The sequence below is a fragment of the Oncorhynchus kisutch genome, linkage group LG6, assembly GCF_002021735.2.
Source record: "Oncorhynchus kisutch isolate 150728-3 linkage group LG6, Okis_V2, whole genome shotgun sequence".
In the NCBI taxonomy this organism is placed as follows: Eukaryota; Metazoa; Chordata; class Actinopteri; order Salmoniformes; family Salmonidae; genus Oncorhynchus; species Oncorhynchus kisutch.
Genome location: NC_034179.2, coordinates 33134858 through 33279036, shown reverse-complemented (window position 1 = coordinate 33279036; position 144179 = coordinate 33134858). Strand labels below are relative to the sequence as shown.

At 42.1% G+C, this 144179-nt stretch overlaps 3 protein-coding genes across 4 annotated transcripts; all 3 read right to left on the bottom strand.

The window, feature by feature from the left end:
• Positions 1-23213: 23213 nt before the first annotated feature.
• cxadr (CXADR Ig-like cell adhesion molecule) lies at positions 23214-80068 on the bottom strand. Its single transcript, XM_020484547.2, has 7 exons — positions 79899-80068; positions 42896-43065; positions 35235-35439; positions 30378-30533; positions 29651-29773; positions 29342-29480; positions 23214-27709 (listed from the first exon to the last, which is right to left on the bottom strand). The coding sequence occupies exons 1-7, from the start codon at positions 79948-79950 to the stop codon at positions 27424-27426; spliced, it is 1131 nt and encodes a 376-aa protein (XP_020340136.1). The 5' UTR covers positions 79951-80068; the 3' UTR covers positions 23214-27423.
• A 430-nt stretch (positions 80069-80498) lies between these two features.
• btg3 (B-cell translocation gene 3) lies at positions 80499-88209 on the bottom strand. 2 transcript variants are annotated; one of them, XM_031826628.1, is made up of 6 exons: positions 88078-88205; positions 87618-87741; positions 87276-87485; positions 86951-87088; positions 81323-81506; positions 80499-81191 (listed from the first exon to the last, which is right to left on the bottom strand). In XM_031826628.1, exons 3-6 carry the CDS (start codon positions 87449-87451, stop codon positions 80985-80987), a joined length of 705 nt encoding a protein of 234 aa, XP_031682488.1. In that variant the 5' UTR covers positions 87452-87485; positions 87618-87741; positions 88078-88205; the 3' UTR covers positions 80499-80984. The 2 variants fall into 2 exon arrangements, with proteins under 2 accessions (XP_031682488.1, XP_020341069.1); XM_020485480.2 differs by lacking the exon at positions 87618-87741 and having other exon boundaries at positions 88078-88209.
• A 12330-nt stretch (positions 88210-100539) lies between these two features.
• Positions 100540-131276, bottom strand: LOC109892732 (protein EURL homolog). Its single transcript, XM_020485478.2, has 5 exons — positions 131052-131276; positions 124951-125078; positions 105322-105849; positions 104326-104388; positions 100540-103938 (listed from the first exon to the last, which is right to left on the bottom strand). The coding sequence occupies exons 2-5, from the start codon at positions 125075-125077 to the stop codon at positions 103763-103765; spliced, it is 894 nt and encodes a 297-aa protein (XP_020341067.1). The 5' UTR covers position 125078; positions 131052-131276; the 3' UTR covers positions 100540-103762.
• Between the last annotated feature and the right edge of the window lie 12903 nt (positions 131277-144179).

Sequence of the window (144179 nt, the reverse complement as noted above, 5' to 3'; positions counted from 1 at the left end):
GGTTCAGTTGGAATCTGGCCCAAAGTTTAGAACAATAGAAATTCCTTTGTATTATTGCCTGTATATTTTAAGAAAGGATGGGCAGGACGGTGACAGTTGATGAGGAAAAATACAAGAGATATGGTATGTGGGAGATGCTGTGTAACACTATGTTCATTGTGCAGTGGCAGGAAAGCTGTACTGAAAATACAGTTTATCAAGCTTTCAATTACTTTACACTGAAAGAAGTTAAGCTACCATTGAGAAAAATATAGTTTACTTAACTAAAGTTACCTTGAAAAAGTATTTCTATACATCATTTAAATCTGAAAATGTCATACACTACAAAGAGCAAGAAAAGGGAAAGGTCAGTTGTACAACAATGCATTCAACTGAAAAGTGTATTCCGCATTTAACCCAACACCTCTGAATCAGAGAGGTGTGGAGGGCTGCCTTAATCGACATCCCCGTCTTCGGCGTCCGGGGAGAACAGATCACGCTGGGTTCATATGTTAACATAATGTGTCATTTAGCCTGTTAAATACAAAAACGATGTTTCAAGTGAGAGTTAGGCATGTCTGATGCCGAAAAAGAAAGGAAATTATTGCCTACTGCCTACTTGCAAACATATAAAAAATAAAAAATAAATGAAAATATCACATTTATATAAGTATTCAGACCCTTTACACAGCACTTTGTTGAAACACCTTTGGCAGCGATTACAGCCCCAAGACTTCTTGGGTATGACGCTACAAACTTGGCACACCTGTGTTTGGGGAGTTTCTTCCATTCTTCTCTGCAGATCTTGTCAAGCTCTGTCAGGTTAGATGGGGAGCGTCACTGCACAGCTATTTTCAGGTGTCTCCAGAGATGTTGGATCGTGTTCAAGTCCGGGCTCTGGCTGGGCCACTCAAGGACATTCAGAGACTTGTCCCGAAGCCACTCCTGCGTTGTCTTGGCTGTGGACTTAGGGTCGTTGTCCTGTTGGAAGGTGAACCTTCGCCCCACTCTGAGGTCCGGAGTTCTCTGGAGCATGTTTTCATCAAGGATCTCTCTGAACTTTGCTAGTCTCCCAGCCCCTGCCACTGAAAAACATCCCCAGAGCATGATGCTGCCACCACCATGCTTCACCGTAGTGATGGTGCCAGGTTTCCTCCAGACGTGACGCTTGGAATTCAGGCCAAAGAGTTCAATCTTGATTTCATCAAACCATATAATCTTGTTTCTCATGGTCTGAGAGTCTTTTAGGTGCCTTTTTTGTGCCTTTAACTGAGGAGTGGCTTCCGTCTGGCCACTCTACCATAAAGGCCTGATTGGTGGAGTGCTGCAGAGATGGTTGTCCTTCTGGAAGGTTATGCCATCTCCACAGAGGAACTCTGGAACTCTGTCAGGGCCACCTCCCTGACCAAGGCCCTTCTCCCCTGATTGCTCAGTTTGGCTGGACGGCCAGCTCTAGGAAGAGTCTTGATGGTTCTAAACTTCTTCTATTTAAGAATGATGGAGGCCACTGTGATCTTAGGGACCTTCAATGCTGCAGAAATTTTTTGGTACCCTTCACCAGATTTGTTCCTCTGAGCTCTACAGACAATTCCTTTGACCTTATGGCTTGGTTTTTGCTATGACATGCACTGTTAACTGTGGGACCTTATATAGACAGGTGTGTGCCTTTCCAAATCATGTCCAATCAATTGAATTTACCACAGGTGGACTCCAATCAAGTTGTAGAAACATCTCAAGGGTGATCAACGGTTCTATTTAATCTGTATAGTGGACGTTCAGCACGGTATACGCTGCATATGCCGGCTCCATCTGAAATGAACTTTTCATTTATTTCTCGATACAGATTGAATAGAGCCCTTAGTAGCGGAAGGGGCTTCTTGTTTGAACCTAAATCAGCCTGAGGTACCTGACATCCAGCTTATGGTCAAAATGTGCACACTGCTTCAGCCAGTATTTACATGCAGCCTCCCTTTGGGCAAGAGAAATCTTTTTACTCTGGAAACCTACAAGGTCATCAGACAGACTGCTACATTGTTATGTTCTACTGAAAGTCATTTTTGAAATAACACACACCACACAGGAGAGGAATAGCTCAACACGAATCTTCCAGCATCAGTATGGTTTCTCTGTAAATGTTTAAGGTTTGAATCATTTCAATGCCAGTAGACCTACAACAACAGCATACTGTGGTAGACTAGCAAACACAGGTCTTGGAATTAGATTCCTGCTTGATGAATTAACTTAGCAGCAGTAGTTGGTCCTTATACAACTAGCCAATACTAAGCAGATAGACTCATTCCAGCCTTGACGAGACAAGGGGCTTTAATACATCAATTATTGATCGTCACCAGGCACATTCATTTGCATGACATCGCTCCTCAGCCGTGCCAAGCAAACAATTCTTTATTCATGAAGTTGGAGAAAGCGGTCGTGTAAGAATAGGCAGAGGAGAGGGATAATGTGTGTAGTGTTCACAATGATTTAGCTTTTCTTACCTGTTATGAGTTCCTCATGAGATTCATGAATATCAGCTAGAGGAGCAGAGGAGATTTTCTACAAGGTGGAGCACTAGCTCTTGCATATTGTGAAAGCTTGCATGTTATCTGTGAGTGTGAATGTCATTTCAAAGTAGGAATTATACTTCATCCGTGAAAACAGTTTCTAGCATGTAGGCTAAAGGGGTCATTCCAGACCAGAAAATAACCTTTTCACACGAAACCACGAGGATGGTGCATCATTAGGGTACTGGTTATTTGGTGCAGCTGCTAGATTCTGCAAAAATAGATAGGGGAGCTGACACGAATGCTTGTTATCATGCTTGTTACGAAGTGCAAGTTTACAAAAAAAAATCATACATTTTGTGTTCTGTTTCTTCTCAGATGCATTCACTTCAGTTATAACTGTCACAAGGTTATCTTTCATTGACAGATGTTCTGGATGTTCAAGATCACAACGTTTGGAGGTTCAATAGGCTCTAATTACCTACCTGTGAATTTACTCTTCAAAATTACCACTCAATGTTGGCCCTAGCACTATCCCCCAAAAGTGTACATTCTGGGTTAACTTGAAACAGATATACAGTGGGGCAAAAAGTATTTAGTCAGCCACCAATTGTGCAAGTTCTCCCACTTAAAATGACCTCTGTCATTGCCAACAAAGGGTATATAACAAAGTATTGAGATAAACTTTTGTTATTGACCAAATACTTATTTTCCACCATAATTTGCAAATAAATTCATAAAAAATCCTACAATGTGATTTTCAGGATTTTTTTTATCATTTTGTCTGTCATAGTTGAAGTGTACCTATGATGAAAATTACAGGCCTCTCTCATCTTTTTAAGTGGGAGAACTTGCACAATTGGTGGCTGACTAAATACTTTTTTGCCCCACTGTAGATGAGTTGGTTGTTTAGCAACAAAACCAATACGTGCGCAACTATGAGGCAAAACAGCCGGGCTTGGCTTAGACTGTTGTAAAACATAAAGTTGCACAATGAGCCCTTGTCTCTCAAATACACTGCTATAGTTGTTGGTTAGCTAGCAAGCTAGCATTTTTTTTTTGCCATAAGCATATATGTGACAGTTAAAAACACCTCAAAACAAGACATGGTATCATGAACAAGATCAAATGAGCTGAAACGAGCCACTTTCGATTCACTACATGGCAGTTTCTAGTCATTGTTGCTAGCTATCTGGCCATCCAGAACCATAACAACACATTGCCTTCTGTCCCATAAAACGCACATAGATTTCTTGACATTGTCCGCTAACCCGTCTGTAGGTCAACCTCACTGACTGGGATCTGTCATAAAAGTGTCATCCAAAATTACAATTTGTTTTTACACTTTACCAATATGGCAACTTGTACCTCCTTGCTATCTAAGTGGGAGGATATACACACTAGTACACCATAGAGTACATGTACCATCTGCCTAAGTACAATGTTATTACTAGGTGTTACACTTCATTTTAACTAGCTAAATCCTGTGTATCTTGAGGGGTACTTACTTGTAATAATATGTATTTCTATATTACATTTCCCATCCTAACAGCCTGGCCCTCATTTTAGAGCTTCTGGAAGTGCAATCCAAGTGGGATGATAATCACTAGTACAACACAGAGTACATGTATTATCTGCCTAAGTACAATGTAATTACTAGATGTTACACAGGCTGTAGCTAGTTAAAATGAAGTGTATCTTGAGGGGTATTTACTTGTAATTATTGTGTACCTATATAGTACGCTACCTGCATAGCCAAGCTCCCTGCCATCCAGGACCTCTGTACCAGGCAGGGTGTCAGAGGAAGGCCCTAAATTGTCAAAGACTCCAGCCACATAAGTCATAGACTGTTTTCTCTGCTACTGCACGGCAAGCGATACCGGAGCGCCAAGTCTGGGACCAAAAGGCTCCTGAACAGCTTCTACCCCCAAGTCAACAGACTACTGAACAGTTGATCAAATGTCAACCCTGACTATTTGCATTGACCCTCTTTTTATTTGCACTGACTCTTGCACCAGCTCTATGTATACTCACTGGACTCTACCCACACACTCCAACATACTACACTGACACTCCAACACACACAGACTACATACGCTCTCACACACACACACACACACACACACACACACACACACACACACACACAGACCCCCACCCTCCCAATCTGTTTACTACATTCTGATTGCCTAGTAATTTTTACCCCTACATAAATGTACCCAAGCACATTGACCTATGAGAAATTACGGGAGTCGGGAAGCAAGTTCAGGGGTGTTCAGGGGAGTGAATACATTTCATTAATAAATGAACAAAACAAGAAACACAACAGCGCATCGACATGAAACAGGAACAATGGCGACTGGGGAAGAAACCAATAGGAGTGACATATAAAGGGCAGGTAATCAAGGAGGTGATGGAGTCCAGGTGAGTGTTATTATGCGCATAATGCTAGTGACAGGTGTGCTCCTTAAAGAGCAGCCTGGTGACCTAGAGGCCGGAGGGAGCAAACATGACAGTACCCCCTCCCCGATGTGCGGCCCCAGCCACAGCGCGGGAACCTGTTGATCCGGCTGAGGTGCAGGAGCATGACGATCTAGAGCGCCGGAGAGAGAGCATATGTGACAGTACCCCCTCCCGGCGCGTTCGGCTCCAGCCGCAGGACACCAACCAAAGGGACGATCCCGGGGATCCAGAGCGGACCAGTCGCCTCAACCTGAGGAACCGGCTGAGGCATGAGAGCCTGATGAGCAGGCTGAGACCTCCCCGGTTGCCCCAGTTGAGGCACGGGACACAGTTCACCAGCTAAGGCATGGGAGCCTATCGAGCCAGCTGAGGCATGGCAGCCTGTCGAGCCAGCTGAGGTATGGCAACCTGTCGAGCAAGCTGAGGCATGGCAACCTGTCGAGCCAGCTGAGGCATGGGAGCCTATCGATCCCACTGAGGTATGGAAACCTGTCGGGCCAGCTGAGGCAGGGGAACCCGACAAAAAGGCTGAGGCCTCCCAGGTAGCTCCGGTTCGACACTCGGAACCGGCATCTCCTCCAAAACCAAAACAAACAAGAAAAAAACACTCCCTGATGTTTCCCTTTGTTGAGTCTTCATTCTGTAACGATGTACTTTGAGAGTCGGGAAGCAAGTTCAGGGAGTGAATACATTTAATTAATAAATGAACAAAACACGAACAGCGCACCAACATGAAACAGATACAGGAAACAATGACGACTGGGGAAGAAGCCAAAAGGAGTGACATATAAAGGGCAGGTAATCAAGGAGGTGATGGAGTCCAGGTGAGTGTCATTATGCGCGTAATGCTGGTGACAGGTGTGCACCATAACGAGCAGCCTGGTAACCGGAGAGGGAGCACACCTGATAACTGTTCTACTTACCAAGGGAAAACACCTACAAACAAAAGATGAGCTTCAACTTTACCCAACGTTATTGCAACATGTAAAAAGACCTTACATTTAATAAGGAGTGTAATTGTTGGATTAATAACTTGATGAATTAGATTAAACAAAGATATAGGCCTACTCAATAACATAAAATAACTATTTGGTGACAAATCTGAGGACTATAGTAAGTATGGTGAGTACCATAACTAGCAAACGTTAGCTAATTCAGAGAAAACGGGGTTGTCTTTCCTCTCCCTTTTAACATTACAAGGAACAATGGAAATCGACAACGTCTGACTTCATAATTGTTTTTCTTGTAAGAATTTTCCCATCCTGGAGTCAGACCTTGTGGGAATCTGTGGTAGAGAAGAAGAATGTATGACAATTTACCAAAGCCACTCTACAATTAGCCTACTAGCTAGATATCTAGCTATCATCATAGACGGTATCAGAAGCCTTCCTCCGATATCTCTGCTAGTCATCATCACTATCATGATATCGATCATTTAGGGTTTAGGCTTATACAGTAGCTCGGCCTACCTACCTAGTTGTTGTGTTATCCAGTTAGCTAGATAGCACTTAGCTTCTCTCTCCTGTGTGGATGTTTTGTTGTCTCGTCTACAACACTTTGTTTCTTTAGTTTCAATGTCTGGATTTTGCACAAAACCTTGTTTTTCAGTTGGCTAACACATGTAACATGGTTTGTGCAGGCTGAAAAATTGTGCATTCAGATGCCATCGGAAATGTGAGCATTTGTAAGTATGGTGAAAAGCATTCGTTGTTTCACCTCTGTAATTACAGACTGCAATTACCACCAGTGTGTTGTTAGTACAGTGTAACAATTAATTATTACAATGAATTACAAACTTGTAAGTGTTACAGATTTTTTGTATATAGTGCAGATTCCTGCAGAGTAACTTTTCCTTTCCTTGATCCCTCCACCCGATCAAATTCTCTGTCTGTCAGATCTAATGGTCTAGTGCTCCACAGTCTCATCTTCCCTCCGATCACGTCTGCTCTCTTACCCCTCTCTGTACCCTGGAACCACCGGGTCCTACAGTACATGAAAACAATTTATACAATCTTTCTCCTGAGGGCAGCAAAATCACCTTGCGATCCTCCAACCCCCATCACCCTTTGAATCGTGTCCGTTCGAGTCCTGATGGGTAAGCTTGAGGGGACCAGGGAAGTCTCAATCTGTGATGCTGGACAGCAGTACGTGTGCGGCATGGAGAAGGAAGGAAGGACAGGGCACTCTAATTTCCTGGTTGGAAAAAGCCTGGGGTGGGCTGCTCTCATCTCCAGGGGGGCGTGGAGGGAGAGGGATGGCCCCATATGACTAAATCACCACCCTGACCTACGACCCATACTGTGGCGACTTAGGGTGATGGTACTGCACAGTGTATGGACACACACAGACAAGCACACAAACACACATAAACACACAGATACATCATTGACATCACCATGGTAATAACAGAGATGACCCCAATCAAGGCGAGGAAAAAGGAAACACATCACATTCCGTCGCCAAGTCTACATTTTATTCCCTTTGCCATTGTACCCTCCTGATTACATGGCATTGGAGGTTGATCACTTGTAATTGAGTCCAGCAGAGGTGCAGATTAATAGCACAAATCACTGTGTAAAAGACTGTCATGGGGAGGGCACTGTCAGGGTTCAGGGAACCTGGTTACAAATAGGATTGGCTTTCTTTCAATTACTTTATCTGAGCTTGATTGACCTTGCTTGGGCACAATGGAACCAATGAAATAAACCCAAAAAGAACAAACCCAGCCCGGCCAAACAGGCTCAATCAATTAAAATGTCAAAGAAACTGAAAGAAAACCAATACTATTTGAACCAGCAGGTCTGGTCTAATGTCTGGGTCTGTGATCTCCAGGGTGAGTAGCGAGCCAGGGCTAATTTGAGTTTCCAATCTGTGATTTACTAGGGAGGAAATTCCGACCTGAGTTAACCATGTGTAAATGTAACTTTATTCCTTTTTTGCACTTTTCTCTTTAACAGTATTCTAACCTTGAATTTAAGCATGGGGAAATGATCAGTGCCAGCAAGATGCACGTTTGGTGTGGAGATCAAAGAAATGGAGGCGTGGTGAAGGTGTGTCTACAGACCAGGAAAAAGGTTGAGCGAACCTACCATTTCCAAGTGGAAAAAGCATCTTTCTTTTATCCGATAGAAACAACAGCATTCTCCATGCATTGTAATTTATAAATTGATAAAAGCGAATAAGAGCTAGGTAAATGAGCAATCCGTTTGAAGAAGGGGATTGTAAATACACATAGGGAAAAAGGCTGACGTTTTATGTGTCCCCAACCGAATACACATAGGGAAAAAGGCTGACGTTTTATGTGTCCCCAACCGATTGTGTTTTTTTGTTTGTAAATTATAATTTTTACTTATTTTGTACATAATGTTGCTGCTACCGTCTCTTATGACCAAAAATTACTTCTGGACATCAGGACTGTGATTACTCACCACGAACTGGCAGAATCCTTTATTCCTTTCATGAGTCTGACGAGCCCGACACGGATTGATATACTGCTTTCTCGGGAACAGGCCCAGATCCCTGTGATTTGCGTGAAGACAAGGCAGAGAAAAATGAGCCAGAGGGCGGGCTGCCTTCTGAGAATTCATAGGCGGTCGAATAAACCTCCACTTCCTTCCATTCTGCTAGCAACGTGCAATCTTTGGAAAATAAAATAGATGACCTACGTGGAAGATTAAAGTGCCAACTTCAAAACTGTAATATCTTATGCTTCACGGAGTTGTGGCTGAACGACAACACTATCAACATAGAGCTGGCTGGTTATACACGGTACCTGCAGGACTATGTATTTTTGTAAGTAACAGCTGGTGCACAATATCTAAGGAAGTCTCGAGCTATTGCTCGCCTGAGGTAGAGTATATCATGATAAGCTGTAGACCACACTATCTACCTAGAGAGTTTTCAACTGTATTTATCATAGCTGTTTACATACCACCACAGACTGAGGCTAGCACTAAGACTAGAGGTAGACCGATTATGATTTTTCAACGCGGATACCGATTATTGGAGGACCAAAAAAAGCTGATACAGATTAATCGGCCAATTTTTATATATTTATTTGTAATAATGACAATAACAACAATACTGAATGAACAATGAACACTTTTATTTGAACTTAATATAATACATCAATAAAATCAATTTAGTCTCAAATTATGAAACATGTTCAATTTGGTTTAAATAATGCAAAAATACAGTGTTGGAGAAGAAAGTAGTAAAGTAAAAGTGCAAAATGTGCCACGTTAAAAAGCTAACGTTTAAGTTCCTTGCTCAGAACATGAGAACATATGAAAGCTAGTGGTTCCTTTTAAAATGAGTCTTCAATATTTCCAGGTAAGAAGTTTTAGGTTGGAGTTATTATAGGACTATTTCTCTCTATACCATTTGTATTTCATATACCTTTGACTATTGGTTGTTCTAATAGGTACTTTAGTTTTGCCAGCCTAATCTCAGGAGTTGATAGGCTTGAAGTCATAAACAGTGCAATGCTTGAAGCACAGCGAAGAGCTGCTGGCAAATGCAGGAAAGTGTTGTTTGAATGAATGCTTACGAGCCTGCTGCTGCCTACCACCGCTCAGTCAGACTGCTCTATCAAATCATAGACTTAATTATAATATAATCACACACAGAAATACGAGCCTTACACAGAACCCAAACCGGCTGTGTGAGTGCGCCATCATGCATACATTTATTTTGTCCCCCTACACCACACGCGATCACGACACGCAGGTTAAAATATCAAAACTAACTCTGAACCAATGACATTAATTTGGGGACAGGTCGAAAAGCATTAAACATTTATTGCAATTTAGCTTGCACTTGCTAGCTAATTTGTCCTATTTAGCTAGCTTGCTGTTGCTAGCTAATTTGTCCTGGGATATAAACATTAGGTTGTTATTTTACCTGAAATGCACAAGGTCCTCTACTCCGACAATTAATCCACACATAAAAACAGTCGAAAAACAACGAATCATTTCTAGTCATCTCTCCTCCTTCCAAGCCTTTTCATTGTTTATGGTGATTGGCATCTAAACTTTCATAGTATTACCACGAAAACCGGCAAAACAGTTCTCTTTCAATCACCCACGTGGGTATAAGCTTCTATAAACCAATGAGAAGATGGGAGACGCAGGCCTTGCAGCGCGATCTGCGTCAGAAATAGGAATGACTCCTATTTTAGCGCTTGGCAACGCAGACACTCGTTGGCGTGTGCGAGCAGTGTGGGTGCAATAAAAATCAATAACATATATTCCTACATTTATTTTGCGACGCGAGCAGTGTGGTCAAGGTATAAGATCATTAATATGGTAAAATCCGGAAACTATCATTTCGAAAACAAAACGTTTATTCTTTCAGTGAAATAAGGAACAGATTTGATCTAACGGATGGCATATACTTCTGTGTATTGATTTTAAGAAAGGCATTGCTTTTTTTCGCAAATGTGCTTTTGTTAAATCATCCCCCATTTGGCGAAGTTGGCTGTCTTTGTTAGGAAGAAATGGTCTTCACACATTTCGCAACGAGCCAGACGGCCCAAACTGCTGCATATACCCTGACTCTGTTGCACAGAACACAATAGAAGTGACACAATTTTCCAAGTTAAAATAAATTCATGTTTGCAGACAATATTAACAAAATATGCAGGTTTAAAAATATATACTTGTGAATTGATTTTAAGAAAGGTGTTGATGTTTATGGTTACGTACACATTGGTGCAATGACAGTGCTCTTTTCGCGAATGCGCTTGTTAAATCACCCGTTTGGCGAAGTAGGCTGTGATTAAATGATAAATGAACAGGCACCACATAAATTATATACAACGCAGGACAAGCTAGATAACTACACATGGTTGATGATATTACTAGTTAACTATTGATTATGTATAATTGATTGTTTTTATAAGATAAGTTTAATGCTAGCTAGCACCTTACCTTTGCTCCATGCTGCACTTGCATAACAGGTAGTCAGCCTGCCATGCAGTCTCCTCGTGGAGTGCAATGTAATCGGCCATAATCAGTGTCCAAAAATGCCGATTACCGATTGTTATGAAAACTTGAAATCAGCCCTAATTAATCAGCCATTCAGATTAATCGGTCGACCGCTAAGACAGCAGTGAATGAGCTGTATTCCGCCATAAGCAAATAAGAAAACACTCACCCAGAGGCGGCGCTCCTCGTAGCCGGGGACATTAATGAAGGGAAACTTAAATCCGTTTTACCAAATTTCTATCAGCATGTTAAATGTGCAACCAGAGGCAAAAAAAACCTGGACCACATTTACTCCACACACAGAGACGCATATCAAGCTCTCCCCCACCCTCCATTTGGCAAATCTGACCATAATTCTATCCTCCGGATTCCTGCTTACAAGCAAAAATTAAAGCAGGAGGTACCAGTGACTAGCTCAATAAAAAGTGGTCAGATGAAGCAGATGATAAGCTACAGGACTGTTTTGCTAGCGCAGACTGGAATATGTTCCAGGATTCCTCGAATGGCATTGAGGACTACACCACATCAGTCATTGGCGTCATCAATAAGTGCATCGATGACATCGTCCCCACAGTGACCGTACGTACATACCCCAACCAGAAATGATGGATTACAGGCAACATCCACACTGAGCTAAAGGCTAGAGCTGACACTTTCAAGGAACGGGACTCTAACCCGGAAGCATATAAGAAATGCTATGCCCTCTGACGAATCATCAAACAGGCAAAGCGTCAATATAGGACTAAGATCGAATCGTACTACACTTGCTCTGATGCTTGGCAGATGTGGCAGGGCTTGCAAACCATTACAGACTACAAAGGTAAGCACAGCCGAGAGTTGCCCAGTGACACAAGCCTACCAGACGAGCTAAACAACTTCTATGCTCGCTTCGAAGCAAATAACACTGAAACAATTATAAGAGCACCAGCTGTTCCGGAGGAATGTGTGATCACGTACTTCGCAGCCGATGTGAGTAAGACCGTTAAAAAGGTCAACATGCACAAGGCCGTGGGGCCAGAAGGATTACCAGGATGTGTAGTACGAGCATGCACTAACCAATTGGCAAGTGTCACTGGAGCTCCCCAGGGGTGCATGCTCAGTCCCCTCATTTACTTCCAGTTCACCCACGACTGCATGGCCAGGCACGACTCCAACACCATCATTAAGTTTGCTGACGACACAACATTGGTAGGCCTGATCACCGACAACGATGAGACAGCCTATAGGGAGGAGTTCAGAGACCTGGCCGGATGGTGCCAGAATAACAACCTATCCCTCAATGTAACCAAGACTCCAGAGATGATTGTGGACTACAGGAAAAGGAGCGGTACCGAAGTGCCAAGTCTAGGAAAAAAAGGCTTCTCAACAGTTTTTACCCCCAAGCCATAAGACTCCTGAACATCTAATCAAATGGCTACCCAGACTATTTGCATTGCCCCTCCTTTTATACCGCTGCTACTCTCTGTTGTTATCATCTATGTATAGTCACTTTAACAATTCTACCTACATGTACATATTACCTCAACTAACCGGTGCCCCCGCACATTGATCCTGTACCGGTACCCCCCTGTATATGGTCTCCCTATTGTTATTTTACTGCTGCTCTTTAATTACTTGTTACTTTTATTTCTTATTCTTATCCGTATTTTTTTTAACTGCATTGTTGGTTTAGGGGCTTGTAAATAAGCATTTCACTGTTGTATTCGGCGCATGTGCCTAATACAGTTTGATTTGATTTTAGAGGATTTTTCCTTATGATCCCTGGAGACCACTGTGAAACCACTCATATGGAAGCAAACTGAATGTCATATCAACATGACATGTATTGCGGCCCTTTTTCCACAGTGAAGTAGGCTATAAATAGCTGTGCCTATATTCAGTGTTTTAATTGTATGCCCTCATAATTTGTTAGGAGGAAATTTGGAGACCCAAGCTGTAGGCTTCTGTTGATTTATTGCTTTAAAATATTGGCCGGGTCAATGGCCGACCGGGCTGGGTTAAAGACAAGTGAAGTCTGGGTCGAAGCCTTATGAGGCTGGCTCAAAGGCTGGGACAAAGACTAGTGGGGCCGAGTCGGGGCAGAGCGCTGGGGGAAGCATTACATTTACATTTCAGTAATTTAGCAGACACTCTTATCCAGAGTGACTTGCGGGAGCAATTAGGGTTAAGTGCCTCGCTCAAGGTTCCATCGACCTATTTTTCACCTAGTCATCTCTGGGATTCAAACCAGTGACCTTTCTGTTACTGGTCCAGCGCTCTTAATTGCTAGGCTGCCTATGGGAGAGCACTCTTGAGAATGGGCCGCAGACACGCGGAGGTGAATAATGTCTTCAAACCTGACCTGGCTGGTTTGGCGGGAAGGAATTGTCAGGAAGGCAGGTAGCTTGCTTGTCCGTGATGCGAGTGTTGTGTTCCACACTGATTGTCTAGTATAGAATCCATGATTCGTATAATGGATTGGATAGTCTATTTTGTTGATGTGTTTTTGTCAGAAATTACTAGGTGATGTGGGGGTTCTATTTCCGTTGTATTTTGAGATGCTACTCGTTGAGATAAATGTCAGCCTTAACTAAGAACAAGTGTTGTTTTTTACATAACAGATTATTATCAACAGCGAGAAACAAGAGGTAGAGGTTTAGTGAACAAGACCTGATGGGAGTGGGTGTGAAATGCAACAAAATATTACAATAACAGGAACTGGGTAGGGTGAGTGTACATACAGGCATTGATTGGTGATGGGAGGAGTAGTAAACTGATTGATTAGTGGGAGGGGAGGAGATGTAAATGTTTCAGGTGTGGTCTTTCCCTCCAAACTTTAAATCAAATCAAATCAAATCAAAATCAAATCATGGTGTTACACATAACACCATGACGCTGAGCTGCTGCTGTGGGATGTAGATGTACAGATAGCAGCTCTGTCTCACTGACAGGAGATCAGAGTGTTTGCGATCTCTCCCTGCATGCCTGCTGTGATTCACACCACTGACAGGATATTAAACCAGCTCACTCACCCTCACTTCCCAGTCTGTCTGCCGCTGACCTGATCTCCTCCTCTCCTCTCAGGATTCTTAAACATTATTTTCTCCTTCACCACCATATGGAACAGAAGTGAAGAGCAGCTCTCTGATTAAAATAATTCCCCTCACGCAGTGCATTCTCCATTCCTGTGGTGTGGCTGGCCTAATGATGTCCTTGGTAGTAATTATAATGTCATACAGATCCATTGACCACCATCGTCCTCTAGTCTACACCCCAAGCACTGTTTATTTTTTTATTTTTTATTTCACCTTTATTTAACCAGGTAGGCTAGTTGAGAACAAGTTCTCATTTACAACTGCGACCTGGCCAAGATAAAGCAAAGCAGTGCGACACAAACAACACAGAGTTACACTTGGAATAAACAAACATACAGACAATAACACAATAGAAAAAAGTCTATATACAGTGTGTGCAAATGAGGTAAAATAAGGGAGTTAAGGCAATAAATAGGCCATAGTGGAGAAATAATTACAATTTAGCAATTAAACACTGGAGTGATAGATGTGCAGAAGACGAATGTGCAAGTAGAGATACTGGGGTGCAACGGAGCAACAAACAAAAAATAACAGTATGGGGATGAGGTAGTTGGATGGGCTATTTACAGGTGCAGTGATCTGTAATCTGCTCTGACAGCTGGTGCTTAAAGTTAGTGAGGGAGATATGAGTCTCCAGCTTCAGTGATTTTTGCAATTTGATCCAGTTATTGGCAGCAGAGAACTGGAAGGAAAGGCAGCCAAAGGAGGAATTGGCTTTGGTGGTGACCAGTGAAATATAGCTGCTGGAGCTCGTGCTACGGGTGGGTGCTGCTATGGTGACCAGTGAGCTGAGATAAGGCAGGGCTTTACCTAGCAAAGACTTATAGATGACCTGGAGCTAGTGGATTTGGCGAAGAATATGAAGCGAGCCAGCCAACGAGAGCATACAGGTCGCAATGGTGGGTAGTATATATGGGACTTTGGTGACAAAGTGGATGGCACTGTGATAGACTGCATCCCATTTGCTGAGTAGAGTGTTGGAGGCTATTTTGTAAATGACATCGCCAAAGTCAAGGATCGGTAGGATAGTCAGTTTTACGAGGGTATGTTTGGCAGCATGAGTGAAGGATGCTTTGTTGCAAAATAGGAAGCCAATTCTAGATTTAATTTTGGATTGGAGATGCTGTCAGAGTCTAGAGGATAGCGAAGGAGTCAGGTGCAGGACACAGGTAAGAGTAAAACCACTGTATTTACTCCATCCGAGAACGGAACAAAAATCCCATTATAAAACAAACACAAAACAGGATACGAACTCCAACACACGAAAGACAAACATGCACAAAACAGAAAGGGAAACCAGAGGGTTAAATAAGGAACATAATCATGAGATGGGAACCAGGTGTGTAAAACAGACAAAACAAAAGGAAAAATTAAACATGGATCGGTGGCAGCTAGAAAGCAGGTGACTTTGACCGCCGAACACGGAGAGGGAACAACTTCGGTGGAAGTCGTAACAGATGCTTATGTGAGTCTACAGTTTATAGTCTAATCAGACACCTAGGTATTTGTAGATGTCCACATATTCTAAGTCAGAGCCGTCCAGAGTAGTGATGCTGGACTGGTGGGCAGGTGCTGGTAGGGTCAGAAGTATACAGAATAGTGTTGTCTGTGTAGAGGTGGATCAGAGAATCCCCAGCAGCAAGAGTGACATCATTGATGTATACAGATAAAAGAGTTGACCCAAGAATTGAACCCCGTGGCACCCTCATAGAGACTGCGAGAGGTCCAGACAACAGACCCTCCGATTGACACACTGAACTCTGTCTGAGAAGTAGTTGGTGAACCAGGTGAGGCAGTAATTTGAGAAACCAAGGCTGTTGAATCTGCCAATAAGAATGTGGTGATTGACAGAGTCGAAATCCTTGGCCAGGTCTATGAATACAGCTGCACAGTATTGTCTCTTATCGATAGAGGTTATGTTATTGTTTAGGACCTTGAGCGTGGCTGAGGTGCACCCATGACCAGCTCGGAAACCAGATTGCATAGCGGAGAAGGTATGGTGGGATTCTAAATGGTCGGTGATCTGTTTGTTAATCTTAGGGCTGAAATCCCGTTAACGGGATTGATATGACAACAGCCAGTGAAAGTACAGAGCTCCAAATTCAAACAACAGAAATCTCATAATTAAAATTCCTCAAACATACATGTACCGTATACCATTTTAAAGGTAATCTTGTTGTTAATCCCACCAATGTGTCTGATTTCAAATAGGCTTTACAGCGAAAGCACCACAAACGATTATGTTAGGTCACCGCCAAGTCACAGAAAAATTCTGCCATTTTTCCAGCCAAATGAATCACTAACCTTTCATCAGATGACACTCATAGGACTTCATGTTACACAATACATGTATGTTTTGTTCGATAAAGTGCATATTTATATTTAAAAAATCTCAGTGTACATTGGCGCATTATGTTCACTATTTCCAAAAACATCCGGTGATATAGCAGAAGGCCACATCAGTTTACAGAAATACTCATTATAAATGTTGATGAAAATACAAGTGTTAGACATGGAAATATAGATCAACTTCTCCTTAATGCAACTGCTGTGTCAGATTTCAAAAAAGATTTACGGAAAAAGCAAACCATGCAATAATCTGAGAACGGCGCTCAGAAAAAAAATAGATATATCCGCCATGTTGGAGTCAACAGAAATCAGAAATAACATTATAAATATTCACTTACCTTTGATGATCTTCATCAGAATGCACTCCAAGGAATCCCAGTTCCACATGAAATGTTTGGTTTGTTCGATAATGTCAATCATTTATGTCCAAATAGCAACTTTTGTTTGCGCGTATGGTAAACAAATCCAAAGTCACGAAGAGCGTTCACTAGTTGCAGACGAAATGTCAAAAAGTTCCGTTACTGTCCGTAGAAAACATGTCAAACGATGTATGGAATCAAACTTTAACATAAAACTTCAATAACATTCCAACCGGAGAATTCCTTTGTCTTCAGAAATGCAAAGGAGTGCGAGCTACCTCTCATGTGAAATGCGCGTGACCAGCGCTTAACTGCTGGCAGACCTCTGACTCAATCTTCTCTCATTCTCTCCCCCTTCACAGTAGAATCTGACATCCAGGTCAGATTCTACAAACAAGTTTCTAAAGACGATTGACATCTAGTAGAAGCCTTAGGAAGTGCAACATAACCAATATCCCACTGTGTATTCAATAGGGGCTGAGTTATGTCATATGAGTTATGTTATACTCACAGACATCATTCAAACAGTTTTAGAAACTTCCGAGTGTTTTCTATCCAATACTAATAATAAAATGCATATATTAGCAACTGAGACTGAGGAGCAGGCAGTTTACTCTGGGCACCTTTTCATCCAAGCTACTCAATACTGCCCCTGCAGCCATATGAAGTTAACTTGGCTTTCGAAGACTTTAGGAAGACAGGGTAGAATAGAAATAGGTCTGTAGCAGTTTGGGTCTAGAGTGTCTCCCCCTTTAAAGAGGGGGATGACTGGGGCAGCTTTCCAATCTTTGGGAATCTCAGATGATACGAAAGAGAGGTTGAACAGGCTAGTAATAGGGATTGCAACAATTTCAGCTGATAATTTTAGAAAAAGAGGGTCCAGATTGTCTAGTCCTGCTGATTTGTAGGGGTCCAAATTTTGCAGCTCTTTCAGAACATCAGCTATCTGGATTTGGGTGAAGGAGAAATGGGGGAGGCTTGGGCAAGTTGCTGTGGGGGGTACAGGGTTTTTGACCAGGGTAGGGGTGGCCATGTGGAAAGCATGGCCAGCTATATAAAAATTAAATTCTCAATTATCGTGGATTTATCGGTGGTGACAGTCTTTCCTAGCCCCAGTGCAGTGGGCATCTGGGAGGAGGTGCCCTTATTCTCCATGGACTTTACAGTGTCACATAACTTTTTGGAGTTTGTGCTGCAGGATGCAAATTTCTGTTTGAAAAAGCTAGCCTTTGCTTTCCTAACAGCCTGTGTATATTGGTTCCTAACTTCCCTGTTCCTAACTTCACTGTAGTCCTCCATACAGTACAGTAACTACAGGAAACACTTGTAAAAGCAACCTGGATGTCATTCTTTAGAAGTTGCATATCGGTCACCAAAATGTCTAGTCACTAAGGGTTATGAGGTGACTTTAGTTAATGAGCTTCAGCTAAAAACACATGATCCTTGATCTAGCTAAGCTAGATGCTACTAGTAGCCAAATGGTAGTGAGGCGATGTGCTCCCCCTCTGGGAATAGGAGATAAAACAGGAGGAATGGTTGGGAAGAGGGAGGATATGACTAATGAGTGTTCAGCAGCTGGGAAAATCACCACCATTCTAAATGCAATATGTTGGGAGTGGATGGTGGTGTAAACTCCCTCCCTCTACCACATGGGTGCACCTTTTTTTCTGGTCTAAAAAGGGAGGATTTCTACACACATTACATAATGTAGAATTGTTTCTACCTCCAACATTACTGTTGCTAAAATCTGCACGGCTTTGCTGCGGCAGCAGCAGGTGAGGCAGTGACAAATTGGAGGAGAGTAAGTTTGATTAGACCAATGCTTTTAGAGGGTCCTTTTGTTAGCAGGGAGCAATTACGATTACAGGATAAATCATCCAGCTACGCAGCCGGCTTAGACTGTGTACAACCAGATAACGTTGCCAAGGAAACCCTCCTGGAGAACCAATAAGCACTCTCTCCCTCTCCCCCCCTAAACCCCGATATGTGCTAACAATTAATACCTTGACTAGCAGGCAAAAGGGAGGGAGCAGGGGAGGTAGGTCGCACAAATCCCCAGGTGCTTAACAAATGCCAGTCTTTTCCCTCTCTCTCTTTGTATGAGGAGGTAGAATTAGTCACATATTGAAAATGGAATGAGAAAAGACATTTCAATCAAATATATTAAAGACAGAATGGGACTAGGGAATTAAATGAGAATGGAATGGTGCATACATAACCCCATAAATCCACTCCCACATGCAATATAGGCGACAGCTACTGAATGCCTTTTGAACGAATGTTGTGAATACACAGTTCTAAAAGTGTCATTATTATGCCAGTAGACAATCCATACGGACTATTATGATGATGGCTATGACTGTGATAATTCAAGGCCAGATAAACAAACCCATTGCATAGCCCAATGTGTGTGTGCGTCTGTGTGTGTGTGTGTGTAATTAGAGAGCTATCGGGTCCAGTCATTAGGGTCCATGATTGATTTCAACACTCACCGCAGATCAGATCAATGGTCTTGGGTCCCAACCATTAACAAGCACCCAATTATAGTTATGGACGTTCTGCTTTAGTCGGTTTATTGGCCACCAGTGAAACACTCGGCCTGCCTACCCAGACAGACACAACAGACCCTCAGAGCTATTGATCCAGCTACCAATATGTCAAAATCATGAGCAAGAGGGCAACATAAAAACAGATTTAAAAAATCTGGATGCACACACATCAAAGTCAAACTTTTACAATTCATAACATGCCTGATCCATCCAAATCATTAATCTTAGTTACTCCACTGTATCCAACTCAGTTGAGCTGCTATCGGAGCTCATTTGTACCACACTGTTTATTAGCTGTGACTCGCCATGCCAATAATTAGCAACCACATTAACTAGGACAGGAAATTGTCTATAATTGAAAGTGGCTAAGTCAATTTTGACTTCTAGTGTTCCCTCCGTCCTTTCACAGAGTAGAGGAGTGAGGACGTGTTGTGAGAGGCCAAAGTGCTATACTATAGCAGAGGAATAACAATGAGTTAGGAAGGGCTATAGGACAAGTCAGTGCGCGAAACACAGAGCAAAGACATTACTCCCCTGTTCCCTAAAGTCAAACCAGCCCTGGAGTAGGGGGAGACGGGGCAATTGTATATTTTTGGCCTTTTGCTCTATTGCTGAGACCGCTTGAACTAGGCCAGTCATTTTTTATAGAAGAAATTTGCATGTCTCCTAATCATTCATACCATTTAAATCTCTGTAAATAAAACGGTTGAATCACAATATTGATTTAAATCTGAATAGTCCAGACTTTACATTTGGCTCCGTGCCAAACAGTAGTTGGGGTCAAATATAACACTTAAAAAATGTACTAAATAAACACACTTTTATTCAGTTTTGATTTTATCTTTATTTTATCAGGGAGTCATACTAATACCAAGGTATGTTTTACAGATAAGCCCTGAATTACAGTACCAGTCAAAAGTTTGGACATGCTTCCTCGTTCAAGGGTTTTTATTTTTTACATCAAAACTATGAAATAACACATATGGAATCATGTAGTAACCAAATAAGTGTTAAATAAATTAAAATATCTTTTATATTTGAGGTTCTTCAGAGTAGTCACCCTTTGCCTTGATTACAGCTTTACATACTCTTGGCATTCTCTCAACCAGCTTCATGAGGTAGTCACCTGGAATGCATTTCAATTAACAGGTGTGCCTTGTTAAAAGTTCATTTGTGGAATTTCATTCCTTCTTAATGCGTTTGAGCCAATCAGTTGTGTTGTGACAACGTAGGGGTGGAATACAGAAGATAGCCCTATTTAGTAAAAAAACAAGTCCATATTATGGCAAGAATAAACAAAGAGAAATTACAGTCCATCATTACTTTAAGACATGAAGGTCAGTCAATACGGAGCATTTCAAGAACTTTGTGCAGTCACAAAAACCATCAAGCGCTATGATGAACCTGGCTCTCATGAGGACTGCCACAGGAAAGGAAGACCCAGAGTTACCTCTGCTGCAGAGGATAAGTTCATTAGAGTTACCTGCCTCAGAAATGGGCAATTAACTGCACCTCAGATTGCAGCTCAAATAAATTCTTCACAGAGTTCAAGTAACAGACACATCTCAACATCAACTGTTCAGAGGAAACTGCGTGAATCAGGCCTTCATGGTCGAATTGCTGCAAAGTAACCACTACTAAAGGACACCAATAAGAAGAAGAGACTTGCTTCGGCAAAGAAACACAAGCAATGGACATTAGACCGGTGGAAAGATGTCCTTTGGTCTGATGAGTCCAAATTTGAGGTTTTGGTTCCAACCACCATGTCTTTGTGAAACGCAGATTAGGATGATCTCCGCATGTGTGGTTCCCACAGTGAAGCATGGAGGAGGAGGTGTAATGGTGCTTTGCTGGTGACATTGTCAGTGATTTATTTAGAAATCAAGGCACACTTAACCAGCATGGCTACCACAGCATTCTGCAGCAATACGCCATCCCATTTGGTTTGCGCTTAGTGGGACTATCATTTGTTTTTCAACAGGACAATGACCCAAAACACACCTCCAGGCTGTGTAAGGGCTATTTGACCAAGAAGGAGAGCGATGGAGTGTTGCATCAGATGACCTGGCCTCCACAATCACCCGACCTCAACCCAATTGAGATGGTTTGGGATGAGTTGGACGGCAGAGTGAAGAAAAAGCAGCCAACAAGTGTGGGAACTCCTTGCCAAGAATGTGCAAAGCGGTCATCAAGGCAAAGGGTGGCTACTTTGAAGTATCTCAAATATAAAATATATTTTGATTTGTAACACTTTTTTGGTTACTACAGGATTCCATGTGTAATTTCATAGTTTTGATGTCTTCACTATTATTCTACAATGTAGAAAATAGTAAAAATAAAGAAAAACCCTGAGTAGCTGTGTCCAAACTTTTGACTAATACTATACATTAATTACAGAAAAAACACCAATATGAATACAAAATGCAAGCAGAAAGAAAAACAGTCTTTAAAAAACCAAACACATTCATCATTAAAAAGGTCCTCAATCAGCTTTCTGAATTGCCCTAGAGGCACCAGAACATAACATTTTAAAGCTGATATACCCAACTCAGTAGAGACCAAAGTCATTTCCAGAGTTAACATCGCTGAGACTGAGTGTGTATGTTACGAGTTACCCCGGTCTCAGCGATGTTAACTCTGGAAATTACTTTGGTCTCTACTGAGTTAGGTATATCAGCTTTAAAATGTTCTTTAGCAATGATGTTAGGTACAGGGGACTTTTTATAAAAGGGCTTTATAATGAAAACAGCAATGTAATAACCTACGTGAAAATCAATCAACTTTCCAGTAGAGAATGCAGTGATGAGTGCAACAAGAGTTGCCTGTCATAAAGCACAGTGCGCTATGATAAACTGCATCTAATTGCTTTTTATGAAGTGGCAGCTGCGTTCATATGAAGTCGCCATAGTCTAGGACCAATTGGACTGTTGACTGAATAATTTGCTTTCTATTTGGCGAGAGGCAGACATATTTCTATAGAAAAAGCCCATTTTTATCCTCAACTTCTCAATATGCTTTTTAAAAAACACAAATATCTGGATAGATGTCAAGTAGGGACAAGATCAATATGGACATAATCCAAAGTACATATGCTTAAAATCAGTTATTTCTATGCATTTAAAATTCACTTCAGATCAAAGTTTTTCTGTAATAGAATGAAGGCAGACAGTAGTTCAGATAGAGCCTGGTCAACCGTGGGGGCAATAGCATACACCACAGGATCATCGGCATACGTTTACAAGTTACAATTTTTCACAATTAATATTGTTAACGTAAACAGTAAAAGGTACAGGACCCAGAATCAACCCCTGCGGGACACCTTTTTGTAATGTCCAGAAAACCTGATTTAACACCATCAGTCAATACACATTGAGTTCGATCTGTCAAGTCATTTGTTTTTAACAGTTACATGCAGCCTACTCCAGGCCGATTGAGGAAAGCCTGTGAATTAGCAGTGAGTGATGAAACGTATCAGGTCAATGAAGAGGGTAGCACAATGTTGCCTTTTATCCACATCATTTATAACTAGGGATGCAGCAGAGATAGTACTATGACCTGGTATAAAAACTCAACTGATGTACATTTAGAAATACATTTCAAAGATAAGAAAGATCTCAGCTGAGAAGGAATCAAGGATTCTAATATTTTATGGGCCGCCTTCCAAATCTTGGGGATAGTACCAGATAACCGTCAGGTTAAAAATATAGGTTAATGATTCAGCAATCAGGGGGGCAGAGAGCTGTAAATTGTTAAATGAAAACAAAAATTCACTAGAAGTTGATGGGTTAACCGTCGAGTTAGCTAGAGGATGGCAGATAATTGCTAGGCAGGAAAGAAGAGGAATTTGTACACTTTAGCGCACTTCCCTTAAAAAAAATATGTTTATGAATTATATCAGACAGAGTATGTAATGATTTTGCGAGAAATATGTATTTTTTATGTACCTGACCAATTTTTACAGTTATACTCATTTGTGCATGGGCATTCAGTCTCAAAACAGTCTGAACAGTCTGATGGTTCTCAGTTCATGTCTGTTTCCAACTTCTTTGGCACTCTACAGGACCCCAAGGCTAATTAAAGTTATTATTGGTATAATTAATATCTTAAAATGAAAATAGTAATAAAATTAAAAAAATTGGGCTGCTGGCTCAGGGCCATTTTAACACTCCGTTATAATTGCCCCCAACCTTAGCAGTCAAACTCATGGTGAGGAACATTATGCTAGTTTGAAATATTGGACAGTACAAAGTTCACCCCTAAAAAGCAAACATTTGCTTATAAAACGAGCAAATTTAGATATTTGGCAAAAACCTTTCTAGTAGGGAGAGAACCTAAACAGGTATGTACTGAGTGAGTTTCATTACTCTAGCTTTTTTCTGTTTGGAGAAATTCAAGTTGTTACAATTTCCACCAGTCTCCCCTACACAGTTTTGATTCAAGCGATATGCCCAACACAAACCAGGCTGTGCTGGCTCTGATATTTTATTTTCACATGGTCCTTTCCAGCATGGCTCAAGCAACACTGGTGGATGCGTACCCAGGCCAGTCCAGTACAGCTCGGCCCTATGGTGCGAATCAGGCTAGTATACGTAATGCTCTAGTGCTGCCTGTTTCAATGGAGCTGTGGATTTTTGCCAAGCAGTTTCTGATCGTACTGCCTCTGTGCTTCATTGATTAATTATAGTCATTAGAGGTTAGAAAGTCACCTCAACTGGCGTTAGGGGTGAAAATCACTGCCCGATTAAAATTCATCAGAATGGAAGCCTGCAGGAGGCCAGCCAGGGCTCCAGAGGATAAAGATAGGCTGGCTGCTGAGACCTGGTTAGAGAAAAGCACTATGATTTAAGACAAAGTCAACAGCTGCTGCTATGGAAAAGAAAGGACTATTTTTTCATTTTATGTCCTTTTATTATTTAAAAATACAGCACAAAAATGACACAAAGAAAAATTAAAAACAGGTTTGATCACACAATGTGCAAACAAACCCCCGAAAGAAAAATATTAATACAATATTAGTACACTTCTTTTAAAAGCTACAGTAAATATCATGTTAGTAGTTCTTATCATTAATTTCCAGAGTTGAGAGGGACTATACAATATGACTCTGTACAGTTTGTCAGCAGTTGAAGGTCTATTCTACTAAAATACTATATATATATATATATATATATATATATATATAGGCCCCCTCCAGACATTCAGACACACACACACACTCAGTTCCCTGGGCTTAGAGAGAACTGACAGCTTTTCCACCTTGGGGTAGTGCATGGGGTGGGTTTTAATTCACATCCTGCCTCGGTGCAGCAGGAGGATGTGGCTGCTGTCCCATGGGTGTGAAGTTACACCTGCCACAATGAGGAGAGGCACGAGACTATTATATAATTCAGAAAAGTGCTCAACACCCATCACCTCCACTTCATCCACCCCAAATCTACCACATTCTATTCACACACAGAACGGGCTCTGTTACAATAACCATGCTAGTATACTATTTAGAATCTGGACACACACACATCCATGTCAAACTTATACAATCCATAACATGGCTGATCCATCAAATAATCATTCATATTCATTCTAACTAAGATGCTAATGTGGATCCTGAAACAGAGTGCCCAGCTGAATGAGCAGGCTTTCACCCTCTACTGTTATAACACCCAGCGATCATGTTTTAGATACACATTAACCAAGCAAAGTACTGCAGAGCATCATTATACATACAGAGCACTAGAGTAAGTGTGGTGGGATAAGTTCTAGTGATCGTGTCACATTTACACATACAACCAAAACCTTCATACAAATAAAACAAAAAATTAAATAATGAATTAAAAAAGAAGCAACAACTGTATGAGTCAATGTTTGGGAAATGTTTTAAAACATTGCAACAGTTTAAATACAGAGCTAATGTAAACTGCGATGCAGTATTACACAGGATCCGGAACCATGTAAAGTGGACTGGTTATTATACCCGATGTAGGCCTGGTACTACAGGTCCATTATAGCCAAACTATAAGTACTGAAGCCAACTCTTGTGCCAAGCACCATACATGGAAATGATAGTTGGCTACAAAACATACATGTATGGCGCACATCAACAATAAAAGGCAAGCACACAACCAGGGAGGTGTCTGTGTCCACTGAGACATAGACATCTACTTAGGGGCCTGTGGCTACAACAGTATGTGTGTGTGATACAAGTCAGTACAGACAAGGCACAGTGATGTCAATCACAGAAACAAGTCATCTGGGCTGAGCAAAAGCACTGGGGCTGTGAGTAAGACTGGGACCAGCCTGTTGTGACTGACTGCGTGATAGAGCTAGGGTACAGCATGGGAACCCTAGAGAACAGTTACTGTACTGTAGGTGCAGCCTAAACCTGTGAATACCTGTGACTCAGTATTCTAATGTTTACTTCTTCCCCTTAACACTCAATTCCTTCCATATATCACGTAACATACTTACTAACATACTGTAACATACATGTACATCCTTCATTTATCCATCACAAATGGTAGTGCATGAATGAACCACTAAACTTAATAATGACCATTGAAAGAGGTGGTTCATTGCGATATTGAATCCTAGGTATGCGGTTCCAAATCCAGAATGTTTTCTGGGAACGACTGTGGAGAGACCTTTTGGTTGTATGGTTAAACAACAGAGAGGGTTAATAATAGCGAACAGTGTAACCGCGGTCATCCTGCTAATACAAAATGTGTGTTGGGGGAGGGGTGTACTGGTGGGGTGAGAAGGGTTGGGGGCCTGAGCTGGTGGCAGTCAAACACAATCAAATATGATTGTTCAGTGAAGCCACACGCCCCTATTCTCCAACACACTGCCTGTTCTAGGAACTTGTAGAGAGGGGTGGGAGAAAGGGAGAAGATGGGGTGTAAGCCTGGCAAAGAAACAACAATCCACCAATCACAAGATGGGGTGGCTTAACTCCCCCCTCCCCCCCGTGTCGTTGACCAACCCTGATCGTCCATCCCTCCCAGCCCAAGCTGGACCATTCAAATGGTCAACTGCTCTCAAGGCTGGCAAACATGCCCATTACATCAGCCAGTCCAACCAGTGGAATGAACATCTTTATAAAGGTAACCACATGATAACAAACTAATTTGAAAAGCAGAAATCTTGAATCCCTTCGGCAACCACTATTCTTAAAATAGATTAAACAAATGTGTGTGTGGAGGGGTTATTGTCAAATATGCAAAATATTTTAAAACATGTTACTGAGAGATTTGATATAAACCTTTGTCTGATTATATTTTTGGCATTTCATCCAAAGACTGTGGAGTAGGACTGTACATTTCCTCCGCCCAGAAACACATCAATACAACTGTCATACTTTCACAGTACAAACCCACCATAGGTCAATCAGAGACCTTGGTTTGCTCTGCACACATCTCTAGGGACCGGGCCAGCTAAATTAAAAAGCACCATGCATTCAACTATGTACAAAGCAACCTTTCTGAATTGACCATTAAAATGTAGCTAGCCACCCTAGTATTTTTGTGTCTGCTTATCAGAAAGATCTGGAAGTAAAATTCATAAAAGGATCTGTTGTTTTTTGCCTTCAGTAAATAGTTCATAGTGGGCCTGATGTGATATGGTACAGTACTGCATCTCTTTTCTCCTCAGTACGGCACCACAGCTGATGATGAGTGGTGGAGGACATAAAATCAGTCAGCCCAGTCACCCCACCTCCTCTCTGGCTAGTGTCCCCCAGTCCCACCCCTCCCTCTCTCCAGTTACCAGACCAACCCCCCACCTCCTCTCTGGCTAGTGTCCCCAAGTCCCACCCCTCCATCTCTCCAGTTACCAGACCAGCCCCCCACCTCCTCTCTGGCTAGTGTCCCCCAGTCCCACCCCTCCATCTCTCCAGTTACCAGACCAACCCCCCACCTCCTCTCTGGCTAGTGTCCCCAAGTCCCACCCCTCCATCTCTCCAGTTACCAGACCAACCCCCCACCTCCTCTCTGGCTAGTGTCCCCCTGTCCCACCCCTCCAGTTGCCAGACCAGCCCCCCACTTCCTCTCTGGCTAGTGTCCCCCTGTCCCACCCCTCCCTCTCTCCAGTTGCCAGACCAGCCCCCCACCTCCTCTCTGGCTAGTGTCCCCCTGTCCCAAACCTTCCCTTTCTCCTTCGTTCTCTCTCCATTACACAATGGAGCCGTCCTTGTTTTGGGCGGGGATCATGACAGGGATGCCGCCCATGCGGCTGAGGTTACGGCCGGCTATCTTGCTGGCGACAGGCGGTGGCAGGGGTGTGTGGCTGGGGGGCCTGTCATACTCCTCCACAGAGGGGATCTTGTCATACTGGGGCTTGAGGGCGTACTCATGCAGGTTGGAGGGGGACATGGAGCCCAGGGAGGAACGCTGGCTGCCCACGCTGGTGAAAGAGCGAGCCGTCGACACGCGGCTCTTCGGAGGGGGAACGTCCTCTCTGAGAGAGGGGGGAAAAGAGTGAGATGGGCAATGTAAACAACAAGAGACAAGCTTTTCCGCTCCCCTTTCACATTCACTTGGGATTTCACCTAGTTGTCCAGCCAGACAGAGTCAGAGAGAGATCAACAAGGATATAAGATTGATATAAGAGAAAGACAGAATGGGGTGGGAGAGACAGAAAGAGGGGGTGAAAGAGAGAAACAGGCCAACAGAGAGAGGAGACAGGCAGAAAAAGGGAGAGGACAGACTGACTGAAAGAGAGAGGGTGAGGCGAGTGAAAGAGACAGAGACAGAAAGAGGGCGAGAGACAGAAACAGACAGAGGACGAGCAGAAAGAGGGAAGGGACAGACTAACTGAAAGAGAGGTTGAGGCGAGTGAAAGAGACAGAAGGAGACAGAATGACAGTGTGGGAGAGAGAGAAAAACAGATGGAGAGAGAGAAAAGGGACAGACAGAGTGGACAGACAGAGTGGGTGAAAGGTAGTGAGAAAGATTATAGCTAGTGACGATGGAATGTAGTTCTAGCTGTGCCAGCTCTGATCAGCCACAGTAATATTCTCAACAGTGGTAACTAAGCAACATTCATTCCCATCAACCCCTTTCTACTCCCAGAGCAACACAATTAACACATAATAACCTGCAATAATCCATTAAAGAGCTCAATCAAACAGCATGAGGGGCCAGTGGCTTTGAATATGTTGGTAAATGTGTGTGCACAAGTGTTTGTGTATGCATTAATATCCCTAAGCGTGTATTAGTGTCTGTATGTGTGCCGCCATGTGTGTGTGTGTGTGTGTGTGTCAGGACTGGGCACACAGACACAGTGCTCATTGGGCTAATTCTTATGGTGCTCCACTGTGCAGTGTCCAGGCTGATGCTAGCAGACCCAAAGACAGAGGGACAGAGAGACACAGAGAGAGAGAGAGAGAGAGAGAGAAAGAGAGAGAGGGAGGATGCTGTGTGGATGGAACACTGTGTCCAGGGGGGCTGGGCAGGACAGACACAGGAACCACAGAACAAATAAAAAACCCAAACTGATTATCAGACGTTTATTTGAAGAAGGGGGAAAAAAGCTGATGGTGCGACAACCTTTTTTCCATGTCCTTTGCTGTGTGAGTGACCGGATAGGGAGGAGCTGGGGCCAGAGAACGTGGCACGGTCACGCTTTCTTTGATTTATTGCAGGCTACAGCAGCCAAATTACCGAAATAAAAGACAACCTTTAGAGGAACCTATACACTCTTCCCACAATGCTATTAAGATAGTTGTAATGTACTGTATACTACACTGTTATATGTGGTTATATGCGGAATCACGGACATTGAAAGTTAGTGTTGTGCAATGACATTATGTGCAATGCTCAGTGACCTGGACACCAAGGGGATGTGCAATATTGAGTATATGAGGGCGGGGGGTAGTTATGTTATGGGGAAGGGAGGGGTCAAGCCATTAAACTGTCATTTCTGTTGTTCTTCATTAATGTGTATGTTTACTATGTCTGGCTATTCTATCGCAGTGCATTTTTGTCAAGCAAATGTCTGTGAACATCTGACAAACACATCTAATCTAATAGCTGTTGGATGCAGTTAATGCCAGTGCTGTACAATGGTGTAATAATGTAGTGACCGTACCTGATCTCGTAAGAGATCTCCTTCTCGTACTTCTTCCTGTGGTGGGCGCGGCAGCAGCAGAAGAGGACGATGGCGATGATGATGAGGGCCAGCAGCACAGCGATGATGGCTCCAGCTATGATACCAGCAGTGTTGGGTGCTAGACCACAGATCATTAAAAAAATATACATGATACATGATCAAATTCCACAATTCCACCATACAGCCAATACAGGTCCAAGCACCAATCCACACCAGATAAATGAAAACATTGATAGTCTTCAATTAAAGAGCAGATAAAGGTGAATCAGGGGGTGGTGAGGGACTCACGGGGAGTGATGCCAAGCTGTAGAATACACTCCTCCATGCCCACGTGGTTCTTAGCTGTGCAGCGGTAGGTTCCTGAGGAGCTGATGGAAGCGTTCCTTACATTCATGGTGCCTCCCACAGGGTCTACAGACATAGAGAGGCTGAGAGGTTACAGGGGCACGTTCAGGAAGCCAAAAAGAAATTGGATTTTTTTTTGTCCATTTACTTGAGTTGGCAGTGAATATCCATTCTGTTTGAAATCATCAGCTCCATCTGAGGATGGTGAAAATCTTCAATAAATACAATGAGTATAGAAAATATTAAGAACACCTCTTTCCATGACAGACTGACCAGGTGAATCCAGGTGAAAGCTAGGATCCCTTATTGATGTAACCTGTTAAGTCCACTTCAATCAGTGTAGATGAAGAGGAGGAGACGGGTTAAAGAAGGATTGTTACGCCTAGAGACAATTGAGACATGGATTGTGTGCCATTCAGAAGGTGAATGGGCAAGACAAAAAAATGTAAGTGCCTTTGAACGGGGTATGGTAGTAGGTGCCCGGCGGTTTGTGTCAAATATTGCATTGCAATGTTGCTGGGTTTTTCATGCTCAACAGTTTCCTGTGTGTATCAAGAATGGTCCATCACCCAAAGGACATCCAGCCAACTTGGGGGGGTCAACTGAATATTTGGAAGGTGTTCCTAATGTTTGATATACTCGGTGTATATTTACATCCTGTGTGTGTTACCTAGCACGGCTGAGGCAGGCAGAATCTTGCTGTCACTGGTCTTCTCCCAGGTGTACTGCAGGGGGTTGGTCCCCTCACTGGATGTACACCTCAGGACCACGTCCTTACCCTCCTGGGTGGGGCCTTCAGTAGAGCATCTGGGCTTGGACGGCCTCACTGTCAAGGGAGAGGGAGGAGGGGGAGAGGGCATAAGCTATTAGAGATGGCATACATGGCGGAAAACAGAAATTAGCTTGAAGCTACACAAACCCTTCCTCATTTTCCAATGCACACCCCCTTAGCAGGTTGCTGAGCTCTGTGTGTGTGTCCCCTTCATAGCAGCAGTCATCAGCATAATGAGAGCAGTAATCAGGGTAATTGATACAGCTGCTGTCATTACAGGTGCTGTCACTAAAGATGATGAAGATTGGAGAGTGACGTGCACACACAAGGGGTAGGGCCTCTCTGGGAAAGCCAAGCGTACGCAAACAATTTCCTCAGTCTGTTGGCAGGAGATGTGATGAGAATTCAAAAGCAAACAAAGCCCCAAATTGAAACCAGGCCGGATCCAGTGCAAGTCAAAGATGAACAGACCAACTGACAGACTGTCTGTCTGTCTGCTGGAGAGGGTGGGATGAGGTATGGGTACTAAAGCCAGGGGTGGGAGGTGGAGGGGCATTCTAAATATTGTCGTCTTTAGGAAGCCTGATTGGCCGTGTGTGAATGTGTGTGTGCGTCTGTGTGTATATCTCTCTGTCTCTCTCTGTGTGCATCTCTCGGATAGAGCTTTGTGCTAGAGCGCTGACATCATGGTTTGGTAATGGGCGCTGTAACAACAAAGCCCAGGGAAAGGGAGGGGAGAGAGAGGAGAGGGAGGGGAGATCAGGGACAGGGACTTATCAGGCAGAACCATGTGGATTAACATCAGACAGCCCTGTCCTGTGGGACACGGCAGCACATAGATTAGTATGGGCTGTGCGCTGCACTAAAAGGCAGGGGGTCAGGATGGACAGAACGAGAGAGGGGAGGAGAAATGGAAGAGAAATTAAATGAGTGCTGATGGACCGGGGGGGGGGGGGGACGCGAGGAGGTAAAAAGAGAAAAATAATGTCTTGAGACAGACAGATACTGTAGAGAGTGTGAGATCGGTTGTGGTGGACTACATGGATGTGGTGTAATATGAAGTGCTGAAGATAAGGAGATGTATTGGTTGTGCTGGACTATATGGATGTGGTGTAATATGAAGTGCTGAAGATAAGGAGATCTATTGGTTGTGGTGGACTACATTGAGGTACTGATAGGACACAGTATAGATAGAGGGAGAGTGATACATTGTGGTAGACCACAGTAGGGTGGCTATAAAGACAATGAGGGATCAGTTGGGACTGAGGCCAGGGAGACAGAAAGATTGGCTTTAGAGAGGTCTAGGTAGGGCTGATTGGTTGTTTGGACTCAGGGAGCGATTGGCATGTTAAATACTGTAGTGGCGTATGAGTAATGAGATAGTGATTGGGACTAAGGTGAGGGAAAGAGGAATTGTGATTGGCTGCCGAAAGCTGTAGTGAGGTAGCGGCAGACACTGATCAGTTGCGAGGGTTGCTGACATGCCTGTCCGGTGTGCTGTACTGACTGCAGGTGTGCCCTCTCCTTCTGTTACCTTCACTGTCGATCTTCATACAGGGAGACAACACGCACACAGCTCCTAACGTTACCTGCACTCAGGACAAATGCCCCTGTGTGTGTGTGTGTGTGTGTGTGTCTACTTCCTGAGAGAGTGTGACCGTGTCCGTCCCTGCCAATGCGCTCGGGAGCATTTACGTTCCGGTGACGATATTGACCTGAAGGTAAACTGCGGCGCAGGCAAGATGTCTTCCTGTCTCCTTGTCACACTGCTCTCCTCTAGAATAGGAATAGCTCTGCCCGAGTGGTCAATGCCTGTAGGCCTGTCAGACCCACTACCAGGCGGCGGCACTAAACTAGTAAAGACACTAGATGACCAGCTCTGTGGCCAAGAAATTCCTCTGCACAGCTCCCTAAGGACCATCACCATCTGCCTGCCTAGGTATTTGCTCTAGTCAGCTCAAGCCCATCTCTCCTTGGCTGGCTCAGGTACACTGAACAAATCTAACCTTCCTTCCTGTAGACATGAGAGAGGCTTCGAGCCAGCCTTGCCGGTGTAAAGGAATGGCTAAAAAGACAGGTTGTTTTCATCTAGTTCCTGGTAAAGGAAGGTAAATATAACACCAACAGATCATGTCACAAAACCAGTTTCTCAGATGTGGTTAACCAGGAAAACAACCGTGTCCTAATCACATTTTATTCAGGCAAACACAGTGTTTATGAGAAATCCTTCATCAGTGCGGGGCTCTAATAACAGTTCATATGTTGTTTGACCACAGCCGTCAGCCCACACTGCTTTTCATATGTAAATATGCTGACAGGTTGAGTGACTTTCTGTATGTTCAGAGTAAAGTTGACTCACCGAGCAGCCATACACGGCAAGTCTGTTTGCACAGACATCACTATGAATGCTCTGCCTATTCTATACCCACTGTCATGTATGATATACGGTTAGCTTGCTGAGTGGCTGTCATAAGGCCCGTATCACTTCATTTTACACTGCTTTACTGTCACTTAGCAACAATGAAACAGCTGGCTGAGGCGAAATTACATTATGTGTGATGCTCATCAATCACACCATCATTTAATTGCAAAGCAAAACACTTAGCATACATAATTTCAGAACAAGGCAGCATTAACGTACATTTGACAACACTTAACTACATTTAATAGGCTATTTTGATGTCATCTGATATTGACAGCCATTTCCCTACCGTATATGGATTGAATGGGATTGCAATATCAAGGAAAATGCTAGATCAATAGACACCACTAGGATTATTAAACATAACGCCATTCTAGAGGGGTATTGCATAAACACTTCTCTAGTGAGCCACATGCACCCTTTAAAAGGCATTATGCTTGGAGGTTTTACTGAACAGATACAGTTGAAGTCGGAAATTTACATACACTTAGGTTGGAGTCATTAAAACTTGTTTTTCAACCACTCCACACATTTCGTGTTAACAAATTATAGCTTTGGCAAGTCGGTTAGGACATCTACATTGCGCATGACAAGTCATTTTTCCAACAATTATTTACAGACAGATTACTTCACTTACAATTCACTGTATCACAATTCCAGTGAGTCAGAAGTTTACATACACTAAGTTGACTGTGCCTTTAAACAGCTTGGAAAATTACAGAAAATGACATCATGGATTTAGAAGCTTCTGATAGGCTAATTAACATAATTTGAGTCAATTGGCGGTGTACCTGTGGATGTATTTCAAGGCCTACCTTCAAACTCGGTGCCTATCTGCTTGACATCATGGGAAAATCAAAAGAAATCAGCCAAGACCTCAGAATTTATTTTGTAGACATCCACAAGTATGGTTCATCCTTGGGAGCAATTTTCAAATGCCTGAAGGTACCACGTTCATCTGTACAAACAATAGTACGCAAATATAAACACCATGGCACCACGCAGCCGTCATACCGCTCAGGACGGAGACGCGTTCTGTCTCCTAGAGTTGAACGTACTTTGGTGCGAAAAGTGCAAATCAATCCCAGAACAACAGCAAAGGACCTTGTGAAGATGCTGGAGGAAACAGGTACATAAGTATCTATATCCACAGGTAAACAAGTCCTATATCGACATAACTTGAAAGGCCGCTCAGCAAGGAAGAAGCCACGGCTCCAAAATCGCCATAAAAAAGCCAGACAACGGTTTGCAACTGAACATGGGAACAAAGATCGTACTTTTTGGAGAAATGTCCTCTGGTCTGATGAAACAAAATATAACTGTTTGGCCATAATTTATTTTTATTTTTTTACCTTTATTTAACTAGGCAAGTCAGTTAAGAACAAATTCTTATTTTCAATGACGGCCTAGGAACAGTGGGTTAACTGCCTGTTCAGTGGCAGAACGACAGATTTGTACCATGTCAGCTCGGGGGTTTGAACTTGCAACCTTCCGGTTACTAGTCCAACGCTCTAACCACTAGGCTACGCTGCCGCCCCATAATGACCATCATTATGTTTGCAGGAAAAAGGGGGATGCTTGCAAGCCGAAGAACACCATCCCAACCGTGAAGCACAGGGGTGGCTGCGCTTTGCTGCAGTAGGGACTGGTGCACTTCACAAAATAGATGGCATCATGAGTGAAAATGATGTGGATATATTGAAGCAACATCAAGACATCAGTGAGGAAGTTAAAGCTTGGTCGCAAATGGGTCTTCCAAATGGACAATGACCCCAAGCATACTTCCAAAGTTGTAGCAAAATGGCTTAAGGACAACAAAGTCGAGGTATTGGAGTGGCCATCACAAAGCCCTGACCTCAATCCCATAGAGAATTTGTGGGCAGAACTGAAAAAGCGTGTGCAAGCAGGGAGGCCTACAAACCTGACTCAGTTACACCAGCTCTGTCAGGTGGAATGGGCCATAATCCACCTAACCTATTGTGGAAAGTTTGTGGAAGGCTACCCGAAACGTTTGACCCAAGTTAAACAATTTAAAGGCAATGCTACCAAATACTAATTGAGTGTATGTAAAATTCTGACCCACTGGGAATGTGATGAAATAAATAAAAGCTGAAATAAATCACTCTCTCTACTAATATTCTGACATTTCAAATTCTTAAAATAAAGTGGTCCTAACTGACCTAACCAGGGAATTCTTACTAGGATTAAATGTCAGGGATTGTGAAAAAGCAGAGTTTAAATATATTTGGCTACGGTGTATGTAAACTTCCGACTTCAACTGTAGATAGCAGAGTAGCGGCTGTTTAAAATGTAATCCATGGCAACCCACTCACCCATGACGGTCAGTAGCATCTTTCTGCTGCGGATGCCAGGGGCCTTCTTCACCTTGCATTGGTAGGTCCCCGTGTCTGAGGACTTCAGACCAGTCAGGTTGATGGAAGCGTCGCCATTCTTTGGGTCAGGTGAGTTGAAGTGGGCCCGCCCCTTCACTGCAGGGTAGTAGTCCTCATAGGCCCTGTCCCCAGAGTACAGGATCACCTGGGGGTGGAGGGAGGAAGAGAACATGAGGGAGGGAAAGAGAGGGAATAGACCGAGAATTAGAGGGAGATAGCTGGGTGTAATGGAGTTACAACTTTTCAGAAAAACAAGTCAAAGCTGGTTATTAAGAGTGAGTACAAAGCCCACCCCCCGTCTCTGTTTACTAAAACAACAGACACTGAAATGAAGAGTCAGTGTATTGTTATCTCCCTAATGTCATATACCTGGCTCTGGCTTGTTTTTGACCTTTCTTTTCTGTGCTGCTGAGCTATGGCACGGAACAAACAAAGCCCTACTGTGGAGTCAAAGCAACACCTGCTGTGTCAACAGAGACATAAAGAGAGAGCGCTATGACCTGAGCTCAGCAGCAGCCCCCAGCCCTACCTTCATCTCCCCTACCCCCGTCTGTCTCTCCCCCTCCCCTCCGACACAGCGCTCAGAGGAGAAGCCAGAAGATGGAGTCAAGGTGGAGCCAACGGACAACAAGCCGCACACGAGCAGCACGGAAGCAAAGTAAACAAAACACCACAACCACGGCACAAAAGAGGGAGGGAGGGCTAAACAATTCTCTCATATCGCAGGCAGACAACACATACACATACACAAATATATTCTACATTTTCCATGGAGCTTGTCAGAGACGGGGGCTTGTGTTGTGTGCAGTGATCACCATCATACACACACACTGGAGGAGAGTAGAGGAAAAACTGAGTAGGCCTCCTAATGAACAGAGGTCCAAGGGAGAGCGGAAGGGAAGAGAAAACAAAGAAAGAGAGACGAACAGAACGGAAAGACGGTGGGCTGTGAGGGAGCGAGAGAAAAGAAAACAAAGAGAAAGAGAACTGGAGGGATGGTGGGCTGTGAGATGTCTAACAGCTCGGCTGGGGAGCCTTGTTGTTGACCCCACGGCAGGGCTGCCAAGCCAAGGCTGTGTAGGCTAAGCTACATATTGTATCTATTAGCCACGTAAACCGTAATGCATTCCACCTGGATCCCAGGAGAGACATGGAGCCCTCAAACTAACTTCACTGGGATCAGAGCAAAGGCAGCAATAACAATGCGATGAGAGAAGGTGGAGGAGAGGAAATTAAATTGCCTGAGGCACTGGGGTAAAGACAGGCAACAAGCAATCCTTCTGATACGGAGACACAATCTCAGACACACACAGACTACAATCTTGTACATACCACATGTAATAACGTGCCTCAATAAAACAAATCCTATATAAATCCTACGTACTGTATATCAAAGGGCAGACGTTAGTGAGAAGAGAAACAGACAAGCAGAGTTGAAAACAAGGACACGTTCATTCCGGAGTTCTGATTCAGAACAGGTAGACCAGTACTACAGTATCCATCTGGTGAGATCAGACTGAAAGTCTCTGAGGGCAAATATTGCACTAAGGGACCTCTTCTCATAATTATAATAGTACATTGTATTAGTTAGGGTGGCACCTTTGTGGACATTTAAAGTCACCTTAAATAGTAATGAACTAATAAAGAAAATAGTAAAAAATTAAGAAAATAAAAAAAGGGAAACAACCTCTATTATACTGGTTGTAGCAGCACCAGGAGTGAGACAAAGGTTCGGTTACTTACATGGGGCCCTATAAAGATGAGGTCATCGTCATGTGACTCCCCTGCACGGAGAGGGTGGGGCTAATTTGAGAGGCAAAACAGGGAGTGGCATCACCTGTGTACACTACACTCAATGTCCCGGTCTGTCTGACTCTGTCGACAGTGCTCTTGCGTCTTTGGTAAAGTCGGGCTTTTCTCCTGACTCAGCCTTGCCCCTATAGTCAGTTTCAGAAATGTACCTTGGCTCCAAATTGAATCTCAAGGTTTAACCTGAACCACTACACTCTCATGTCAGATTTTCTTCAGTAAACAAAGCTCTAGTGCTTTCCTCAAGGACACAAACCTTTATCAATCCACCAGGAATTTGAAGCAGCTAGCTACCGTTCCATTCTCCCAGCTAACCTTGAGAATATAGCGCTAAAGGCAACTATCATTAATGTATTTTCATGACTGTAGTTACCATTATCGTAGTTGAGAATACAATACTCAGGTCGCAACCTGCTTCCAGCCTATCTGTAATGTCCCCGCGATGAGCGCTAAATGCTAATTATCTCTGCATGGCATTTCAGGCCAACAGAGGTGCATTAGCTATGGTTCACTTATTCCCTGAATTCGGATATGTAGGGATATACGAAATAAACAGACCACAACTATTTTCTGATGCAAGCAGTGCATTGTTTTTTCCCTACTTTAGAAATACTAAAATGCCAGTTTGACTGTGCAATACAGTACAGTGTAGGCCCAGCATCACCCCTCCCCTTCTCGCTCTCTGGACGTCCAGTAGTCCAGCCAGCCAGTACAGTGTAGCCCCAGCATCACCCCTCCCCTTCTCGCTCTCTGGACATCCAGTAGTCTTGCCAGCCAGTACAGTGTAGCCCCAGCATCACCCCTCCCCTTCTCGCTCTCTGAACGTCCAGTAGTCTTGCCAGCCAGTACAGTGTAGCCCCAGCCCCATCATCACTCCTCCCCCTTCTCGCTCTCTGGACATCCAGTAGTCCAGCCTGCCAGTACAGCGTAGCCCCAGCTCTGGTTTGCCAGCACTAATCCTACTTGGCACTGTCACATACATCAAGCCAGCCCTGCAGCCACTGAACTTAACAGGCCACTAATTACTGATAATACACATGACATCACCCCACCAGGGCGCAAGTAGGTTGTGTGCGTGTGTTTGTCTGTCTATGCACTGAGTGTCCCTCTGATTGGACAATTAATATCTACCCTTTCTAAGATAGAAACTTGGCCGTTGTGAATGAAGAAATGGTCTGGTGAGATTGTGGCCCTTGTAAAAGATTGGAGACAGTTTGATGCGCAATGAATGTCAAAACAAAAATAATGAGCAGTGAAGCTAAACTCTGAGTATGGAACAGTCAAAACATGTCTACAGCTGAGTACAACTAGAGAGGAGGTAGACCACAAACGGAAAACCACCCACAACTGGGTTCTACAGTTATATCCACATGAGCATTGTAGTCTTTACACAGAAATGTCAAACCTGGGGAGTACAATGACGGCTCTATAATAATAAATGTAATTTTTTGGGAAATACGCCACTTCTTCCACCCCCACCCCTCCCAATTAATCATCAGTGGTTCCCATTCTAAATAAAATGAAGTAGGTCAAAAACAAATAGAGCTCTCCTGAGGCACTGCTCCCCAATTTTTTTTTTTTTTTAACTGCATTTTGCAGAGACAATGGAGGGAGAGGAGAGAGCAGGGCTGGGCTGGAAGTAGGAGCCAGGGAGGAATGGTGAGAGGGACAGCTAATGAAGGGCTCCTACTGATCTTCTTCTAGCCCTGGACAACAACAAAAAAAACTCAGGCCATGGGGGACAAGGAGAGAGAGAGATAGAGAAAGGATGCAGAGGCATCAATAGCGGAGGAGTGGAACGGAGAGACACAGGAGAGACTCCCCCACCATTCAGAGGCCTGGAGTGAGGCCATCTATCCCTCTATAAGCTTCTAGCTACATGTCCTCAGGCAATGCATGGGCTATGTGGATCTGTCTATTCTCTCAGCAGCCTTGTGTACCTCATACCTCCAGACTACAGAGGGATGACGCGGCCTGTACACAGAGCTGCTGGGTTCTCACAGCACGGCTGGAAGGTGGCATTCCACTCAATAGAGGCACCATGCAGAGAGTAGGTGGGTGAGGTCAAAGAGCCAACTGACACACCCCCACAAACCCCTTCTCACGCAGTGCACGCTTACACACACTGAAAGAGTGATGCCACACACTCAAACCCATGTGGGATATTTTATAACGCTTTAAAAACATGCACCAAGTAAAAGAGATGAACGGCTGTTTTTATTGTCATGGGGGTTGTGTGGGCAAAAAAGTATTTAGTCAGCCACCAATTGTGCAAGTTCTCCCACTTAAAAAGATGAGAGGCCTGTAAATTTCATCATAGGTACACTTGAACTATGACAGACAAAATGAGAAAAAAAATCCAGAAAATCACATTGTAGGATTTTTTATGAATTTATTTGCAAATTATGGTGGAAAATAAGTATTTGGTCACCTACAAACAAGCAAGATTTCTGGCTCTCACAGACCTTTAAGAGGCTCCTCTGTCCTCCACTCGTTACCTATATTAATGACACCTGTTTGAACTTGTTATCAGTATAAAAGACACCTGTCCACAACCTCAAACAGTCTCACTCCAAACTCTACTATGGCCAAGACCAAAGAGCTGTCAAAGGACACCAAAAACAAAATTGTAGACCTGCACCAGGCTGGGAAGACAATAGGTAAGCAGCTTGGCTTGAAGAAATCAACTGTGGGAGCAATTATTAGGAAATGGAAGACATACAAGACCACTGATAATCTCCCTCGATCTGGGGCTCCACGCAAGATCTCACCCCGTGGGGTCAAAATGATCACAAGAACGGTGAGCAAAAATCCCAGAACCACACGGGGGGACCTAGTGAATGACCTGCAGAGAGCTGGGACCAAAGTAACAAAGCCTACCATCAGTAACACACTACGCCGCCAGGGACTCAAATCCAGTGCAGTGCCAGACGTGTCCCCCTGCTTAAGCCAGTACATGTCCAGGCCCGTCTGAAGTTTGCTAGAGAGCATTTGGATGATCCAGAAGAAGATTGGGAGAATGTCATATGGTCATATGGTCAGATTAAACCAAAATATAACTTTTTGGTAAAAACTCAACTCGTCGTGTTTGGAGGACAAAGAATGCTGAGTTGCATCCAAAGAACACCATACCTACTGTGAAGCATGGGGGTGGAAACATCATGCTTTGGGGCTGTTTTTCTGCAAAGGGACCAGGACGACTGATCCGTGTAAAGGAAAGAATGAATGGGGCCATGTATCGTGAGATTTTGAGTGAAAACCTCCTTCCATCAGCAAGGGCATTAAATATAAAAAGTGGCTGGGTCTTTCAGCATGACAATGATCCCAAACACACCACCCGGGCAACAAAGGAGTGGCTTCGTAAGAAGCATTTCAAGGTCCTGGAGAGCCTAGCCAGTCTCCAGATCTCAACCCCATAGAAAATCTTTGGAGGGAGTTGAAAGTCTGTGTTGCCCAGCAACAGCCCCAAAACATCACTGCTCTAGAGGAGATCTGCATGGAGGAATGGGCCAAAATACCAGCAACAGTGTGTGAAAACCTTGTGAAGACTTACAGAAAACGTTTTGACCTCTGTCATTGCCAACAAAGGGTATATAACAAATATTGAGATAAACTTTTGTTATTGACCAAATACTTATTTTCCACCATAATTTGCAAATAAATTCATTAAAAATCCTACAATGTGATTTTCTGGATTTTATTCCCTCATTTTGTCTGTCATAGTTGAAGTATACCTATGATGAAAATTACAGGCCTCCCTCATCTTTTTAAGTGGGAGAACTTGCACAATTGGTGGCTGACTAAATACTTTTTTGCCCCACTGTATGAAAACTTCCGACATCAACTGTATATATAAAAAAGTATGTGGACACGTCTTCAAATTAGTGGATTTGGCTATTTCAGCCATACCCGTTGATGACAAGTGTATAAAATTGAGCACACAGCCATGCAATCTCCATAGACAAACATTGGCAGTAGAATGTTCTTACTGAAAAGCTCAGTGACTTTCAACGTGGCACCGTCATAGGATGCCAACTTTCCAACAAGTCAGTTCGTCAAAGCAGCCCCGGTCAACTGTAAGTGCTGTTATTGTGAAGTAAAAACGTCTAGGAGTAACAACGGCTCAGCCGGGAAGTGGCAGGCCACACATGCTCACAGAATGGGATCACTGAAGAACGTAAAAATCATCTCGTCTTCAGTTGCAACCCTCACAACCAAGTTCCAAACAAAGTCTGGAAGCAACGTCAGCACAATAACTGTTTGTTGGGAGCTTCATGAAATGGGTTTCCATTGCCGAGCAGCCGCGCACAAGCCTAAGATCACCATGCGCAATGCCAAACGTTGGCTGGTTTGGTGTAAAGCTCAACACCATTGGACTCTGGAGCAGTGGAAACGCGTTCTCTGGAGTGATGAATCATGCTTCACCATCAGGCAGTCCGATGGATGAATCTGTGTTTGGCAGATACTAGGAGAACGCTACCTTCCCAAATGCATAGTGCGAACTGTAAAGTTTGGTGGAGGAGGAATAATGGTATGGGGCTGTTTTTCATGGTTCGGGCTAGGCCCCTTAGTTCTGGCTAGGCCCATTAGTTCTAGTGAAGGGAAATCTTAATGCTACAGCACACAATGACAATCTAGACGATTTTGTGCTTCCAACTTTGTGGCAATAATTTGGGTAAGGCCCTTTCCTGTTCCAGCATGATAACGCCCCGTGGACAAAGCGAGGCCCATACAGAAATGCTTTGTCGAGATCGGTGTGGAAGAACTTGACAGGCCTGCACAGAGCCCTGATCTCAACCCCATCGAACACCTTTGGGATGAATTGGAATGCCGACTGTGAGCCAGGCCTAATCACCCAACATCAGTGCCCGACCTCACTAATTCTCTTGTGGCTGAATGTAAGCAAGTCCCTGCAGCAATGTTCCAACATCTAGTGGAAAGCCTTTGAAGAAGAGTGGAGGTTGTTATAGCAGCAAAGGGTGAACAAACTCCATACTAATGCCCATGATTTTGGAATGAGATGTTCGACGAGCAGGTGGCCACATACTTTTGGTCATGTATTGTATTTCATCGAACATATCCAGGAAATGCATGCATTTTGAGGTCCAACCTGTCAAAATAGGATCCAGAATGATCAGATATATTTTTGTCTCTTCAGAGAATTTGCCATCATCTTTGTGCATATTGGACTATAGGCTACATTACTCACCACCTGAGGAAGTGGGAATTCAAAACACAACGTTCCATTGCGAGGCTAGTTGATGTAGGCCTATTCGGTCCGCAGGTGAGAAATACATTATATATATATACAGACACTGACAGAAAGCTGCGATTCTCCTCTCCGTAAAGAGAACAGTATTTTTCCCTCAATAGCATTTTGTGCTTCTCAGAATGCATCTCGCCCTCCTCCGTGCGCACAGTGGGGAGAGGGAGTGAGAGTCAGCAGCCGACAGTGAAAGAGGGACAGGCAGATACATTCATAGCAGAATCAACATAATGCATAGACTATTACTGTTGACCAAATAATGGTTTTAGAATAATCTACAGGAACGTTGTGTAGCTAAATCAACTAAAATGACTGACGTACACAAAATGCTTCGCTAAAAGGAAGCCAATGTCAGTCATTTTTGGTTTATTGTCCCAGCTCTCACATAACACTTCTGTTGAAACACTGGATAGTTCCAACACAATATGATGAATTCTGACATACCAAAAGAAGGAAAAACCCCCAAACCCTTTTTTCATGGATGAAAGAACAAACACCACTCGGAAGGACCCCATTAAACACACACCACTTTGTCCTCTTTCTGGTTGTCGGAGGCCAGTAGGCTCCATTCGATGTCCAGGGGGCCAGAGTCCACAGGGGCCAGAGAAAACTGACAATCCAGCTTGACACTCTCACTGCTGGCCTTCTCTATGGATGTGGGTCCCTGGGACGTGATCTCCAGGCCATGGGCTACACCTGGACACAGAGAGGGAGGGAGAGGAAGATCATTCGCCTAATAGCACACACTGATTGCATGGCATTCCCTTCATTAGCACATTGGGGCTAAAGATCGAATTAGAATGACTAAGTCTATGATGTTACTTCTAAAACAAATCAGGATTCCATCCGAGTGCCTCGTTGTTCACACTTATGTTTCAGTTAAAAGTAACTGTCCAATGTTACCACATTTCTATCAAATATGATCTATAATTAATTATAATACGAGTGAAATCGTTTTTTTCCTCAGCCCAGTCAAGCAGCTTTCGTGTCACAATTGTGTGGGCGTATGTGCTCAAACTCTACTCCCCAACCACAGCACTCCGTTCTGCCACCCCTGGTCTCTTGGCCTTCCCACCTCCCTGATAATGGGTATCTTAAATGAATCCCACGGCACCCTCACAAAAAAAGAGAAACAAAAAGAGCACTGGCTTTGCTGTTAACTATTTTAGGGGGGAAATATACTTGCTATGACTGATATGCGTGTCTCACCCAGCCATCTTAAAATTAATTAACTAATTGTAAGTCACTCTGGATGAGAGTGTCTACTATATGACTAAAATGTAGACGCAACTTTGAGGTAGGGCTAGGCGATACATAAATTAATTCAAATGTATGTTCTCGCGATATTCCAAATGCCTGTATCTCAGAATCAAGGTTTTTTGTTTTTATTAGTATTTATGTCCACTTCTTCTCATGTTGTCTTTTTGGTTGTCTCGATTGCTCCTCCTGTACTGTGCACCTTACCATTTACACCAGAGATCTGTATATAATGACGAGATGCTCATGTCTCCACCATAACAACAGCAGTTGTTGTCCCAAAAGGCAGGAAGGCAAGCGACAATTTTATGTTCAAAATAAGCACATAGAAATGCATTGGGGTTATTTTGGACATATTTTGGTGAGAGAGAAAGATCTCACTTTGTCTCTCTCTCTATGGTTTACATACACCCCCAAAGCCCCTCCCTCTACCACTCACAACAACAAGATGAGAGATCACTTATTCTTCTCTGACAAGCGATTTCTAATGGCTATTTGCATTTGAGGTTCGGTCTAACAGAATCATTCACATGGACACCAAAACACATTGAGCCATTATTTTCTTGTAATAGAGAAGTTCATCTTTCATCTCCTCAAATTTCAAGCAGAGCAGACACTACTAAAGCAGATGTACCAATAAACATTAATTCTGGAAAATGCATGCCCAGTTTGTCGTGCGCGCATTACGGTACCACGTACTGCTAGCAGCATTTTTGTCAAATAAGTATTGTTGTACCATTTGTTTAGTCTGTTTTATAAACGTGCAAAAGCATAAAATATAACAAATTGCCAACTTGTTCTTATTCTGAGAAATAAGGTAGGCCACTTGATTTCAACATCTGAACTAAGTGGATAGGCTAGCATGCTTTTCAAACAGTTGGAGACAGAAGGGTGTGTTCATAACAATTCAACTGTTTTGCACTGATATCTAGCAAATAGATTCAAGTTGGCTAAACTTGAAATGTAAGTATTAGCTGGCTACTCACTAGCATGAGGGATGGTGCTTGAGAGATTGTTTATGAGACCTGTGTTAATTTTCTATGAGATCTGTGTTAATTTTCTATAATACCTGCTACATGATTAATGAATGTGCATTATGCATGGTTCTGGTTAAATTTGTAACAAAAAAGGGCATTTTTATAGACAGACCCGAACGCCAGATCAGTGATTATTGCAAAAAAAGCAGGTAAAACTATTTAACCTAGTGGTTAAGACCTTTGGGCCAGTAACCAAAGTGTCGCTGGTTCGAATCCCCGAGCCGACTAGGTAAAACAAATTATAAGTCGCTCTGGATAAGAGCGTCTGCTAAATGACTCAAATGTAAATGTTTTACGGTTGTGGAAAGCGTATATTCAGTCTAGGTATAATTTCACAAACCGTAAATTCATTAGATTATTGCTGACTGTTTTAAATGAGGTCTATTTGACCTTTAATATTGTACAACAACTCTTATTTAGGGAGAAATATATATATATATTTAAACAAGCTATATATCGTGACGGTTTGGAAAAAAATAATAGAGATTTGAGTTTTAGGCCGTATCGCCCAGCCCTACTTTGAGGTAGGGTTTTTCTCCAATTTATGGTTTGGACACAAATACGAGTATAGGATGAGTAAACAACATTATTTGAGTATGAGTTAACAGAATAATAACATTTAAAAGTCATAACTTCACTTGACAGTTACTTTAAGGTTTAAAATCAGTATTTTGGTTAACTGGATTATTTCAAATCTTTGAAATAGAGCCTTCATAAAATTGTTATTATGAGGTCAAGTGCTACTTCAATACAGGCAAAACACATCTTTGTAAAATGTGAACTACACAGGGAAGAGGTTTATAATAAAGCAGACCGAATAGGTTATGTATAAAAATATAAATAAATAAAAGTGTAGCTCTGCTCATCACCCAAATGGAGCATCATGTTTCTCAAGGAGTTATTCTTAGAATGAACATATTTTCCTGGTGACATCAACATAGCTAAAGATTTTCACCATTCAATTCAATAAGAGCTTTAAGCCCTCAGCATGGAACCACAGTCCATAGAGAATGGAGTTGTCACATGCTGCCGCCACATAGAAAAATCCTTTTGACAGTCAGTCGCCTTCCACTGTCAAAACTAAAATTGCAGCTTTTTTAAACTAGTCTGCTAGGCTATATCCCATCTGTGAGCCACATCGAGTACTAGTTGTGTATAATTCAATAGCATTGAAATGATACTGTGTACAGAAAATACATTTTTACTACAACCTGGTGAAACAAATCTGAATTAGTGCACACACACACACACACCACACACACACACACACACACACACACACGAGACCAGAGGCTGGGTTGAAACTGCATTCTGTAATCTAAAAGTAAGCAGGGAGCTGGAGCAGGTTTTGGATGAGGGCCATGGGCAGTTCAGACCCCGAGTGAGTTTCATCAATCGTACACCCCTGCTGCATGTTCTGCCAGCCCAATGTTTTAAAGTAATCTGTGTGTCATTTGGTGGTATGGAGATAAGGAGATGGCGCAGACAGACACGGCTGCTCTGCTTCTAGCTCCTAAGCAACTTTGCAGTATTTTGTGTGTTATTTCTTACATTATTAGCCCAGAATGTTTTTTGTGTTATTACATACAGCCGGAAATAACTTTGGGATACCAGAGCGGCGGTAAGTCACCAGCATTACAACTTTCCCCGAATTGGATTCTTTGTTCATACCCCCCAGGGCAATTGTGACTAACCACCTGGATTCGGCCTATGTAGCAACATTTGAAATTGTGTTTTTTAAATTTTTTACATTGGATAAAAGTAGAGACTCTACAAAATGGTATATCACAAACTGCATTTGAGGAACTGAGAAGTCAGTACAGGTGTATCAAAGCTGGGACAGACAGACTGAAAAACAGCTTCTATCTCAAGGTCACTGTTAAATAGCCATCACTAGCCGGCTACCACCCGGCTACTCAACCCTGCACCATAGAGGCTGCTGCCCTATATACATAGATGTGGAATCACAGGCCACTTTAATAATGTTTACATAGTGCTTTACTCATCTTATATGTATATACTGTATTCTATTGTACTATATTTAGTCAATGCCACTCCGACATGATCGTCCTAATATTTATAGATTTTTTAATTCCATTCTTTTACTTTTAGATGTGTGTATTGTTGTGAATTGTTAGATACTACCGCACTGTTGGAGCTAGGATCACAAGAATTTTGCTACACCCGCAGTAACATCTGCTAAATATGTGTATGTAACCAATACATTTTGATTTGGTAGGAGCCTGTCGTGCTAGGGGGCACGCAGCATCCAAGAACCCCAACAGAAGACATAAGATACAGAATTTTCGGTCCTGCTTTATTTGAAGGGTTTCTTCATAAAGCACTACATCGATGCTTCACAAATCAACCTATAACCATATCACGCTCTATAAAGATTAATGTGGCTTAACTATGTGACAACCATCAATACATTTCACATTTATTCATCTTTTATAGAGCATGAAATATGGTTACAGATGATTTTTGACCCATTTATGCAGTGCTTATGAAGCCTATATGAATGCTTTATAAAGCCTATAGGCTGAAAGTCCGTTTTCTGTTCTCCCCATCGTTTGTCTGCAATGAGGAGGGTTGTGTGGAGGGATGTTGTGTGTTGCAGATGTTTCTCCACCCTAGAGAGCCAAGGGATATCATAACACATACCGTAATTTCTGGACTATTAAGTGCACCTGAATATAAACTGCACCCACTGAATTTTTTACAAATATGTATTTTGTACATAAATAAGCCGCACATGTCTATAAGCCGCAGGTGCCTACCGTTACATTGAAACAAATGAACTTTACACAGCCTTTAAACGAAACACGGCTTGTAACTAAAATAAATAAGCTTTTAAACGAAACACGGCTTGTAACAAAAATAAATAGGCTTTAACCAAACACGGATTGGAACAAAAATTTAAAAAAATAGCAGTAAACAGTAGCCTACCAAGAAAGTCATTGGTCACTATCTTCCTCCTCCTGTGCACTGAAACCACTGAAGTCATCTCCTTCGGTGTCGGAGTTGAATAGCCTCAGAATTGCTTCATCCGATGTTGGATCGATGCCCTCTTCAACATGCAGCAGTCCAGCCTTTCGAAAGCCGTTGATGATAGTGGATTTTTTGACAATGCTCCACGCTGCCAGCAGCTCTATTTCCTTTTCCAACCGCCAGATCGAGCTGCATCATATGCATTTCTCCATGTCTTTGCCATGATGAGGGTGACAAAATGACTACCGTAATCAGAATGATGGGAAGTTTGAGTGCGCTTGATTTACGTCACATTATGTGACGGTGCTCAGTTTTTTGGCGGCATGAATCTTGTGAAAGCGGGAAAAATCCATAAATTAGCCGCGTCATTGTATAAACCGCGAGTTTCAAAGCGTGGGAAAAAAGTAGCGGCTTATAGTCCGGAAATTACGGTACACAAGCTCTCAAATGATAATTTCCATGGTGATGAGAAAATATATATATATATATATACACACACACACACACATAGTATAGTCCCCATTACATAATGGTTCACAATCAACAGGAGGTTGAACAAGAATGAAAAGCACAATGCAAATAGGAGTGGAATTCCCTTAAATTACCCTTGGAACATCCCTTGTGTCATTCTTTGAACTGAAGGCACATTGTGTTTGTGGTGAGAGTGTTGTCAGCACAATGATGCTGCCAACCTCCTGGAGCCTGTTTGTCTAGTCCTGAAGGTTTGGCCTAGTTAGTGATACAGGTGCACCGCCCTCACTGCTCTCAAGACCCTCATCATCTCAATCTCCAACCCGTCGCCTCACATCCCTCTGGGGCATGACAGACTGGGATCACACCACACAGACCAGTCTCAGTCACACCCGGTATTGTGGAGAGCGAGAAGGCCCTCCGAGCATTTTATATGGTCACAGAACACTAAGCTCTAACAGCCATGAACCCCACATTGCTGCGGTAGCTGATTCTGTTGTCCATTGGATCTGACAGACGTCCTTGTTCACAGCGACTCAGTCACAGCCCTGAGCAACAGACAACAACGCCAGTGAAATGAGAGCAATAGAAACAAAGTGAGATGAATGTCTATCAAAGTCAACACAGAGAGCCTGACGTCTATGTGACAGAGCTATGTATGCATTTATCATCAGGCATCAGTGAATACCAGAGAAACAGCCTACATGCAAAAAACTGAAATGACATTTTCAAAACAAATTCCATTCACCTGGAACTGTTTATCAGGGAATTGTCATCTCTGACATTTTATCAGGGGGCACCAATGTAGTTGTTTTTTATCTAATTGATGAGTCTGGGACCTCGATGACCTTGGGCTGCTTTTGTCTTTATTACAGTTGATACTCACGGACGTCTCTCCCCCTCTCAACCACCATACACACGCACACTAGTGGAAAAGTGATATTTCATGCCATCATCTGATCGCATTTAAGCTTTCTAGTAAATGTGCCATGCATGTTATGAGGGTTCAGATGAGAACAGTGAAATGTATGACCAACACTACCTCTCTATCCTAACGTAGCAGGCGTAAAAGAACAAGCCTGAGCGGAGTTCCCACATCAGGTTTCCAGCGGAAAAGGAAGCTAGATTGAATTAGCTGTATCCCTGAAAACCGGATATATCCGGTTGTTGGCAATTCTGATAAGTATGCTACCTCCACTACCCCTCTTCTCCCTTCTCCCCTCTCCCTTGGGTAATAGCCTACTCCCAGTGCTTGGAAACGTGCCTATACAGTACCCTCAAACTACAGAAGTAAAAAGGAAAGTAGTCAACTGACATTAAAAAAAATCTCGCCCCCCCTCTCCCTCAACCACCAGACAGACACTTTGAACTCCACTTAAAACCATTGGGCAGAAAGGCGGGGGGGACGTGTCTGATTTTTGATTAGCCAGTAATAGCCACATAAAAATGCAAGTGAAGCTAATGGGTTATGAGCCAATCTGTATTCTACACTGCTCAAGTCCCTTCGTAATTAATGTAGTGAAAAGACATTCAGGACATCTTTCACACTACATATAAAAACACCCAGATGGCTGTGGCTTTTCCGTAGACCATTCAAATTACTGTAATGGAGATTGGAGATATGAGCACACTAAACAATCATTTTAATAAACAAGCAATAGAATGGGAATTAACTGGCATCACATGGTGTAGCATGACAATGAGCTCTGACCAAAGATTATCTGCTAGATAAGCTGATGGGAAATCAATTCCTGGGAAGTAAATAACGATGAAACACGAAATGGGAAACAATATATATTTACGGACAATGAAAGTAGTGGCAGATAGATTATGCTAGATCCTTTCATGTGGCAACTAGAGCCATAACAATGAAGGACAACAATTCTTACTAAGTAGGTGGAACCCAGCGCTGCCAGAGAGAACCGTTCTATGGTTCTATGACATGTGGATGTTCCAACAGCTGGAACATAATTTCAACATAATCACCTCGCTAAAACACCCACTTACACCAGAGTAACAAAACAGCCTACCCTGCATAACACTGACACAGACAGACAAGGAGGTTGGTAGTTACTGATTAACACTGAACACACACAGGCAAGTGATTGGGAAATGGCCTTTATTCCACTGTGCCGTGACTGAGGCCCAGTGAGATAGGGCTCTGTGTGTGTCTGTGCGCGTAATCAATGGCTTATATTTAAGCAATAAGGCACGAGGGGTGTGGTATATGGCCAATATACCACGGCTAGCAGCTGTATCCAGGCACTCCGCAACACACACCCGCGGTGCCTTATTGCTATTGTAAACTGGTTACCAACATAATTAGAGCAGTAAAAATAAATGCTTTGTCATACGCGTAGCATACGGGGTGATATACCACGACTGTCAGCCAATCGGCATTCAGGGCTTGAACAACCAAGTTTATAATATGGGATTTCCGTCTATCTTTATTCAGAGTAACGTCAGCCTGGCTCAGGGAAGCGACTCTGGTCTCTAACGGCAAATAGAGGGTGATAAGAGAACCTATTACTACGGTCTCAAGAAAAGGACCACTATGAAGATGAACCTGCTGGTAAATGTGGGTAAATGCACACACAATCCTTGCAAAATTGTGACCACATTAGTTGGGAACTGCCTGCCTCCTGTTGCGGTGTGTTGAGTGTGAGTCTAGAGGGGGAGGGAAGCGAACAGTGGGAACGGAGGTACACTGATTAGCTAATTAAAAACTATTCAAATGACTATTCATGCCTGCTTCCCTCCATGTGACTGGCTCCTCTCCCCCACAAATTGTGTCTGTCTGACACAGCATTTCCCAGCAGGATTACATGGCGACCAGCACTGGCTGATGGGAATTGTGTGTCAGAGCCTCCCCAACCCCACCCCCTCTACTCTTCCCTCTGTCCCCCCCCAGCAGTCCTCCCACCTACACCCCTGAATGTGGAGTGTAGGTCCCCAGGGCCCCAGATTCTCCCCAGTCGTGCGGATTGTAGACCCCCTTTATAACAGCACAATGGGGAGAGAATCCTGTCTCCTGGCAACTGATCCTACCGAGAATGCTGCTGCTGCTATGACACTTGAGAGACAGAGGAGAGGGGGGAGGTGAAAGAAGAGAGAGAAAGGCTAAGCAGGGGGAGGAAGGAAGAATGGGGATTTGTAAAAGAATGACATGTTGCGCAGAGGTTTATTATCTTTGTGGTAAAGGAAGGAAGAATCATCGGCTGGAATCCAGCCATGGGAGGGAGATGCCTTTATTAAAACTGAGATCTTAAACAGGGGCCTGGAGGATAGAGACCAATGAAAGCAACCACAAATTGAAGTGCCAGTGAAAACAACTAAAACCATGTTGTTTTCAGTTCATGATGAAAATAATGTCAGTCAGCATATTCCAGATTTTCTGTGCCACAGCTAGCTACTATACTAAGAAATCAATTTTCTAGCACAGATAACATTCTCACACATTCTCAGTGCCTACACACACATACACAGATCAAATAGTGAGACAACGCGTGATATGACTGGAGCAGCATCATGTCCTCACAGGAGAACACATTCTATCAGTGGTGGAACGCTGTTGTGTTCTCTTATCCTCCTTATCGACTTACAATATTTCATAATGGCGTTGGCTGGCATCTGTAAGTCACTGAACCGGTTTGATCCTGAGAGGTCTTAGAGTAGGAAGTGAGTTTAAGCAGTGCAGCAGTGGGAGTAACAGCAGCAACACTAGACCCAACAGATGCTAATAAAGCCCAACGACAGTCTCTCTATCTGCCCTGCTCTGGCTCTGCTAGCCAAGATAAAGACCTCTAATTAACCGCTGGCTACATAGTCTGGCTGAGGCCACCCAAAAGAGCCTCAGTGTGTGTATATGGGTCTTATAGACTGAGGCTATAGGTCTCTAGGACCAGGCTGTTTCAGGCTCCAGTGCTAACGATGCGGAAACAAGCATGTAGAGAACGAAAGCATGTCAGGCAGGGTGAGAGTGTGTTTGCTAGTGTGTGTTTACTTTTGTTGAGGTAGCCTTTGTATCTCTGAAAAAGTATCTCGTGAAGAACATGTCTACATCCGTTTATGTAAAAACACCAAGTTAAAGCCGTATTACTTTGAGAGGTCTTGTCAAGAAGAAAAGTGGGTGACTGACAACAAACAAGTGTGTTTGGTGGGGGAATATGTTTGTGGATCTGATAGGAAGACAACATCCTGCTCCTCACGCTGAGACAGCAAGATACCGGCTGGGAAATTAACCAGCCGGGAATTAAAAATAAATAATAACACTACTGAGATTTGGTCTTCGTTCTTATAAAGAAACATTTTCAAGAAAAGAGGAAGTTATTTTAGGGCCGCAATAGATAGGAGCTTCTTCCTTTCTTAGCTGAGTAGAGCCCTCAGTGACAGGACTTTTGAATAGCGAGCGTGGCTGGCGGCACAATTTTTCCTGGGTGGGCTGAGTCTGTTCTGTCGCTGCTCTGCTGGGAATAAGCTCTCATGGCAGTCTAGGGCCCCTGTAGCGAATAAATTAAAGAGCTACTGATAACACTTCTTCCATTAACGCTCTGCTCACAGACCCTCTGTGACCGTGTTGAAGCCTGTCAACTCCTCCGCCTGACCTATGCATTACGGACATGACTTCATGGCACTAGAACTGTTGAACATGAACGCTGCTCCACCAACCGCCAAACATCTCCCCAGCGAGTGAAGCCAATCCAATTTGTAGCATATCTGCATGTGTTCAGTGTTCTGTGGGTTGTGGTTTGTTTTGTGTTGGCTAATTGGTGATTCATACACAATGCGCTATAATGCAGGCTGAATGCTCAGCTAGCCAGGTACCCACATGGCAATGTCATCAATTCTCAGAACGAATGACCTGAAGGCTGTTTGGACATAATTGACAAATGACTTATGTTTTACTTCCCCACTACAGTACATTAAACAGAGCACTGAGGAACGCATGCCTATGGGAGTGTATGCATTTAGTCCCACTGGATTAAAGACATCCAGAAAATGTTTCCAGGGTTATGTTACAGGGCTGACAATGAGACATCAGGAGGACATCATCATGACACTGACATGTGACAGCCTCAGCTTTGACAACCTGCCTTACCAAGGAGCCTGGAATTATTACTATTAACAGCCCGTCTCTGCTGCCATGAGAAATAGGTGTGTGTGTGTTGCAGAAGGCCTAGTAGCAGTAGCTAATAAAGTAGTAGCAGGGCCACGGCCGTATGTAGCCTAATTCCCTTAAGAATACATTTGCTGTTTTTCTTGTTAAGGGGTAATATGCTAATCAGACTTGGATAACGGCATATGCTGAGCAAATAAGCAGTGAAAAGTACAAGACGCCTCTAGTACACACACACACACTCCCTTAAATGGTCCAGTAATCAAAAGGCGAAAGACTGCTTACTCCATTGACTCCCTAAGACCATGTCCCTGGGAGGAATAGATGCTTATTTATAAGCTGCTCTGCATTATCATCTTACAATTTGGCCGGCTTTCAACAGCTGCTGCTTGTCTTACCCTCGGTCTCTGCTCTGGAGATAAAACACTACATTCTGCTGCTTTTGCAATAGCTAATGGGGATCCTAATAAAATACCAATACCTAACTACACACCCTCTCCTTTTGCCATCACTTGAAGATCTGAGTTCGCATCCTAAGTGGCGTAGGGGTCTAAGGCACTGCATCGCAGTGCTTGACGCATCACTAAATACCCAGGTTTGATCCCAGCTGGCCGTGACCGGGAGAGCCATGAGGCAGCGCAAGATTAGCCGAGTGTCGTCTGGGTTAGTGGAGGGTTAGACCGGGATTTCCTCGCACTCTAGCGACTCCTTGTGGTGGGCTGGGCTCCTGCAAGCTGACTTCGGTTGCCAGCTGGACGGTCTTTCCTCCAACACATTGGTGTGGCTGGCTTCTGGGGTTAAGCGAGCTTTGTGTCAAGGAGCAGTGCGGCTCGGCAGGGTCGTTTTTCGGAGGAGGCATAGCTCTCGACCTTCGCCTCTCCCGAGTCCATAGGGGAGTTGCAGCGATGGGACAAGACTGTAACTACCAATTGGATATCACAAAATGGGGAGGAAAAAGAAGGGAGTTAATTTATCTAAGCACCCTGGACAGTCAGATAACAGCGCCCCCTCTCATGTCCCTCCTCCCCACTCCCCTGTGCTCTCATTGAACACACAGACAGACACACCTTAGGGACAGTGTGTGCCGGGTGCTGGCGACAGGACAGGGGGAGGCAGACTCTGGAGACGGGCTGATAGGCAGCAGGCCAGGCCAGCCCAGGGAGCCCTGATAACACCTCCATGGGAACCACAAACACAGACAACAGCCAGTGGGGGACAGGATGAAAAGACAAAGGAGAGGAGCGGGTTTAATAATGAAAGCATCCAGAGGTATCACTAGAGACTCCAGTATGTTACCTTGTTTAGAAAAAACAAGTCTTTGTAGATTTAGTTGGAGGCAGGGGGGATGCAAACAAAACATACACACATTCAGAGTGTTTTCTCCAGTCAGGGGAGCAAACTGCGGAAGTAATTACTAAATTGTGTCATCTTCATTCCTGTGAAAAATGTGAAAAACAGTTCCCTGTGACAGATTACTAAACACACAATGCCAACTGAGGATGAATTGAAAAGAATAGTAATGGTATGGAATGTGTCGAAGTAGTTCAAACTACAACAATACTTTACGGTTCGGTACATTTCAAGCTGGTGGAAAGCAGGGCACAAATGACATTTAAAGTCAATAGGAGTGGTATAGATCCTTGAGTTAAAGTTGAACTAATAGTGTGGAACGGTGCAAGTTACAGTTTAAAAATAACTTTAGTTAGCAGGCTCCAGCACATTCCATAGTGGTCAACGTCACTGACAGTGAGTGGTAAAGGAGTGGTAAAATGGCAGTCGGTCAGGTGTCTTGGAAACTTGTTATCTCACATTCCCATTAGAAATAGCTGAGTGAATACGTCATAAGACTAGGAAGTTTAACAGCGTAAGAACGACAACGTGTCCTGTGGAGGCTGGGTCATTATGAGATTGGTGCGATGGTGTCACGCACACATTTGTTTTACTATCCTTGTGGGGACCAAACAATTGATTCCCACTAAAAATCCTATTCCCCTAAACCCCAACCCTTAACCACAAACCCCTAAGCCTAACCCTAAATAGCCTTTGTTCTTGTGGGGACCAGAGAAATGTCCCCACAAGGATAGTAAAACCACATACACGCACAGACCCCAGATGGCTGGTTTATGAGGCTGTAAATCATCACATTCCCTCTGGGAGATTGCAGACGCTGAATGTATAAGGTCAGTAGACGCTGACCACTAGCCTGTGGCTTCACTGAATGTATAAGGTCAGTAGACGCTGACCACTAGCCTGTGGCTTCACATCTGTCCACATTGTACTGTAGCCTATCTTCCCAAACATGCAAAGATGTAGCTAAAGCAGCTTATTGCAATGATTCTTCTTAGAATTGGTGTTTTGATCTTTAAATATACACTGAACAAAAATATAAACGCAACATGTTAGGTGTTGGCCTCCCGAGTGGCGCAGCGGTCTAAGGCACTGTGTCACAGTGCTTGAGGAGTCACTACAGACCCGGGTTCGATCCCGGGCTGGGTTGCAGCCGACCGCGATCAAGAGACCCATGACTGGTACACAAATGGCCCAGCGTCATACCGGGTTAGGGGAGGGTTTGGCCAGCCGGGATGTCCTTGTCCCATCGTGCACAAGCGACTCCTTGTGGCAGGCCGGGCGCATGCACGGTGACTTTGGTTGCCAGCTGTACGGCGTTTCCTCTGACACATTGGTGCGGCTGGCTTCCAGGTTAAGCGAGCAGCATGTCAAGAAGGAGTGTGGCTTGACAGGGTCGTGTTTGAGGACGCATGGCTCTCGACCATCGCCTCTCCCGAGTCGCTATGGGAGTTGCAGCGATGGGACAAGACTGAAACTCCCAATTGGATATCACAAAATTGGGTAGAGAAAAGGGGTAAAAAAAATACCCCAAAAAATACATGTTAAGTGTTGGTCCCCTGTTTCATGAGCTGAAATAAAAGATCCCAGAAATGGTCCATATGCACAAAAAGTTTATTTCACTCAAATGTTGTGCACAAATTTGTTGACATCCCTGTTAGTGAGCAGTTCTCTTTTACCAAGATAATCCATCCACCTGACAGGTGTGGCATATGAAGAAGCTGATTAAACAGCATGATCATTACACAGGTGCACCCTTTGCTGGGGACAATAAAAGGCCACTCTAAAATGTGACACACAAACATGCCACAGATGTCCCAAGTTGAGGAAGCGTACAATTGGGCATGCTGACTGCAGGAACATTCACCAGAGCTGTTGTTAGAGAATCTAATTTAAAATGTCTCTACCATAAGCCGCCTCAAATGTTGTTTTCGAGAATTTGGCAGTACGTCCAACAAGCCTCACAACCGCACCATGTGTATGGCGTCGTGTGGGCGAGCGGTTTGCTGATGTCAACGTTGTGAACAGAGTGCGGCATGGTGGTCGTTGGAGTTATGGTATGGGCAGGCATAAGCTACGGATAAAAAACACAATTGCATTTTATCGATGGCAATGTGAATGCAGAGATACCGTGATGAGATCCTGAGGCCCATTGTCATGCCATTCATCCGCCGCCATCACCTCATGTTTCAACATGATAATGCATGGCCCCATGTCGCAAGGATCTGTACACAATTCTTGGAAGCTGAAAATGTCCCAGTTCTTCCATGGCCTGCATACTCAGACATATCACCTATTGAGCATGTTTGGGATGCTCTGGATCGACGGAGTTCCAGTTACCGCCAATATCCAGCAACTTTGCACAGCCATTGAAGAGAAGTGGGACAACATTCCACAGGCCATAATCAAAAGCCCAATCAACTCTATGTGAAGGAGATGTGTCGCGCTGCATGGGCAAATGGTGGTCACACCAGATACGGACTTTCTTTTAAGGTATCTGTGACCAACAGATGCATATCTGTATTCCCAGTCATGTGAAATCCATAGATTAGGCCCTAATTAATTCATTTAAATTGACAGATCACACACACACACACACACACACACACGAGAGTTGAAGTCAGAAGTTTACATACACTTAGGTTGGAGTCATTAAAACTTGTTTTTCAACCACTTCTTGTTAACAAACTATAGTTTTGGCAAGTCGGTTAGGACATCTACAAAATAAATTTAGGAATCTATGTTATTCAATTATTGCACCCACACCGCTCACGGGCGTCTGCGTTGCCAAGGGATAAAATAGAAAAAATTCCTATTTCTGACGCAGATCGCGCTGCAATTCCTGCTTCTCCCATCTCCTCATTGGTTTATAGAAGCAGGTGATTGAAAGACGAACTGTGTTGCCGGTCGGTGTAGTAATACTATGAAAGTTTAGATGCCAATCACCATATAAGTTCAAGATGAAAAAGCCTGGAAGGAGGAGAGATGACTAGAAACAATTCGGTTGACCGTTTTATGTGTGGATTAATTGTCGGAGGACCTTGTGCATTTCAGGTAAGATAACTAAATGTTTATATCCCAGGAAAAATTAGCTAGCAACAGCAAGCTAGCTAATTAGGATGAATTAGCTAGCAAGTGCAAGCTAACTAGCTATAAATGTTTTATGCTTTTCGACCTGTCCCCAAATGAATGTCATTGGTTCAGAGTTAGTTTTGATATTTTAACCTGCGTGTCGTGATCGCGTTTGGTGTAGGGGGACAAAATAAATGTATGCAAGATGGCGCACGCGTGCAGCCGGTTTGGGTTCAGTGTAAGTTGACTGCGCCTTTAAACAGCTTGGAAAATTCCAGAAAATTATGTCATGGCTCCACATTATGTAGACCTCCACAAGTCTGGCTCATCCTTGGAAGCAATTTCCAAACGCCTGAAGGTACCACGTTCATCTGTACAAACAATAGTACGCAAGTATAAACACCATGGGACCACGCAGCCGTCATACCGCTCAGGAAGGAGACGCGCTCTGTCTCCTAGAGATGAACGTGTGAAAAGTGGTTTGGTGTGAAAAGTGCAAATCAATCCCAGAACAGCAGCAAAGGACCGTGAAGTCCTATATCGACATAACCTGAAAGGCCGCTCAGCAAAGAACAAGCCACTGCTCCAAAACTGCCATAAAAAAGTCAGACTACGGTTTGCAACTGCACATGGGGACAAAGGTCGTACTTTTTGGGGACATGTCCTCTGGTCTGATGAAACAAAAATGAAACTGTTTGGCCATAATGATCATAGTTATGTTTGGAAGAAAAAGGGTGAGGTTTACAAGCCAAAGAACACCATCCCAACTGTAAAGCATGGGGGTGGCAGCTTTGCTGCAGGAAGAATTGGTGCACTTCACAAAATAGATGGCGTCATGAGGTAGGAAAATTATGTGGATATATTGAAGCAACATCTCAAGACATCAGTCAGGAAGTTAAAGCTTGGTCGCAAAGAGGTCTTCCAGATAGACAGCGACCCCAAGCATACTTCCAAAGTTGTGGCAAAATGGCTTAAGGACAACAAAGTCAAGGTATTGGAGTGGCCATCACAAAGCCCTGACCTCAATCCTATAGAAAATTTGTGGGCAGAACTGAAAAAGCATGTGAGCAAGGAGGCCTACAAACCTGACTCAGTTACACCAGCTCTGTCAGGAGGAATGGGCCAAAATTCCCCCAACTTATTGTGGGAAGCTTGTGGAAGGCTACCCGAAACATTTGACCCAAGTTAAACAATTTAAAGGCAATGCTACCAAATACTAATTGAGTGTATGTAAACTTCTGACCCACTGGGAATGTGATGAAAGAAATAAAAGCTGAAATAAATCATTCTGACATTTCACATTCTTAAAATGTGGTGATCCTAACTGACCTAAAACAGGGAATTTTTACTCGGATTAAATGTTTGGAATTGTGAAAAACGGAGTTTAAATTTATTTGGCTAAGGTGTATGTAAACTTCCGACTTCAACTGTGTGTGTGTGTGTGTGCGCGTGCATGCATACATACATACATAGTTTAATCTTTGAAATTGTTGCGTTTATATTTTTGTTCAGTGTAAGTTTGGTAAAGGATCACATATTTATTGGCGATTAAAAAAAACAAGAAAAAGAAAGGAGAGTGAAAGAGACAGTGAGCAAGATAATTAGAATCCATGACTACCAACTTTGGGGAAGTGGAAGCAGGCAGAGAGAGAATTTCCAGGAGGTGAGGCACCTTCTGACTCATGCTTCAACAATTCAAACTAGGGCAGAAATGAGAGCCACGTGTTTTTGGCCTGTATCCCATAGCTCTCTCCCAGACACAGGAAGAGCTACGGACAGGGGGTAAAATAGATCCCTCCTCTGCTCACCCTAGATTACCTCCCATCCCCCAAAACAAATAGTCCCTGATAGGGCCCAGGTCTGTCACTCTCTGCACCCCAGCACTATCCTTCAGCTCTATCCCCCAGCCTTTGTCCGGGCCTTAGGGCACAATGCCCTAAGCGTCACTGTTCAAACACAGAGCCATACTGCTGACCGCAGCCGCCTCATTCAAACAGAGGGCCAATGGAGTCACACAACATCGCGCTACATCAGAGAGGGAAACGCAGACAGGGAGTTGAAAAAATAACAGGCAGTCGACAAAAGCCTTGTGCACATTGCAGGCCTTAATGCTCAAATCAGTTTCGGAATTTCAGACAGCAGTCATATGGCTACGTTAGTTGTCATAGTCATGACAGGTAGTGTAGACTGATTGGTGGTGGTGCTCGTGGTTACTATCACTCAGATGTCACCTTAGCTTGCTACATAACAACAATGCCTGTCATAGACGTTTCCCAGTTGCTCTGAATGTTCAAAATCATAGTGTAAGAATACTTAAAGCCTCAAAAGGACAAGATGATCAGGCTAGCTAGCTGTTTAGCTCATTCACTAATTTGCTTGTAAACAATGAAACAATGAAAAAGTCAAATAACAGTCTTAAGGGGAAATAAATCAGCTTTGACCATTCAGCCACAAGTCATATGGTCAAGAATCAGATTTGTATCTGACTTCAAGCCACCTACAAAGGTGGTTTGAAATGTGGCTTGAAATATCCGATTCCATGTGCTTTCTGTGATTGTGTCTCAATGCAATCAAGATATGATATAGTATTTGAAATCTATTTTTGGGATTACTTGTGGTCAATTTGTAGTGTACAGGTGATTAAAAATGTATTCCGGAACCCCTTTAGAGGAATAGGGAAATTGGACCTTGTGTTTCTATTAAACTTTGTGTGCCATCTGTGGGTTCATTTGAAAATGGAATGCTGTGAAAAATGTTTCTCAAGACAGTCCCTAATGATGTTGGTAAAGGGAGGAGGGGGCAGAAGAGACGTAACCAACTTAGACTGACGAAGCGTGAATATCATACCAGAACATTCATCCTTGCAATGCAGGGCTCAATTAAGGATTAAGAGTCCTCGCTAGCACCCATAACAAGCCTGGTTCTCAAACGTATTAATAACAGAAGTTTAGGAAAAGGGGGACAGACCGACGGGCTGGCTGGCTGGCTGGCCTGAAAAGGAGTCTCGGCTTAACCTCAGACATCTCCCGCAGCTCAACAGACACAGGTCAGCCATGTCTGAAATGAGTCAAACTCCTACTCACGGTATCTACTCTGATAGAACAAACAGCAAAAAGGCAATTGGTCAGGTTACAGCAGGGCAGGTCAGTTTTTGAGATGAGTTTTTTCCTTTACGTGATATGATAGAAACTGAGGCATGCCGGCAGTGTTTGCTAGATGACACATACTTACAGACAGGGCTTTCAGGTTACACGTGTCCACTAAGACCCTACAGTTTGACTTAAAGGGATATTTTCTAGCATTAGCGTAATGACTGGAAGTCTATGGGTATCTGCATGCTGACTTCAAGTCATTGTGTTAACGCTGGTTAACATTGGTTCGCGAAACTACCTCTAACTTCCTTCATACTGGACACAGGCATAAAAATGGTATCCACAAGTTCATCTGACTCTGGGGAAGTGGATAAAGGGTCTCATTGCCAAAACCCTGAAGTATCCCTTTAAGCCCAATTATGAGGAAGTCAACACACACAAACAAAGGGAGGCCTAGGATGGGAGGCCTAGGCTATGTGAAGAGTGCAGTACAGAGGTATGCAAAGACTTGATGTACTAAGCACAACTGGTTCCATCCAAATACTACTAGGGAACTAGGATACTCCCAAAGGGAAGAGAAGAGGAATCTTCAACTAGAGACAACTATGGCAGGATCTCCTCTATCTTTTTTAAAGAACACATGGTACTTTTTTTTTTTTTTTACATCACATTTTATTTGTCACATGCTTAGTAAAACTAAAAGTGAAATGCTTACTTACAGGTCATTTTTCAACAATGCAGAGTTGAAGATAAAAAAAAAAATCTCTATAAAAGTTTGGACACACCTACTCATTCCAGGGTTTTTCTGTATATTTACTACGTTCTACATTGTAGAATAGTGAAGATATCACAACTATGAAATAACACATATGGAATCATGTAGTAACCAAAAAAAAGTGTTAAACAAATCTAAATATATTTTAAATTTGACATTCTTTAAAGTAGCCAGCCTTTGCCTTGATGACAGCATTGCATACTCTTGGCATTCGCTCAACCTGCTTCATGAGGTAGTCACCTGGAATGCATTTCAATTAACAGGTGTGCGTTGTTAAAAGTTAATTTGTGGCATTTCTTTCCTTCTTAATGTGTTTGATCAATCAGATGTGTTGAGACAAGGTAGGGGTGGGTATACCGAAGAAAGCCCTATTTAGAAAAAAACAAGTCCATATTATGGCAAGAAAAGCTCAAATAAGCAAAGAGAAATGAGAGTCCGGAAAAATTAAAGAACCGCCACAGTAAAGGAAGACCCCTCTGCTGCACAGGATAATTTCACTCGAGTTAACTTAATCTCAGATTGCAGCCCAAATAAATGCTTCACAGAGTTCAAGTAACAGACACATCTCAACATCAACTGTTCAGAGGAGACTGCATGAATTACAGCTAAGAAACCACTACTAAAGAATGCCAAAAAGAAGAAGAGACATGCTTGGGCGCAGTCTTGCCCTCTTCACAACTGTGTGGGTGTGGCCCATGTTCATTAGTGATGCCAACACCGAGGAACTTGGAGCTCTCAACACGCTCCACTACTGCCCCATCAATGTCTTTGGGGGCGTGCTCACCCCTCCATTTTCTGTAGTCCACGATAATCTCCTTTGTCTTGCTGATGTTGAGGGAGTGGTTGTTGTCCTGGCACCACACCGCCAGGTCTCTGACCTTCTCCCTATAGGCTGCCTCATCGTCATCTGTGATCAGTCCTACCACCGTCGTGTTATCAGCAAACTTGATGATGGTGTTGCTAGTCATGAGCAGCCACGCAGTCGTGGGTGAACAGGGAGTACAGGAGGGACTAAGCACACACCCCTGAGGGGCCCCAGTGTTGGTCAGCATGGTGGATGTGTTGTTGCTTACCCTCACCGCCTGGGTGCTACGTGTCAGGACATAGGCCGTGTGGAGTGCAACAGAGCCATCTGTGGATCTGCTTGTGGCAGTTTACGAATTGGAGTGGGTCCAGGGTGTCTAACTAAATTGATTTAATTTGATATAATATTTAGGGCAACAGAAATCTTATGTGTTTCATGTTGTGAAAACACATTATTATGCAGATTATTTCATGCAGATTAAGCTTTTAACATCTATTCTATGCATATTTTACACAGTAACCTATTTTTACACCGCACAGGAGCATCCATTACTGTCAGCCGGTTTGGCTAGGAGCAGTCAATGATGAGTCCGTCTTCCTCATGCTTCCCCCTCCCAGATTCTGGTCTAAATATAGGTCCACACCCCAGGTTGTTGCATGATGGTCCTCTGGACATAATCAGACAAAATACACACAACATCATGAATGTGTGTGTCCATGTGACGTAGGCTAGGTAGGTAGTCTACGACTAGTATTGGCAACATATAGCCTAGGGCAATTCCACAGTAAACACATTTACTGAAACAACTGCGCAAAGTTTGGAAACAGAATTAAGGTAAAATCTCAGTTTTTTAGGCGACCACGTTTTCCAAAAACTCTTAAATATCTGCTCCGAATTAAGAATCAAAATATGTCTGCAGAAAGAATGGGGTGGGGTGTCAGCTATGACGACACATTGACCTACAGTAGGTGAAGTGGATTTACATCTGGCAATGGAATTACGATTTGACTTGACATCATGGGCCCCTGATTTGTACTATACAGAAATGCATAAATATGGATATGAATAACCTTCTCTTCATGGTGAATATGTATACACAAAGGCAGAACTATGCAATATCCTTCTTTTGCGTATTTGGGCATTATCCTACACATTGTTATTGTAATGTGCAATGACCCCAAACAAGATCACATTTGGTTGGTCCCGGATCAGACAAAATAGTAGTAATAGTAGTCATAGTAATCTGTTTCCCAAGTTTGGACATCACAGCACATATGTTCAGTTCAGTACACTGTCCTGTTGTCCAATGTGTTCTACTGTACTCTCCAAACTTGTGAAATATATATGATTGGTTCAGAGCTCATCCGACAAGGGCGGACTGACCAAATTTCTACGTCCATGGATGTCCGGTGCTCAGGGGGTGAGGATGCTTGTTAGAGAGCGAGCGAGAGAGAGGAGAGAGAGCGAGTGAGTGTGTGTGAGAGAGAGAGAAAGGAGTTGTCCCGACTGAAAAACAGTCCTGCTTTGAACACCAGATGACAATTCAACTGCAGTAATTCTGTTACAGATTCTTCTGTAATTCCATTAGAGTTTGTAAAATAATTATGAGTTTAAATCACTGAATTTATAAACAAGATCAGTAAAAACTAACTAATTGGTAGGTGTACCTACTTTTAAGATGACGGTTATTGGTAACAGAATTACAAGGCACAAGGCAATGTTTCTTAAACTTACAGAACTTACTTATTCATCATTTTTTGGATGGAAAATGGTAGAAAAATGAAAATATGCCTTAATTTCGCAAAAATATAAACTCTGATATCATTTGACATGCTCTAATTTACTTCACATGTTGGTTCTCATGGGTCCTTTTAGATGGAAATGGACCCTACACAATTCAATTTAAAAAAAGTATTTCCAATGATGGGACTTTGGCAAATGGTGTATTGATAATGTACCTAGTAACCACAAAAGATCAATATCACCTCAAAATGGATGTGCAGCATCCCTCCCTCTCCAAAGCCCACTCATCCAGTCTCTCTCTAACCAGGGTGAATGCATGCTCTGGGACCTGGACTAAAAAGACCCCCTCTTCCTGTTCTCTGTGAGGAGACGACATACAACAGGACATCAAGATAAGCTCTGTCAAAAGATAACAGGCCCGCTTTATGCTGTCCTGATAATCATTATGACTCCAGCAGTATCCCTTTCCTCTCTCTTCACAGTTAGGGAAACTCAAGCTCCCGTTACGCTATTGAGTACCGTAGTTTCCCCACTCTGTGGACTCCAAGGCATCAGCCAGCCAGGTGGACAAAACTAAACACACCCAAGTGTTCAGGCCCATTACGTAGAGCCACAGAGTCTGTCAGCTGCCATTATAGCTGAGCCCACTGGGTATATTCATCCCTCCTCCAGCTCTCATTGTCAGCCTGAACATGACGAGAAGGCCTGAATGTACCAACCCCCACCCCCTTGCCTGGCTTATTCAGTGAGTGAGTGACAAGAAGCAAGAAAAACAATCTTAACAGCAAGAGCTTTAATTAAGCAATCTTGCATAAAGCGATATTGCAAAAAGATTTTTACCCACTGTCCGCTCCCCCTCCCTCTGTGATTCTGCCATGACATCTAGTCTTGGATGTATTTATTCTTGATGTTGCGTTGTATTACAGCGTGTGTGAGATGAGGCTTGTCAGACTGATTTAAAGAGGAGACGGGAGAATCTGGACGGCAGAGATAAACGCACTAAGACCCTTAAAGCCGCAGAGCTCAGAGCCTGAAGGGAGCACAAAGGTCCAGGATATGACCGGTGAATCGGTTATAGGTTGTGGTTTTGATCCCAGTCTTGACAAGCGTTATAGGGTCAGCCGGTCCTATCTCAGTGGCTCGCTGTGGAAACCCTGTAAAAGGCTGGCAATTACCCTTTAGCCGCAGGGGGCAACATATTCCATGACAAATACACAGAAAGTAATATACATTGAGATTCAGTAGCCATTTCAAATGGACTCCAGAGCATGAAATTTGCTTAGAATTGCCTCTGAAATGAGGAGCTGTAGAAATGCAATTTTATTATCTAGCAAAGCAGAACTGACACTAGTCTACTGGATAAAGGAAGGAGGAAAAGGTGATGTACCCAAGCCTAAAGATCAAATACATTTGGAAGTGAAACACTTTCTTGGCACGAGTCTCTGTAGAATATACACTACCATTGAAAAGTTTGTGGTCACTTAGAAATGTCCTTGTTAATGAAAGAAAAGCACATTTTTTGTCCATTAAAGTCTAATGTATTATGTGAGAAATGTCAGTGGAAACACCTTTATGCGCAAATATTGGTATTCAGTGCATTCAAAAGTATTCAGACGCCTTTTCCACATTGTTAAGTTACAGCCTTATTCTAAAATTGATTCATTGTTTTTCCCCCTCATTGATCTGCACACCATACCCCACAATGACAAAGCAAAACAGGTTTAGAATTGATACAATTTTAAAACTGAAATACCACATTTACATATACGAATTCAGACCCTTTACTCAGTACTTTGTTGAAGCACCTTTGGCAGTGATTACAGCCTCGAGTCTTCTCTGGCATGACGCTACAAGCTTGGCACACCTGTATTTTGGGAGTTTCTCCCATTCTTCTTTGCAGAACCTCTCAAGCTCTGTCAGGTTGGATGGGGAGCGTCGCTGCACAGCTATTTTCAGGTCTCTCCAAAGATGTTCGATCGGGTTCAAGTCCGGGCTCTGGCTGGGCCACTCAAGGACATATAGAGACTTGTCCTGAAGCCATTCCTGCATTGTCTTGGCTGTGTGCTTAGGGTCATTGTCCTGTTAGAAGGTGAACTATCGCCCAGGTCTGAGATCCTGAGTGCGCTGGAGCAGGTTCTCATCAAGGATGTCTCTGTACTTTGCTCTGTTCACCTTTCCCTCAATCCTGACTAGTCTCCCAGTCTCTGCTGCTGAAAAACATCCCCACATCATACTGCTGCCACCACCATGCTTCACCGTAGGGATGGTGCCAAGTTTCCTTCAGACGTGACGCTTGGCATTCAGGCCAAAGAGTTCAATCTTGGTTTCATCAGACCAGAGAATCTTGTTTCTTATGGTCAGAGTCATTTAGGTGCCTTTTGGCAAAATTCAAGCGGGCTGTCATGTGCCTTTTACTGAGGAGTGGCTTCCATCTGGCCACTCTACCATAAAGGCCTGACTGGTGGAGTGCTACAGAAATGGTTGTCCTTCTGGAAGGTTCTCCCATCACCACAGAGGAACTCATGAGCTCTGTCAGAGTGACAATCGGGTTCTTGGTCACCTCCCTGACCAAGGCCTTTCTCCCCCGATTGCTCAGTTTGAATAGTCTTGGTAGTTCCAAACTTCTTCCATTTAAGAATGATGGAGGCCAATGTTTTCTTGGGGACCTTTAATGCTGCAGAGATTTAGTACCCTTCCCCAGACCTGTGCCTCGACAATTCCTTCGACCTCATGGCTTGGTTTTTGGTCTGGCTTCATGGCTTGGTTTTTGTGAGATCTTATATAGACAAGTGTGTGCCATTCCAAATCATGTCCAATCAATTGAATGTGCAAATCCAGTTGTAGAAACATCAAGGACGATCAATGGAAACAGGATGGACCTGAGCTCAAGTCTCATTGCAATGGGTCTGAATACTTATGTAAATAAGGTCTCTTTTTTTTCTCACTTTGTCATTATGGGGTATTGTGTGTAGATTAATGAAGATTTGTTTTTATTTCAAACATTTTAGAATAAGGCTGTAACCTAACAAAATGTGGGAAAAGTCTGGTAACTTTCCGAATGCACTGTATAATTACCATCCTATTGAAGTAAACTTGGTGTGTGGTCCTCCAACTACGACACGGGAAACCATGCAGTTTATTAGGCTACAGATGAAATAAGTTATGAACTTCACAGGGTGGTGAAAGTGCATAGTGATTTTGATGCTCCTTTACAATGAATATCAAGGGGCTTATTCTAGGGACATGATGAGCGATGCTTGGCTGCCGTTTGACCATAATAATGTCATCAAGTAGGCTATACTCACACTGTATTTGCAAGCGGTTGCTAGAGCGCACGTGCCTAGACCAGAGTAGGTATATTTGCCATTTAACGCAACAATTTGTGACAAAGCCATCGGTAGAGTTAAAAATGTGATGGAAACATCCTGACATTTTTATTCAGCATATGAGAACTTAAGAGAAAACGTACATTGTGTGCACTACGTCATCACACACTGATTTTTATCAGCAACAAGACCGAAAAACAAATGGATCTTTCACAGCCTCACAGTGAAACATTACTCACGAAAAATACACCCGCCATGACCTGAATTACTACGAGCCAAATGTTGTCAAACACCCCAGGGAACACCCACCGAGATAGCCGTTGTTGTCCAACACAATTTAACAATGTTAGCCTACCACTCATCAATCAAGGCAAAAAAACTCCATTGTATGAAATACCTATGCTTAGACAGCAACAACAGAAACACAATTCACAAGGTCAGTGCAGCTAACCTACCAACCTTGAAGTTTTAGGCCTCAATCTGAAACTATATTAATTGATAGAAAAAAATCTAGCAGCCAGGTATGAGTGCTTTGCTTTAACATTGAGCTGTGTGCACCCAACACTCCCAGACAATCTGGTAACTCTCCAGGTCTAATGACATCTAAAAAGGGCTGAGCCGTGAGTGGTCCAGACAGACAACACTACACTGATTATAGAGCACCCTGGGTCAGTCTGGTAAGTTAGTCATCAGGTAGGAAAGGAGCATAAACATACTATACAACTGTATGAGGAGAGCATGTAGCAGTGCCTTCAGAAAGTATTCATACCCCTTGACATATTCCACATTTTGTTGTGTGATAGCCTGAACTCAAAATGGATTAAATTGATTCTTTCCTCTACACACAATCTACACACAATAACCCATAAAGACTATGTGAAAACATGTTTAGAAAATGTTGCAAATGTATTCAAAATGAAATACAGAAATCTCTCATTCACATAAGTATTCACACCCCCAAGTCAATACATGTTAGAATCACCGTTAGCAGCGATTACAGCTGTGAGTCTTTCTGGGTAAGTCTGTAAAGGCTTTGCACAAATTCTTCAAGCTCAGTCAAGTTGGTTGTAGATCATTGCTTGACAGCCATTTTCAAGTCTTGCCATAGATTTTCAAGCCAATTTAAGTCAAAACTGTAACTAGGCCACTCAGGGACATTCAATGTCGTCTTGGTTAGCAACTGCAGTGTATATCTGGCCTTGTGTTTTAGGTTATTGTACAGCTGAAAGGTGAATTTGTTATTTTGAAACCACACAGCCTCTGGAATCCGAAGGTTAGCAATGCTATAAAGTACATGTAAAATCCCATAGAGAATGCTAACGAGCGCATTGCAGAGATTACACAGTTCTGACCTAAAGTACTTGCAAGACCGACATCCCAGCTCAAAGTTATATAAGTAATTTAAAAAATGCTACTCAGTTTGCTGGACACACAAAACAAATATTAGACAGCAAGGCTCGACCCAGGAGAGGATTCTCTGCTGTTACCAAAATAAACTTGATTTTGTATTTGTTAATTAACTTTTTGTAAGAAGCTAACCACTTAGCTAGATCGCTAAATAGCTACTAAATTAGCAAACCAAATGCACAACTGCCGAGCATTTAGCACATTTTAGACCGTTAACTTATTACTTATAAAATATCTAGCTGGCAAACATTTAGTTGTGAATTCCGTAATTCAATAAGATCACCTGGAGAGTGCTGCACAACAGTGAGCGACTCACAAGACTCCGGTCTCTTGATGTTGTCTGCTTGTAAACAAACACCACATGACTGGGGACTATGGGTAAGCTTCATAATGAAACATTGTGTGATGGGAAATGAAGAACGCAAATATCCTTTAGGTCTATCTTGTGTTTTGATCCATCAGCTTCAAAACAGCTGTAAAAACAATATTTTGCGTTAATGAAAATATATTTTACAGCAATGTAGATAGTACAATGATTACTTACAATATTCAGTGTTTGTTTCCTTACATAAACTGAAATGGAAAAAGCGTCAAATTTCAATAGGCGAATATCGCAGCCAATCACTTCACTGGCAGATAAGTAATACTGTGAAACACTGTTACTAGCAGCATATACTATGGATATTTTCTGAAATTACAGTGCAAAAAGTGTGTAGCACCTTTAAACTCTAACAGTTTTAAAATCACTATTGACCTTGGTGAAATCCCAAGGGGTGTCCATCCTCTCTGGCAACTGAGTTAGGAAGGACGCCAGTATCTTTGTAGTGACTCTGTGTATTGATACATCATCCAAAGTGTAATTAATAACTTCACCATGCTCAAAGGGATATTCAATATCAGCTTCTTTTTTTACCCATCTAGCAATAGGTGCCCTTCTATGCGAGCCATTGGAAAACCTCCCTGGTCTTTGTGGTTGAATCTGTGTATTTATTTCACTGCTCGACTAAGGGACCTTACAGATACAGTAATTGTGTGTTGGGTACAGACAGGAGTTAGTCATTCAAAAACCATTTTAACACTATTATTGTACACTGAGTGAGTCCAGAGAACTTATGTGGACTTGTTACGCGCATTTTTACTCCTAAACTTATTTCCGCTTACCATACATAACAAAAGGGATTGAATACTTGACTCAATGTAATTAATTTTTTATAAATTATCAAAAATGTCTAAAAACATAATTCCACTTTGACATTATGCGGTATTGTGTGACAATCTCAATTTAATCAATTTTACATTCAGGCTGTAACAACAAAATGTGGAAAAGGTAAAGGGATGTGAATACTTTCTGAAAGCACTGTAGCTACCGAATGTAGCAAACATGAATTGTTTTATCAATGTTTTGTAAACTATGTAACATTACCCTGGACAATCTAAAGAAATGTAACGTACGTGTAACACGTGTGATGTTTGTGTAACACATGTAATCAGCTATTGTGTTGTTGACCTTGGCTATTTTTCCCCACTTATAAATACATGGGCAAAACGTTCTAAAATAATGTGTCTCTACCCATTTCAGAAGTGATACACTGAGTTTACTTACAGAAATATGTCAAATACTCCCTGTTCATTGTTTGGCATTTGACCGTAATAAACAGTGTTCCATGTTGCGATAGCAACTCCCTGAATTCCAAGAACAATAAAATGTTATCATTTTTGTTTTGATGCGAGTGAACATTTGGTCCCCAGCAAATGGGAATATACCAAATTCTGTTCTGACCTCAACTCCATAGGCTAAGTCACACATTAAGTTTTCCACCCAGTCACCTCTTTGTGCCTTCATATTACATTGTGGCTAAATTGGTAAGAGTGTGGACCTACCAACGCCAAGCTCTTATTTCCATAGTGATCACATACTCACTGTACAGTTAGTCGTGTTCGACAAGTGTCTGCAATAAAATATATTACTATTATGTTCCAAAACAAGAGAACATGCAAGTGATTAAGGTCATAGAGTACTAATATATTCGAATGAAACTTGTTTAAAATGCACTGAAAACCCATTAAGAGGTGAAATTAAACATTTATACCAGGGCTTTGTACTCCACACTCACTCTGCCACTCTAAAGCTAACCTCCCTTGAATTCAAGAAATCAGAAATTGAAATGTAATGCTCTTTGATGACAGAACATGAAAGCTCTGCCTGATTTATTTATACTCCCAAGTCAGAACAGATTAGAGCTCTTAACAAAAGGTTATACTGTAAAATGTCATGATACAGTTACCCAGCTTTGTGCAATCACAGCTAAGGAGTGAACGCAATCCCACTCGTGGAGAGTAATCAGAATAAAGGACAAAAAAGGAAATGTGTGCATATTAAAAGTCATCTGGGGGAAACAAATCACTTTGGCATGAAAACAGAGGTCATTTACAGATACATACACGTAATAATAATCATTTGCATCGATTTAACACTAAACAAGGAATGACTTGAAAACCAATGCCAGAGGGTAGGAGTAGAGGGGGAGCTTTGAGTCTAGGAAGAAGCTTTTAACCTAGTCTGTGCATATTTGCCTTTCTCCCCCGTGTGCTGCCAGTCAACAATGCATAATGTTTCTCAATGAGATACAGGCGCTAAAAATGGCTCCTCCAACAGCTGCTTCAACTCCCCCTTCCACTCTTTAATCCAGCCCCACCTGCCTGCGCTGCTTATTTTCTGAGCCATATTTTAAGATTAGACTTGCAATTAGCTGTTCTTAGTGGGAGAGGGGCTTACCGCTGGAAGAGATAGTATTATGATATTATATATAATAACCTACGCTGTGTAAAAGACCAAGTGTGGACATGTTAACAATATTACACACCTTAAAAGGCTGCTCAATGACTGCATGGCTAGGATTCCTGCTTTGAATATGCCAGGGAATAGATAGAGGTAGTCTTCTGTGGAACCCATTTTATTATATTTTTATTTTTCCGGGTTAGTCTTTTTTTGTGCAGGAGAGACCTGGTCAGGATCTAGCTGGCAGGTAGGGAGGGAGCAGCTGAATGCTCACAAACACCTGCAGATGCAGAACCCTGGGGCAAGGCCTGTCGCATTGTGTACCATCACACTGTGGTGGTCCAACATGCACAGCGAAAGAAGAGACCTGTATTAACCTAGAATACTAGAATCATGTACATGAATGTCCTTAATAAGCCGAACAACCTGAGTTAAACCAAAGAAAGACAATGATGGTTTACATAATAAGCGGATTGGGAGGGGCTGTCCTTAGCCTTTGGGCCGAAGTTATGTTTAGAAATCAACCCTGTCCAAAGCAGGGAGTCCTGTTCCTTTTACTCATCTGAAGACACTTCATTTGGACTGATGAACATCATCTTCAGAAAAGCAACATTCCCTGAGAGGATTAAACAAACACAAAGAGCCTTAATATGACAGCCAGCTGGGGACATCACTGATCTGTTTGCTTGTGAAAGCACTCCTCAAAAATAATGTACAGGTAAATGCCGAAATAAAGGAAACACTAACATAAAGTATCTTAATAGGGTGTTGGGCCACCACAAGTCAGAACAGCTTCAATGCAACTTGTCTATGGCTTAGTGTATGGAACTCTTCTTCCACAAAAAACAAAATCCATCATTTGGTGTTTTGTTGGTGGAAACGCAGTCTCAGGAGCCGCTCCAGAATCTCTCATAAGTCTTCAATTGGGCTAAGATCTGGTGACTGAGATGGCCATGGTATATGGCTTACATCGTTTTCATGCTTACCAAACCATTCAATGACCATTCATGCCCTGTGGATGGGGGGCATTGTCATCTCTTGCCAAAATATTGGCCCACCCACCATTTTTATACATGACCCTAAGCATGATGGGATGTTAATTACTTACTAACTCAGGAACTAGACCTGTGTGGAAGCACCTGCATTCAATACATGTTGTATCCCTCATTTACTCAAGTGTTTCCATTATGTTGGCAGTTACCTGTACATTGTGTGTTGTCTTGAGGTTTGCCATCTTCTCAGACTAAACACAAACAATCTAGAAAGGCTTATGTTTGTCTCACTCCACAAGCTATTAACAGCATCTTTTAAGTTTCAGATCCATTGTGTAGGCCTACCTTTAAGTGATAATGCCCAAGAAGCCAGTGTTTGGAGGATATAGTAGCACAGGTGTTGTTAGTCCAGAGACAAAGTCGATATATCCTCCAAACACCGGCTTCTCGGGCATTATCACTTTTAAACAACGGGTTACCAACATATGACTGACATATTTTCATTTTCAAAATGTTATTTTGATGAATTTATTCATCCCATTTCATCCTTCCTCAAGAAATAGTTCCGACACAAATCTAGGGTTGCTACACAAGCTGACTGGTCGTTCGTTCTATTGGTTCACAAGTGCCTCTGCAACGCAATGCTGCAAGGCAAACGCAGCGTTTTATTGGAAATCAATGTAATTCTGGTGTACCAAAATGCAATGACGCTGTCGGTGTGATCGAAGTGTTAGTCACATCAAACAGTGCAGACAGAATAACAACAGTAGCTGCATTTGTTTAAGCTGTTTTCTGGAGGTATTCATTTGGATACATCCATAACAATGAGCTAATGAGGCACGATTTCACCTGGCATAGAAAATGTGTTCTCTCGTTAGCACACAATAACTTCAAACTGTAGCTGGAAAGACTGCAAACTAGCTGCACTTTGTTTCGTTTTACCTTTTTTTCAATTGACATTTCTTTGTATATATCCATAAATATTATGCCAGCTGAATCATGATTTCGACTGGCTGAGAAGCGCTGCCTGCCTCTCATCCCGACCCCTACACATTCATTACTATGGGACAGTTGGAGATCGAATTGAAACAATGTTGCAAATTTCCTAGATCTCTGCTGTTGAAAAACGAGATGTTAGTCGAAAAGAAATGTGAGATAATGTCTAGATGTTTTTTTATAGTGGAGATTAAGTTTATAACTTCCCTGCCTGGGCTGATGAGACAGTGGATTGCGCAGTCAGATAGAACAGAGTAAATAGGCATTTTAACTTCATAGATTTAGCCGGTGGCACTTTTAACCAATCAGCATTAGACCCACTCGTTGTATAATCTACCAGAAATTCTATCAAGGAATAAAAGGAAAAGAGGCAGATTTATTTAAGGTTTTTAGAGACCTGCACACTTGACCTCAGGATTCTGCCATTGACAGTAAATCCATGCGCCATCTTTAAATAAAGGAGAAGTGGATAACAAAAGATGGCCCAAATTTGGCAAAGAAGTTCTGCAAGATAAAGCTCCATGGGTCCTTTAGCTGATTCATTCATCTACAGTAGGGCAGTTTGTGTGATAAATATCAAGAGATTTATTTGAAAAATCCCATTTCCATCACAGTTAGCCATTTATCCATCAGGGTGACCATTATTCCTCATTAGGGGATGAGGGCGTTGAGGGGCTGTGCATATGTGAACATCGAGTGGCCCAGTCATGTGGTGGGGTGTTTATCGTCTTAACGGACCGACGGCCTGATGATGACTGATGGGAGTGGAGACAGCTAGCAGCACCGTGGCCTTGTTTTTATTTATGGGAGGGGGAGAGAGCAGAAAAATTCTTGCCTCCTGGTCCGTTCATAAGTGCACGTCCACCAACTTGGCACATCTGGATTGTGATCATTAGGGAAGCAATAAACGTTTTACAAAAAAATTAAAGGAGTGTTTATTTTAGTCCAGGTAGTCCCTCCCTGTTTCAGTACGTTCTATCAAATTAAATTGTATTTGTCACATGCGCTGAATACAACAGGACTTACCACAACATTTTTGGGGCCTTCCTCTGACACCGCCTAGTATAATAGGTCCTGAATGGCAGGAAGCTTGGTTCCAGTGATGTACTGGGCCATACACACTACCCTCTGCAGCGCCTTGCGGTTAGATGCCGAGCATTTTCCATACCGGGCAGTGATGCATCCGGTCAGGATTCTCCCGATGATGCAGCTGTAGAACTTTTTGAGGATCTGGGGACCCATGCCAACTATTTTCCGTCTCCTGAGGGGGAAAAGGCGTTGTCGTGCCCTCTTCATGGCTTTCTTGGTGTGTTTGGACCATGATAGTTTGTTGGCGATGTGGACAGCAAGAAACTCTCGACCCGCTCCACTACAGCCCTGTTGATGTGAATGGGGACATGTTCAGCCCTCCTTTTCCTGTAGTCCACGATCGTTTCCTTTGTCTTGCTCACTTTGAGGTTGTTGTCCTGGCACGACCCCATTCCAATCTCACCTTCCCTCTTACCAATCACATCTTAGTGACATATCACTTTATGCCCTCATTAAAACATTGATGGTCAAGACAACCAACTCTTCAATAATTGGCCAGAAGTTCAAACAAGTTTGGTATGACTACTAACACCATCTGTTAATATTCATGTGCCTTCATCCCTAAAGCCAACACCTCATTTGGCCGCCTTTCGTTCCAGTACTCTGCTGCCTGTGACTGGAACGAATTGCAAAAATCGCTGAAGTTGGAGACTTTTATCTCCCTCACCAACTTCAAACATCAGCTATCTGAGCAGCTAACCGATCGCTGCAGCTGTACATAGTCTATTGGTAAATAGCCCACCCTTTTTCACCTACCTCATCCCCATACTGTTTTTATTTATTTACTTTTCTGCTCTTTTGCACACCAATATCTCTACCTGTACATGACCATCTGATCATTCATCACTCCAGTGTTAATCTGCAAAATTTTAATTATTTGCCTACCTCCTCATGCCTTTTGCACACATTGTATATAGACTCCCCCTTTGTTTTCTACTGTGTTATTGACTTGTCAATTGTTTACTCCATGTGTAACTCTTTGTTGCCTGCTCACACTGCTATGCTTTATCTTGGCCAGGTCGCAGTTGCAAATGAGAACTTGTTCTCAACTAGCCTACCTGGTTAAATAAAGGTGAAATAATATTTTTATTTTTTTAAATATACAAAAATGACCAGGAGGGTTCAAGTGAAGGGCTACCAACATCTCTCCGTGTAGTGCTTTGGATGCCGGCCCAGTGGCAGGCAGAATTATTGCTCCCAGTACCTGTGAATAAGGAATAACTCTGAAAACATTGGCCTCACCACCAGCCTTTAAAAACAGGGCTTGAAAACACGAGCTACTATTAAATCATTATCATTGTCCGTAATGGAATGCAATCGGCATGCCTTAAAATGGTCCACTTGCTTTCTAAATCGAAAATGGATTATATTTTTTTTAAAGGAACCGGGTTTGCGGATGTGTTCGGGTTAAGGGATCAGCATCGTTTCACACTCCCAAGCAGATGAGGGAACAAGAGTCGTCACTCGACAAGGAGCCTGCGCGACTCGGCATGTTAAAATATTTAGGGTCCGCTTGGGTCTCTGAATATTCATGTGCCTTCATTCTCATCATTCGATTGTGGAGAACACAGCAGCGGTGTCCCTGGAGTGCAATCTGACTCTACGTGTTCTTGCTTTATTTTCTAATAAAGCATGGAGCTTCGGGCAGAGTGAGTGGGACCGGGCGGGCAGATTTTGGTTTGGAGAGGAAGCTGGCTGCTACCAGAGCGTATTTGAAGTGAGAGGAGGGATGGGTCTGTTTCAGCCATGACACGAGAACTGAATGTGAAATCATGACCTCAAGCCAAAGCTGCTCGTCTACATTGTGTCCATGCATAGCGCAGGTTGAACAGTACACAAATGCCTTCGCTTATCGCTCTTGCCATGTCACTTTCTAGATTTTTCCAAGGGCCAGACTTTCCAAACCATCAAATATAAAATGATATGTTCTTGAACAATATGTTCTGAACAAATATATCTCAATTTCTTTCAGACAGAACTGAAAACTAGGCTGGCTGGATGCCTGAAACCCCGTAATACTTTTTGAGATAGTACATTATGATATGCTTGTTTGAGTCGAAATCGGAAAGGTTGAGTTTATGTTAGGTCAAAAGAACCTCACCCTGGCCATGATCAGCGAACAATAGACTAAGTGAACATTAAAAAATGCATTTGCGTCTAAGAATTTTGTTTTGATGAGTGACTCAAAAGGAATCCCTTCAGAACCACCAATAAACAGACACCCCCAGGATCTACTGAACAGATAATCAAATGGCTACCCAGACTATTAGTACTGACAGGTTTATTAGATTTTTTTGCATTGACTCTTGCACACTCACTGGGCTCTACCCACACACATTACACTGACACTACAACACACACACGCAATCACAAGAATACAAACCCCACACAAACACACTCTTCACATATGTTGCTGCTACTTTGTTAATCATCTATCCTGATTGCCTTGTCACTTTTACCTCTACCTTGTACTCCTGCACATTGACTCGGTGTCGGTAATCCTTGTATAATATAGCCTCATTATTGTTATTTTATTGTGTTACTATTTTATTTAGCAAATTTGTCTTACTTTTTAACTCATTACTAACTGCATTGTTGGGAAAGGGCCCGTAAGTAGGCATTTCACTGTAAAGTTGACACCTATAGTACTCGGCCCATGTGACAAATTATAATTGATTTGCATGTTTAGAAAAGGTATCCTAGCAGTGAGCTCCCAGCGGGGAGTGGAGTGCAGCAAGCTTATCAGGTAACAACAACATCCTTGGTCTTCTGCACTCTGAGTCTCTCTGCATTTACCTTATCCTAGGTCCCAAGCTTCACTCAGCACTGACCAGTCCACAGCCAGGGATGAAGGGGGGCAGAGTAGGCCAGGGGTGAAGGGGGGGGGGGGGGGGGGGGGGGGGGGCAGAGCTTGCCAGAGCCGGCTCTACAGGAGACCTCCTCAGGTTTCAGAGTAAATAACAATCCAGGCCCCACAACTTAAACAAACATCAAAGTGCTGACTGGCTGGAGGATGTCTACTGGCATCTGCTTAATTCAGCCAGGACTAGACAGGGCTGTCAGGGACTATGGAGAAGATATAGAGAATGTGTCTCTGACATGACAAACACAGAAGCGCCTTGGACACTGTCTTGACACAAGCCTCAAAAAGAGAATCACCTTTGACATTGAGCTCCCTGTAAAAACGTATTTGTTTCAGTAGGCAAAGCTAGTCTATATGAAGGGTTTTAAGAAACCGTTACATCACATCTCCGGAAACTAACTATAACCTGCTAGACATCCTTTGCTTTATATAGTATGATATTTGCTTGTAAATGTTTTTGTTGAAGCATTTAGGTCGACCTAATAAAATAATGAAAGCTTCATGAAGTTTAACATATAAGCTAGAAATGTTCTAGTTGCATTGAATCACCATTTGGAAGAGAATGAGCACCCCAAATGATGAGCCCATGAAGACATTATTATGGTAATGAGCCTCTACTCATGTACAAAAATGTATTGCATTACAGAACAATGCACTGGTGGGCAAGTATAACGACACCCCTAACCAGACCTTTAAACATTACCCTCACTGTGCCAGGGCTTTAACACAGCAGAAAGAGTTGTGCCTGCCTGTGTAAACGAAGCACTTCATTATTGCAGGGGTTTATCAGTAACCAGTGGTGCGGGATATCATTGCCCTAACCATGGCTCCATCCACAGTGGCAGCTCCACTTTAAAAGTGCAGGGAACCTTTGAGCTACAGAACACAGGCTGATACTAATAGTAACACAATCCATCTACAGTACCATAGTTTCACTTTGTGGTGAGAGAGGGAGGGGCTGGTTTCAGTCGAAATTCCAGGACAGCAACAAGCTACAAGTGACACACAAATAATAATAGGAGTGCTGAATTCCCCTGTAGCAGTGAGCTCCCCACTCTCAATAATACACACTGTCTAAAGTGCATCCCAGTTGACAAACGTTTTAGCTGTATTGTTTAGTTTTATAGGTAATCAATGTTAACAATCCATCTGAATCGCCTGACCTGCTGATAAAGGGGTGATTTCTAACCCAACTAGATGATGTGAGAGCCAAAACCCATTTCAACAGTTCAAGCAGTGTTTATGATACCAATGCATCTAACACGCCTCAATCAGAGGCACCTACATGAGTCGATGGCCTCAATCTTTTTTCATCACTGATTCATATAAGCAGGACATTGTGTGTTGTAGTGGCATATTACTTTGGGGAGGAATAGTGATAGAAGTGTGGGATATTATTAGCAGTCAGGAGAAAATGGACCTCAACAAATAACTGGTGAAGGATTGTGAATTAAAACTAATTAGGCCCTCTGTTTTCCATCCATGAGACGAAAGAAAACTAATACCAAATGGGCTACACTTACTGTTGGCCTAATAGTAGAAAGTTCCCACTCACATACACTAAGAATATACTTCAGGGACATAAATCTGGCCGATACTCAGCGACCAACATGTGATTAAAATGCATTTCTGTCTGGGTTTAGAAAGCACCTAAGTCATTTAAAGACCTTCAGACTCCTTCCTAGCGCAGGAGGGGGGAATACAGTTTAAATGGTCTTGGCAGATGGCAGACAGAAAACGCAGCACTTTGAAGCCCTTTACAGGTTTTAAGGCGGATCAGGCTATTGTGTGTGTTAACTACCAGTTGCAAAACAAAAACAACTAGGTAGCGTTAAAAAATGCCTTGCAGCGTGTAGGGAAAACAACCTATATCAATTTAGCAAATATGTTTACTGTAAAAAATAAAAACTGTTCTAGCATATTATCCATAATATGTGAGTTCAATAAACCATGTGTTGAAACATATACATGTTATTCAAGTCAAACGCAGTTCCACTAATTTCAATAATAAATATCTACGTTACTTTATGCACAGTGCGTCTACATTTGGGATTCCAGAATTCAAGGATATAATTTTTGGGTTATCACATTTTGACAAGTGTTATTTAGTTAGCTGACGTTAGTTTGATACAATTTTGAATTCCTATGCTAAAGTAGCTAGCCATTTTCAATATAAGTAAAAACAGGCGTAAGCAAATTAGTATAAAGTAATTATTTGACATATTAAATAGAACAACCAGATCGTTATTTTATTCGCAAACATGTAACTTTTTAGCATGGTGCTCGTAGCCAGCACTCCCATTTTCGCTCGCGCTTATGAAAATGTAGGATTTCTTTTTTTTTTTAAGTAGCCGGTGGACGCCAAACTTACCTGCGATAAGACTAATCAATACACAGCAGAGGTGGGGTATCGTGAAATCCATTCCTTTCGGTCTATTCCAATTATTTTTCTTTCAAAACACAGGTGAAAAATAAACTTATGCGGTGCTTCCGACTGTCAGAGCACTCTCCCGAAGCATCAAAACTCCCCGATCCCTCTACGCCTCAGCAGGTGCATTATAGGAGAGCTGGAGTCCAGACACGTGATTTCCGGAGGGTACCAAAGTCGTGTTTTCTAAGGCACTTTCACGCCCCCTGCCGTATTACATGCGTTCACAACACTGGACAGCTTTCTAATCAATGGTTATAGAAATAGTACATTTACTGAACTTTGAAAACACAGAACAAGACAAGTTAAAGTTATAAAGTATAGTTGTGAAAAGCTTTACAATGTAGGTCTATAATGACAGTGCACACATTTGATCAGAACGTCTGAATTCAACAGGTGTAATACAAATATGTACATTATTTGTCTGCCATAGACAATCATATTGTATTTGCATATAATATGGTATTTACTGTAAGCCTATGGGATGAAGGCAACAAGCATTCAAATTACACTGCAGTAAAATATATATAAACAGCAACAGAGTATGATTTGAAATTTGTTTAATGTCTCATAATTTAAGAGGTTGGCACAATTCATGAGTAGACTGAATAAATAAATTCTCAGAACATAACTGATGGACAGTACAGTAGGTAACATACAATTATCCATCAAATATAAATACAGTACATATATCTTCATAGCTATAAAATACATGAAAATACAAATTCCAATATTCCTTCTCCTTTACAACTGTAGATTCCTTTACTCACACGATTACAAATGATCTAAAGTGCAAAGAGTTAATGTTCTTATCACAAAAAGAATTAAACAAATTCAAGAGTTTCCAGAGTGACTATTAAACTACTAAAATAGTTTTTAAAAATGTGGTCAGTCATGTTAGTGAATTTTTGTTTGCCCTCTCATTCTCCTCCAACAAGAACTATATTGCTTGCTCTAGTGGACACCCTTTCACAGCTCAGGGAACCTGGAACAGGCTAACACTAACAGCAACACTTGCTACGGTGGTCCCTAACAGTGAGCCAGGCCTGGAGTGCCACCCCAGTATCCGTGCCACCTTCTGTGGCCAGGTGGGGCCCAGTCGTTGTGTCTGAAGGGCTGGGTGGGTCTACCTTGAGTTCTGAAGTCATAGTGAGGAGGACGTGGAGGTCCTTTACCCGGCCACATCTTCTGCTTGGGCACCGGAGGACGCCACAAAGGAGTAGCTGGGTAGATCACCTTTGAACAATAAAACATTGGTAAATTTCAATTATATTTCCCCCATTGTCAGAGCCGACCAAGGAGGTATTCAGACAAGACTGTATGGAACATGAAATTGTTGCAACCTCTATGTTCGTTACTGGTTGTACCTGGTATTTATGGCGATTTTGAGGGAAGGTAGGGGGAGGACGGGTTTCCCTGAGGCCACTATCCTCGTCTGAGGAGGAACAGGAGTGGTAGTCAGATGTCACCCTCTCGACAGCGCTGGTCACATCCTCTTTGTCATCACCAGAGAAACTGGCAACAGTGAAAGCAAGGTTCCTCTCTCCATATCTGCACGAGAAAAAGAAGCCAACGAGACAATTCTTAGTCACTGAATGTATATCAACAATTTAGTGCCTCGACTGGTGACCCAGAGGGATTGAACATGAATGGTGTAGTTAAGAGGTAAACAATGGAACAAAGGCTTCCAAAGGATTGTACAGACAGTGGCAAGTCAAATTCAAGGACTTAAGTACTTTTTGAAGCACTAATATTTATTTAAGGACCATAAATTTGTAGTAGTTCCTATTACGCAGTTGTTTCTAGGTCGTGGAAAAAGTGGTAGAAAAGTACTCAATTGTCATACTGGAGTAAAAGTTAAGATGCCTTAATATAAAATGACTCGTGAAAGTCACCCAGTAAAATATTACTTGTGTAAGCCTTAAGTATACTTAAAACCAAATACTTAAGTATCAAAAGTAAATAGATTTGATCAAATGTACTTAAGCATCAAAAGTATAAGCCATTTCAAATTCCTTATATTAAAACAAACCAGAGGGCACAAATATATATTTTTTAATTAATGAATAGCCAGGGGCACACACCAACACTCAGACATTAATTTACAAACAAAGCATGTGTTTAGTGAGTCCGCCAGACCAGAGGCAGTAGGGATGACCAGTGATGTTCTCCTGATAAGTACGCGAATTGGACCATTTCTGTCAAAACGGGTGTCAGGGAAATGTATGGAGTAAAAAGTACATCATTTTATTTTAGGAATGTAGTGAAGTAAAAGTTGGCAGAAAAACAGAAAAGTACAGATACTCCCAAAAGACAAAGTATTTTTACTTAAGAAATTTACACCACTGATGCCATGTAACATTGTTTAATTGATATCACAATATGTGAATCATTTTATTTATAAACTGTAGCAGCAATAATTTGAAGCCACAAATTGCCGAAGAGGTGAGAGGTGTCGGGTTTTCCTTGATGTGACTAAAATTTGATCGTTTTGGCCATCTGACCAGAGTACCTTCTATATATTTGGGGACTCTCCCACATGGCTTCTGGCGAACACCAAGCGTGTTTACTTATTTTTTCCCCTGACCACTCTTCTGTAAAGCCCAGCTCTATGGAGTGTACGGCTTAAAGTGGTCCTATGGATAGATACTCCAATCTCAGCTGTGGCGCTTTGCAGCTCCTTCAAGCTTATCTTTGGTCTCATTGTTGGCTCTCTGATTAATGCCCTCCTTGCCTGGTCTGTGAGTTTTGGTGGGCGGCCCCCTCTTGGCATGTTTGTTGAGGTGCCATATTTCATTTTTATAAAAACGGAGCTCCGTGGGATGTTCAAAGTTTTTTTTATATAACTCAACCCTGATCTGTACTTCTCCACAACTTTGTCCCTGACCTGTTTGGAGAGCTCCCTGGTCTTCATGGTGCCCTTGTTTCTGAAACAGTCCTTGTTTCTGAAACAGTCCTTGTTTCTGAAACAGTCCTTGTTTCTGAAACAGTCCTTGTTTCTGAAACAGTCCTTGTTTCTGAAACAGTCCTTGTTTCTGAAACAGTCCTTGTTTCTGAAACAGTCCTTGTTTCTGAAACAGTCCTTGTTTCTGAAACAGTCCTTGTTTCTGAAACAGTCCTTGTTTCTGAAACAAGGGGCACCATGAAGACCAGGGAGCTCTCCAAACATTTGTCACAAAATAATCCCATCTTGCAGGGACATCATTCATCAGTCAAATGCATTTCAAAACGCTTTGTGGACACCGCAAGGAACATGGTCCAATATCAATTCGCTCGAAGTCTGTCTTCTGTCCTTGCAGATGTGAATTCTCTGTAAAAACCTAACATTTGGTCCATCCATCGAAATGTATAGGGGGTGAGACATGTTAAGTTTATCTGTCTACTCTGGAGAGACAGTCCTTAATTGTGCCAAGTCCCTTGAAGGATGAGTCCAGGTAGTGTGTGGTAACCTTGTTGGTCATGCGGGGTCTAAATACCTTACGTGGAAATCTTTCAGCTAAACTGTTTTTTTCTTCAACAATTCATCAAAAAGCAGCACACAACCATCGTTTTTCAGCAACTTGTCCAGGAGGTGGTGCCGAAAGTAAGGCACAAGACCATGATTGATCACGTAGGCAGTTCTCCGTACAGGCATATGAATTGGCATTAGCACTGTCAGGAAACATCCAGGGGAAAATTGTGGCATTGTCCTCTGCACTTTTGCAGGAGTAGTGGGCGACACTTCATTGTCCATAGGATCTCTGCGCATCATGAATCATTGTTTCAGACCCGTGAAGAGAGCTTTGAACTCAGGTGGAGGATTCTGAAAGCAATACAATTCTACTCATGTTAGGTTGTATTTGTAATGGAATATCCCTTTACTTGACATTCATACTGAGTGCACAAAACATTAAGGCCACCTGTTTCCATGACATAGAATGACCAGATGATTCCAAGTGAAAGCTATGATCCCTTATTGATGGAACTTGTTAAATCCACTTCAAAAATCAGTGTAGATGAATGGGAAGAGATACTAAAATGATTTTTAAACCCTGAAACAATTGAGACATGGAGTGCATATGTGTGCCTTTCAGAGTATGAACGGACAAGAGAAAATATGTACAATTGAAGTTTACATATACTTAGGTTGGAGTCATTAAAACTCATTTTTCAACCACTCCTCATATTTCTTGTTAACAAACTATAGCTTTGGCAAGTCGGTTAGGACATCTACTTTTTGCATGACAAGTCATTTTTCTAACAACGGTTTACAGATTACTTCACTGTATCACAATTCCAGCGGGTCAGAAGTCTACATACCCTAAGTTGACAGTGCCTTTAAACAGCTTGGAAAATTCCAGAAAATGATGTCATGGCTTTAGAAGCTTCTGATAGGCTAATTGACTTCATTTGAGGTGTGCCTGTGGATGTATTTCAAGGTCTACCTATAAACTCAGTTCCTCTTTGCTTGACATCATGGGAAAATCAAAAGAAATCAGCCAAGACCTCAGAAGGAAAAAACATGTTTTAAACGGTAGACCGCCACAAGTCTGGTTCATCCTTGGGAGCAATTTACAAACGCCTGAAGGTACCACGTTCATCTGTACAAACAATAGTATACAAGCATAAAGACCATGGGAGGACGCAGTCGTCATAGGGCTCAGGAAGGAGATGCGCTCTGTCTCCTGGAAACGAACCCACTTTGATGCGAAAAAATGCAAATCAATCCCAGAACAGCAGCAAAAGACCTTGTGAAGATGCTGGAGGAAACAGGTACAAAAGTATTTATATCCACAGTAAAACGAGTCCTATATCGACATCACCTGAAAGGCTGCTCAGCAAGGAAGAAGCCACTGCTCCAAAACCGCCATAAAAGAAAGCCAGACCACGGTTTGCAACTGCACATGGGGACAAAGATTGTACTTTTTAGAGAAATGTCCTCTGGAGGATTGCAAGCCGAAGAACACCATCCCAACCGTGAAGCACGGAGATGGCAGCATCATGTTGTGGGGGTGCTTTGCTGCAGGAGGGACTGTTGCACTTCACAAAATAGATGGCATCATGAGGTAGGAAAATTATGTGGATATATTGAAGCAACATCCCATCTCAACACAGTCAGGAAGTTAAAGCTTGGTCGCAAAGGGGTCTTCCAAATTGACAATGACCCCAAGCATACTTCCAAAGTTGTGGCAAAACGGCTTAAGGACAACAAAGTCAAGGTATTGGAGTGCCGTCACAAAGCCCCGACCTCAATCCTATAGAACATGTATGGGCAGAACTGAAAAAGTGTGTGCAAGCAAGGCCTACAAACCTTACTCAGTTACACCAGCTCTGTCAAGAGGAATGTGCCAAAATTCACCCAACTTATTGTGGGAAGCTTGTGGAAGGCTACCCGAAACATTTGACCCAAGTTAAACAATTTAAAGGCAATGCTACTAAATACTAATTGAGTGTATGTACATTTCTGACCCACTGGGAATGTGATGAAAGAAATAAAAGCTGAAATAAAATCACTACTATTATTCTGACATTTCAAATTTTTTTAATAAAACAGGGAATTTTTACTAGGATTAAATGTCAGGAACTGTGAAAAACTGAGTTTAAATGTATTTGGCTAAGGTGTATGTAAACGTCCGACTTCAACTGTAAGTGCCTTTGAAACGGGTTTGGTAGTGCAACTCAATATTAGGAAGGTGCCCTTAATGTTTTGTACACTCAGTGTATATCCAACTACCTCTTACATTTAATCTTCAACCCTTAAACACATAGCCTATGCTACATACATTTTAAATGTCCCCTTCAAACCAATGCCTGTAGCTATATTACCTTAGAACAAACATTAAACAAACAAATAGAACAATGGTAATTAAAACCATTTATCTTTAAACAATGTATTAAATGTCTAACGTTATAGCTTGCCATTAGGTGCAGCTGTGGAAACTACTTTCAGAAACAATGCTGCTGAATCATGATGCTAGTTCATTAGTCAGCAGATCTTGGCTGGCTTTGATGGAAAAATGTACTGTTCTGTATCCAGAAATAAACAGTGGTAGAGTTAGCAAGCTAACTAGCTAGCCAAATGTTTGCAAACAGACTACTCAATGCTAGTTAGCCAACTTGGTTAAAATAGTGAGCTAACATCATTGTGCGCAAAAATCATTCAACACTCAATATCCCAGATCAACAGCCTTGAACGAGGCATAGATAAAGTTACCTAGAAATTCTGTAATACTACAGCTTCAGTTCACATAATTTTATTAGCTAACTAGCTAGCTGGTAAACTCTAGCCTGCTAACGTTAGCTAGTAGGCTAGCTAGCTCTTTCCATTATTCAAATGTAGCTAAAAGAAGTCATTCACATTTGAAACGTTTCTTTGCCGGTTAGTCTGGTTGTGCTGTTGCTGCTGAAGCTCTGGAGGTTGTTGCAAAGAAAAAGTCACAATGTAGAACTGATGCCAGCCCGGGCTGCAGCTTTACATCTTTCCCCCTTCATGTAGCTCTTCGGGGCAGATTCACCCATGCTCACAATGTCAACATCTTTGATGCATTTTTTACACCTTGCATGATGTGGGTTGGTTGGGTCTGGCAAAACCGATTCATAAAACATCAATATCCTGCCAAGCAGGATTTAATCTATATTTGCCCGGCATTTTAGCTGTCGATGTGACGTTTTGGCAGCGCCTCATCAGTCAGTTCTGTACCTGCCTGGTTGAGTGGCAGTGTGAGTGGTATGAGCACTCACCTGGCAACCGGAGCACAAATCACGTGAGCTAAAAAAAAAAAACGTCTGGAAATGAATTCTTAAGACCAATACATGTAATATTATTTATATTAACATATTTTAAGATTTCCTGCTCTCCTCATTTTTATTCAAGTACCAACTTGACAAAATGTCTGATTAAAATGTCTGATTTTCAAGTTATTCCAGAGTACTTCGAGCACCTTGTGCGAACCCTGAGACTGCCCATCTCCCAAAGTGTACATGCCCTCCAGCCAATGCTTTTAAATAAGACTGACCTGCAGCACACCTCCCCTGGATCCACCCACAGGGTGAGTTCTCTGGGCAGGCCAAGGTCCTTGTACTGAACCCCACTCTCCTGGCAGGCCCGCAGCAGCTCTGGATCCTCCCTCTGCAATCTGTTCACCCGAATACACCTGCAAAGTAGTAGAGTATGCAATAGACCTTCAATAACTCCAATCATACAAATCGCTGCATATCCAAAACATACCCTATTCTTCATAGGGCATGATGCCCTAGACTAGAGGTTGATAAAGCTACTGATATGGTAATCAAGATAGGGGGGAGCAAGGCCACAGACAGGCATCTGATTCAGTCAGTTACCTGAAGGCCTGTCCTTTGCTGGGGTTGTCAGGATACCAATGCCCCCTGAACTTCTCCTGCAGGGCAACAGTCAACCGCTCCACAAACAAGTCCACTTTCTGGGTATCCAACCTTTCCACCTTCTTGATCAGTCTTTTCAGGAAAAACACCACTGCTGCAATCTCTTTCTTCATCATGTTTCACTGATGTGCTGTAACGATGGTCGAACTTCTGGAAATATGAGGAATAGTAGCACAAATTGACTAGAAACAGTAAACTCACAAACAAGTTAGCCTAGAAACAGCAGTTTCATCCATCAATTAATCTCCAAAATCCATGAACTATGTAGCAAGCAAAGCCTACCTAGCAACGCAAAACAAGCTGACAATAACTCGTTGAAAGTAAATACTCAGCTAATTTAGTGGGTTAACCATTGTTGAATCCAAACGACATTCCAGTCTGGCGGGACATTTTCCAGAAAGGCGCGCTGTGATGCATTATTTCCGTTTAGCCATGTGACTGCCAATCATTCATAGCTGGCTAACTTAGTGTTAGCCAACAACAAAACCCAGACAAAAACGTAAAAACTATATACATAACCGATGTTTATATTAATTGCAGATGTTTGTGACAAAACTTTTCAAGTGAAGTAACCTTAACGTCATCCCAGCTAGCTACTGTAGCTCAAGAGAAACTGTTTTAAAAAACAAACATGCTATTAATAATAAATTCTTCGGGCAACTAGCTAAGTAAACTTTGTAAACTACACATCAAAACATGTTATTTGATTATCCAAAATAACAATAAAAGGTCATCATATTACCGTAATTGCTGTTCATCACCATATGGAAAACTGTTGCCAGTTTAGCTCATGAAAGTCTGAACCTCCGCATGAGAGCATAACCTGCCCCAGGAAGCGGTGCGCGCGTTTTCTGGACTAGCCCTACGTCACGGTCGTCACTAGTTATTACAGTCACAGAGTCATAATGGTGGCTAAACCCCGCCTATTTCTACAATGTCTCTTTTTATTATGATTTACAAACCAGACTGCAACCAAACGGATAACATTATGCCTAACCTTAACCTTAAATTAAAACAAAAAAGCACGTTTTTGTTTTAATGAATTTTTACGATATAGCCTATTTTGACTTTGTGGATGTGGTAACAAGTGACGATCCGACGTCATCCCCATTGAGCAACGGGACTAAAATGGCTGACTTGAAATCATCCTTCAGCTACAAAATAAAGTTAAAGAATGTAAATGGGGATGTAATAATATTGTTTGAAACTATGAAAAAGCGTACTATATTTTAACTGCTCCAAAATTACACGGCGATTCCTTATTAGTACACGTCCTATACGAAGCAAAATACAACTTTTTTTTTTTTTTTATATCCACAGGGGGGTGCTCAACCTTCATCTAAATCGGCCTGTATGTATCAAATCAGAGTTGGTAGAACCCTTGTAGAAGACTGTACTTAGTTTGGATTATGAGTTATCAAAAAAAGTTTAGAGGGCTCCAGGTCCTCGAGACCATATATTGAGTGTCTCGGTTTCGGACACATTTGTACTCGGGCTTGACTCGATTTCGGGACAGTCAGGACTCATAATTTCTTCCCAAGACCAGCCGAGTAAAAAACTCATAATTAATTCAATTCAATTCAAGGGGCTTTATTGGCATGGGAAACATGTGTTAACATTGCCAAAGCAAGTGAAGTAGATAATATACAAAAGTGAAATAAACAATCAAAATTAATAGTAAACATTACACATACAGAAGTTTCAAAACAATAAAGACATTACAAATGCCATATATATATATATATACAGTGTTGTAACAATGTACTATGGGTTGTATTTACAATGGTGTTTGTTCTTCACTGGTTGCCCTTTTCTTGTGGCAACAGGTCACAAATCTTGCTGCTGTGATGGCACACTGTGGAATTTCACCCAGTAGATATGGGAGTTTATCAAAATTGGATTTGTTTTCAAATTCTTTGTGAATCTGTGTAATCTGAGGGAAATATGTCTCTCTAATATGGTCATACATTGGGCAGGAGGTTAGGAAGTGCAGGTCAGTTTCCACCTCATTTTGTGGGCAGTGAGCACATAGCCTGTCTTCTCTTAAGAGCCATGTCTGCCTACGGCGGCCTTTCTCAATAGCAAGGCTATGCTCACTGAGTCTGTACATAGTCAAAGCTTTCCTTAAGTTTGGGTCAGTCACAGTGGTCAGGTATTCTGCCACTGTGTACTCTCTGTTTAAGGCCAAATAGCATTCTAGTTTGCTCTGTTTTTTTGTTAATTCTTTCCAATATGTCAAGTCATTATCTTTTTGTTTTCTCATGATTTGGTTGGGTCTAATTGTGCTGTTGTCCTGGGGCTCTGTGGGGTGTGTTTGTGAACAGAGCCCTAGGACCAGCTTGCTTAGGGGACTCTTCTCCAGGTTCATCTCTCTGTAGGTGATGGCTTTGTTAGGGAAGGTTTGGGAATCGCTTCCTTTTAGGTGGTTGTAGAATTTAACGGCTTTTTTCTGGATTTTGATAATTAGTGGGTATCGGCCTAATTCTGCTCTGCATGCATTATTTGGTGTTCTACGTTGTACACAGAGGATATTTTTGCAGAATTCTGCATGCAGAGTCTCAATTTGGTGTCTTGGTTGGTGAGCGGACTCCAGACCTCAAAACCATAAAGGGCAATGGGCTCTATGACTGATTCAAGTATTTTTAGCCAGATCCTAATTGGTATGTTGAAATTTATGTTCCTTTTGATGGCATAGAATGCCCTTCTTGCCTTGTCTCTAAGACCGTTCACAGCTTTGTGGAAGTTACCTGTGGCGCTGATGTTTAGGCCAAGGTATGTATAGTTTTTTGTGTGCTCTAGGGCAACAGTGTCTTGATGGAATTTGTATTTGTGGTCCTAGCGACTGGACCTTTTTTGGAACACCATTATTTTGGTCTTACTGAGATTTACTGTCAGGGCCCAGGTCTGTGCAGAAGATCTAGGTGCTGCTGTATGCCCTCCTTGGTTGGTGACAGAAGCACCAGATCATCAGCAAACAGTAGGCATCCCTGTCTCACCCCACGACCCTGTGTGAAGAAATGTGTGTGTTTTTAGCCAATTTTAACCGCACACTTGTTGTTTGTTTACATGGATTTTATAATGTCATGTGTTTTACCCCCAACACCACTTTCCATCAATTTGTATAGCAGACCCTCAAGCCAAATTGAGTCGAAGGCTTTTTTGAAATCAACAAAGCATGAGAAGACTTTGCCTTTGTTTTGGTTTGTTTGGTTGTCAATTACGGTGTGTAGGGTGAATACATGGTCTGTTGTACGGTAATTTGGTAAAAAAACAATTTGACATTTGCTCAGTACATTGTTTTCATTGAGGAAATGTACGAGTTTGCTATTAATGATAATGCAGAGGATTTTCCCAAGGTTACTGTTCATTAAGGATACCATCAACACCACAGGCCTTTTTGGGTTGGAGGGTTTTTATTTTGTCCTGTAACTCATTCAAGGTAATTGGAGAATCCAGTGGGTTCTGGTAGTCTTTAATAGTTGATTCTAAGATTTGGGTTTGATCATGTATATGTTTTTGCTCTTTATTCTTTGTTATAGAGCCAAAAAGATTGGAGAAGTGGTTTACCCATACACCTCCATTTTGGATAGATAATTCTTCGTGTTGTTGTTTGTTTAGAGTTATCCAATTTTCCCAGAAGTGGTTAGAGTCTATGCATTATTCAATTACATTGAGCTGATTTCTGACGTGCTGTTCCTTCTTTTTCCGTAGTGTATTTCTGTATTGTTTCAGTGATTCACCATAGTGAACGCATAGACTCAGGTTTTCCGGGTCTCTATGTTTTTGGTTGGACAGGTTTCTCAATTTATTTCTTAGATTTTTGCATTCTTCATCAAACCATTTGTCATTGTTGTTCATTTTCTTCGGTTTTCTATTTGAGCTTTTTAGATTTGATAGGGAAGCTAATTATCAGTCTCCATTCAGTTAGCGTATGAAACCTCTTCGCCAGACCGTATATGCACTCCTTTCTTTTTGGGCAGTTGCAGCGATGAGGCGAAATTGGGGAGGAAAAAAATAAACATGATCTTAACAGCCGTTATATATTTTGTAGACATGTTTGCGCAGTGGCGAACCTATAGGCCTTCAGTGTGTGACAGGTTCGTGATTCTGAAAGGACAGCAACCGTAATACCAGCGCACTCATGTAGGAGAGCACTTTTTTTTAAACACGAAGGGTGTAATGTAGGGTTTACGCAGGTATATACCGTATACCCACTTTTGTTTTAGTGGCCATTGCATTTAGTCCATTCTTATTCCCTATTGATGCCAATCAAAGTATGTCGTGGAGGTATACGATTGATCAATTATGTAGTTCAACAGATAAATCATGCACAAAGTAGCCTACACAATTGCAAAGCACGTGAAATATATTAACATGCGCCGAATAAAAGAAGTGTAGACCTTACCGTGAAATGCTTACTTACAAGCCCTTAACCAACAGTGCAGTTAAAGAAGCGTTAAGAAAATATTTACCAAATAAACTCAAGTAAATTTTTAAAAAGTAATACAATAATGAGGCTACATACAGGGGGTACAGAGCTTAGTTGAGGTCATTTGTATAATATGTAGGTAGGGTGAAGTGACTATGCATAGAAAAACAGTGAGTAGCAGCAGTGTACAAAACAAAAGCCTAAAAGGCCAGCATCCTAGAGTCGCCTCTTCACTGTTGACGTTGAGACTGGTGTTTTGTGGGTACTATTTAATGAAGCTGCCAGTTGTGGACTTGCGAGTTGTCTGTTTCTCAAACTAGACACTCTAATGTACTAGCCCTCTTGCTCAGTTGTGCACTGGGGCCTCCCACTCCTCTTTCTAGTCTGGTTAGGGCCAGTTTGCAATGTTCTGTGAAGCGAGTAGTACACAACGTTGTACTAGATCTTCGGTTTCTTGGAAATGTCTCGCATGGAATAGCCTTCATTTCTCAGAACAAGAGTAGACTGACATGTTTCAGAAGAAAGTTCTTTGTTTCTGGCCATTTTGAGCCTGTAATCGAACAAACAAATGCTGAAGCTTTAGATACTCAACTAGTCTAAAGAAGGCCAGTTTTATTGCTTCTTTAAAATCAGCACAGTACAACAGTTTTCAGCTGTGCTAACATACTTCAAAAGGGTTTCTAATGATCAAGCCTTTTAAAATGATAAACTTGGATTAGCTAACACAACATGCCATTGGAACACAGGAGTGGTGGTTGCTGATAATGGGCTTCTGTACGCCTATGTAGATATTCCATTAAAAGAATCAGCCATTTCCAGCTACAATAGTAATAAACAACATTAACAAAGTCTACACTGCATTTCTGATCAATTTGATGTGATTTTAATGGACAAAAATGTGATTTTCTTTCAAAAACACGGACTTTTCTAAGTGACCCCAAACATGTGAATGGTAGTGTAGGTATTACAGACTCAGTCAGGGAGAGGCTGAAAATGTCAATGAAGTCTCTTTGCCAGTTGGTCCACGCATGCTTTGAGTACACGTCCTGGTAATCCATCTGGGCCCTTGGCTTTGTGAATGTTGACCTGTTTAAAGGTCTTGCTCATATCGGCTACCAAGAGTGTTATCACACAGTTATCCAGAACAGCTGGTGCTCTCGTGCATGCTTCAGTGTTGCTTGCCTTGAAGTGAGCATAAAGGCATTTAGCTCGTCTGGTAGGCTCGCGTCACTGGGCAGCTCGCGTCTGAGTTTCCCTTTGTGTCCGTAATAGTTTTCATGCCCTGCCACATCCGACGAGCGTCAGATCCAGTGTAGTATAATTCAATCTTAATCCTGTATTGATGTGGTTTAAGCATTGTTGTGGATTTAGACCATCCATTTTTTGCTCTCAAAATAAAATGATCTCAAAGAAAATTTATTTATAAAGCCCTTCTTACATCAGCTGATATCTCAAAGTGCTGTACAGAAACCCCGCCTAAAACCCCAAACAGTAAGCAATGCAGGTGTAGAAGCTCAGTGGCTAGGAAAAACTCCCTAGAAAGGCCAGAACCTAGGAAAAAACCTAGAGAAGAACCAGGCTATGAGGGGTGGCCAGTCCTCTTCTGGCTGTGCCGGGTGGAGATTATAACAGAACATGGCCAAGATGTTCAAATGTTCATAGATGACCAGCAGGGTCAAATAATAATAATCACAGTGGTTGTCGAGGGTGCAACAGGTCAGCACCTCAGGGGTAAATGTCAGTTGGCTTTTCATAGCTGATCATTCAGAGTATCTCTATCACTCCTGCTGTCTCTAGAGAGTTGAAAACAGTAGTTCTGGGACAGGTAGCAATTCCGGTAAACAGGTCAGCAGCACGGCCAGGTGGACTGGGGACAGCAAGGAGTCATTAGGCCAGGTAGTCCTGAGGCATGGTCCTAGGGCTCAGGTCCTCAGAGAGAGAGAGAGAGAGAGAGAGAGAGAAAGAAAGAAAATAAAGAATTAGAGAGAGCATACTTAAATTCACACAGGACATCGGATAAGACAGGAGAAATACAGACGGACCCTATCCCCCCGACACAAGCTACTGCAGCATAAAAGCTCAGACAGCAGGGGTCGGGAGACCAACTTACCATCCTGAGACAAGGCCGAGTGTAGCCCACAAAGATCTCTTCCACGGCACAACCCAAGGAGAGGTGCCAGTCCAGACAGGGAGATCACATCAGTGACTCAACCCACTCAAGTGACGCACCCCTCCTAGGAACGGCATGGAAGAGCACCAGTAAGCCAGTGACTCAGCACCCGTAATAGAGGCAGAGAAACCCAGTGGAGAGAGGGGAACCGGCCAGGCAGAGACAGCAAGGGTGGTTCATTGCTCCAGTGCCTTTCCGTTCACCTTCACACTCCTGGGCCAGACTACACTCAATCATAGGACCTACTGAAGAGATGAGTCTTCAATAAAGACTTAAAGGTTGAGACCCAGTCTGAGTCTCTCACATTGGTAGGCAGACCATTCCATACAAATGGAGCTCTATAAGAGAAAGCCCTGCCTCCAGCTGTTTGCTTATAAATTCTAGGGACAATTAGGAGGCCTGCGTCTTGTGACCGTAGCGTACGTGTAGGTATGTACGGCAGGACCAAATCAAAAAGATAGGTAGGAGCAAGCCCATGTAATGTTTTGTAGGTTAGCAGTAAAACCTTGAAATCAGCCCATGCCTTAACAGGAAGCCAATGTAGAGAGGCTAGCACTGGAGTAATATGATCAGATATTTTGGTTCTAGTCAAGATTCTAGCAGCCGTGTTTAGCACTAACTGAAGTTTGTTTAGTGCTTTATCCGGGTAGCCGGAAGGTTGAGCATTGTAGTAGTCTAACCTAGAAGTGACAAAAGCATGGATAAATTTTTCTGCATAATTTTTGGACAAAAAGTTTATGATTTTTGCAATGTTACGTAGGTGGAAAAAAGCTGTCCTTGAAACAGTCTTGATATGTTCGTCAAAAGAAAGATCAGGATCCAGAGTAACGCTGAGGTCCTTCAGTTTTATTTGAGACGACTGTACAACCATCAAGATTAATTGTCAGATTCAACAGAAGATCTCTTTGTTTCTTGGGACCTAGAACAAATATCTCTGTTTTGTCCGAGTTTAAAAGTAGAACATTTGCAGCCATCCACTTCCTTATGTCTGAAACACAGGCTTCCAGTGAGGGCAATTTTGGGGCTTCACCATGTTTCATCGAAATGTACAGCTGTGTGTCATTCGCATAGCAGTGAAAGTTAACATTATGTTTCCGAATGACATCACCAAGAGATAAAATATATAATGAAAACAACAATGGTCCTAAAACGGAACCTTGAGGAACTCCGAAATTTACAGTTGATTTGTCAGAGGACAAACCATCCACAGAGACAAACTAATAACTTTCCAACAGATAAGATCTAAACCAGGCCAGAACTTGTCCGTGTAGACCAATTTGGGTTTCCAATCTCTCCAAAAGAATGTGGTGATCGATGGTATCAAAAGCAGCACGAGGACAGATGCAGAGCTATCTAATTGAAAGTGATACAGATTAATACAAATAGTGGAATCATGCCATAATGGAATAATAGATCATGCTACAAGTTTGGAATGTTCTTATATAAATGCACCAAAATACAATAATTTGTTAATTCGATAAAAATCAGACTTTAGAATTGCATTGGGGGCATACTTATTTCACTGTACATCCTTACCTATGGATTGTGGATCAATGACATGGGGTATCAGTCTACTCAGTGACACCCAGAGAACATTAGCGTCATAGCTCGTATTGTGGGACTCTGAAACCACTGTGAATTGAGCCACATTTATTATACCAGTCAACCTACTAAGTGTATTGAACACTATTCCAGAGGAAAAACAATACAACCTGGATGTTTTGGAGCCTGATAACTCTGAGGATGACTTTGGGAAAAAAGCACTTTGGTACTAAGTAGACTGATATCCCATTTCATTGATCCCCAATCCTTAGGTAAGGCTGTACAGTGCAAAATCAATGTCAATACGCACAATAGGCTGACTGGGGAGGTGATTTCCCACAGTCAAAAATCTAATCAAAATCAAATGTTATGTCACATACACATGGTTAGCAGATGTTATTGCGAGTATAGCCAAATGCCTGTGCTTCTAGTTCCGACAGTGTAGCAATATCTAACAAGTAATCTAACAATTCCACAGCAACTACCTAATTCACACAAATCTAAGTAAAGGGATGGTATAACAATATATACATATACATATATGGATGAGCAATGACTGACCGGCATAGGCAAGATGCAATAGATGGTATAAAATACAGTATATACATATGGGATGAGTAATGCAAGATATGTAAACACTATTAAAGTGGCATTATTAAAGTGACTAGTGATCCATTTATTAAAGTGACCAATGATTTCAAGTCTGTATGTAGGCAGCAGCCTCTCTGTGTTAGTGATAACTGTTTAACAGTCGGACTTGAGACTGAAAAATAGCTTCTGTCTCTCTGTCCAAGCTTTGATGTACGTGTACTGACCTCACCTTCTGGATGGTAGCAGGGTGAACAGGCAGTGGCTCGGGTGGTTTTTGCCCTTGATGATCTTTTTGGCCTTCCTGTGACATCGGGTGCTATAGGTGTCCTGGAGGTCAGGTACTTTGCCCCCGGTGATGCGTGGTGCAGACCGCACCACCCTCTGGAGAGCCCTGCGGTTGTGGGTGGTGCAGTTGCCGTACCAGGCGGTGATACAGCCCGACAGGATGCTCTCAATAGTGCATCTGTAAAAGTTTGTGAGGGTTTTAGGTGACAAGCCAAATATCTTCAGCCTCCTGAGGTTGAAGAGGCGCTGTTGCGCCTTCTTCACCACACTGTCTGTGTGGGTGGACTATTTCAGTTTGTTCATGATGTGTACGCAGAGGAACTTAAAACATTCCACCTTCTTCACTGCTGTCCCGTTGATATGGATACGGGGGTGCTCCCTCTGCTGTTTCCTGAAGTCTACAATCATCTCCTTTGTTTTGTTGACATTGAGTGAGAGGTTGTTTTCCTGACACCACACTCCAAGTGCCCTCACCTCCTCTCTATAGGCTGTCTCGTTGTTGTTGGTGATCAAGCCTACTACTGTTGTGTCGTCTGCAAACTTGATGATTGAGATGGAGGCGTGCATGGCCACGCAGTCATGGGTGAACAGGGAGTACAGGAGGGGGCTGAGCACACACCCTTGTGGGTCAAAGTCCCTCAATAAGAGCTACTACGACGCTAATATTTGCGTAAACTCTTCACAGTTGTGTTCTGTGGGTGTCACCGAGTAGACTCATATTCCATTTTAATACTCCACATTCCAACCTTGTTTAAGATTATCTAGTCTAAATATGACATGAATCACTTTAAAAGAGAAACTTTTATTTTGAAGGCGAAATGCAAATTCCACTATTGTGGCAAATCCTTATTGTGGCTAGCTTCACAACACATAACCCGGTCCTGTAAAGCCATACTAGCCTGATTAAGATAGCTGTCTGTTTATAACGTTAGTTTTGGGCAACAGAGTTAAGTAGCTGGCTAGCTAGTTATTTTAATTGGAGAACAACAAGTGGCCACCTAGCTAATACTTAGTCACATGGATTCCTAAACCATTGCTAAGAATATTGAAAATGACTGCAGTTTCAGGCTGGTTGCATTGGTGCTAGCTAGGTAGCACGCTAAAGCTAGCTAGCTACCCTAGAAGTTGCTAATAACATCTGTATCAAAGATATTAGCCAAAATGTTTAATCCTGCTCGTTTGAAACTGATCTAATTTCAAATGCTCACACAGATGTTTTCCCATTCGGTAGAACAAATAATGCCATATTACCAACGCAGTATTGTACAGCTTTGACAGTGATCATAATGGTGGCGCTTGGCTTGCACATGCAAATTCAGCACACACAACATTCTACAGTATAGTTGTGTTATTTGACTTGTCAAATTAAAATATTATTTGACTGTGAAATAGTGCTATTTTGATGGGTATCTTTTTTGACATGCAAAGACCCAAACAGCGTTCCATACGCAAGAGCATTAGTGAGGTCGCGCACTGATGTTTGGTGATTAGGCTTGGCTCTCAGTCAGCGTTCCATTTCATCCCAAAGGTATTCGCTGGGGTTGAGGTCAGAACTCTGTGCAGGCCAGTCAAGTTCTTCCACACCGATCTCGACAAACCATTTCTGTATGGACCTCATTTTGTGTATGGTAGCATTGTCATGCTGAAACAGGATAGGGCCTTCCCCAAACTGTTGCCACAAAGTTGGAAGCACAGAATCGTCTAGAATGTCATTGTGTGCTGTAGCGTTAAGCTTTACCTTCACTGGTACTAAGGGGCCTAGTCCGAACCATGGAAAAACAGCGCCAGACCATTATTCCCGCTCTACCAAACTTTACAGTTGGCACTATGCATATGGACAGGTAGCGTTCTTCTGGCATCTGCCAAACCCAGATTCGACCGTCGGACTGACAGATGGTGAAGTGTGATTCATCACTCCAGAGAACACATTGCCACTGCTCCAGAATCCAATGGCGGCGAGCTTTATACCAGTCCAGCAGACACTTGGCATTGCGCATGGTGATCTTAGGCTTGTGTTGCGGCTGCTCGGCCATGGAAACCCATTTCATTAAGCTCCTGGCGAACAGTTCTTGTGCTGATGTTGCTTCCAGAGGCAGTTTGGAACTCGGTAGTAAGTGTTGCAACTGACCACAGACGATTTTTACGCGCTCCAGCACTTGGCGGTCCATTTATGTGAACTGCTATGGCCGTTGTTGCTGCTAGACATTTTCACTTCACAATAACAGCACTTACAGTTGACCAGGGCAGCTTTAGCAGGGCAGTAATCTGACTAACTGACTTGTTGGAAAGGTGGCATCCTATGATGGTGTCACTTTGAAAGTCACTGAGCTCTTCAGTACGGGCCATTCTACTGCCAATATTTGTCTATGGAGATTGCATGGCGGTGTGCTCTATTTTATACACTTGTCAGCAACGGGTGTGGCTGAAATAGCCAAATCCCCTAATTTGAAGGGGTGTCCACATACAGCTAGGAGGATGTCATGTCATTCCATTAGAGGAGTGGGTGAGTGACTAACTTCTTTTGTTTATCAGTGCATTTTGACGGCCAACTAGATGAAAAGGTTTGAGAGGGTTTATCTAATCTTCCTTCGTTTAGATTTGAACTCATCTTACTCTGGCTAGCATTAGTTGTTGATCTTATTGTTGTTGATGTGCATAACTGAGGGAGAGAGAGTCTACCTTTTCATGGTTGTTTGATCAATAGGACTGTAAAGTTCCAATATGTAAGTTGTTTACATAATTGCATTAAATCCATTCAGGTGTATTTTGTGGCTTTTGGTGAATGTGTTCTAATGATCTAAAGTCGTGCTATTGCAACTGCCTGTAAACACACAGTATGGTTCAAAGTGAATGATGTCAGGCCCTTGAGGCAAATTACTTGTTTGAATAAAGGCCTACGGTAGCTCAGATTGGCTAGGGCGCACTGGTCTGTGTAGACTCTGGTCCTGACAAGACAGATGTTTTTATTCGGTTTTATTTACTGCAGTGTCTATTAACTGTCTAAATGCATGACCGCTTTCCCACTCCAGAATATTCACAAATGCCTTAGTATATTCCCATACATTCTAAGAATTTATTAAAATGACCATATCTAAGTGGTCGCTTGTCAGATTTTCTGTTTTAAGTGTCATTCTTCCCGGGGGTGTATATGAACATTTTTAAATAAGATTTCATGTTGCTAAAATGGTGTCAGTTCCACATTAAATGCAACAATGTTTCACACACAAGTTATTTTCAAAGACATGGCTAACAGCATGCGCACTCACCAGATGATGATCTTTTGAAAGTTAACTTCTTGTTGAAAGTTATTCTTGAAAAGGGAAAAGCTAACAAACTAGCAACAACATCTTCTTTGACAACACCTGCTGCAGCCGCTGCAAACTAGCTGACAACAAAAGCTAGCTAGACTGTGGGAAAATACTGCTCACTATTGCGCAGTGACCTGTTGACCTTCAAGAAGGCAGCAGTTTCCATACATTTTGGTAAAAACGGTCCCATCCATTAAGTCAAAATGTGATTGGTTGATTCCACTGTCACTCCAAAATGTTGCCCTAATACAGTTGAATGGCAGATGCCTTTATCTAGTTTCTATTGGCCTAGCCAATGGCTGATTTAGCTAGCTAGGTGTATCTCCGCAGAGACCAGCACTGATTGGATTTTTTTTTCTCTTCAACCCTTTCCTTTACAGAAAAAACTGAAGAGATTCAATCAGAACATAATTGAAAATAATTTTGCAATTATAATTATAACAATTGTATAAATCCCTAGCCCTTCTCTGAAGGTGTAGAAGGCACTCATTAACCCAAACACAGTGGGGAACAATTATTTGTAGATTATTTTCCCTCAGCATGCATTCTTTCACAATATAGAATGTCTAAATAATCCATATGTTCTGAAATATGAACACAGAAATACTGGACATTTTGAACTCTGTGGTGATTTGACAAAATTACAATCATGGTCTTGATTTGGACTCACATTTTTTTAGTCTTGTTGACTGTTCCCCCCCCCCCCTCCTATCTTGACTCAATTTGCTCTGGTCTTGAACACAGCCAGAGGGCTCTGATTAGAGACAATTGGTAATTTACTAGATTCCATAACATGATCTCATAAGTTGTTTTGTAGCCAACTCAATTGTTGTCATACATTGCCTACATCTATTCAGACAATATGACACCAAACAGAAAATGTATGAAAAATATTTTATTGAAATATTTTGGAAAAAATACAAAACAATTTAGACAATTCATATAGGCAGTCAGCTCCACAAATAAACATTTTCTACAAAGAAATCCACACAGCACAGGCATAGTTCACGCATTACTATATGTAGGATAGTTCACCCAAATGACATACTGGACAATGTATGACAACAATCCATGCTTCGGTTAAGTTTTCCTGGCACCTCTTACAAAAGAACGTTGGAGCATTTGTGGCACAAATCACATTCAAGTCCTGGTACTGACTTTAGCATTTTTTTGCACATCATGTTCAAATCATCCAAGTTACTGAGTTTCACAATACATTTGAGATACTATCGAAAGAGTTGGACATGATGTGCAAAAAAACGAATATGCCAAATGCCGGAAACAGTGACAGGGAAGTAAAAACAAAACATGGATTGCTGTCATACTTTACTGGGTAAGGAAAGCAACGTCATTTTGTAATTTGGTATAACTATCCCTTTAAATGTATATCAGACCAAGTAAATAATGAGTCAAGTCAATTTTGCAGAAAGGGGAAAGAAATGTAACGGGTATGTATGTACACATTTCCAGATACACACACAGCTAATGGACATTTACCCCAGACAGACACAGGTGGATCACAGGTCTTTCCAACCAGGGAAGCAACCGCTCAGACATATCATTTTACAAAACCTACAAACCACTCAGTGGACAAATCTGAAATGGCACCCCATCCCCTGGTATAAGTATACTATAGAGTACCACAGTATGAGTCATAATACCCATGAAGACAAGCAGTCAAACAGGGAAATGTTTCATATTGTTCTTCTACCATTCATTTTCCCCCCATAGTGGATTTTTAGAAACACTAAAAATTAAGGGTTGTTTCATGCAGGCTTACCTTGGTATGATGTTTTTATAACCATGTAAATCTCTCTAGGACAAGGCAACTTTTAACAATATATTCACCTGTATTTACCCCCCAAAAATGAAATGCTAAATTAGCTGCTAATGTGGCTATGATGAAGAACTACAAATGGCATGATCTTGGTGAGACTGCAGAATCGAGGCAAAGGTAAGAATCTCTGGATTAAGTATCTAATGTTAGCTAAATGGCTACATTTCTTTAAAAATCGACAATTCTGTGAACTGTCATGAGCAAGTTTTAAACTGACAATACATGTTAGCAAACGTGTCAGCTTGAGATGACGTGCAGGAGCTTGCAGGGATTTGTAGTTTTGCATGTCTACTTTGATGCAAATTAGCATTTTCGATTCAGAGTAAATAGAGCCGAATATATTGATAAGTCACCTTGTCCGAGAGAGATTTACTTTGTTATCAAAACGTCACACCAGGGGAAGTCTACAAGAAAAAGCCCTTATTTTAAGTGTATCTAGAAATCAGTAACTCATGCTCAGAAGAACACACCTATTAATCCAAACAAAACCAGGATGAGACAAAGCAGAGCTAAAACCTTTTGTGTAAACCCCAAAGGGGTCAAATCTGATCTCTTATAAAGAGGGTGACTGACATTGGGAGGTTCAAATACATCACAACCTGATAAGTGTTTCTTTCTTCCCAAAACATACAAATTCATGTTGGGCCAATTATAGAACTATCCCAAGAGGCTCCACTTCAGTGGTAAGAACCTCTGCAGTAATTTTAAACTACCACTTGAGGGTGTCTAAACATAAAGAAATCATGTTCTTTCTACAGCTGTTCCCCAAATGTTCATGAATAGTTCATTTGTGTCACTTTTTTCTCTCTCAAAATCACTGATCTGATCAGGCTGGATAGGTGAAACAAATTATTATTTGGGTTCTTTTAGCTATATTGGTTCCTTCCAATCAGTGCCCTTAAAGCTGGAGGCAAGGGTAATTTTTGGACACATCCTGTTAAGATAAAACAGGATTCGGCAGTCTAGTTTGAGTTCACATATCCATACATTTGAACTCCACAAGGCATAGGCCTACCCCCAGAAAATAATTGGCTAAAATTATAAATAAAATAAGTACAAACCAAAGCACATTTGAAACCCAAAACCAGAAGAGAAAAATAATATTAAAAGAATTGATTACATACAATCATAACACAACATAACAGACCATGAAACCAGGGGAGAAGTGTTGAACGGTTCATAACAGAGGACATTACAGCTAAACCTATGTTATAGAATCACACATTTGTCATTGAGCCACATTTCAGGTGAATTTGGTATCAGTGTATTCTATTGCATTTCACTATCAATTCTAGTTGGTCTAGCAAGGCCTATACTTGTAGGCCACAAGTAAAATAATAAATACTGACATTTGCTGCCTTGAAGCAAATAAAATACTTTGGTTTGGCGATTGGACCATATAACGCTTAGTCGGGCCTTCTCTGCTTTCAGCATGTATTTCATGTCACTCCCTTGGTCAACTACAGGCATGACTTGTGCTCGACAGCCTTAAAATACCTTACCAGTTGAAAAGAGAGAGAACTATCAGAGAATAGCATTTGCAGCATGCCACTAACAAAAAAATACAAAAAAAATTAAAAATAAATTCAACCCTAATCCAAAACGGCTAAAATCCCACCTCCACTTAGAACTAGATTGTGGGTGATGTAACAGAATCTTCAAACCTCAGGAGTGGGTTTCACTGCACAGATTACAAAATAAAATCTCACTCGTCATTTAGAAACAGTTACCACAGCTGCAGAATAAGTCAACAAAATATTTGCTGAGGAGCGAGGAAATGGTGTAATGAAAATAACAAAAGAAGGCTAAATGTAAAAAGATGAAAACCAAAAAATTTAATGTTGGTGAAACGAAAACAACTTTAGCTAGATATGCAAACAAGATCTTGCTCACGTCACTGAATCAAATTCATTTGAATAGACATTCTTTCAAAAATACTTTATCTGCATAGGCAACAGGTCCACCAACAGAGGGGATCAAAAACCCACAGTTCCCATTTGGAAGTCGATGGTTCCCAAGGTCCTTCAATTGTATTGCCTTTCCTCAAGCCCTTTATTCAAGTACTGCAGTCAGAAAGCCTTAAGCATGATGAGAGGAGGCCAAGTCCATTCCTCACTCATCTGCGACAAACCACACCACGCAGCAAGTCTTTCACAATACAAAGGGCACTGGCTAGAGGCCAGCCTGTGTCTGTAGCCCTGGGAGTGAGACAGCCAGCCCCCCTGAGAGAGGCAGTCAAGCCAGGTAGGAACCCCCAGACTCCCCTCACTCCACGGGGGCATTGCTGCTGGCCTTGACCCCGGACCCGGCTCGGCTGATCTGCAGCCAGGGAAGCTTGGCACAGTTCTTGAAGAGCTGCTCGATAGCGATATGACGAACGTGCAGCTCCGACGCCAGCGAGTCTTTCTCCTGTACAGCCACAGTCAGCTCCTCAAACACCTCTGTAGAGGGGGAGGCAGATATCAGTATAGCACAGGGTTAACACACACACACACACACACACACACTGGATGGCATGACAGAGATCACAGAGCAAAGCAGTATATTGCAAGCCAGGGACCACACACAAAGACAACAATTTGTGACAAACAAGGAAATCAATTAAACAGATTAAGCAGAGGGGGCAGACAGCAATGACAACACAGTACCAGCAAAACATAATTCCACCTCACAAAGACACAAGCACAGAAGAGACGCTACAAAACAATAATGCAACATATTCACTTCCTTCCATTTATGGTCATTTAAAACAGGAGACATTTCAAACCCATGCACTCAAATATATAATTCACAGTTACACTTTAATAGCCATCTAGTGAATGTCTTACTTTGAATCTGTAGCAGGAGCTGGCCATTCAGCTGGTGGAGTTCATCCACACTCATTTTAATCACTGGAAGATAAAACACAGATTGGGTCACAAAACAAGAGCAACACAGCATGTGTGATAAAGTAAAGAAAACTTGTTCAGAACAGTCCTCTAACTAAACAACTAACGCAACCTCAGGGACAACACATAGCAACAACGAACTACGCAGAGCGAAGAGTCAGCTACACTGTCGTCATTTACTAAAGGAATGGAATTCTAACAACGGCATGAAAGAGCCACCGTCCTTGGGAGTTATCCCTCCTCTCTCCCAAAGGACGTGCAGCAGGCACAAAACACATTGGTGCTGTTACAGGGACGGGACGTGGACACTGAGGTAGGAGAGAGAAAGCTTTTCTCTGGAGTGTGATGGTGTGGGGAAAGGGGGGAAAGTGGTGGTCAAGGAGGAATGTGTGAGGAGGATGCTCTAAAAACGGAGCCCTTGCCTGCATCACTACATTGTCTTGTGTGCCATTAATGAGTAGTAGGGGATATGGAAGAGATAGGAGTCCATATAAAAAAGATCAGAGAACAGATCAGGAGGAGAGAAATGGACGCGGCGCATCCCATCTGTCTCCCTCCCACGTTTCCTCCCTTTTCAACACGCCTCCTCCCACTCAATGCCATTCATCACAGAGGCAGACACCTTCTGATCCAGCCTTGAGATGTCTCTGATGAAGGGAATGTATGCAGGAAAGGCAGACCCCTGAAGCCTCTCCAGTGATGACTGGGCTAAATAACACTGGCTACAGTCTGACTTCTCTACCCTCCTAAAATGGTGCACTCGTTCCCAGAGGCTTCCTCTAGCCCCATGCTTAGGCTACATCAATACAATGTTTATTCTGTATGCAGAGAGCTCACTTCTGGAGAACAGAGGGGTCATCTGACCACAGCCAGTGTGGTGTGTTGGGAATAGAGGAAGCCAGTTAGTGTTCATTACAGTTGGTATAAAGAACTCACACTCGTCTCTGCTGTGGCCATTGTTTGAGTGCAGCAGCTGGTGGTCTCCTCCAGAACACTGGCTGTGGCTATGAAGACCCCTCCTCCCTGTGGACCCCCACAGGCCCCCCAGGCCCTGCCCGTCCCCCAGTAGCCCCAGCCCCTCGGCCGAGTGGCACTCCAGCATGCCTGTGGCGTAGTCCGGCAGCCCTCCTGCCCCCGTCCCCTGGTTCCAGCATGGGGTATAGCGAGGCACTTGGGCGTCTGACTGGGGAAGAAGTGTACGTTCTCCATTCTGGCTGTAGCAAAGGAGCTGGTGCTTGCCCCCCCGGCGGCCCGGACCTCCCTCTAAGCTGACGGAGTCTTTGTTCTGGGCGTACTGAACAATACGGCTGATCTTCTGGCTCAGGGCTAGCTTCATTCCCTCGTAGGCACTGCGGGAGACCTTGGAGCGGGACAGCTTCTGGTTGGCGATGAGGTGGTACTTCTCAAAACACTCCCGGTGACCCCGTAGGGATTTGGAGTGCAGGAGGGTCGCATGGGACACACCTGCAGCAAGCAGAGCAAGAGCGAGACACATAGCAATCAGTCAGAGAAGATAATTAGCTACATGTTCTGTTTAGCAATAAATACTATATGTATTTCAAGGTATTGAACTGAGGGACATATTTCTAGGAAACAGAGGACTAAGAACTGAAATGATACAGTAAAATAAATTTAAAAAAGGTACTGTTGGCTTTGCTCTTTTTTCAAAGTCAAGCCACTGCAGATTTCAATTATTTCCTGCTCTAGATGCTGTTCTAGAAGGACATAAAACTATAACGCTCTTACAGTACTGACTTACCGCATTTGACAAACATTTCCTTTTTAGAATAAACCCATTGAAAGCAGCCTAAAATAGGCAGATTTAAGTGTTTTTATGTCCAGGGGAAAGCTGCTTATAGTGGGCTTAGCTTCTGAACCATTGAGAGAGCAGGGCTGGGAGATTGACCGATCTTAAAATGGACAGATATATGCTGGGCAAAATTTACAATTTTAATAGGGACTATCTAAAGATTGCAGTGACCTGCCAACACAGACTAACCTAAATGACTAGCTATCATCTTCTCAATATCTAAAACAGCTTTTCAAAGAAACTAGCCAATTAATGCATTTCAGGTTAACCGAATGTGTAAAAGAACAGAGTTAAGTACCATCATTTTCAAAGATAAATGTTTTAGGCAGACCTTCCTGTTTAAGGATGTTTCTGAAATCCTTCTGAAGAATCTCATTGAGTAACTATTAAGAGAGAAGTTGCTCTGCTGTGGTGTGAGCGCTCCAGAGACTGTGAGCGCTCCAGAGACTGAGTGTTGGGTCAAATTAGAACCTCCAGCTTCCCCAGAGGGAAAGGATCACCTGGGATTAACAACACTTCCTCAATTTGGACTGCAAGAGGCCATTCTCTCTAACGCATTTAACACACAGAGAAAATGCAGGGGAATTTACCTCAGACACCACATCCAAAGTCAAACTAACCTTGAAGTAAACCGGGGACACTGGCAATCATGTAAACACTGAATGGAGTGCACACAGTGTGAGAATGAAAGTGAGCAAACAAGTGAGCATGTTTGTACAGGCTTCGTCTTCAGCCTACATATCACGCAGACAGACGTGCTGGAGCCTGCAGCTAGGGGATTGGTCTAGGTCAAGACTGAGTACAAGGCAGTAAGACGGATGCTCGTTAGGTAGGTTCACCTCAGACACTTCTCCAGGAAAGAGAGAAGAGGTAATGGCATGCGGCCACCAAATGACGAGTCTAAATGTGCTAGGCCTATAAACTAACCCCAAAAGGTTCAGTCAATATCAGTCATCAGAAAGCATTCGCCTCAGCTTTAAGATAAAGGATGAAAAAAATTAAAGCTCAAACTAAAATCATGTCAACGTGATAAGGCTATTTCCTGCTCTTTTACATTCATGTCAGGGCCAACAGGAAGACACTTAACTGAAGCCATTTCCCAGACAAAAGAGGAAGTGGATGCCAAGAACTTTAGCCAAGCCCAGCTCTCAAACAAACACTAGGGCTGGGTGATATGGCCAAAATATCATATCACAATATTTTTCTAATTTATGGCGGTGGCGCAGTATTTTATGTTTCTGAATAATAAAAGTTTTAAATATATGTTAAGATTAGTGCATGATCCTAGAATGGCAACAAATTAATTAGTGATATTAATGGTTTTTCTCCATTCTTATAGTTTAGAAGTTGTCCAATTTGTAGAACTTTTCATTCATACTAAACAAAAATATGGATGCAAAATGTAAGGTGTTGGTCCCATGTTTCATAAGCTGAAATAAAAAGATCCCATACATTTTTCATACGCACAAAAAGCTCATTTCTCATTTCATGCACAAATTTGTTTACATCCCTGTTAGTGAGCATTTCTCCTTTGCCTCCTTTGCCAAATTTGTTTACATCCCTGTTAGTGAGCATTTCTCCTTTGCCAAGAGGCATGATCATTATTACACAGGTGCACCTTGCGCTGGGGACAAGAAAAGGCCACTAAAATGTGCATATATATACTTTTTTTTAACCTTTAACCTAGGCAAGTCAGTTAAGAACAAATTCTTATTTACAATGAAAGCCTACGGGGAACAGTGCCTTGTTCAGGGGCAGAAAGACAGATTTTTACCTTGTCAGCTCAGGGATTCAATCTTTCAGTTACTGGCCCAACTCCCTAACCACTAGGATACCTGCCGCCCCAGCAGTTGGCATGCTGACTGCAGGGATGTCCACCGGAGACTTTGCCAGAGAATTTCATTTTTATTCTCTTTACCATAAGCCGCCTCCAACATAGTTTTAGAGAATTTGTAAGTACGTCCAACAAGCCTTACAACCGTAGACCACGTGTAACCACACCAGCCGATGACCTCCACTTCCAGCTTCTTCACCTGCGGCATTGTCTGAGGTCAGCCACCTGGACAGCTGATGGATCTGAGGAGTATTTCTGTCTGTACTAAAGCCCTTTTGTGGGGAAAAACTCATTCTGATTGGCTGAGCCTAGCTCTCCAGTGGGTGGCTGCACCACTGCCCAGTCATGTGAAATCCATTAGATCAGGGCCCAATTTATTTATTTCAATTGACTGATTTACTTCTATGAACTGCAACTCAGTAAAATTGTTGAATGTTGCGTTTATATATTTTTGTTCAGTATAATTTAGCACTATCAAAATATTGTTATAAAATGATATTGTAAAAATCCATACCGGTACGTGGATCCATACCCATTCACAATATAATCATCCAACCCTAAAACGCAGACACTGTGGGCAGCTTGGCTGCCTGTCACAGAAAACAGAAAAGCATCAAGTTGTTCAACGCTGTAGGCTTTAAGACATGATCATCAGCTGACTTGCTTGTGCTAACCAACCGTCACACAAGCACACCGTGTTTACACTAAGAACAAGCCAAATTATGCCTATACAATAATATTGGTGTGTACCCTGAAACAGACAGCTGTGTGGTGAATTAGTCTTATGAGGAAGCTGTGAGGCTAGAAAATTCTAGAGGCTTGGAGAGCTGGTCTGGGACTGTGTGTGTGTCCCTGGCTACTGAACTTTCCCAAAGTCCAACATGCATACCAGTTACCAGGGGCTTCATAAACCACCAAGCCATGTATTAAGCGATCAGATAATCAGGCTTCGACCACCGACTGGTTCGTCCCATCACAAAATAACACAGGCCCAACAGTCATATCACAGGCCCACAACCAGAGCAGTGTACCACCAGCCAAACAGAGTGGAGCTAAGCTCCCAGCCATGTGCTAAGCAGCTTAGCAGCTAGCTAGCACTACTCTCTATCACACACACAATTCAGAGGTGAGTCAATGTCTTCGGCAGTGGCAGTCAACTCGTCAGAGGCATAAGCACGACGCTGATGAGAAATAGGCTCCAGAACAAGGCCTGTGAATCATCCTTTTGTTGGCTTTAGCACATCTCCAGTGGAAGCCGTTTACCTGGCCTTCAGAGAAACAAAGCCACAGAGCAGCCACAGAACAACCTCATCTGAGCACTGCGTAAACCATCCACCATGCCCTCAGAGTCAGAGTACTGTTTGAATGGTATCAGTCTGTGTAAAAGCTAAGGGAGCATAGATAGGCAAACGCAAACGATCATTGAGTAGGGTAACTCCTGTTTGAATTTAATGGTGTCAGAGTAAAAGCTAAGGGAGCATATACAGAGCAGGCAAATATTACATGAAGAATGATGCGTCACCATGCCATGGTTAGTAGTAACTAACGACAATCAGAAACGCTAATCCTCGGCGCTAAAGTAGTCGTGCTCTATCCATCTTATCTAATCCTGCTCTGTCTATTTAGCAAACACACTTTGCCACAACTCTCCAGACTGGAGGCCGGGAGGGTCAGTGAATGTGGGGGCTGTCATGGAAACCGTAGGCCTAATCTTAACATATGTAATCTAAGACCAGACAGCCTGTATTTTCATGGTTTAGGCTCGCTCACTCCATCAGAACCTGTTCTTTCCCTTCTCTACTATTCATCAATGCTGTCCTAGACTGGAGATAGTAGGCCACACCTCTGATTATGTCTCTAGAGGTATGGCCAGGCTTAGTTTCAGAGGATCGATAGAATATCACCATTGTAAATCTACTGTAGACGTGTAGTTGTTTACTGTACATGTCACTAACAGGCCATTTAGAACAAAAGGTGACGGAAATTCTGTTTTCTGAAAACAACTCACAGTTCCTTATAGTGTTCTTGGCTAAATGAATTGAATTCTATCATGATGTGACTTTGGTTTAACCTCCTTAGTAACACTCCCTTATCTATAGGGAACTGCTTTTTGTGTGTGTAGGCCTACATTGGGCAAGGACATTCGATAATTGACACAGTTTAGGAGTCTTTGGGGCCAGGATAGGAGGTCGGTAGTAAAACAATGGGGCAGGGGTCATGGTGATATCATGTCCAAATAGAACTTGACATGGCTGAAAGTGTCGCAGATGTCAACAGCTGCAGAGCTAAGCCTGGATCACAGACAGAGCTCACATTTGTACAGTACACCAGAGAGTTAATTAGTCACACTTTGGTCCTGCCGCTGCTCTACTGAGTGGTGGATGGGGAAGAAGAGGGGCTTTTAACTGGTTGGGGTGAACAAAAACTAAGGTTTATATAGTGGGTTAAGCAGACATCTATTACCTTTTTACGTTGCATTCATATGGGTGATAGAGCTGAACAGCATATGGTGCAAATGATTCATGTATTAGCCTAAATATTCTACTGTATTCCCAAAACATTGGCCTATTACCACAATTCATAAAAAGGCACTTGGTCCAAAGCTGGAATTAATACCGAAAGCCACAGATTACACTTTACCACCCCAAAATAAATACCCTGAAAGCCATTCATGCTCACTGGGTTGGTGGAATAGTAGCTCTGGGCACAGCTACGGCAAAGACAGCATGTGCCAAAAAGCTTTAGCATGGACGGCACCTAAGGATGTAACGATTCACCGATATGCATCAGTCCCCGGGTTCAAATGTTTAAGATATGAGTGCATTGGTCCCTGGGACCCAAAACGATCCAAATGTTGCATGCGTTGGTCAGAAAATCTGTGTTACAATTCGCTGGTCCACAATTTATTTTGTTCAAATTACTTTTTTTACCTTCCGAAAATACCTAATCTTTTGTGACAACTGCATCCACTCCAGTGTCAAGCTAAGTATGTAATTATGTTGACAGTCATTGATCTGCAATTCATTTTGAATGTCAAACAACCCCAGACAATATCAGTAGCCTAGTCAAACTGTGCGCTATGCGTAGAGTCGCACCTTGACCAAAGAGAGGGAGGCATATTCCTGATTTGGCACATCTGCGCATCACCTACAGCATTCAAATGTTTATAAAATGACCTGCGCAATATTAGGCATTATTTGTTGAGTGACAAACAATGTAATTTGCTAGGTTATTGTTATCAAATGCACTGTTGAAAATGGTCTTTTACCGGAATAAAAGTAGCCTAAGCTACCACCGGAGACAACTCATCTGTCTATAGGAAGGCTACATGCTGATCAGGGCTTACATTACATTTAGATTATCGCTGAGGGTGAACCTGAATAGTTTTGCTTGAAACAATCTGTATGCAAACATGCATGTGTACTACCGTTCAAAGGTTAGGGGTCACTTAGAAATGTCCTTGTTTTCCATGAAAGCACACATGAAGTGAGTTGCAAAATGAATAGGAAATATAGTCAAGATGTTGACACGGTTATAAATGACTTTTAATTGAAATCATAATTGTGTCCTTCAAAATTTGCTTTCATCAAAGAATTCTCTAGTTGCAGCAACTATAGCCTTGCAGACCTGTGACATTCTAGTTGTCAATTTGTTGAGGTAATCTGAAGAGATTTCACCCTATGCTTCCTGAAGCACCTTCCACAAATTGGATTGGCTTGATGGGCACTTCTTACATACCATACAGTCAAGCTGCTCCCACAACAGCTCAATAGGGTTGAGATCTGGTGACTGTGCTGGCCACTCCATTATAGACTGAATACCAGCTGACTGCTTCTTCCATAAATAGTTATTGCATAGTTTGGAGCTGTGCTTTGGGTCATTGTCCTGTTGTAGGAGCAAATTGGCTCCAATTAAGCACCGTCCACAGAGTATGGCATTGCAAGTGATAGCCTTCCTTCTTCAAGATCCCTTTTACCCTGTAAAGTAACTAATATCCCACTTAAACCACCACCAAAGCACTCCCAGACAATCACAGTGCCTCCACCATGCACTGACAGATGGCGTCAAGCACCCCTCCAGCATCTTTTCTGCATCTCACGAATGTTCTTCTTTGTGATCCGAACACCTCAGATTCATTTGTCCATAACACTTTTTTCCAATCTTCCTCTGTCCAGTGTCTGTGTTCTTTTGCCTATCTTAATCTTCTATTTTTACTGGCCAGTCTGAGATATGGCTTTTTCTTTGCAACTCTGCCTAGCATCCTAGAGTCACCTCTTCACTGTTGACATTGAGACTGGTGTTTTGCGGGTACTATTTAATGAAGCTGCCAGTTGAGGACTAAGAAGAAGTCTGTTTCTCAAACTAGACACTAATGTACTTGTCCTCTTGCTCAGTTGTGCACCGGGGCCTCCCACTCATCTTTCTAGTCTGGTTAGAGCCAGTTTGCGCTGTTCTGTGAAGGGAGTAGTACACACAGCATTGGACGAGATCTTCAGTTTGTTGGCAATTTCCCGCATGAAATAGCCTTCATTTCTTGGAACAAAAATAGACTGACGAGTTTCAGAAGAAAGTCCTTTGTTTCTGGCCAATTTGAGCCTGTAATCGAACCCACAAATGCTGATGCTCCAGATACTCAACTAGTCTAAAGAAGGACAGTTTTATTGCTTCTTTAAATCAGGAAAACAGTTTTCAGCTGTGCATAATTGCAAAAGTGTTTTCTAATGATCAATTAGTCTTTTAAAATGATCAACTTGGATTAGCTAACACAACGTGCCATTGGAACACAGGAGTGATGGTTATTGATATTGGGCCTCTGTACGCCTTTGTAGATATTCCATAACAAATCAGCCGTTTCCAGCTACAATAGTCATTTACAACATTAACAAAGTCTACTTTTCTTTCAAAAACAACGACATTTCTGAGTGACACCTAACTTTTGAACAGTGTGATATATATATACAGTGGGGAGAACAAGTATTTGATACACTGCCGATTTGGCAGGTTTTCCTACTTACAAAGCATGTAGAGGTCTGTAATTTTTATCATAGGTACACTTCAACTGTGAGAGACGGAATCTAAAACAAAAATCCAGAAAATCACATTGTATGATTTTTAAGTAATTCATCATCATTTTGAAGAGCTGGTCAACTGGATGGGACTTCGTATGGGTTAAGGAAGGATCACATAACTCCTTCCAGGTCACCAGAGGGATCAGCCTTTAACATAGGCTAATCAGAGCAGTTTACACCTCAAGGTGAGAAGTTCAGCCACAATGAACAGGTCGTTTAGACCAGAGAGCAGCACAATGACCCCTAACAGCAGCACATAGCGGCAGCATCAGCTCCATCATTCCACTGTATTAAGTCCAACTGAACCTCTCTTGTCTCTGACGTTGGCTCAGGTTAGAGTGGCGGCTCTCTCAGGTGGTTAGCCTACTCTGACTCAGCAGCCGGAGGCCTGTCAGCTACAGGGAAAAACAAACTCCAGCTGTGAAACTTATGTATTCTGACTCATAGCTGGTTAAATCTTCAAAGGATATTGAATGCGTTTAGTGCTCTTCTAGAAGAGCTCCCAGGATTCCATTTACATAGAGGGATGAGCACTCACTGCTGTGGTGAATGGCACTCAGGGGCGCAAAAAAACACAATTTAAAAACAAAAAAAGATTGCTCAAATGTCCCCTAAACAAATATAAAAAGGCTTAGACAGAGACAAAACCATAGGCTAGGCTATAGCCAACCACAACTACTATAAAAACAGTCTCATCTCTCCCACAGAGGAACATCAAACTGTAGCTTGTCTGACCTGGAAGACTGTTGGGGGTGTGAGGGAAGGACTGCAGTAATAGTCATGTTCCATTGTCTGCACTAGAGGTCGACCGATTAATCGGAATGGCTGATTAATTAGGGCCGATATCAAGTTTTCATAACAATCGGAAATCGGTATTTTTGGGTGGCATTTTTTTTTTACACCTTTATTTAATCTTTATTTAACTAGGCAAGTCAATTAAGAACACATTCTTATTTTCAATGACGGCCTAGGAACCGTGGGTTAACTGCCTTGTTCAGGGGCAGAACGACGGATTTTGACCGTGTCAGCTCGGGGGATCCACTCTTGCAACCTTACAGTTAACTAGTCCAACGCAATAACGTCCTGCCTCTCTCTCATTGCATTCCACAAGGAGACTGTTACGCAAATACAGTAAGCCAAGGTAAGTTGCTAGCTAGCATTAAATTGATCTTATAAAAAAACAATCAATCATAATCACTAGTTAACTACACATGGTTGATGATATTACTAGATATTATCTAGCGTGTCCTGCGTTGCATATAATCTGACTGAGCATACAAGTATCTAAGTATCTGACTGAGCGGTGGTAGGCAGAAGCAGGGGCGTAAACATTCATTCAAACAGCACTTTCGTGCGTTTTGCCAGCAGCTCTTCGTTGTGCGTCAAGCATTGTGCTGTTTATGACTTCAAGCTTATCAACTCCCGAGATGAGGCTCGTGTAACTGAAGTGAAATGGCTAGCTAGTTAGCGTGCGCTAATTGTTTTGTTGCTGGTTCGAGCCCAGGGAGGAGCGAGGAGAGGGACGGAAGCTATACTGTTACACTGGCAATACTAAAGTGCCTATAAGAACATCCAATAGTCAAAGGTTAATGAAATACAAATGGTAGAGGGAAATAGTCCTATAATAACTATAACCTAAAACTTCTTACCTGGGAATATTGAAGAATCATGTTAAAAGGACCCACCAGCTTTCATATGTTCTCATGTTCTGAGCAAGGAACTTAAACGTTAGCTTTCTTACATGGCACATATTTTACATGGAACATATTGCACTTTTACTTTCTTCTCCAACACTTTTTTTTTTGTTGCATTATTTAAACCAAATTGAACAGGTTTCATTATTTACTTGAGGCTAAATTGATTTAATTGATGTATTATATTAAGTTAAAATAAGTGTTCATTCAGTATTGTTGTAATTTTCATTATTACAAAAAAAAACAAAAAAAATGCTGATTAATCGTTATCGGTTTTTAATCGGTATCGGCGTTGAAAAATCATAATCGGTCGACCTCTAGTCTGCACTGTGTTAATACTCTGGGCCCAAGTGCAGCAACCAATCACCATGAAGCATCGCCACACACAACTGGTGCAGGAGGAAACAGAGGAGAGGAAAAACACCTAGCTAGCACTGAAGTAGCAGTGTATAAATAGTGACTACAATTACTGCTGTAGCCACTGACAGAAGCACATGGACACAAACATACTAGAGCTTTGCTACGAACCTGAGCTGGATTGCCCCCAACACTAGACATTGAGTTAGGGCCAGGTAGGGCATGTTCTTTCATCAAACGCTCTTGGATAGAATTTTCAAGAATTACTAAATTGATCACACATTTGCTTCTGCCCTGCTGTGCAATGTATCTGTACAGTCACATCTGACTAAGATCATAACATGGTGACCAGAACACTGTCTGAGCTGACAGGGAAGACTTACACAGAAAATAAATGTTCTGTGAGTTTAGAGTGACGAAAAGTAGCTAGCTAACAGCTCTCTCACGTCTTGCCATTGAGAAGCCCAAAGCGGAGCCGTTGCTATGGACACTCACACACGCAGAGCGGCAGCTCAGGGAGCAGGGGACAGACAGTGACAAGCAGCTAATGGATATGGGGGAAGTTATTTCTGATTCAGCAGGGCAGGGCCGTAAATTTGGAGGAAGCAATCAGACTGGGTAGGGTAGGGCCTGAATGTCACGAGCATTAAATGTCATGTAGACCTCTAAGACCAAACATAAGCAAGCACACTCAGACATGACAGAACAGAGCTTGATCTTCATATCCTTTCTTCACACTGAAGGGGCCAGACAGGCTGCACAGTTCCCTATTCCAACCTATTCAAAACAACAGACTGCTACTACTCGACCTCCCCTGTTGTCTGCGTGGTTTCCACAGTCAATAACTCAATGACCACAAAAGAAAGTGTCTCTGTCAACGTCAGCCTCTTTTTTAGTTGATATTCTTGCTAGCTACAGTGTGTGTGTGTGTGTGTGTGGACTAGAGCTTGTTAGTGCTGTATGTCGGTGCAGTGTGTTGTCTAACTCTAGCTACATGTAAGGAGTGTGCGTGTCAGCAGCTAAAAACAGACAAGCCTGAACATCTATCCTTCGTGCTACGTTAGGGGGAAGCTGTGGGTGTGGAGTTGAAAGTGGTTAGACACGCACAAACAGCCCTATAGACCTACCCTCCAACAACAGTGCAAGCATGTAGGCCTAGATATCATCTGTCTTGAACTATCAAATGTATCCTAGTAGATGAGAATGTGGTGTCGTGTTGATGAATATTCAGCAGCGCTAATTCACCCATGAGGTACAGTCCGAGCTAGATACTGTGGGTGTTACTCAAAATGCATACTACCGTGCTGCAAGCACGCAAACTGGAACATTGGATTATGACTCCAAATCAAAGTATGAGAAACGGAGCACAGAGGGCACTTCTCGGATGTGTACTCCATTTGTACATATTTTGAAGCATGCATAGATACAAGCTTCAACGGAAAGTAGTCACAGGAATATGACGCAACCACGTAAAAGCAATGCACATTTTCTTGAAATTAATGCTGCTGATCATTTGAGCTGAAGCGTGAGAAAATAAACTGATTTCGAAATTAAATGTTGCGCATTCACATCTCATATGTTGACTACAATATTTTATCTTGATACGTTAATAAATACATACTGTGTTAATGGTGGCATGTTTACCTGCCTACAATACCGACTGTAGTGTACGTAAATCATAAGCACATAGTAAGTAATAGTAATAGGGCAAACTGGCTAGCTTCTAACGTTCCTGTTACTTAGCTAGCTACCCACAAAGAATTTACATCTAACCTTGCATAACATTAGTTGGTCATATTCACGTGTTAAACTATCTTGTCAGCTCGATCCACATATATATCTAGCTGATAATTATGAAGTAAAACATTTGCTTTATGTATAATCTTGTTTTGTCTTTATTGCCATTGTCCTGGCTGGAAGAAGGTTTAGTGAATGGTAAGTCCAATGTAAGTCAATAGGGCTAACTGGCTAGCCACAAAGAATTTGTAGCTAGCTACCTAAGTAGAATTGACATCTACCTTGCATAACATTAGTTTTAGGTCATTTTTTAATGTTTAACCTCTCGAGTAGGGGGCAGTATTTTGACGTCCGGGTGAAAAGCATGCCCAAAGTAAACAGCCTGTTACTCAGGCCCAGAAGCTAAGACATGCATATAATTGGTAGATTTTGATAGAAAACACTCTAAAGTTTACAAAACTGTAAATATTATGTCTGTGAGTATAACAGAACTGATATGGCAGGCAAAACCGCCCAGACAAACGATCCCAAAAAATAGCTGTAGTGTTTCCAAGCGCGTGGAAGAGAGTGCGTTCTTTGGTATTTTTCTCTGGTAAAGACAATAACGATTCTCCGTCTTAAATTGTATATTTTATTAACGTATTAGGGTACATCAGGTTTGATTATAAATGTTGTTTGACTTATTTGGAAAAGTTTTAGTAACGTTTGGGATTAATTTTGTATGCATTTTGATGGAGGGAAACTGGGTGGATTATTGACTGGAGCGCGCCAGCTAAAACTAAGTTTTATGGATATAAAGGACATTATCGAACAAAAGGACCATTTGTGATGTAACTGGGACCTTTTGGAGTGCCAACAGAAGAAGATCAGAGGTAAGGCGTTTTTTATATCACTAGTTCTGACTCGTGTCGCACCTGTCTGGCTGAAATATGTTGTTCATGTTTTTGTAAGTGGGCGCTGTCCTCAGATAATCACATGGTTTGCTTTCGCCGTAAAGCCTTTTTGAAATCTGACACCGCAGCTGGATTAACAAGAAGTTAAGCTTATGATTTTATGGCTAATTTTGAAGCAAGGTAAGACATGCCTCATTATTTGAAGTTAAGTAAAACGTCCAGGTTTCAAACAATTATACTGCATCATTATACTGCATCAAGCGCACATTGCAAAGTGGGGGGTGACGCGTTGATAGTCAACAGTAGGCAGGCTATACAGTGCATTTGGAAAGTATTCAGACCCCTCGACTTTGGCATTTTGTTACATTACAGTCTTATTCTAAAATGTATTAAATTAAATAATCTCAATCTACACACACAATACCCCATAATGACAAAGAGAAAACAGGTTTAGAAATGTTGGCAAATTTCTTAAAATACAAAACTGAAATATCACAATTACAGAAGAATTCTAATCCTTTACTCAGTACTTCGTTGAAGCACCTGTGGCAGCGATTACAGCCTTGAGTCTTTTTGGCTGTGACACTACAAGCTCAGCACACATGTATTTGGAGAGTTTCTCCCATTCTTCTCTGCAGATTCTCTCAACCTCGGGCAGGTTGGATGGGGAGCTTCGCTGCACAGCTATTTTCAAGTCTCTCCAGAGATGTTCGATCGGGTTCAAGTCCGGGCTCTGTCTGGGCCACTCAAGGACATTGAGACTTGTCCCGAAGCACACTCCTGCGTTGTCTTGGTAGTGTGCTTCGGATCGTTGTCCTGTTGGAAGCGGAACCTTCGACCAAGTCCTAAGCGCTCTGGAACAGGTTTTCATCAAGGATCTCTGTGCTTCGCTCCAGTCATCTTTCCCTTGATCCTGACTAGTCTACCAGTACCTGCCGCTGAAAAACATGCCCACAGCATGAATCTGCCACAATTATACTTCACCGTAGGGATGGTGCCACGTTTCCTCCAGATGCCATTCAAGCCAAGAAGTTCAATCTTGGTTTCATCAGTCCCGAGAATCTTGTTTCTCATGGTTTGAGAGCCCTTTAGGTTACTTTTGGCAAACCCCAAGCGGGCTGTCATGTGCCTTTTACTGAAGAGTGGCTTCCATCTAGCCACCCTACTATAAAAGGTGGACTGCTACAGAGATGATTGTCATCCTGGAAGGTTCTCCCATCTTCACAAAGCAACTCTGGAGCTCTGTCAGTAACAATCGGATTCTTGGCCACCTCCCTGGCCAAGGACCTTCTCCCCCGATTGCTCAGTTTGGCCAGGTGGCCAGCTCTAGTAAGAGTCTTGGTGGTTCCAAACTTCTTCAATTTAAGAACGATGGAGGCCACTGTGTTCTTGGAGACCTTCAATGCTGCAGAAATGTTTTGGTACCCTTCCTCAGATCTGTGCCGACACAATCCTGTCTCGGAACGCCACGAACAATTCCTTCAACCTCATGGCTCGGTTTTTGCTCTGACATGCACTGTCAACTGTGGGACCTTATATAGACAGGTGTGTGCCTTTCCAAATCATGTTCAATCAATTTAATTTACAACAGGTGGACTCCAAACAAGTTGTATAAACATTAAGGATGATCAATGGAAACAGGATGCACCAGAGCTCAATTTCAAGTCTCATAGCAAAGGGTCTGAATAGTTATGTGAATTAGTTTTCATAAATGTGCAACAATTTCTAAAAAACAGTTTTTGCTTTGTCATTATAGGGTATTGTATGTAGATTGAGGAAAAACAACTTTGTCAAATGTCAAGGCGTCTGAATACTTTCTGAATGAACTGTATATAGCCTATGTACCCGAAAGATGAATGGTATGCGTGCTTTAATGACGAATTGAGATTGAGAAATAAAATAGCTCCTTGTAAATCATGGCCACCAAAGTTAACACGCGATTGCATTGTTGCGCAATGACTGGAATTTTAAAACCATATTGAATTATTGCAATGTTTGTTTATTTGTCAATTAATCCCTTAAGGGATGGGTTGCCAATTTGACGCAAACATTTTTAAAAAATTCATTCATTCAGCTGGTTTCACTCCAGTAGTCTACAGGCTTTTTGAGGAGTTCTCGAGCTGCCTGACAGGTGGTAGGCTATTCCACTCCTCAAACTTGACACTGCATGATGTGCACGTGATAAATAAGATGCACGACGACAACAAAAATACACACGTGCCAATTAATTTCCCAATAGACCAACAAGGATGACCATTTTTGCATTTTTTTATGCATTTTTGGCAGCTAACCGATTAACATCACTACCAACCAGGGCCTAAAATTAACACCCGACACCTGCGGGTAGATTTAGGCTTTGGCAGGTAAGATGTCTATTTCACTAGCCACATTGGCAGGTGGTCAGGGCTCCACAGTGTGAGCATTTTTTCCCTTGCATATGTGAATAAAAATAGTAAAGTATGATCACATTTATAGTAAATGCTAATGTAGCTGGTTTCAAAGTATTTCTGTCTTTTGTTTCATAGCTGGTCAATTAAATCGCACTAAGTCAAAGAACTACAAATCCTATATAGCCTATTCCACCTCGCGCTGAAACACTGCCTGGGGACTGTGCGCACATGAAGAGCTGAGTGAAAGATTCATATTCATAAGCGCTGCGCACAGGCATAAAAGTTAGTCTAATTTACTTGAAACTAAAATCTACTGAAGTGAGACTGTCCTTGTGTTTCTTGGCTATTTACATTAATTTGTTCACAAGCTAGGTTGTTTTTCTATGTTTGAGTTTCAACTGCTATGGAAGAGAAGACCACACTTCTACAAGTCAGACTCAATCTCACAGGCACAAACATGACTAGAGTCATGCTACCACAACCTCCCACCCTTAAAAGGGGCAAGTGAAAATGTTTGACTCATCTGTGTTATTTTGGTTAAAAGTTTTTTTTTAATTAAATTCAAATATACCACATTACTTCTTACTAGTATTATAATTATTTTATAAACATTACAAAGCGTGCTCATCTGTTTTTTGTGTTTTGTTGGTGTAATTCTAAACAGGGGAAAAAATATTTTGGCTGGTAAAAAAATATGAATGGCTGGAGGACCCAAAAATTAACTGCTTCTCAAATATAATGTTTTATGCGTTCTCCACACTCTCGTCCTAACAAGAACATACTAAACAGAACTTCCTCAGAGAGTGTACTCTAAGCATGAGTGTGGAACATGCTAGTATGCATATTGAGAAACACCCTGTACTTACGCATGGCCTCCTCTACTCTGAGCAACTTGGACAGAGAGCAGTTCCCTCCCGGTCTACCTTAATGAAGTCAAGCAGAATCAGATGAGCCGTGGGCATTAGCCTAGATGGGAATTGAACCTAGAAGATCAGTGGGCATCTAGCCTAGCGTGGCCAGGGAGAAATTCAACAGAAAGCAGGGCCTAGTCACAGATCCCTCCCATATATCACTATTATTACTGCTGCCCTCACCCTCACCCCCACCCCACACCCATGTGCCATCCCTGGCTGCCTCTTAACTACTGCTAAATGGCCAGAGGCTGCACAGGCTGTATCAAAATCTCTGCAACAATAGCCTATACAGGCTTATCTAGATACAGACACACAGTGGAGCAACAATGGTAACACTTTGTGACAGACTGGGGCATCTGCACATGATGCTCAACTCCACAATCATGCTCTTTCTGGGACTCTACTGCAGTACAATAATCAATAAAAACTCCACCTGGAACAAACAGGATATATTCCCTTTTCTCAGTCAGGACATATTCCCACAGTTCCGGGATTCGATAAAGGCTCAATGCATGCAAAACACATACAGTCAGGTCCAAAATTATTGTCTCACTTAATCAAGATGAGCAACAACAACAAAAAATACTACATAAAATACACATACTGAGCTACACTATATGACCAAGAGTACATGGACACCAGCTCATCGAACAACTCGTTCTAAAATCATAGGCATTAATATCGAGTTGGTCTCCCCTTTTCTGCTATATCGGCATGGCCGATTAATTAGGGCCGATTTCAAGTTCACACAACAATCGGTAATCAGCATTTTTGGACGCCTCTACAAACTGCGTGGCAGGCTGATCACCTGTTACGCAAGTGCAGCAAGAAGCCAAGGTACGTTGCTAGCTAGCATTAAACTTATCTTATTAAAAAAAAAAAAAACGATCTTCACATAACCACTAGTTAACTACACATGGTTGATGATATTACTAGGTTAACTAGCTTGTCCTGCGTTGCATATAATCAATGCGGTGCCTGTTAATTTATCATCGAATCACAGCTAATTTCACCAAACGGCAGATGATTTAACAAAAGTGCATTTGCGAAAAAAGCACAATCTTTGTACGAATGTACCTATCCATAAACATCCATGCCCTTCTTAAAATCAATACACAGAAGTATATTTTTATACCTGCATATTTAGTTAAAAGAAATTCATGTTAGCAGGCAACATTAACTAGGGAAATTGTGTCCCTTCTCTTGTGTTCATTGCACGCAGAGTCAGGGAATTTGCAAAAATTTGGGCAGCCTGGCTCGTTGCGAACTAATTTGCCAGAATTTTACATAATTATGTCATAACATTGAAGGTTGTGCAATGTAACAGCAATATTTAGACTTAAGGAACGGTTCCGTATTTCACTGAAAGAATAAACGTTTTGTTTTCTAAATGATGGTTATTAATGTGGTCAAATCCAGAAACTAACGACTCGTATTTCTGTGTGTATTATAATTCATTCTATGATTTGATAGAGTAGTCTGACTGAGCGGTGGTAGGCGGCAGCAGGCTCGTAAGCATTCATTCAAACTTTACTGCATTTGCCAGCAGCTCTTAGCAATTCTTACGTCACAGCGCTGTTTATGACTTCAAGCCTATCAACTCCTGAGATTAGGCTGGCAATACTAAAAGTGCCTATTAGAACATCCAATAGTCAAAGGTCTATGAAATACAAATGGTATAGAGAGAAATAGTCGTGTCATAATTCCAATAATAACTACAACCTAAAACCTCTTAACTGGGAATATTGAAGAACTGGGAATATTGAACCACCAGCTTTCATATGTTCTCATGGTCTGAGCAAGAAACTTAAACATGAGCTTTTTTACATGGCACATATTGCACTTTTACTTTCTTCTCCAACTGTGTTCTTGCATTATTTAGACCAAATTGAGCATGTTCATTATTTGAGACTAAATTTATTTTATTTCTGTATTATATTAAGTTAAAATAAGTGTTCATTGTCCATTCAGTATTGTTGTAATTGTCATTATTACAAATATATTTAAAATATATATATATTTTTTAAATACATTTATTTTTAAAACAGCCGATTAATTGGTATCGGCTTTTTTTGGTCCTCCAATTATTCAGTATCGGCATTGAAAAATCATAATCTGCTGACCTCTAATTGGGACATTGCTGCAGGCACTTGCTTCCATTCAACAACAAGAGCATTAGTGAGGTCGAGCACTGATGTTGGGCGATTAGGCCTGGCTCGCAGTCGGTGTTCAAATTCATCCCAAAGGTGTTCAATGGGGTTGAGGTCATCTCGATAAACCATTTCTGTATGGACCTCGCTTTGTGGACAGGGGAAACAGGAAAGGGCCTTCCCCAAACTGTTACCACAAAGTTTGCTGTTCCGTTACGATTCCCCCTCACTAGAATGAGGAAAAACAGCCCCAGAACGTTATTCCTCATCCACCAAACTGTACAGTTGGCACTACGCATTGGGGCAGGTAGTCTTCCCCTGGCATCCTCCAAATCCTATGATGGTGCCATGTTGAAAGTCACAGAGCTCTTCAGAAAGGCGATTCTAATGCCAATGTTTGTCTATGGAGATTGCATGACGGTGCACTTGATTTTATACACCAGTCAGCAACGGGTGTAGCTGAAATAGCCAACTCCACCAATTTCAAGGGGTGTCCACAGACTTGATTATATATAGTGTATATTGAATGCGCAACAAAATTGGGAAATTATTGCTCAGAGTAAGATTTTGTTTAACAATACTTTTTCTCTCTCAAAAACAGAGGGTCAAAATGATTATAAACAATACCTCACCCTGCGAGGATAACAGCACTGAGCCTTTTGGGAAGGATATTAGACCATTCCTCCATACAAAATCTTTTCAGATCCTTGATATCCTTAGTGTGCGCTTATGGACTGCCCTTTCAATTCATTTCACAGGTTTTTAAACGGGATTTGAGTCGGGAGACAGACGGCCATCGCAAAATGTTGATTTTGTGGTCAATCAAATTTTAAAAACCTGGATTTTGATGTGTGCTTGGGGTTATCGTCTTGCCGGAAGAACCACTTGTTACCAAGTTTTAGCCTCCTGGTAGAGCCAACCAGGTTTTTGGCAAAAATGTCTCGGTACTTGGTAAAGTTTATGATACTGTTGACTTTAACAACCAGTGGAAGCAAAATAGCCACATAACATCAAAGATCCACAACCATATTTTACAGAAGGTATGGGGTCTCTCCTGCTTATGCAGGAAATGCATGCACTGGTGTGCGTGGCCAAAGACCTCTGTTTTCAAATGTAAACGCCCGGGGCCCCATTTATAAATGCTACGTACGTACAAAATATGCCTCATAACATGCGTGCGACAGTTGACGCAAAGGTTTGCATATATAAAAACTGAAGTTGAGAATGTGGTTATCCTCCTGGAAACTTGAGACCACGCGTAGGCCTACACACAGTTTCTAGTGGTTGAAGTACTGCCCTGCAAGAATGCAGAAGTAGCCAGTAAAAAAAAATACAAAACTATTTCAAGTTTCAAGTCAAAACTATTTCTCATCCTTATTCATGATTCATGTAGGCATTGCGTGCTAGGAATATGGGTCCAAATACTTAACTTTTGACTACTTTATTTATAAGAATATTTAGGGGTGTCAATTTTGACCAGTACCTTTGAGAAAAATAAATAAATTACTTGTTAAACTAAAACTATTGTAATAGTATAAAATAATTACCCCATTTGCACATACAATTTAGCTCAGTATTTTAATGACTTATTTTATACAGTCAATTTTGCTCATCATTATCAAGGGTGTCAATTTCAGACCCCACTGTATATTGACCACTTTGTTTGCTCTTCATTCCCACTTGCTCAACAAGCCCTGGGGACTGGCGCCTCTCTCACCTTCGATGCTGAGCTCAAAGCAGACATGGCAGAAGGACATGGTCCCCGTGTCGGTCTCCAGCTTGCAGACACCGCAGATGTTGTCGTCGTTTAGGTCAATGTTGACAAACTGCTCCGCTTTGTCCATACTGTCTCAAATTGAAAAACAGAGACAAGAGCACATGGCAGGACATGAGGCATGAAGGGCTTGCACAACATCAACATTTATTTTGACATTTAGAAATCAAGAGTCCTCCTTCATTCTTGAACAGAATCTCTTTCAAACTAACGTCTTAGCTTGTATTAGTTAGATGGAAAAATAACACTCACGTTAGTGGCTCATCACGAGAATGTCATTACTATGCTGATAGTAGTGAGAGTTATGGTTTGCTCAATGCAGTGCCCTGTAAGCATTATGCCTCATGAAATATCAAGACATTGAAGAAGATAGGAATCACATTTTTTGAGAGGAGAGATTTTTGCTGATTTTCAGGTGACAACAGGATGGAACAACTTTTAGAACGCGTATGAAAAAGTCGTAGGAGTACTGGCATGTAAACGAGGACCCAACAGTGATCTCTCACAGAGAAAGAAAATAGTGTGTCTGGTGACCCATGTAAATGGTAAATTAGCTTACCCCGGCTTACATAAGGTGACCATTCCAGAATGTGATAACCAAGGGGATTATTCATTACAATGTGAATATAATGTTAGTATTTCTGTTCCAGGACACTTGTCTTCCCTGCATTTATCTAAGGATTACAGAACAAAACTGCACAATGAGATTAAAATGAATAAGCAGGGGCACATATTTTAGGTTTCCAATCTTCTTTCACACCGTTCCTAAATATTATCAGCATCATTTGACATTTGAAAACGACTCCTGGTAAAAAGTGAAAATGTGTATGTAATAGGACTGAGAATTGCCATGGACCTTACGAAACGATATTATCACGATACTTTAATTGCCAATACGATATGTATTAGAATCCTTGCGAATCTATAAGCAATTGCGATTCGACAGATTTTTATTGCAATTCAATGTTCCAAACATATTGCTCACCATATGTCTCCTGCAGAGGGGCAAGAGAGAGTCATGAAAAAACAAGTATCAGTAGCTAGGTTCCCATCCAATTGGCGACAAATTTTCATCGGAATATTCTACACTGAACAAAAATAAAAACACAACATGCAACAATTTCAAAGATTTGACTGAGTTAAAGTTCATAAGGAAATCAGTTCATTTAAATAAATCCATGAATCTATGGATTTCACGTCTTTGAATACAGATATGCGTCTGTTGGTCACAGATACCTTAAAGAAAAGATAGGGGCGTGGATCAGAAAACCAATCAGTATCTGGTGCGACCACCATTTATTTGCCTCATGTAGTGCGACACATCGTGCAGAGTTGATCAGGCTGTTGATTGTGGCCTGTGGAATGTTGTCCCACTCCTCAATGGCTGTGCAAAGTTTACTGGATATTGGCGGGAACTGGAACACGCTGACGTACACGTCGATTCAGAGCATCCCAAACATGCTCAATGGGTGACATGTCTGGTGAGTATGTAGGCCATGGAAGAACTAGGACATTTTCAGCTTGAACGAATTGTGTACAGATCTTTGCGACATGTGGCTGTGCATTATACTGAAACATGAGGTGATAGCGGTAGACGAATGGCACGACAATGGGCCTCAAGAGCACACTTCTCCAGCGTAGGTGAGCATTTGACCACTGAAGTCGGTTACGACGCCTAGCTGCAGGCATGTCAAGACCCTGGTAAGGACGACGAGCACGCTGATGAGCTTCCCTGAGATGGTTTCTGACAGTTTGTGCAGAAATGTGGCATTTGTGCAAACAAACAGTTTTATCAGCTGTTCGGGTGGCTGGTGAGGAAGCCACAGGTGAAGACGCAGAATGTGGATGTCCTGGGTTGGCATGGTTACATGTGATCTGCAGTTGTTAGGCCTGTTGGACATACTGCCAAACTCTCAAAAAAAAACGGAGATGGCTTATGGTAGAGAAATTAACATAAAATTATCTGGCAACAGCTCCAGTGGACCTTGCTGCAGTCAGCATGCCAATCGAACACTACTTCAACTTGAGACATTGTGGCATTGTGTAGTGTGACAAAACTGCACATTTTAGTGGCCTTTTATTGTCCCCAGCACTATGCAACAGCTTGCAGATACAGTGAGAGTAGGCTGTGCGGGTAGGCTAGAAGAGGACCATCCTTCTCACTGAATTTCAGAAAAATATAAAATTGTGAACCATTAAAGTTATCCTGTTTAGAAAAAATATATATAAATACATTTACGTCACCAAATAATTCATTAAAACACTGTTTTGCAATGAAGGTCTACTGTAGCCACAGCAGCAATCTGTAGGGTAGCACCATGGTGTAGCCAGAGGACAGGTAGCTTCTGTCTTCCTCTGGGTACTTTGACTTCAATACAAAACCTAGGACGGTCATGGTTCTCACCCCCTTCCATAGACTTTCAAAGTAATTATGATAGGTGGGAGGATGTCCTCCTGAAGTTATCAGAGCTCTTGCAGCATGAACTGACATGTTGTCCACCCAATCAAAGGATCAGAAAATGTATCTAGTTGGTTGCCAACCACCATATAAAGTCCAAAGAAGAAGCCTGAAGGAGGAGAGATTACTAGAAAACAAACTTTAACCCTTTTATCTGTGGATGAATTGTCAGAGTAAAGGACCTTGTGCATTACAGGTAAAATAACAACCCAATGTTAATATCCTAGGACAAATTAGCTAGCAACAGCAAGCTAGCTAGCTAAATTGCCAGAAATGGTTCCTTATCGACTGGTCCCCAAATCAATATAATTGGTTCAGAGTTTGTTTTGATATTTCAACCTGCGTGTCCTGATCGTGTCTGGTGTGGGGGGCCAAAATCAAAATGCAGATGTATGTGCGCGGTCTAGTCAGCATGTTAGCCGATCCACAAGAATGGAATGGTCTACCGTATCAAAAGCTTTGGTCAAGTCAATAAAAATAGCAGCACAACATTGCTTAGAATCAAGGGAAATGGTGACATTATTTAGGACCATTAAGATTGCAGTGACACATCCTTAACCTGACCGGAAACTAGAGACATCAAGAAAACTTCTCAGTAGTCAACTGGCTGGTTTTTCCAACACCTTTGATTAACAGGGAAAAAATAGAAATTGGCCTATAACAGTTAGAATCAGCTTGATCTCCCCCTTTAAATAAAGGATGCACTGTGACTGCCTTCCAAGCAATGGGAACCTCCCCAGAGAGTAAAGACAGGTTAAAAAGGTCAGAGATAGGCTCAGCAATGATAGGGGCTGTAACCTTAAAGGATCTAAACCATCTGACCCAGATGTTAATTTGGGGTCAAGTTTAAGGAGCTCCTTTAGCACCTCGGACTCGGTGACTGCCTGCAGGGAGAAACTGTAGCGGGGCAAGGGGAAAAGAGCGAGGAGCATTGGGGCTAATCGCATTAGAAGGGCTGGGAGATGAGGAAATGTTGGACAGGCAAGGAGGCATGGCTGTGCCCGGTTACTATGTGGCATTACTTATTTTAGAGCAAATTCTTGCCGTTATATGAAACCCAAAACATGTGGGATCTTGTCATGCCCAGTACTAAAAGTGAACATAAAACACAGACCCCATCCCATTACTGAGTGACTTCCCCAAATGAAGCACTCCTTGATGAACTAACATAGCTTAGGGTGAAGAGACATAAAACCTCATCTAAATCTATAGATTTTCTGCATGTAAACAAAAACTAAATAACACTTAACTGTCAAGTTAGTGGGTGGGTGGCTAAACAATGCTATATAAAACAATCTCACCCATCATTATAAGTTCCAATTTCTGATCTTCTGATGGATAAGACAGATATCGGCAGGAAATTCAACCATCCCTGGCCTATATTTGGCACAGCAGTTCTGTATACTCAGCCAGGGAGCTTGAATGAAAAGAACAGTTCAGCCTCTTTTGGGGTGTCAAACGTGTCATTTGCCCGACCTCGTGCACCCTGCACTTCGGGCTCCCAAGTGGCACAGCGGTCTAAGGCACTATCTCAGTGCTGGAGGCGTCACTACAGACCCTGGTTTGATTGCAGGCTGTATCAACCAGCCGTGACAGGGATTCCCAACTAAGAATTTGTTCTTAACGGACTTGCCTAGTTTAATAAAAACTTTTTTATTTTATTTGATTGCCTTCACATTTTCAGTCAAAGTCCCAAGACTCTTTGAGATATGAGCCAACCTTGTGTCCACCTTCCCGCTTTGTGAGTTTATAGCAGCTAGTAGGTCAATCGGGGTGGGTCCTGTGGGGAGCAAGTATCTTCAGCTAACTCAAATCAAGGTTTATTTGTCACGTGCGCCGAATACAACAGGTGTAGACCTTACAGTGAAATGCTTACGTACAGGCTCTAACCAATAGTGCGAGAAAAAAAAAGGTGTGTGTGTGTAGGTAAGTAAAGAAATAAAACAGTAAAAAGACATTTGAAAATAAGAGTAGCAAGGCTATATACAGACACCTGTTAGTCAGGCTTATTGAGGTAGTATGTACATGTAGGTATCGTTAAAGTGGCTATGCATATATGATGAACAGAGAGTAGCAGTAATGTAAAAAGAGGGGGTGGTTTGTGGTGGATAACCTGGTTAGCAATGCAGATAGCCCGGTTAGCCAATGTGCGGGAGCACTGGTTGGTCGGGCCAATTGAGGTAGTATGTACATGAATGTACAGTTAATGTCACTATGCATATAAGATAAACAGAGAGTAGCAGCAGCGTAAAAGAGGGGTTGGGGGAGGCACACAATACAAATAGTCCGGGTAGGAGTCTTATGGCTTGGGGGTAAAAACTGTTGAGAAGCCTTTTTGTCCCAGACTTGGCACTCCGGTACTGCTTACCATGTGGTGGTAGAGAGAACAGTATATGAATGGGGTGGCTGGGGTCTTTGGCAATTTTTAGGGCCTTCCTCTGACACCACCTGATGTAGAGGTCCTGGATGGCAGGCAGCTTTGCCCCAGTGATGTACTGGGCCATACGCACTACCCTCTGAAGTGCCTTGCGGTTGGAGGACGAGCAATTGCCGTACCAGGCAGTGATGCAACCGGTCAGGATGCTCTCGATGTTGCAGCTGTAGAACCTTTTGAGTGTGCGTACATCGTGTGTCAGCGATGTTGACATCGGTTCGTTGCGTCTCGTCCAAATTATCTTGTTTAACGCCCCCTTTTTTGGTGGCATTTCCTTTAGTCATATTGTCAGACAATGATTTAAAATCATAGGCCGTGAGAGATTAAGATAAATGTATGTTTCAATTTTGCAGAGCTCTAACAAAACACGTCTATTCCATAGCACACTCTCTAGTGCCCCTTAAAATAAGTATTTTCAACTTTCATCCAGAACCTAATATGAACCGATTTCAACATCTTGAAAAGATGCATCTTCAATGTCCTGGAAAAGGTGCATTTTAAACATACCTTTTTACCTTTCATTCAGAACCTACATTTAACCTAACATCTGGAAAACAGGTATTTTTTACCTATATCAAATCAAATCTTATTGGTCACATACACGTGTTTAGCGGATGTAGCGAAATGCTTGTACTATTACTAGTATATTATCGCCTAGAGCAGCAGAAAGGCAAGAACCGGCCCTGCGTGGATGATATGACTGTGTTGGAACACTAACCCTATAAAGACTCCTTCTTCCAATGATATGTGTAACGTACCGTTATTGAACGGAGTCCTGATCAAGAGTTAGCTAGCTCCCAAACTAACCATCTAGCTAGCTAGCCCTATATAGTACGGGCGGCGTCCGTTATAGTGCTAGCTAGATACCAACACATTGAACTAGTTACGTAGTTAGCTGAGTGAATGGCTAACCAGCTAGCTACTGTAGACGACTTAGGTTGCTGCTAGCAAAACCTTGTTATGACACTGCTGCCAGTACTGACTAGCCGTGCTAGCCAACATAGATAACGTTAATTAACTGAATCGTGACCCATTATCTGGTCGTCAAGTTCAATAATGTCCAGCAGGAGCCAAACAAAATTATAGTAGCGATTAAACATGGCAATGTAATACAATGTAGCTAGCTATTTATTCTGTTTAACGGCCATTTACCTTGTAATCCTTTGTCAAATCTTCAGGGGAATTCGCGGGTATTTCGTTTCCATTTACCTCAGTCCTTGAGCGCCTGTAGGGCAGTAAGTGTTGTTGATGGTAGCTCGCAGAACAGCACATTACTTTCAGTGGAGGGGAAACCCCCCACATTTTCGGAACGAACTACTTATACATCAGCGGGTGTGTTATAATATCAATACAGATTAAATGCAAATCGTTCTGCATATATAATACATTACACACTTTTGAAATAAAGAAACAATTTTATGTCGATGTATGATCTAGGATCATCATTATTCAAGCTCTATATTAGCCTTTTCAAATGCATTCCGCTTGATTAAACCCCTTTAGACTTGGTATATTTAACAATCGTCAACAGACTAGAGGAAAATTGTTCGAACAATAGAATAATAGCTACATGTATGACCTAATATGATTACATAGGGGAAATGTTTACACTATAATTTGGTATTCAGATTTTAATAACGAAGCGAGCGAAATATGAGAAGAGAAACTGACCTATCAACGACCGGACTGTCCAATACCCCTTTCATTTTCGTTTCACATGAAGTCACACGTGGGGATTCCTTTCATGAAAAGAACTATGGTGTATTCCCATTATTGTCAAAAAGGATACAGAAGAACTCATTTCGAACAATGACACCTATTCCATGCTAGAATTATACTGTAGTGTGGTAAAATAAGAATTTTTACATTCAGCATCACTCCATTGAGGGAAATATAGTATTATTTCTAACAAAGATGTTTTATTTATTTATTTAACCTTCATTTAACTAGGCAAGTCAGTTAAGAACAAATTCTTATTTACAATGACGGCCTACTAAAAGGCCTGCGGGGACGGGGGCTGGGATTAAAAATAAATAAAATAAAAATATAGGACAAATCACACATAATGACAAGAGAGACAACACTACATAAAGCGAGACCTAAGACAACATAGCATGGCAGCAACACATGACAACACAGCATGGTAGCAACACAACATGGCAGCAGCACATCATAGTAGCAGCACAAAACAGGGTAAACATTTTTTTATTTAACCTTTATTTAACCAGGTAGGCTAGTTGAGAACAAGTTCTCATTTGCAACTGTGACCAATATAAAGCATAGCAGTGTGAACAGACAACAACACAGAGTTACACATGGAGTAAACAATAAACAAGTCAACAACATAGAAGAAGAAAAAAATCATCTATATACATTGTGTGCAAAAGGCATGAGGAGGTAGACAATAAATAGGCCATAGGAGTGAATCATTACAATTTAGCAGATTAACACTGGAGTAATAAATGATCAGATGAACATGTGCAGGTAGAGATACTGGTGTGCAAAAGAGCAGAAAAGTAAATAAAATAAAAACAGTATGGGGATGATAAATTGGGTGGGCTACATACCAATGGACTATGTACAGCTGCAGCGATCAGTTAGCTGCTCAGATAGCAGATGTTTAAAGTTGGTGAGGGAGATAAAAGTCTCCAACTTCAGATATTTTTGCAATTCGTTCCAGTCGCAGGCAGCAGAGAACTGGAAGGAAAGGTGGCCAAATGAGGTTTTGGCTTTAGGGATGATCAGTGAGATACACCTGCTGGCGTGTGCTACGGGTGGGTGTTGCCATCGTGACCAGTGAACTGAGATAAGGCGGAGCTTTACCTAGCATAGACTTGTAGATGACCTGGAGCCAATGGGTCTGGCGATGAACATGTAGCGAGGGCCAGCCGACTAGAGCATACAGGTCGCAGTGGTGGGTGGTATAAGGTGCTTTAGTAACAAAACGGATGGCACTGTGATAAACTGCATCCAGTTTGCTGAGCAGAGTATTGGAAGCTATTTTGTAGATGACATCGCCGAAGTCGAGGATCGGTAGGATAGTCAGTTTTACAGGGTAAGTTTTGCGGCGTGAGTGAAGGAGGCTTTGTTGCAAAATAGAAAGCCGACTCTAGATTTGATTTTGGATTGGAGATGTTTGATATGAGTCTGGTAGGAGAGTTTGCAGTCTAGCCAGACACCTAGGTACTTATAGATGTCCACATATTCTAGGTCGGAACCATCCAGGGTGGTGATGCTAGTCGGGTGTGCGGGTGCAGGCAGCGAGTGGTTGAAAAGCATGCATTTGGTTTTACTAGCGTTTAAGAGCAGTTGGAGGCCACGGAAGGAGTGTTGTATGGCATTGAAGCTCGTTTGGAGGTTAAATAGCACAGTGTCCAAGGAAGGGCCAGAAGTATACAGAATGGTGTCGTCTGCGTAGAGGTGGATCAGGGAATCGCCCGCAGCAAGAGCAACATCATTGATATATACAGAGAAAAGAGTCGGCCCGAGAATTGAACCCTGTGGTACCCCCATAGAGACTGCCAGAGGACCGGACAACATGCCGTCCGATTTGACACACTGAACTCTGTCTGCAAAGTAGTTGGTGAACCAGGCAAGGCAGTCATTAGAAAAACCGAGGCTACTGAGTCTGCCGATAAGAATATGGTGATTGACAGAGTCGAAAGCCTTGGCCAGGTCGATGAAGACGGCTGCACAGTACTGTCTTTTATCGATGGCGGTTATGATATCGTTTAGTATCTTGAGCGTGGCTGAGGTGCACCCGTGACCGGCTCGGAAACCGGATTGCACAGCGGAGAAGGTACGGTGGGATTCGAGATGGTCAGTGACCTGTTTGTTGACTTGGTTTTCGAAGACCTTAGATAGGCAGGGCAGGATGGATATAGGTCTGTAACAGTTTGGGTCCAGGGTGTCTCCCCCTTTGAAGAGGGGGATGATCGCGGCAGCTTTCCAATCCTTGGGGATCTCAGATGATACGAAGGAGAGGTTGAACAGGCTGGTGATAGGGGTTGCGACAATGTCGGCGGACAGTTTCAGAAATAGAGGGTCCAGATTGTCAAGCCCAGCTGATTTGTATGGGTCCAGGATTTGCAGCTCTTTCAGAACATCTGCTATCAGGATTTGGGTAAAGGAGAAGCTGGGGAGGCGTGGGCGAGTAGCTGCGGGGAGGGGGAGGGGGGGGGTTGGAGTAGCCAGGAGGAGGGCATGGCCAGGCGTTGAGAAATGCTTGTTGAGGTTTTCGATTATCACGGATTTATCGGTGGTGACCGTGTTACCTGGCTTCAGTGCAGTGGGCAGCTGGGAGGAGGTGCTCTTGTTCTCCATGGACTTTACAGTGTCCCAGATTTTTGGGAGTTAGAGCTACAGAATGCAAATTTCTGCTTGAAAAAGCTGGCCTTTGCTTTCCTGACTGACTGCGTGTATTGGTTCCTGACTTCCCTGAAAAGTTGCATATCGTGGGCACTATTCGATGCTATTGCAGTCCGCCACAGGATGTTTTTGTGCTGGTCGAGGGCAGTCAGGTCTGGAGTGAACCAAGGGCTATATCTGTTCTTAGTTCAGCATTTTTTGAACGGAGCATGCTTGTCTAAGATGATGAGGAAGTTACTTTTAAAGAATGACCAGGCATCCTCAACTGACGGGATGAGGTCAATATCCTTCCAGGATACCCGGGCCAGGTCAATTAGAAAGGCCTGCTCGCAGAAGTGTTTTAGGGAGCGTTTGACAGTGATGAGGGGTGGTCGTTTGACCGCTGACCCATAGAGGATACAGGCAATGAGGCAGTGATCGCTGAGATCCTGGTTGAAGACAGCAGAGGTGTATTTGGAGGGCAAGTTGGTCAGGATAATGTCAATTAGGGTGCCCATGTTTACGGATTTAGGGTTGTACCTCCTTGATGATTTGTGTGAGATTGAGGGCATCTAGCTTAGATTGTAGGACTGCCGGGGTGTTAAGCATATCCCAGTTTAGGTCACCTAACAGAACAAACTCTGAAGCTAGATGGGGGGCGATCAATTCACAGATGGTGTCCAGGGCACAGCTGGGAGCTGAGGGGGGTCGGTAGCAGGCGGCAACAGTGAGACTTATTTCTGGAGAGATAAATTTTTAAAATTAGAAGTTGTTAAAGGAATTTAATTGCTCTATGTTTTAATACCCAATTAAAATTAAACACTCTGTCAATTCATAAGGATTTGTAAGACCCTTATTCTATAATAATAGACAGAGCCCAGTCTTAAAGTCAAACAGCAGAGTTTATTCACGAGTACTGAATACGATACAGTTTACCACAGGTTATAAACTGAAAATGAAGTCATTAGTTTCAGCCCCAACTCGTGCCATCTCCGTTCCAGTACAAAGGCTGTATCTCAAGCCTTCCCACATCCGTCTTTCTACCAATTTAATATAATTTACGACTGAGCCAAGGTTTTCCGGTGTAGATAAACATTCTAGCCAGTCTGAAGATTTAGTTAATTCATTTCTACCCAGGAACAGACCGTCATTGTTCTAATCCTTGATTCATTCACACACATTATATTCAGTACTGGGATCAAGAAAGAAAACTCATACATTTACAGCAACATAATAGTATTCTGATTAGTACATATACAGTAACATAATAGTATTCGGATTAGTACATATACAGTAACATAATAGTAATCTGATTAGTCAGTCCTGATTGTAATGTATACATAATTAGTCATCATTGATAAAAATTCCCTTAACAGAAGTTCGATCTGTTTGGGCATAGACCTGGAAAGTATGACAGAACTTTGCAGGCTATCTCTGCAGTAGATTGCAACTCCTCCCCCTTTGGCAGTTCTATCTTGACGGAAAGTGTTATAGTTGGGTATGGAAATCTCAGAATTTTTGGTGGCCTTCCTAAGCCAGGATTCAGACACGGCAAGGACATCAGGGTTGGCAGAGTGTGCTAAAGCAGTGAGTAAAACAAACTTAGGGAGGAGGCTTCTGATGTTGACATGCATGAAACCAAGGCTTTTTCGATCACAGAAGTCAACAAATGAGGGTGCCTGGGGACATGCAGGGCCTGGGTTTACCTCCACATCACCCGAGGAACAGAGGAGGAGTAGGATGAGGGTGCGGCTAAAGGCTATCAAAACTGGTCGCCTAGAGCGTTGGGGACAAGGAATAAAAGGAGCAGATTTATGGGCATGGTAGAATATATTCAGGGCATAATGTGCAGACAGGGGTATGGTGGGGTGCGGGTACAGCGGAGGTAAGCCCGGGCACTGGGTGATGATAAGAGAGGTTGTATCTCTGGACATGCTGGTTATAATGGGTGAGGTCACCGCATGTGTGGGAGGTGGGACAAAGGAGGTATCAGAGGTGTGAGGAGTGGAACTAGGGGCTCCATTGTAAACTAAAACAATGATAACTAACCTGAAGAACAGTATACAAGGTATATTGATATTTGAGAGAGACATACAGCAAGGCATAAAGTAATCGCAGGTCTTGATTGAGAGAGCTTGCTAAAACAACAGGTGAGAACAACAGCTAGTCAGCTAACACAACAACAGCAGGTAAAATGGCGATGACTAGGCAGAGACGGTCGGATTAACTACACACAGAGCCTGAGTTCGCGGCTGGGGCCGACAGACAAAACATAAATAAACAGAATGGAGTACCGTGATTAATGGACAGTCCAGCAGGCATCAGCTATGTAGCCAAGTGATCATAGTGGGCACAGATAACAGCACAAGGGCCAGAAGCTAGAGACAATATATCATGCAAAGCAGCCATAACTGTCAGAAAGTGTCCATTATTGAGACTTTGAATGAAGAGTCTTTGAATGGAGATACAGTATCTACATATATTTTAGGATGTTGTGTATGTTACGCCCCTGAAAACAAGGGAGAAATAATCACGAGAGTGATATGGTGTTGTTTTCTCAATTCAACTTCTAGTGCAATGAAAAAAAACTCGATTTCCCCAGGAATATGGGTGGAAACCAGAGCAATCGATCTCAGGCTCATAGATTAAGAGCATTTCGTAGATCACAGATTAACACTTTTAGGCACCACAAAATAAAGTAATCAATATAACGTTTACACATTACTCACACAATTTGTACCCTTTGTACGCTTGACGGATTTGAACTTTAACACAATTATATGAATGTTATCAATCTCTATCAACTAATACTGAATGCATTATATTTTTAACCTTAGATGTTTTAAGATCCTCACATACTATGAACTTACTAATACTTTTTAATGTATAACAGGCTATGAATATTTATTTTAACCTGTCACATGTATCCCTGGAAATAATCAGAATTAATGTAAACATTACAGTTTTGAAAACATAGCTTGTCCTAAAAAGTGGTCTCTTGGCACAACTTACCCTGGATATGGGGTAAATTGAGCTGCGGGACAGGGTAAGTTAAGCCGTGTACACATTTCTGTACTGAATGAAATATGACCACTACATTCTTAAAACCATGTTTATCTTTATTTCCAAACACAATCGCTTTTGTCTTTTAATAATTGTAAGCATTTTTCAACACAGACTTAACACCTAACAAATACTTTCAATTTTTTTTAAACATTTTGAACATAGGCCAGGCCCTGTTGTTACCTCATATCCCAGAGATAATGCCTTGCATTACACCTGGGGAAAAAAGCACTTCCATTTGCTCAACTTGCCATTGGCTCAACTTACCCAAGCAAACATTTTGACTATATTAGCCCACACAGCGACAAGGATGCACTTTCGTGCTAGGGTTAGGACATCATATTGAAGCTTACAGAAACCCCAATTAATTTATAGAACAATCTTAAAATTATATACTTTGGTTTAGATACAAGCATCATGAATCCTCTAACACAAATTCATTTGACTTGAGGGAGGAAATGAGGGAGCATGTACACATGCGGCTATTCTGTGTTGAGCGGTTAACAAAGAAACAGGTCCTCTTATATGCTCTATTTAGAGATATTTATGCAACTTTAGTTGTAATACAAACACTGTGCTAACTGTTTTGATTTTTAATACATTCTAAGGCTGCATGATGTGACTAATTATGATTTGAAAAGTTGCATGAAAAGCATGAACTTGGCAATGTTTTTTGCGCAGGCTGCACACACTTTATCAGTCTCTCATTTACGATTTGACAAGCATTTGATGTCTCAAATTTCCCACCGGCATCCCCCTTTTGTGGCCGCATTGCCCCTAAAATAATCCTTGCCTTTTGCCGTTGTGCCCTTGGGCTGAATATAATCATTATAATTCCCTTCTCCCGGCTGCTTGCTCCGAAGCACCTCTCACTCACATGGCTCTCTCGGATATCTTAATTCTTATTAGCCAAAGCCCATCATTTGATCGGGCCCTTCTCACAATTCAGCTCCGAAGTAGGCTACAAGTGAAGACAGACACATCAGGGATGCAACTGCCTGTCCTTCTCATCGAATTCTGAGGGGCATATTGAAGATGTTGGAAAAAATGTTCACATTTACTTTTCATAAGCGAACAAGATGATTATGCCTGACAAACAGCGAATGTACAAGCCTATGTCAATCTACTATCCCCCAAATTACAAAAGTTGACCTATTCTATTGGTCTACTTGTCCTTCTGTGCGAGAAATACATTTTCCAGACATAGTTTGGGACAGTTGTGGGATGCGATAGATCCCAAATTAATATAACCACTAGCATTAAAAAAAAACGTTTTAAAGCAATGAGGCTGATGCAATAGATCAGAACGTTTAGCCTAAAATGTTGATAAACTATTAGGCTATTTCTTCACATTATAAGTGCAGCAATGCGCACACAACAGTAAGCGCGAATGTTCCAAAATGCAATCAATTAGCGGTAAAACACCTTTCTCAAAAGTAACCACAAATGAGATTATGCATGCAATGCTTTATTATAAAGCTGCATTTTATAGTGAAAATTCTCTTCCCTAAATTTGAAACTCACGCACCTCCTATGTATGCCAGTTAGTCTCTACACCGGTTGTGAATTTTAAGAAGATATTTGGCCACTTTAGTTTAGTGAAACAAACCCTCTGCTAGGCTACATTAGGTGTGTGTTAAACAGCCATAACTGAGTGGCTGCTGCCAACATACTGACTCAACTCTAGCCACTTAAATAATGGAAGAATTGATGTAATAAATGTATCACTAGCCACTTTAAACAATGCCACTAATGTTTACATACCCTACATTACTCATCTCATATGTATATACTGTACTCTATACTATCTACTGCATCTTGCCATCTTGATGTAATAAATGTATGTCACGCCATAGAGAGGCTTTTATTCTATATTTTGGTTAGGCCAGGGTGTGACTAGGTTGGGCATTCTAGTTTCTTTATTTCTATGTTTTCTGTTTCTATGTTTTGGCCTGGTATGGTTCTCAATCAGGGACAGCTGTCTATCGTTGTCTCTGATTGTGAATCATACTTAGGCAGCCTGTTTGTCCACCTTAGTTGTGGGTAGTCTTTGTTAGTGGCCTGTATAGCCGACGTAAGCGGCACCGTCGTGTCCTTATTCTTTGTTTTGTTTGCGACATTTATAAATAAAAAGGAATGTAAGCTCACCATGCTGCACCTTGGTCGGTCATTTCCACGACCGTGACAATGTATCACTAGCCACTTTAAACTATGCCACTTTATATAATGTTTACATACCCTACATTACTCATCTCATATGTATATACTGTACTCTATACCATCTACTGCATCTTGCCTATGATGTTCGGCCATCACTCATTCATATATTTTTATGTACATATTATTATTAATTCCTTTACACTTTGTGTATAAGGTAGTTGTTGTGAAATTATTAGGTTAGATTACTTGTTAGATATTACAGCATGGTCGGAACTAGAAGCACAAGCATTTCGCTACTCTCACATTAACATCTGCTAACCATGTGTATGTGACAAATTTGATTAGATCTTATTCAGCCGTTTTTTATGCATTAAATGACCTCGTGTGATGCTTGCATTGATCAGTTATACAGTTTAAATCTGTTATTTTTGCATTTTGGCCCAAAGTCAACTTTTAAAGTAACATTCCAGTTTTTCCAGATTTCCATGAAATTTGACCTATAAATAAAATTGTTTTTCATTCCAAAAAATTGTCATTAAAGGGTAACTCTTAACCCCAATTTCAGCCTGCACAACCCCTTCAATATATATACAGTATATATATATTTTCCTTTATTACTTTCTAACCCTACCACCCCTCCCCTAATTGGAGTAAACTAGTGAACAACAAAGCGTAGGCTTCTACTTCCAGCTTATTCACACTATATACATTTTACAGGCACAGTTTATTTTACAATAGTTATATTTTGTTTGTTTTAAGTCCTGTCCTTCCTCTAACCTTAATTTCTCCCATCTATTTCTTTCACAGACGTTTTGAATCTATATATGTTTTACAGACACAGTACATTAGTTAGCTTGTTGTTATTAGTTATTATTCCTAACCTTCAGCTCCATCCAACCCCTCCCATCTCTCTCTTAACACCATCCATATTGAATTTCTATTTGCCATATACTGAATGTTTCACAAAAGTTCTGAACCTTTCTATTCTCATAATTTATACAGATTGTAAATTAAAATAAACATTTTTGCTTAAAGTATTATATTATTGATCGATTGACAGTAGTGCTATCTGCAGAGTTAGCTCCAGGTAAATGTTGCAATTCTTCAGCCATTCCTGGACCTGTGATCAAAAACAAGCCACCAAAAAACAAGCTGTCAAACATACCCTCGTAAAACTGACTATCCTACCGATCCTTGACTTAGTCGATGTCATTTACACAATAGCCTCCAACACTCTACTCAGCAAATTGGATGCAGTCTATCACAGTGCCATCCGTTTGTCACCAATGCCCCATATACTACCCACCACTTCGACCTGTATGCTCTCGTTGGCTGGCCCTCGCTTCATATTCGTCGCCAAACCTACTGGCTCCAAGTCATCTATGCGTCTTTGCTAGGTAAAGCCCCGCCTTATCTCAACTCACTGGTAACCATAGCAGCACCCACCCGTAGCATGCGCTCCAGCAGGGAAATTTCACTGGTCACCACCCAAAGCCAATTCCTCCTTTGGCTGCCTTTCCTTCCAGTTCTCTGCTGCCAATGACTGGAACGAACTGCAAAAATCACTGAAGCTGGAGACTCATATCTCCCTCACTAACTTTAAGCATCAGCTGTCATAGCTTACAGATCATTGCTCCTGTACATAGCCAATCTGTAAACAGCCCACCCAACTACCTCATCCTCATATTACTTTTTGTTTTTTTGCTCCTTTGCACCCCAGTATCACTACTTGCACATTCATCTTCTGCACATCTATCACTCCAGTGTTTAATTGATCAATTCTAATTATTTTACCAATGTGGCCTATTTATTGCCTTACCTCCCTTATCTTACCTCATTTGCACACTGTATATATAATTTTCTATTGTGTTGACTGTACATTTGTTTATTCCATGTGTAACTCTGTGTTGTTTGTGTCACACTGTTTTGCTTTATCTTGGCCAGGTCACAGTTGTAAATGAGAAATTGTTCTCAACTGGCCTACCTGGTTAAATAAAGGTGAAATAAAAAAATAAACAGTACCAAAACAAATGATGTAATGATTCTGTCTCTTCGACGCAAAATCTGCAGAGCTGGGAAGGATGTATCCCCCATATATATACCATTCTATTGGTTTCAAGAATTTTGTATAATAATTTAAATTGAAAAATTCTAAGTTTTGAATCTGGCGTCATTTTGCCTATTAGTTCATAAAACATGTGCCATGGAATCGGTACGTCAAACATCTCTTCCCAACTATTTTGCACAGCTGTCAATTGCACAGCTGTCAATGGCACAGCTGTCAATTCTTTGGTCCTTAAATGAAACTGGTATACTTTTTTATTCATCACAATTTTCTTTAACCAATTATGGTCTTTAATGCAGGGCCAACAACCAAGTTCCCTACTTTTTCCAACTTTCACTTTCCTCTTCCATTTTTCCGGTAATGCTGCAATAGTTGGTTGCAATTTTAGGTAGACATTTCCATATATTTCTGTTAGCTGCATGCGTGACATAACTCTACCAGTCCTATTTATGATATAATTTACAAAGATAATACCTTTTTTAAACATTTTTTCAAAAAATAGTAAAAAAAAAAATCTATTAGTATATTTGAGTTTAACCACAATATTTGTTGTATGATTTGTTATGTCTTTTTCTGGTGGATTAAATTGAAATTGCAACCAACGTTCTATGGCTTGTTTTAAAAATAGCGATATTTGGGAGATTATTTCCTTTTCAAATAACTGAAAGTGCGAGGTTGTAATCTGAATAAAGGGAAAAATGGTCATTCTTGAACATGGGGTGAGACATTCTTATTAATTAGCAAAATAACCCGTTTGGATTTAAGTATAACTTTTGTATGACTGAAGTGAGAGGTCTAATGCTTTAATATTGAATAATTTCTGCCCTCCGAATTCATATTCACATTATATAAATAGGCCTGTTTAATTTTGTCTGTCTTGCCATTCCAAATCAAATTGAATATTTTTTTCATATAATTTAAATAACTGTTTGCTAGGTTTGGCATGAACAAACGCAAATATGTTAACTGCGATATGACTAAAGAGTTAATCAGGGTAATTTTCCACAAATAGACAACTATTTTCCTTTCCATGGTAGCAAGATCTTATCTATTTTTGCTAACTTTCTATAAAAATGTATTGGAGTGAGATCATGTATTTCTTTCGGGATATGTATCCAAGTATGTTGTGTCGCCGTGTCTTTGTGAGACGCAGAGTAGGTGAACGGATGATATCTGCATGTGTGGTTCCCACCATGAAGCATGGAGGAGGAGGTGTGATGGTGCTTTGCTGATGACACTGTCTGTGATGTATTTAGAATTCAAGGCACACTTAACCAGCATGGCGACCACAGCATTCTGCAGCGTTACGCCATCCCATCTGGTTTGCACTTAGTGGGACTATAATTTGTTTTTCTACAAGACAATGACCCAAAACACACCTACAGGCTGTGTAAGGGCTATTTGACCCCTCCATCCCAGGTCAACCCCTCTTCTAAAAATGATCCTCTGGCAGGCAGTTCAGGACCAAAACCTCCCGCTACTTGAACAGTTTCTTTCCCCGGGCTGTGGCCCTCACCAACTGGCCGGTAGAGAGTAAAGGACCAGGCACGCTCTGCTGCACAACACATTAAGCCATCTCTGAACTGTACACAAAATAACTGCACTATACTATACATTTGCACTCTGTTCATCTCTCTGCATTTAGATATATTCATACTGATTCAGTACGTTTGTACATCCATTGTAGATCAACTGTATACCTACTGTTTGTATATCCCCTGCCCATTCTCTATAGCTCTATGCTCACTCTGCCAAGTTGTATATAATGTATTACAGTATGTAAACTTTGTGTAAACTCTACTGTCTGTGTTCTGTCTCTAAACGTTGACTATCGATACCAGCGCCATATCACCAAGTAAAATTCGGAGTATGTATAAATGTATTTGGCGAATAAAGGTAATTCTGATTATGTGATAAATTGTCACACCTGTCCATAAGAGTTGACAAGACAGCACACACATCTGGGACAAGGCTACAGGTTATGTGAGGGTGAGAAAGAGAAGCTTTGTATGTAAACAAAATCTCACCGAACCTCTCCAAATATATCCATTAACCACCCTACAAAGATATGCATTTACATTCAACTTGAATTCAGCCACAAAGTCACAATTATGGCTAAACCTGCCCATTTCTACAATTTATCTTATTCAATTTTGAAACCTAACCCTAACTTAAACCCTAACCTTAACCACACTGCTAACATTATGCTTAATCCGAACCTTAAATTAAGACCAAAATGGCATGTCATGGCAAAAATATGTAGAATTGCAGGAAATTAGCTTTAACACTTAAAAATGTGTCTCTCCACTGTTAAGAGGTCCACTGAAATGTTTTTTTTCCCCCGTGAGACAAATCCCGCTTAGGACCGGGACTGAGAAGCAGTATATAAATGAGGCCTTTGTCCTATTATGGAGTGGTGCTGTGAATTTATGATCCCTTGACAAGCAGCGAGTGATTATGTCGCTCTGGCCTCCTCTGTTAGGCCTCCCTACTACACCCTGCCATTTGTGATCTCTGCTCATCCTGACCATGAAGCCATGACAATATTTATGACCTACTACTCCCCATCAGGGTTATTATGGCCCCATTGGAAACTGACCATTGAGTGTTTTCCCCATTGCCACACAGCAGTTGCAGTGTCATTC

Excerpts from the sequence above, each read along its gene's own strand:
- cxadr (XM_020484547.2), bottom strand. The coding sequence starts at position 79,950 with ATGGATTTCACGATACCCCACCTCTGCTGTGTATTGATTAGTCTTATC. Across the intron at positions 35,440-42,895 it reads ACCAGAAAGAGGACAAAGTG|GTGATCCTGTACTCTGGGGA; the intron begins GTGTGTGTTTAA and ends CTCCACCCCCAG. Across the intron at positions 29,774-30,377 it reads GCCTGCCTCAGCCGTGCTAG|ACCCTGTGGGAGGCACCATG; the intron begins GTAACACACACA and ends CTATGTCTGTAG.
- btg3 (XM_020485480.2), bottom strand. The coding sequence starts at position 87,451 with ATGATGAAGAAAGAGATTGCAGCAGTGGTGTTTTTCCTGAAAAGACTG. Across the intron at positions 87,089-87,275 it reads AGCAAAGGACAGGCCTTCAG|GTGTATTCGGGTGAACAGAT; the intron begins GTAACTGACTGA and ends ACTACTTTGCAG. Across the intron at positions 81,507-86,950 it reads CCAGGGGAGGTGTGCTGCAG|ATATGGAGAGAGGAACCTTG; the intron begins GTCAGTCTTATT and ends TTTCTCGTGCAG.
- LOC109892732 (XM_020485478.2), bottom strand. The coding sequence starts at position 125,077 with ATGGACAAAGCGGAGCAGTTTGTCAACATTGACCTAAACGACGACAAC. Across the intron at positions 104,389-105,321 it reads TGGCCACAGCAGAGACGAGT|TGATTAAAATGAGTGTGGAT; the intron begins GTGAGTTCTTTA and ends TTTATCTTCCAG. Across the intron at positions 103,939-104,325 it reads GCTCCTGCTACAGATTCAAA|AGGTGTTTGAGGAGCTGACT; the intron begins GTAAGACATTCA and ends CCCCCTCTACAG.